Source organism: Pristiophorus japonicus, chromosome 21 (genome assembly GCF_044704955.1).
Source record: "Pristiophorus japonicus isolate sPriJap1 chromosome 21, sPriJap1.hap1, whole genome shotgun sequence".
NCBI lineage: Eukaryota > Metazoa > Chordata > Chondrichthyes > Pristiophoridae > Pristiophorus > Pristiophorus japonicus.
In genome coordinates, this window is record NC_091997.1 from 23,501,805 (window position 1) to 23,645,983 (window position 144,179).

The window sequence follows — 144,179 nt, forward strand, 5'->3', positions numbered from 1 at the left end:
CCATCGATTTGTCCCAAAAGTCATCCTGCCTCAAAGAACCCTCTTCTGGTCCATCTGCCTCACATATTAGTCTGGTTGCAGACTTTTTGCACATTCGAGCTAAATGGCCACTGAGATTGCATTTCTGCAGACAAACTGTTGGAATCTGCAAGACCTGCAGCTGGAGTGTTAGCCTAGATTTATGTGCTCAAGACCCTGGAGTGGGTTTGCAGAGGAAACTTCATGAACATGCACACCCGGAACAAACTGGAGCCCATTAGCAGTGTAAAATCAGAATGGCCTGGAATTTGCGGTGGGTAGCAACAGCAAATGAACAGCCTTCGCCATTATTCCTCCTTTGAAAATAACCGCAACTTCAGGATTTAGCACCTGCGCATCCTAATGCGGAAATCCTGAAGTTGCGGTCAGTGAGTCCCAGCTCCAACACTGGCTGCACTGTAAAGAATATCCAAAAACCTTCCCACCCCAAGAGCCGGCAATCAGTGAAATCAGTGAAACTGATGAAAACTTTGTCTCTTCCTTGGTAAGATCGCTGTTAAATACCCCAGTAAAAGCTAGACCTTGTTGGATTAGGTGTAACTGGGGTTTTAACAGCGCAGTGACTGCTAAACAAACGTTGTGGACGGGAAAAATTCATTTTAATTTTGTCAAATTTCTCCAGAATGATGAATTACAATTTTGAACAAAGTTTAAAAGAATTATATATGTTTTAAAAGTTTAATCCTATTTATTTAAAATTTACCTCTTCCCCAAGTGAGACTCCCAATCTTTGTTTATTTTAATATTCAGAATGAAAGCAGCCTCTTCACTTCCTGGTTTGCTGCCTGTGAGAAAGCTGCATTGTGATTGGCTGCTTAGAAAGCTTGTTGGCATCTCAGCAGATGGAAATCCCATTAAACTACACTCAACCGAACCTCGAAAAAGCCAGACTGCTTGCCACAGAGATCGTGCAAACTTTGTGGGCAGCTTTCTTTGGGACCAGCCCTCTTTGCTTTGCTGCTGACTGCAAATTACGGGCCAAAATTAATAACTTTAATGGACAGAAAATCATGCCAAAGATTCTCTGATACTCTGATTACAGGCAGAAAATGCCTCTGCACTGGGGCATAAATTTAGCACCTAGCACCTTTAATGTAGTAAAACGTCCCAACGCGCTTCACAGGAGCGTTATCGAACAAACGTTGTCACCGAGCCACATAAGGAGATATTAGGGCAGATGACCAAAAGCTTGGTCAAAGAGGTAAGTTTTAAGGAGAGTCTTAAAAAGGTGTTCACTGTCAAATGTTCAGTGATCATATGCACTGGAGAGTGTAGGAGTTCTGAAGACTGAGATGGGTCAAAAGGGCACCAAATCTGGAATTCTATACAGTACTTGCATCCAAGAATATTTCACAGCCTTTTCTTGCACATGAAAAGTGTGGAAATCTCACCTTGTAAGCAATATAACACAAGCTGTGAGGTCACTCATTCATAAATTCTTGTCCAGAAATCAAGACTTTTGCAGTTGGATGCTTGTTCACTGTTTAGCAGCTCCAGCGCCATGTATAATGGATGTGGGGGTTAACTCTTAGGCTGACATATATTCCTGGCCTACCTTCTATACACAAGCTGTTGGTGGTCAGTACTGTAGCTTTTAAGTGGAATACTTTTGCATCGAAATGGTTTTCAGTTCAGATTTTACACACGTATAATATTATAATCCCGCTCCATGAAGAGTTGCTGTGATCCCAGCAAAAGGCATTGAGCCTGTGATACATTTTTGTTTGGACCAACCTCTGTACAACAGCGAGCACAATTAGTCCCGTGATGTTGAGGACAGACCCATTCAGCTGGTTGTGATTGCAATATGAACATAGCAAGTGTGACTCATTGCCAGTCAAAGCTAAATTTATTAAATACATTTGCTTCGTCTAGTCTTTCTTTCCTTTGATCTTTATCACATCGCTATATTCCTTAACATATTTTCAACATAACTGTGGCAATTATGCAAATGTTTTGGAAACAATGCACCAAACATCTAACGACATGTTTTGTAATATATAGTTAAAAGGGCATTGTCATCGAAAACTGCCTTGCAGGGGAGTTATAACTACTTTACACTAACTTCTAACTCGCACCAAGTCCCGCTCACACATCACCTCTGTGCTCGCCGACCTACATTGGTTCCCAGTTAAATAAGAGCATAAGAAATAGGAGCAGTAGTAGGCCATTTGGCCCCTCGAGCCTGCTCCGCCATTCAATAAGATCATGGCTGATCTGATCCTGACCTCAACTCCACTTTCCCGCCCACGCCCCATAACCCTTGACTCCCTTATCATTCAAAAATGTATCTATCTCCACCTTAAATATATTCAATGACCCAGCCTCCACAGCTCTCTGGGGCAGAGAATTCCAAAGATTCACGACCCTCTGAGAGAACAAATTCCTCTTCATTTCCTTTTTAAATGGGCGACCCCTTATTCTGAAACTATGCCCCCTAGTTCTAGATTCCCCCAAAAGGGGAAACATCCTCTCTGCATCTATCCTGTCAAGCCCCCTCAGAATCTTATATGTTTCAATAAGATCACCTCTCATTCTTCTAAACTCCAACGAGTATAGGCCCAACCTGCTCAACCTTTCTTCATATGAAAACCCCTTCATCTCAGGAATCAACCTTGGGAACCTTCTCTGAACTGCCTCCAATGCAAGTAGATACTGTACTGCAGCATTTTGTAATTGCTCCCCATTTAAATAATAATTTGCCTTTTTATTTTTCCTACCAATGTGGATAACCTCACATTTTCTCACATTATAGTCCATCTGCCAAATTTTTGCCCACTCACTGAGCCTATCTATATCCCCTTGTAGATGATTTGCATCCTCCTCACATCTTGCTTTGTAATTCTTTGTATCATCAGCAAATTTGGCTATATTACACTCGGTCCCTTCATCCAAGTCATTAATATAAATTGTAAATAGTTGAGGTCCCAGCACTGATCCCTGTGGCACCCCACTAGTTATAATTTTCCAACCTGAAAATGACCCATTCATCTTGACTCTCTGTTTTCTGTTAGTTAGCCAATCTTCTATCCACGCTAATATATTACCCCTAACCCCATGAGTTCTTATCTTGTGCAGTAATCTTTTGTGTGGCACCTTATCGAATGCCTTCTGGAAATCCAAATACACCACATCAACTGGTTCCCCTTTATCCACTCTGCTTGTTACATCCTCAAAGTGCTCCAGCAAATTTGTCAAACATTATTTCACTTTCATAAAACCATGCTGACTCTGCTTGACTGCATTATGATTTTCTAAATGTCCTGCTACTACTTCCTTAATGATAGACTCCAGCATTTTCCCAATGACAGATGTTAGGCTAACTGGTCTATAGTTTCCTGCTTTCTGTCTCCCTCCCTTCTTAAATAGGGGTGTTATATTTGCGGTTTTCCAGTCCGCTGGGACCTCTCCAGAATCCAGGGAATTTTGGTAGATCACAACCAATGAATTCGCTATCTCTGTAGCCACCTCTCTTAAGAGCCTAGGATGCAGGCCATCAGGTTCAGGGGACTTGTCCACCTTTAGTCCCATTAGTTTTGCTTTGTACTTTATCTCTAGTGATAGTAATTGTTTTAAGTCCACCACCCCCCTCTCCTCCCACCACAATACCTCCTTGATTATCAATTATTGAGATGCTTTTAGTGTCCTCTACTCTGAAGACCAATACAAAATATTTGTTCAAAGTCTCTGCCATTTCCCTGTTCCCCATTATTAATTCCCCAGTCTCATCCTCTAAGGGACCAATGTTTACTTTACCTACTCGCTTCCTTTTTATATACCTGTAGAAGCTCTTACTGTCTGTTTTTATATTTCTTGCTAGTTTACTCTCATATGCTATCTTCTCTGTCTTTATCATTTTTTCATTATCCTTTGCTGGTTTCTAAAAATTTCCCAATCCTCTGGCCTTTCACTGTCCTTGTATGCCTTTGTTTTCAATTTGATACCATCCTTTACTTCCGTAGTTAGCCACGGATGGTTCATCCTTCTCTTAGCATCTTTTTTTCTCACTGGAATAAATCTTTGCTGAGAGTTGTGAAATATCTCCTTAAATGTTTATCACAGCTTTTCTACAGTCTTACCCTTTAATATATTTTCCCAGTCCACTTTAACCAACTCTGCCTTCATACCTTTGTAATGTAATTACCTTTATTTAAGTTCAAGACACTAGTTTACCTAGCTTTCTCACCCTCAAACTGAATTTGAAATTCTACCATGCTATGATTACTCTTCCCAAGAGGATCCTTCACTACAAGATCATTAATTAATCGTATCTCATTACACATTATCAGATCTAAAATAGTCTGCTCCCTGGTTGGTTCCACAATGTATTGTTTCAAGAAACTATCTCACATACACTCTATGAACTCTTCTCAAGGCGACCTTTGACAATTAGATTTGCCAATCAATATGAAGATTAAAATCGCCCATAATTATTGCCGTACCTTTCTTACAAGCCTCCATTAGTTCTTGATTTATACTCTGTGCTAGAGTGGATACTGTTTGGGGGCCTGTAGACCACTCCCACCAATGACATATTTCCCTTATTATTTCTTATCTCCATCCAAACTGATTCTACATTTTGATCTTCTGAGCCAATACCATTTCTCACTACAGCACTGATCTCAAACTTTATTAACAGAGCTACCCCACCTTCTTTTCCTTTCTGCCTATCCTTATGAAATGGCAAATACGCCTGAAAATTTTGGGCCCAAGTTTCGGGCCACACCTAAAACGGTGCAGCCCGGACCTGGACACCCGTTTTTCGCGCCACAAAGTGCGCCTAAAAAAAACTTACCTATTCTCTGGCTCCCTGCAGGTCCTCTGGAGCTGGGCGCGGCGCAGCACGAGCTGTAGGGGGTGGAGCTAGGTCCCTGCGCTGAAAACAGTGCCGGGACCTCTGCACATGCGCGCTACAGTGGGCACGCATGTGCAGTAGCTCCAGGCGCCCAAAACTGTGGGAGGGGCCCAAAACACGCAGCCCCTAGCCCTGGCCGAATGGCCTCACTGGGGCTGCGTGGATAAGGCTCCACCTACCCGACCGGACCCGACCCGACCCCCGCTCTCCCCCCCACCGCGACTCTCCCTCCCCCCCCCCCCCCCCGCGACTCTTCCCCCCGGACCTCCCCCGAGACCCGACGCCACCTACCTGTAAATCCAGCCCAAAATCTTGGGCCCAGCCATTCAGCCTCCTTCTCTCCCTTCCTTCCCTCCCTCCCGCCTTCCTCTCGCTCTCTCTCTCTCTCCCTCCCTCCATCCTCTCTCCTTTCTCCCCCTCTCCCCCCTCTCCTCCCCTCTCCCCCCCTCCCCCTCATCCTCTCACCCCTCCCCCTCTCCCTCCCCCTCCCCTTCTCCTCCTCTCTCCCCCCTTCTCCTCCTCTCCCCCCCTTCTCCTCCTCCCACCCCACCCACCCCCCTCCTCCACCCCCACCCACCTCCTCCTCCCCCCCAAACCCTCCTCCCCCCCACCCCCCTTCTACCCCCCACCCCCCTTCTCCCCCTCCCCCTCCCACCCCCCTTCTCCCCCTCCCCTCGCTGTCAGAAACACAGACACTGACAGACAGAGAGCGAGAGACACACACACACAGACAGACAGAGAGATAGAGACACTGACAGAGACACACTGGGGGGGCCGTCCCAGCACGCTGTTGGAGGACTCCTGGTGCTGCAGTCGGTAAGTAGAAAATGTTTTATTTCTTGATTTTTTTAAAACATTTTTTAGTTTTTATTAATTTTTTTTGATTGATTTATTGGTTGATTTATTGATGTATTTATCATTTATTATTGATGATGGCTCTTTATTTGTAAAACTGAAGTGTTTAATGTTTGTAAACTTCCCTTTAAACCCTAGCCCCCCCCCCCACTTTCCCCACGCCTAATTTGTAACCTATGCCTGATTTTCTAAAGTGCAGACAAGGTTTTTTCGAACGTACAAAAATCTTCACTTACTCCATTCTAAGTTAGTTTGGAGTAAGTTTTCACTGCCTAAACTTTGAAAACAGGTGTAAGTAGCCGGACACGCCCCCTTTTGAAAAAAAATTCTGTTGCAAAGTGAAACTGTTCGAACTGACTAGAACTGGAGCAAACTAAATGCCGGGAATTCAAATTTCGAAGATACTCCATTCTAAACCAGTTGCTCCAAAATAACAGGAGCAACTCAGGCCGAAACTTGGGCCCTTAGTTCCCAGCTTTGGTCACCTTGCAACCACATCTCTATAATGCCAATCAGTTCAAACCCATTTATTTTTATTTATGCCGACAACACATCTATTGTGTTACGAACACCTCAATTTTAAAATTCTCATCCTTGTGTACAATGAGCAAGTGTGACCTTAGCTCCTTTAATAAGACTCCAGAGTGCAGCCTGGACCCTGTGCTGTCACTAGTAAAAAGTTGTGTCCTCAATGGGAGCTGGTCGGCTGTTCCCGGGGAAATGTAAGATGAAATCAAACCGTTTCACCGACGTAAAGGTGAAATGTCCATCCAGTCGGATTGTCTCTTATGGGGTAATCGTGTGGTTTTGCCCAAAAAAAGGCAGGGAAACGTTTATACGTGACCTACACAGTACCCACCCAGGCATAGTCATGATGAAGGCTGCCGCCTGGTCGCACATTTGGTGGCCCGGCATTGACTCGGATTTGGAGTCATGCATGCACCAATGTAACACTCGCTCACAGTTGAGCAATGCACCAAGGGAGGCTCCACAGAGTCTGTGGTCGTGGCCCTCCAAATCGTGGTCCAGGATCCACATAAATTTCACTGGCCCCCTTCTAGGAAAGATGGTATGAGACGTAAATTGGCTAGAATAGACTGGCGAATGATACTTAAAGGGTTGACAGTGGATAGGCAATGGCAAACATTTAAGAACATAAGAACATAAGAATTAGGAACAGGAGTAGGCCATCTAGCCCCTCGAGCCTGCTCTGCCATTCAACAAGATCATGGCTGATCTGGCCGTGGACTCAGCTCCACTTACCCGCCCGCTCTCCATAACCCTTAATTCCCTTATTGGTCAAAAATCTATCTATCTGTGATTTGAATACATTCAATGAGCTAGCCTCAACTGCTTCCTTGGGCAGAGAATTCCACAGATTCACAACCCTCTGGGAGAAGAAATTCCTTCTCAACTCGGTTTTAAATTGGCTCCCCCGTATTTTGAGGCTGTGCCCCCTAGTTCTAGTCTCCCCTACCAGTGGAAATAACCTCTCTGCCTCTATCTTGTCGATCCCTTTCATTATTTTAAATGTTTCTATAAGATCACCCCTCATCCTTCTGAACTCCAAGGAGTAAAGACCCAGTCTACTCAATCTATCATCATAAGGTAACCCTCTCATCTCCGGAATCAGCCTAGTGAATCGTTTCTGTACCCCCTCCAAAGCTAGTATATCCTTCCTTAAGTAAGGTGACCAAAATTGCACGCAGTACTCCAGGTGCGGCCTCACCAATACCCTATACAGTTGCAGCAGGACTTCCCTGGTTTTGTACTCCATCCCTCTCGCAATGAAGGCCAACATTCCATTCGCCTTCCTGATTACCTGCTGCACCTGCAAACTAACTTTTTGGGATTCATGCACAAGGACCCCCAGGTCCCTCTGCACCGCTGCATGTTGTAATTTCTCCCCATTTAAATAATATTCCCTTTTACTGTTTTTTTTCCCAAGGTGGATGACCTCACACTTTCCGACATTGTATTCCATCTGCCAAACCTTAGCCCATTCGCTTAACCTATCCAAATCTCTTTGCAGCCTCTCTGTGTCCTCTACACAACCCGCTTTCCCACTAATCTTTGTGTCATCTGCAAATTTTGTTACACTACACTCTGTCCCCTCTTCCAGGTCATCTATGTATATTGTAAACAGTTGTGGTCCCAGCACCGATCCCTGTGGCACACCACTAACCACCGATTTCCAACCCGAAAAGGACCCATTTATCCCGACTCCCTGCTTTCTGTTCGCCAGCCAATTCTCGATCCATGCTAATACATTTCCTCTGACTCCGCGTACCTCTATCTTCTGCAGTAACCTTTTGTGTGGCACCTTATCGAATGCCTTTTGGAAATCTAAATACACCACATCCATCGGTACACCACTATCCACCATGCTCGTTATATCCTCAAAGAATTCCAGTAAATTAGTTAAACATGATTTCCCCTTCATGAATCTATGCTGCGTCTGCTTGATTGCACTATTCCTATTTAGATGTCCCGCTATTTCTTCCTTAATGATAGTTTCAAGCATTTCCCCCACTACGGATGTTAAACTAACCAGCCTATAGTTATCTGCCTTTTGTCTGCCCCATTTTTTAAACAGGGACATTACATTAGCTGCTTTCCAATCCGCTGATACCTCCCCAGAGTCCAGAGAATTTTGGTAGAATATAACGAATGCATCTGCTATAAATTCCGCCATCTCTTTTAATACCCAGGGATGCATTTCATCAGGACCAGGGGACTTGTCTAACTTGAGTCCCATTAGCCTCTCCAGCACTACCCCCCTAGTGATAGTGATTATCTCAAGGTCCTCCCTTCCCACATTCCTGTGACCAGCAAATTTTGGCATGGTTTTTGTGTCTTCCACTGTGAAGACCGAAGCAAAATAATTGTTTAAGGTCTCAGCCATTTCCACATTTCCCATTATTAAATCCCCCTTCTCATCTTCTAAGGGACCAACATTTACTTTAGTCACTCTTTTCCGTTTTATATATCTGTAAAAGATTTTACTATCTGTTTTTATGTTTTGCGCAAGTTTACCTTCATAATCTATCTTTCCTTTCTTTATTGCTTTTTTAGTCATTCTTTGCTGTTGTTTAAAATTTTCCCAATCTTCTAGTTTCCCACTAATGTTGGCCACCTTATATGCATTGGTCTTTAATTTGATACTCTCCTTTATTTCCTTGGTTATCCCTTCTCTTTCCACCCTTCTTTTTCACTGGAATATATTTTTGTTGAGCACTGTGAAAGAGCTCCTTAAAAGTCCTCCACTGTTCCTCAATTGTGCCACCGTTTCGTCTGTGTTTCCAGTCTACTTTAGCCAACTCTGCCCTCATCCCACTGTAGTCCCCTTTGTTTAAGCATAGTATGCTCGTTTCTGACACAACTTCCTCACCCTCAATCTGTATTACAAATTCAACCATACTGTGATTACTCATTCCGAGAGGATCTTTTACTAGGAGATCGTTTATTTTTCCTGTCTCATTACACAGGACCAGATCTAAGATAGCTTGCTCCCTTGTAGTTCTGTAACATACTGTTCTAAGAAACAATCCCGTATGCATTCTATGAATTCCTCTTCCAGGCTACCCCGTGCGATTTGATTTGACCAATCGATATATAGGTTAAAATCCCCCATGACTACTGCCGTTCCTTTTTCACATGCCTCCATTATTCCCTTGATTATTGCCCGCTCCACCATGAAGTTATTATTTGGGGGCCTATAAACTATGCCCACCAGTGACTTTTTCCCCTTACTATCTCTAATCTCCACCCACAATGATTCAACATTTTGTTCATTCGAGCCAATATTATCTCTCACAACTGCCCTGATATCATCCTTTATTAACAGAGCTACTCCACCTCCTTTCCCTTCTTGTCTATCTTTCCGAATTGTCAGATACCCCTGTATGTTTAATTCCCAGTCTTGGCCACCCTGCAACCACATTTCTGTAATGGCCACCAAATCATACCCATTTGTAATGATTTGTGCCGTCAACTCATTTACTTTATTTCGAATGCTGCGTGTGTTTAGGTAGAGTGTTTTAATCCTAGTTTTTAAACCATGATTTTTAGTTTTGACCCCTCCTGCAACCCCTTTATATTCAGTGGCCCTTTTTGTTTTTTTGCCTTGGGTTTCTCTGCCCTCCACTTTTACTCATCTCCTTTCTGTCTTTTGCTTTTGTCTCCTTTTGGTTTCCCTCTGTATCCCTGCATTGGTTCCCATCCCTCTGCCATATTAGTTTAATTCCTCCCCAGCAGCATGAGCAAACACTCCCCCGAGGACATTGGTTCCGGTCCTGCCCAGGTGCAGACCATCCGGTTTGTACTGGTCCCACCTCCCCCAGAACCGGTTCCAATGCCCCAGGAATTTGAATCCCTCCCTGCTCAAGCCACGTATTCATCTGCACTATCCTGCGATTCCTACTCTGACTAGCACGTGGCACTGGTAGCAATCCCGAGATTACTACTTTTGAGGTCCTACTTTTTAATTTAGCTCCTAGCTCCTTAAATTCGTCTCATAGGACCTCATCCCTTTTTTTTACCTATATCATCGGTACCAATATGCACCACGACAACTGGCTGTTCACCCTCCATTTTCAGAATGTCCTGCACCCGCTCCGAGACATCCTTGACCCTTGCACCAGGGAGGCAACATACCATCCTGGAGTCTCGGTTGCGGCCGCAGAAACGCCTATCTATTCCCCTTACAATCGAATCCCCTATCACTATCGCTCTCCCACTCTTTTTCCTGCCCTCCTGTGCAGCAGAGCCAGCCACGGTGCCATAAACTTGGCTGCTGCTGCCCTCCCCTGATGAGTCATCCCCCTCAAAAGTATTCACAACGGTGTATCTGTTTTGCAGGGGGATGAACGCAGGGGACCCCTGCACTACCTTCCTTGCACTGTTCTTCCTGCTGGTCTTCCATTCCCTAACTGGCTGTGGACCCTTCTCCTGCGGTAAGACCAACTCGCTACACGTGCTACTCATGTCATTCTCAGCATCGTGGATGCTCCAGAGTGAATCCACTCTCAGCTCCAATTCCGCAACGCGGTCTGTCAGGAGCTGGAGGCGGATACACTTCCTGCAAACCTAGTCATCAGGGACACCGGAAGTGTCCCTGAGTTCCCACATGGTACAGGAGGAGCATAACACGTGTCCGAGCTCTCCTGCCATGACTTAACCCTTAGATGATTTAAAGATCACATGGATGAACTCCAGCAATTGTACATCCCTGTCTGGAGTAAAAATAAAACGGGGAAGGTGACTCAACCGTGGCTAACAAGGGAAATTAAGGATAGTGTTAATTACAAGGAAGAAGCATATAAATTGGCCAGAAAAAGCAGCAAACCTGAGGACTGGGAGAAATTTAGAATTCAGCAGAGGAGGACAAAGGGTTTAATTAGGAGGGGGAAAAGAGAGTATGAGAGGAAGCTTGCTGGGAACATTTAAACTGACTGCAAAAGCTTCTATAGATATGTAAAGAGAAAAAGATTAGTGAAGACAAATGTAGATCCCTTGCAGTCAGATTCAGGTGAATTTATAATGGGGAACAAAAAATGGCAGACAAATTGAACAAATACTTTGGTTCTGTCTTCACGAAGGAAGACACAAATAACCTTCTGGAAATACTAGGGGACCAAGGGTCTAGTGAGAAGGAGGAACTGAAGGATATCCTTATTAGATGGGAAATTGTGTTCGGGAAATTGATGGGATTGAAGGCCGATAAATCCCAGAGTACTTAAGGAAGTGACCCTAGAAATAGTGGATGCATTGGTGATCATTTTCTAACCGTCTCTGGATCAGTTCCTGTGGACTGGAGAATAGCTAATGTAACAACACTTTTTAAAAAAGGAGGGAGAGAGAAAATGGGTAATTATAGACTGGTTAGCCTGACATCAGTAGTGGGGAAAATGTTGGAATCAATTATTAAAGATGAAACATTTAGAAAGCAGTGACAGCATCGGTCCAAGTCAGCATGGATTTATGAAAGGGGAAATCATGCTTGACAAACCTTCTAGAATTTTTTGAGGATGTAACTAGTAGAGTGGACAAGGGAGAACCAGTGGATGTGGTGTATTTGGACTTTCAAAAGGCTTTTGACAAAGTCCCACACAAGAGATTGGTGTGCAAAATTAAAACACATGGTATTGAGGGTAATGTACTGACATAGATAGAGAATTGGTTGACAGACAGGAAGCAGAGAGTTGGAATAAACGGGTCCTTTTCAGAATGGCAGGCAGTGACTAGTGAGATGCCGCAGGGCTCAGTGCTGGGATCCCAGCTATTTACAATATACATTAATGATTTAGATGAAGGAATTGAATGTAATATCTCCAAGTTTTCAGATGACACTAAATTGGGTGGCGGCGTGAGCTATGAGGAGGTGCTAAGAGGCTGCAGAGTGACTTGGACAGGTTAGGTGAGCGGGCAAATGCATGGCAGATGCAGTATAATGTGGATAAATGTGAGGTTATCCATTTTGGTGGCAAAAACACGAAGGCAGAATATTATCTGAATGGCGGCAGATTAGGAAAAGGGGAGGTGGAACGAGACCTGGGTGTCATGGTACATCAGTCATTGAAATTTGGCATACAGGTACAGCAGGCGGTGAAGAAGGCAAATGGTATGTTGGCCTTCATAGCTAGGGGATTTGAGTATAGGAGCAGGGAGGTCTTACTGCAGTTTTACAGGGCCTTGGTGAGGCTTCACCTGGAATATTGTGTTCAGTTTTGGTCTCCTAATCTGAGGAAGGACGTTCTTGCTATTGAGGGAGTGCAGCGAAGGTTCATCAAACTGATTCCCGGGATGACAGGACTGACATATGAGGAGAGACTGGATCGACTGGGCCTGTATTCACTGGAGTTTAGAAGGATGAGAGGGGATCTCATAGAAACATATAAAATTCTGACGGGACTGGAGAGGTTAGATGCAGGAAGAATATTCCCGATGCTGGGGATGTCCAGAACCAGGGGACACAGTCTAAGGATAAGGGGTAAGCCATTTAGCACCGAGATGAAGAGAAACCTCTCCACTCAGAGAGTTGTTAACCTGTGGAATTCTCTACCGCAGTGAGTTGTTGATGCCAGTTCATTGGATATATTCAAGAGGGAGTTAGATATAGCCATTATGGCTAAAGGGACCAAGGGGTATGGAGAGAAAGCAGGAAAGGGCTACTGAGGTGAATGATCAGCCATGATCTTATTGAATGGTGGTGCAGGCTCGAAGGGCCGAATGGCCTACTCCTGCACGTATTTTCTATGTTTCTATGTTTCTATGTTCTTAGTAGTAGTGGACCCTTACTCAAAATGGATTGAATGTGTAATCATGATATCCTGCACGTCCAGTGCCACCATTGAAAGCCTCCGAACTATGTTTTCCATCCATGGCTTGCCCGACTTCCTTGTCAGTGACAATGGACTGTGTTTCACCAGCTCGTAATTCAACGAGTTTATGACTTGCAATGGCATTAAGCATGTCAGGTCTGCCCCGTTTAAGCCCACATCCAACGGTCAAGCGGAACGGGCAGTCCAAACTATCAAGCAGAGCTTGAAACACGTGACGTACAGCTCCCTGCAGACCCGTTTATCTCGGCTTCTGCTCAGCTACCGGACGCGACCCCACCCCCTTACCGGGGTTCCCCCGGCGGATTTGTTAATGAAAAGAGCACTCAAAACCAGGCTCTCCTTAGTCCACCCGGATCTTAATGATCATGTGGAAACCCGGCATCACCGGCAAAACATGTACCACGATTGCGCGGCTGTATCGCATGACATTGATGTAAACAGCCCTGTGTTTGTCCTTAATTATGGTCATGGTCCCAAATGGGTTGCTGGCACTGTCTTGGCCAAGGAGGGAATCGAGTGTTTATTGTCAAGCTATATAATGGACAAACATGCAGAAAGCATTTGGATCAGACCAAACTGCGATTCACTGACAACCAGGAACAACTTGAGGAGGACATCACTATCATCGATCCACCAACACACACCCAACCAGCAATCGACCTCGCTGTCAATCAAGAGGATGAACTCACCATGCCCAACAGTCCTGTCAGACCAGCCGTGCCACAGTGCAACAATGGCCCGACCAACTCACCCATGCCAAGGTTCGAACTCAGGCATTCAACCAGGGAGCAAAGGACCCCGGACCGCCTCAACTTGTAAATAACTTGTATCAAAGACTTTGCGGGGGGGGGGGAGTGATATTATGTATGTAAACATTATAACTGTGTAAGACTTGCCACCAGAGGGTGCACCTGTTGGAGACCCAAGGGTCACCTGCACACCTCATGCTTTGGCACTCAGGAGTTATATTAAAGAGACTAAGGTCAAATCAGTTTAAGTTTACAGTACTCAGTCTTGTGGAGTTATTCTAAACATAACTTCTTTCTTTCTTTCTTTCTTTCTTTCTTTCTTTTCTTTCTTTCTTTTCTTTTCTTCCTTCCTTCCTTCCTTCCTTCCTTCCTTCCTTCCTTCCTTCCTTCCTTCCTTCCTTCCTTCCTTCCCTCCTTCCTTCCTCCCTCCCTCCGTTCTTTCTTTCTTTCTTTCTTTTCTTTTCTTTTCTTTTCTTTTCTTTCTTTCTTCACAAACCCCACTCCACCACCGAACCCCCACAGCACAGGAACCATTGTGTCTTCTAATGTATTTGATGATCTAAACCAACTCCTATCTCTTTAACGCTGTTCTCACTGGATATTTATTCAACTCCTGTTTGAAGGAGTTTATTGACAACCTGTTCCGTTCACGGTGAAGTTGCTCCTCCATTGAACACCCCAATTGTTTTTTTTCATGAATGGCTGTACAGTATTTGAAATTTGAAAAAGGATGGAGGAATAGGGATGATGAATGTGTCCAACGTATCTGTTTGTGCTTTGAGATTTTATGAGCTGCGTGCACACAGTGTAAGCTGGGAAAGAAAAGCAATAACTGGCCTGTAATCAGTCTTTAAAGGTGCACTTTATAGAGTGAGGATACTGAACATAAACCTTTTACTGTGCATCAATCCAGTGCACCTTTTCCACTTGGCAAGAAAGAGAATATATACATAGCTCCACAGGGGGCACATTTTAAACAAGGTCATTTAAACAACTAAAGCTTTGAAGCAAAGTAAGGAAGCTGCTCTATGGGTCATTATTAATATTTAAAGGTAGAGTCCTTCTCTTTAAAATATCCGTGCATAGTCATCTGCGCAGGTATATATATAAGATATAAAATTAATCTCCATGCTGTTGGGATCTAGGGGTCGATTTTAACGAAGGACAGGTTTGGGGTGAGCAGGGACACGGGGCAGGAGGGACACCCCCAGGATGAACTCAGCACCGTGTTATCTCCCAGGCCTCATTTAAATAATCCCAGACATCCTCCCACCCAAAGTCAATGGGAGTGATGTCAGAGTTGGTGCCAAGGCAGGGGAGGGGGCACAAATTGGGTCAGGAGCTTAAGGACACCGGGGACCCAAGGGAATAAAATTAGCCCTGGGCAGGGGCTTTGGAAGTTGATGCCAGTGCTGGGAAGGACCAAGGACTCATTGTGGGGTCTGGTGGAGCACTGCAGTGGAGGTGCTGTCTTTCGGATGAGACGTTAAACTAGCTCCCTCAGGTGGACGTAAAAGATCCCGTGGCACTATTTCGAAGAAGAGCAGGGGAGTTATCCCTGGTGTCCTGGCCCATATTTATCCCTCAATCAACTTAACAAAAACAGATTATTTGCTCATTATCACATTGCTGTTTGTGGGAGCTTGCTGTGCGCAAGTTGGCTGCCGCATTTCCCACATTACAACAGTGACTGCACTTCAAAAAGTACTCCATTGGCTATCAAGCATAAATCCAAGTCTTCCGTTTCTTTCTTTTCCTGCTTCTCCTGGCCCACAAGGATGCCACAGAAAAGGTACTTTTTAAAAATGGCTTTTGTCTCTCCTGGCCCACTCCGTGACTCTCGCTGTGCTGCTGCCGGGGTTGGCCCCGTGTATGGACCTCCCAACTCCAAAAGTCAAAATGACGTTGCAGTGCTGCAACCTTTCGATAGAAAGTAGGCCCCCGTTTGCCGCTGACAGCCAGTCCACCTGTGCCTGAATTACAGTAAGTACGGTGGGGGCGCGGAATCGATTTAAGAAAGTGGAGTGACAACTCTCTCCCCACCATATTGTCAGCTGTGGCTCAGTGTGTAGCACACTTGCCTCTGATGTCCCACACACCAGGGACTTGAGCACATAAATCTAGGCTGACACTCCAGCGGAGTGCTGCGCTGTTGGAGGTGCTGTCTTTTGGATGAGATGTTAAACTGAGGCCCTGTCTGCCCTCTCAGGTGGATTTAAAAGAAGTGCAGGGGACTTATCCCTCAATCAACATAACAAAAACAGATTATCTGGTCTTTATCACATTGCTGTTTGTGGGAGCTTGCTGTGCGCAAGTTGGCTGCCGCGTTTCCTACATTACAACAGTGGACTACACTCCAAAAGCGCTTTGAGACATCCGGTGGTCATGAAAGGTACTAAAGAAATGTAAACCTTTCTTTTTATATTAACGCCCCAGCAGCGCCATTCCTGTGGGTGGTGGGGTGGGGGTGTCGGGGGGTGGGGGAGGGAATAGAATCTATTGCACAGTATTAAAAAAAAAATTCATAGGGTGGATTTGCTCTCTGGATACACCTCAGATGTGTTGCACCTGAGAATAAACAAGTGCGCATGTTTTTCCTCCCCCCGAGCCATTTCCATGACCTCTCAGGCCTGAAGCCGAATATACCTTCACTGCAATCATTGGCCAGTGGGCCTGCAGTGGCTCAAAGCATCCTGGGCGGGTTGCTCATTCAATGCTCTTGCCCTGATTTATTTAGTCGCCCCCCCCAGCTCCGTACATGTGTCGATGCTGAGTGAGGACAGAATCGGGTTTAGCTGAGATGCTGTGAGCAGCGTGCTGATGCCTCATTGGTGGAGCTCACACATGAGGAACGCTCTCCCACTGTGCACTAGTACTGGCACCGCTGGGACCAGACCCCAGTATGAGTCACTGCCTTCAGCCGGAGGGCAGGGGGCAGGAAATTCAAAACCAAATACCTCCGCGGTCCAGATCATCAGCAAAATAAGATATGACAAATGGCCATTAATCATGTTAACTGGCCAGGGTGTAAAAGGTTTGATCCACAGTGTGAATCACATGGTGATTTGATTAAAAAGCTATTGTGGCAAGTGAAGCATGGCAGGAAATTTGATCTTAAACTAGAAAGAAGCGTTTAGTAGAATGTGAAGACGTCTTGCCTCATATTTCAACTATTTTTTTGCATCTTCTTCGTCTAGTTATCCCCAACTCCAGTTACTCCTGTGTCCTCGGTACAACTAGAGCCAATCACTTCTCATGGGAGACCCCTCCCCTACTCCTTCCCACCGCCTATCATTTCCCTCTCACTAACACTCCCCCACATTTATTAATCTCAAGTCCCAGAAGCTTAGTCGGGCTTTCTTTTCAGGGCTAATCAGTGCTGAAATGTATACAAAATGGTGATTTCTTGTTAAGACTGGTCAAAAACTGTTTAAAGACAATACACTTTTGTTTTTCATCTGTGATTGAATTAGTAGGTCAGAATTTGATTTCGTCAAGTCAATCACTGATGTATAGACTGCCATAGATTATCTGCAAATCAATCTGAATAACAGTAAACCTTTCTTGCTTCTCAAAACAGTAAAATGATCTGAAGAGTCTTGATCTTGAATGGAATTTGACCTTCTGGCACTGATATTACACAAGATATATTTGACCTTGATAATGCGCAAGATGTATTAAGCTTCGGTGAATGAATATTGTATCTACAAAGAAAATAAAAACTTGCATTTATAGGTATTGCTTCATGTCTCAAATATCTCAAGATGCTTCACGTCAAGTACTTTGAAGTGCTGTCACGGTGATGTTTGCAGAAGTGGCAGTACTTTGTGCACAGCAACGACCAGGTCATCTAACAATCACCCTCGGCTCACTGCATATTTTTGAATTTCCCTTCTTTAGGCATCAATTTAGGCATAAGAGGTACTGTAGCATAATGGCTATATTACTGGACGAATAAACCAAAGGCCTGGACCAAAAATCCAGTGATGAGAGTTCATATCCCATCACGACAGCTGGGGAATTTAAATTCAGTTAATTAAGTAGATCTGGAAATAAAGTATCAGGAATGAAACTACCGGATTGTTGGTAAAACCCATCTGGTTCACTAATGTTCTTTAGGGAAGGTCCATATGTGACTCCAGACACATAGCAATGTGGATGACCCATAACTGCCCTCTGAAATGGCCTAACGAGCCACTCAGTTGTATCAAACAAAGTCAGCACTTCAGAATGGCTGTTGATGCTTCAATGAGAGCCTTTGATCTGCCTGGTGAGACCATTTTAAATGTTTCTGGCACTGGGTATGTAGGGTTGGCACTTGCTACCAGTGTCACCTCCTTCCAAACTGCCTGCACATCCTTTTTCTGGGACATAACTTCCTTGGTGCCAAAGAACTTTTTGGCCCTTATCATTGACAGCATTATCTCCACCATCGCTTGTGAGAAAATCTTGAGGCATTTGTGATTGCAGACCCGCCAGATGGTGCCCTTCCGCCTACCCTTGCTTTGTAATATTCCAGTGCAGCTCGAGTGAGCGTGTACATGAGCATCGCGTGCTCTGTCTCGTCCCTTCTTGAGTCCCCAGCTGTGCTTCTGGTCATTCTGGCTGCTGCAGCGTGTTAACTGTTGCAGCTAGACGGAGTTTCAGTCACGAGCAGAATTCTCACTGAAATCCCATTCTGCATATTCAGTGTGACCGCCCCCCCACCCCCACCCCCACACTGCACCCCCCTCCCATCCCCATCCCAGTCAAGGAATCCCGCCCCACCATTATTGTGATGAGCTTGCGAGAATCCAAACCATGATCTTTAGAAGTTTAAAGCACTCTGGTCATCATCATCATAGGCAGTCCCTCGAAATCGAGGAAGACTTGCTTCCACTCTAAAAGTGAGTTCCCAGGTGACTAACCGTCCAATACAGGAATTACAGTCTCTGTCACAGGTGGGACAGATAGTCATTGGAGGAAAGGGTGGGTGGGGAGTCTGGTTTGCCGCACGCTCCTTCCGCTGCTTTCGCTTGATTTCTGCATGCTCTCGGCGACGAGACTTGAGGTGCTAAGTGCCCTCCCGGATGCACTTCCTCCACTTAGGGCGGTCTTTGATCAGGGACTCCCAGGTGTCGGTGGAGATGTTGCACTATATCAAGAAGGCTTTGAGTGTGTCCTTGAAACATTCCCTCTGCCGACCTGGGGATTGCTTGCTGTGTAGGCGTTCCGAGTAGAGTGCTTGCTTTGGGAGTCTTGTGTCGGGCATGCGGATGATGTGGCCCGCCCAACGGAGCTGGTCGAGTGTGGTCAGTGCTTCGATGCTGGGGATGTTGGCCTGAGCAAGGACGCTAACGTTGGTCAACCTGACTGTAGACACGCTCGTTACTTTGGGTTTCAGACTCCTTCTTTTATCAGAAACTGGTTTATTTATTTTTGTGGTTAATTCATTGGGTATCAGCACATTAATATTACACCTCTCTGAATACATCTTCTCTAGCTGACAAAGCCAAATACTTCCTCCACAGAACATATTGAGCAAGCCCTTGACTTGCGAGATGGTGAGTTGCCAATCCATTTGACCTCTCCCCTGAGTTTTATTTCCATTGAACAGGCTGCCGACACATGGTCGCCCATTCTACACTATCGCACAACGTCAAGACCTATCCCACGGAATTTCTCCAACACTGCTCCTTCGACCCATCTCTCATTACACAGCGACATTCCTTGAGTCTTAAGTGTTGGCCCAAACTTAATTTGTAAATGGAGCATGGTTAGCAAACAAATCTCCAGATTGTTGTTGAGACGAGATTTGCATTTTCCATTGTGGTAAAATTCTGTTTTTAGCACATTTTGTGCAGTTTATATTAACACCACGTGTGCCACGCCTTTCGTATGCCTGGCAACCATTGGATGTATTTTATTGCAAATTTTATAATAAAATACAAGCCAGAATATTTCATTGGAAACCCTAAGTGGATTTTCTAATGCCAATATAGACACGTTCATCTACTTCTTAAAACTGCTTTCTGTCGTAATGCTAAAAGCATTTTTAGCATTCCTAAAAATATTTAAGGCCAAATTATGGAAGGTTAGTCGAAATGCAATGCGTTCTGATGTCCATTTGAGTTCTGTGAGTCGCTCTTCTTAACTTAGTGCCTCGCCTCTGAGTCAGAAGGTTGTGGGTTCAAGTCCCACTCCAGCAACTTGAGCACATAAATCTAGGCTGACACCCTATGTGGTGCTGAGAGAGTGCTGCACTGTTGGAGGTGCCATCTTTTGGATGAGACTTTAAACCGAGGCCCCATCTGCCCTCTTAGGTGGACGTTAAAGATCCCAGGGCACTATTTCAAAGGAAAGCAGGGGAGATAGCCCCGGTGTTCTGGCCAATATTTATCCCTCAATCAACATAACGGAAACAGATTATCTGGTAATTATCACATTGCTGTTTGTGGGAGCTTGCTGTGCACAAATTGGCTGCCGCGTTCCCCACATTACAACAGTGACTACACTCCAAATGTACTTAATTGGCTGTAAAGCACTTTTGAGATGTCCGGTGGTTGTGAAAGGCGCTATATAAATGCAAGTCTTTCTTTTCTTTCTTTAAGTGCTGCAATCATCCTGTAGTTCATCTGTGAACATTTTCCATTGCGTTAATGTACCTATACAGGTCAAGTGCATAAAACTGGGCCTAATATTCCACATGTGGCCTGACCAATCATCTGTAGGATTGTGACAAATCAGCTATTTTTCAGAGAGTTACAAAGACATCCTAGCGGGAACCTAGTTTCACATTCGCTCTTCCTCTGCGAGGGAATCCCTTACCTCTAAATGAAGTCTCTCTCCATCGTAACACAGCTCAGACAAAATTCTTAAGTGTGATTGTTTGGGAACGGGAATTTGTATTCCAAATAATTGGTCTTTCTGCCCCACCCCTTTACATTCAGCCTTGTAGAAAACCAGGAAAGAACATAAGAAATAGGAACAGGAGTAGGCCATACGGCCCCTCGAGCCTGCTCCGCCATTCAATCAGATCATGGTTGATCTGATCATGGACCCAGCTCCACTTCTCCGCCCGCTCCCCATAACCCCTTATCCCCTTATTGTTTAAGAATGTACGAGACGCCAATCAATATCCTATTTGAGATTTGCCATGTGTTTTGGTATACTTTTGTTTTTAAAAACTGTGGAAATTGTTTAGCCAAGTAATTGGAGCCACTATGACAGGAAAATTAATTTCACATGAGTGGGAGATGGTCTGTTCTGAACAGAAGCAATCTGTCAGCCAGCAGAAAAATACAGTGGGCCAGATTTTACTGAAAATGTGTGGTGTCTCATTACTTCAGCTTGTGAAATCTTTTACGAGATTTTAAAAATGTCAAATTTTTATTTTTTTTTCTTACTTTTCCTTTCTGTCTTTTTTCTCTGTCTCTCTTAATCCAATCTTTCTTTCCCTCTCGTGAACGACACACACTGTTGTTCGTGCACAAATCGGCGAGCAACTTGTGGCAAGGAAGAGATACCCCGAGAATTGTAAATCGCCACAAGTTTCTGGACAATTTACACCGCTCCACCATTAGCTTCGTGAAAACGCATCTCACTCTTAATCTCCCGGTGATTTTCATCAAGTCGCTGCATTTGGACATGATCTGCCCATTAAACTCGTCACTGAAAAATAACAGCATTAAGTACCCTTTCAACCACGTGATAATAGTTAATGACTGCCAATCACCCTCTCTTACTCAGAAAGTGAATAATTATGTGTGGTGTCTCATTCCTTCAGCTTGTGAAATCTTTTACGAGATTTTAAAAATGTAACATTTTTATTTATTTATTTTTTCTTATTTTTCCTTTCTGTCTTTTTTCTCTGTCTCTCTAAATCCAATCTTTCTTTCCCTCTCTTTCTCATTCTGTGCCTGATTTGACATTGAATTCACGCACTCTAATTCACCCTCCTTCTCAGTTTATTTCTCAATCCATAAATCTCATTGGTTCAGGAGTTACACGGTTTGTCCCATTTTTCACCAGGATCCCAGATGCCCTGTGGCCCTGACTGTGCCGTTATCAGCGCACACTTCCAGGAACTTTGTGGGGAAAACACGTTAAATCTAAACATGCACGAACAAGTCTAACTAACGGGGCATGGCGCGAGATACCCTACTCTAGCAAAATCCGACCCATATCTAACCAGATAATTTACAATTACAAATGAGTTAGAATCCTTAATGGACATGTTCAAAATGTCTCTTGGCTAGCTATGACATTCTGTTTATACAAAATAATTAAAAATACCACATGCAAATGAACTTGATATTGGAAATGTAAAGAGATGAGAACATCACCCGATATCTCCTATGCTGCATTTTCCAAGCCCGTACCATGGGTTCAGACTGAAGTCTCGAGATTCATTTGTTGTTCGGAGTGTTTGATCTCCGGTTTTAATTCTGCTTTTATAATTTTTTGAAATAATTTATAGTTGTGAAAATGATAATGAGGTTGGAAAGTTCAGCAAATAGAGAGGGGGTTGGAATGTGATCACAATTTAGGGAAATAATTTCAGTTAAAGTTTTGATTTTCATGAATAATTATGTTTGGTAATATACCTTTCATTTTGGCAAAATTGCCCCTTTTTTAGCCCTGTTAGCGCCTCCGGGGGGGCGCAAATGGGAGGCAAGGCGGTTTTCGCCCGGGTGAGGGGCGCACTACCTCCCGGGAAATTGCCCCAGAGGTTTGGGAAGCGCTGTCCCGGCAGCACCACGCCCCGCCACGCAACCAGCGATGACGTTATTGCCGTGCGTGGTGACCCCCTCACCGCCCCACGGTGACCTCTTAACGCCCCACGGTAAAATTGCCCCGTGTGCTGCAAGGTTGATGCAGGCGGAGGTCAATGCCAGCTTCACAGGTCGTGAAGCTGCCGGACGTACGCTCCTGGGGCGCTGTTTAAAGGGGAGGCGGCCGTGTCCTGGGCCACCATCTTTGTTGGTCGGCCGCTCTTGGGGCGACCCGACCATGGTGGCCCTAGCGTGGACCGGCTGCCATCGTGCAGCCCGTCACTCCACCTTGGGTGCCGGACTGCTGGCCCGGTCTCACGTGTCCCTGCTGGCCCAGTGGCGGCTACCAAAGGGCCACGCAGGGTGCGAGCGGCCCTCCCCTTTAATGGAAGCTTTGTAGTTTGTTAGCACTACACATGGCATCTGTGTAGCGCTGGACCGCCCCTGGGAGCGCTCCTCAAAGGAAGCGGACACAGCCCTCTACTTCCTGTGCGGGGCGTAAGGCTCAATTCCACGTTGATGACAGGATTTCCGAGCTGGGCGATAAAAGTCCCGGCCCCAGAAGGTTACCGCCCCCAATTGGAGCGAGGGACAATTTGGCCCCAAGATTTCTTGTTCGAGATGATAAACAAATCAATAGAAACAAAAAAAAGAACTAAAATAAAATTGCAATATGCTAAATGAAATACGAGGGAAATGTTCTAAATGATTGCAGATTTCTTGACTTGCTCATTAACTTATGATCCAAAGCCATGATCCAGATGTGCTCTCCAGCTGTTGCTGATTGTGTATGCGTACTTATTTTTCCAGCATTGGAGCAAATGTTATTTATGATTTGCAGGCTTTGTGGTGAAATCTTTGATCATTAATTTCTTCCTTGTCACTTTTGCAAATTCTTACTGAGAATTCACAGAATCTATGTCCTTGGCAGTGTTTTCGGGTCACTTGATCAAGTAGATTATTCTTTCCATATTCAAAGGAAAAATAATTATTCCAAATGCTTCTAGTAAAATAATGAGTGATGCCCAAACTCCCACGGATTAAGAATTGGTTACATTCTCACTTGCACTCGGCAGCAATTTAATACCTCTCCCAACTGAGTTTCATTTATTTAACTTTATCATTGCATAATCTCTACACTGACATACAATGGATAATTTCACACTCCGACAGTCACAATGGAGAGCCACTCTTGCAGGGAGAATTGCACAGAATTACCTCCAATAGTCTATAGTGCTTGTTGAACAATATACTTTCATATCGAAATGTTGGGATGATTAGTAGTGCCTGTGTAAAGTTCTTACACAATTCCCCCCTGCAGGCGACTGTGAACTTAGAGGCTGGCCAAGTGCCGGAGGTCCGCAACAAAATCCAGTATGCTCTATCCTTCCCGACATCGGTGGGTATAGAATCTGTGTCGGGCCATGTGTACGCTGCTCGCCGGTTTGAGGTGCTCACCGATTAGTTTGCTGAGCTCTTCAAAGGTTTTGTCCGCCGGCTTCTCGGGTGCTAGCAGGTCTTTCATGAGCGCGTAAGTCTTAGGTCCACAGCTGGTCAGCAGATGAGTCCTTCGCTTGTCGGCCGCTGTGTCTCCCAGCCAGTCCTTCGTGACAAAACTCTGCTGGAGCCTCTCAATGAAATCGTCCCAGTCCTCACCAACACAGTACCGTTCATCTGTGCTGCCGGTCGCCATTCTCGCGGGTCGTTGATTCCCGTTTCTCGTCGCCAATGTAAAGTCCTTACACAATACCACAAATCCACACGAGGCACATTCTATGGACAAGGTCACTCCATGACCTGCACCTTTATTCACAGGACCAAGAAGTGATGACCCTGCGTGGGACCTCCCTTTATATTCCTGGATGACCAGGTGAGGAGTGTCTCCCACAAGTTCACCCCCTGTGGTCAAGGTGTGCATTTCTTACGTATATACAGTATTGCAGTGTTGTTACATAAAGGTTACATACATGATAGCCTGAAAGGTAGCCCCACGTTCTGATCTCAGCCACCTGCCACCTATCGCCAACATCTCTAACCTTAAAGACGTCGGGGCCGAAATTACCCACCGCCTGAAACGAGGCATGCCTACCGGTTTCGATGTGTTCTGGCTGCCCCAATGCACTGGGGCGGGCCAATCGTCAAAATTCAGCACTTCCGGGATTTTTTGGAGGGGGGGCGGAAGTGGGGGCGGGGCAGAGTAGCCGGCACTGTCAGTCATCGCGCTGATGCATCACAACGTCTCTCCCCTTCAGTTAAAGGGAAGGGCCGCTGCGAACACTGCAGCCATTTTAGTGGCAAACACTGGGTCACCAGGGAGGGTTTCGGCCGGACCGGGCCAGCGGCCTGGCACACAAGAGGGGGTGCCAGGCTGCCTGTTGGCGGCCCGGCCGAACCCAGAGGCATAATTGTCCGCCCGACCTGGCAGTCGGCCGATTTTTTTAAAAGTAAGATGTCGTTACCGGCAGTGACACATTCCCTTTAAGGGTGGCCATGCCGCCAAGCCACAGAGAGTTTACCGACACCGATCGGCGGCAGCGCCGCTCCCTCGAGGCAATTCCGGGAAAGGCGCAATTTCCAGAGGGGCAATTCCGGAAAAGGGGCAATTTTGGGAAGGGGCTGGAAAATGGGTGGAGCAGTCCCAGGCACCGCTCCAAACCTAAGGAAGGGCAATTTCCAAAATGGCGGTCCCTCCGTGGAGACTCGGTGGCCATTCCGCGCCGCCCATGGCCGCCGCTTCCAGGGGGCCAGAGGCCTTTTTGGAAGGGACAATTTCAGCCCCTTCATCTCGTTCCTTTCTCTCTTTTCTTTAATCTGCATGGTATTCCCTCTGTATTCTCAGATTACCATCTCTTTAGTTTTGTATTTCTTCCTTTCAGCTCTACATTCAGAGTTCTCTGTCTTGTTTTCTCCGACAGTCTGAAAGGCTCAGCTGTGTTTGTGCTCTCTCTCTCTCTCATTCTCATACAGGCATGATGGGCTGGAATTTCCTGGAGATTAAACTGAAATTTATGTTGATTTCTGGCCCGATCTTGCTGATTGGAGACCTGTGCCCAAATTTCCTGTGGAGTTTTATCTGCCTATGCAATTGCCTAAAAATACAACATAACTCCATGTAAACGCCTTATTCACACGAAAACCTTCCAGGAAATTCTGGGCCAATGTTTCTATCGTTATCAGCTGGATGCACTTTGAAGGAATGCATACAAAATAATACCAAATACAATTATTTATCTATTTGGGAACGTTCTGTTTTATAGATGGAATAATGGAACAGGTTAGCAGTACTTAAAGGACTCAGAGTAGCGAATTTACACTGGCTCATCTCCTGTAGACAGGTGGATGATTTACAGATTAATATTAGCCAGGGTCTGTGGACTTCCACAACATGCACCGAGATTAAAGGCCATCACTACTTGTTAGTATGGAAAGCTATCCAGCCAGCTCCACCCAGACAATGGGCTCAATTTTCCGCAGTGCTGCTTTTTGGCGTATTTGAAGAGTTACGCCCATATTTTTGAGACCAGACAATGCCACAAAAAGGCTTGCAACTTTCCCCATTGTAATTTTTGAAATGGGCACCGCGCAGCATGTCCTTTAGCTTTGGGGAGTGGAGACTAAGGTCTGCGTCAAAAAAAAGAATATACCCCTTCTGCGCATGTGCGGAAAAAAAAATGACGTTTTCTACGTGACTGGTATGGGCGCGCATGCCCAGTACACCTCCCGGTCTGCATTCGACCATTTTTAAAGAGTTAGTTCGGTGTGAGAACTTTTCTTCTGACTGAAAAAAATCAGAACTGCAATATGCAATGAGACACAAGGGCCAAGAATTTCTCACAGTATGAAGTGGAGGCCCTGGTTACTGTAATTAAGGCCAGATGGCACGAGCGGGATACCAGCAGAGGTCACATAAAAGTTACACCAAAGAAAATGAAGAAACGCTGGAACCAACTTGCAGAAGATTATTGTGCAATGATGACCACCCCGAGATCTGGAGGCCAGTGCAAAAAGAAGTGGCAGGACTTTGGTCAAGTAATTAGTGTTAAGTAATATTTTTATTTATTCAATGGAAGTGCAATTGTAAATGTGACCATCTGTATATCCCACCCAGCAGAAAGCCACCCTCTCTAAAAAGTTATATTTTCATCTGTGCAGAGGAAGGTGGCATACAACAAAAGAGAGAACTCTAACAGGAAGGGCCTCAGCAAATCTACATCCACTGACACCCTTGGAAGACAGGGTCGCTGCTTTGATGGGTCCTGCCTGGAGAAAAGCAAGCACCACTGCACAAGCTGGGCCCACACGCGAGGGAGAGGGTAAGTCCTGCAAATTCCATAGTCTGGCTTTGTTAAATGTTAAGTACTGTGCAGGCTAACCATTCTTCGGTTCATGGGGATGTCTCCGTCAGCTACGCTTCGTTTGATGCAATGTGCTATCATTTATCGTGGTCTTTCAAATCAGCCTGCGCTGTGTGAGCTTACTCATGCCCCCTGTCCCCTCCTTCGTTGCTAACCATTTGTCTGTTCTGTTACATTTTGCAGAACTTGAGGCCAACCCTGACGAGGCTGAAGCTGATGTAGAAGAAAATTCAGATGCGGATGAGCCTGAAGAGGAGAACATCTTCCAATCCACCTTCCAGACCAAAAGCATAGGGGTGAGGGGGAGGGGGAGGATAAAGCCCCCACTGTTGCACTCACTCTGGAGGAGGAGCTGGTGCTACCCATTGACGTGCCAGCCCTTTTCCTGAGTGGGGCGAGTGTTGGGACATTTTCTGGTTTCACACTGTCCGAGGCTGGGGGTCCCAGTGGGATGCAGAGAGCCACACCCAGGGCCCCACCATCTGAGGCTGCGTGTCCCAGGGTGAGGAGGGGAAGGAGAGCTTGACAGCGCTCTCCTGAGTTGCAGGATATAGCAGATGTGGTTCAGATGATGGCAATGAGTGCAGAGAGCATTGACCTTACGCGGTCACGCCTGGATACCGTCGGTGGGGTGGGCGATTAAGTATTGGGACTGTCGGGAGAAGTAACAACACTCTCACGAGAAAAGGGAGCACTGTCAGTGAACATGAGGGAGGGAATGTCACAGGTAGCTGATACAATGTCGGTAAACATGAGGGAGGGAATGTTGCAGGTAGCTGAGAGTTAGCTACTGCAATAAGGGAACGCGCCCAGACCCCACGGCCATTGACGGAATCAACTGCCACTCCCACACCAATCCCAGGCCAGCCTCTGAAGAGGCCCAAGTCGGGCCTTCCACATTACCGCCTGCCCACGCCCACCCCATCAAGCAGTGCGCATTACCCGAGATGCTCGAAAGAATAAGCTTGGTACCAACCCGAGAAACACTGCGCCACCGCCTGCGGGCAGGGGTGGAGTCACCAAGACCAAGCGCAGCGGGCGGTCTTAGAATAAGGTGGGGGAGACATGGGTGCAGCCTTTCTTTGCTGCTGCTGCTGCTGCTGTTATTATTGTTGTTACTGTTGTAACTGTTCTCAACTTAAAAGTTTTTTGTAAGTGATGTAAATTTACAAGTTTAAAAGTTTGCAAGTGATCTTAATGTTTGTAAGTGATCTGTAATGTCTGTAAACTTGTAATGTTTTAGCTCCACACTGTGGATGTGGACGTATTGTGTACTGCAAGTGCAGGGTTAATAATAAACAGAACCAGGCAGATTTCCGGAGACTTCCGAGAGAGCTGCCTGCCATGTTAGGAAGCTGTGTGTGCTGTGTTCTGTGAATATATCACATGATCGTAACTGAATAGTTTAAAGTTTGATACAAGAATATTTTTATTAAAGTTAAGCTAAGAACAAACAAGTGTTAATATTTTGAATAAAATATATATTTTAAATTATAACTGAATCATTTCCATTATTTGTTCCATTATTAACACAACTTTTTGAACTGAAGAAGAACCATTCCCATTATTTGTTCCAGTAACACAACACAACATTACAGAACAGGTCCAAACAGTAAACATGGTCCATTTGGAATAGTTGCCGCTGAGCCTTCAGGCAGCAAAGCGTTGACGGATGAGCTGCTGGTGCAAGGCTCAAGCAATCGTTAAAGGGGCATGACGGCCCGCCCTCCTCCGCCGTCATGCTCCGGGTTCAGGTAGTTGCATGGCTTCCTCATCCTCCTCCTCCTCCTCGTCATCTGCATCTTCCCCCTCATCATCAACCACTCTCACCTCAGGTGAGTTTTCTATTACAGATGCTGTTGCCTCATGATGGCTAAGTTATGCAGCATGCAGCAAACAACAGTGAACTGATCAACAATCTCAGGGAAGTATAGCAAGTAGCCTCTGGAATGGTCCAGGCATGGAAACATTGCTTCAAGATGCCAATGGTCCTCTCTATTATGCTGTGCGTCGCAATGTGCGGCATGTTGTATTCCCGCTCAGCTTCCGTCCGGGTTACGTGTAGAGGTGTCATGAGCCACGTGGCGAGGTCGTACCCTTTGTCCCCCAGCAGCCAGCTCTGCCCTTCTGGCTGCTGCTGAAGCATGGCACTCTCGCATAGGATGAAGGCATCATGGGTTCTCCCAGGGTATCTCGCATCAACTGCCATGATGCGATGCATGGCGTGACACACGAGCTGCACGCTCATCAAGTGGAAGCCTTTTCTGTTCATGTACATCTCGGAATCCTCCAAAGGTGCTCACAAGGGTACAATCAATGCAGCCCTGTACCTTGGGGAAGCCAGAAATCCTGGAGAAGCCCACAGCCCTTTCACGTATTGCCCAAGCAGTCACCAGCGATGCCTCTGCTTCATCACTCTACCCAAGTTACAACTGTGATCCAGAGCAGGCTAAGTCTATGTCTATTCTCATTCACAAGAAGTGACAAAGGGGCAAAGCAAACCCAAGAAGAATTTCTTATCCATCGATTGAAAAAAAAATCTTGGATAAACTTTTTTATAATTTTTTTTGAGAATTGGAGGACATAAAGACTGTGTTTGCTAAATCCCTTTTACACTTTTTGAAATGTCATTAAATCAACGTTATATGCCATTTTTTTTTGCTCAAAAAGTAAGTACTCCAAAACTTTAAAAAGGGAGTCTTAGCCTGTAGCTCAATGCTCAGTGTATAGTTGGTTCAGATTGAGTGTTGCCAGCCTTGGGGGTGAAATTGGTTTCGGTCAGTTTCCAAGTTAATCATTTCTAATTTAACATTCACATACCCAGAGCACAAGGAGGGTATAATGTTACACTACTGTAGAGGTTATGGTATTAAACTAGGAGCCCAGAGTTCATGGAAAGTTATGAAATTCAATAAATCTGCTTTTATCGGTCGAAAGAATGTGGGCAGGAGTTGGGCAAATAGCCAAACGTTCCGCCCGCGGAGGCCCATTAGTTTTGGATGCGATGGATCTGTCAAGAGAATGCTTGACAGATTGCAAGTTCCAGGCTTAGGTGCATGCGCTTCGCATACCTAAACCCGGAACTTGCAGGGACCCCACGGGCGCCTGCGCACCTCATACGTACCCATGGAGCTTGTGCATTCAGGCCCAATAATTTTTAATTTAATGTTAAAATACCCAGAGAACAAGGGAAACATATTGGCACAATACTGTAGAGGACATGGTAATGGACTAGCAGTCCAGAATTCATGGAAAGTTGTTAATTCAATAAATCTGGTAACATGTCCTGGAAAAATGGCCATGGAAGCAGTTGAATTGTCATAAAAACCAACCTGTTTCACTGATGTCCTTTAGGGAAGGGAACCTGCTAGCCTTATCCACTCTGGCCTATGTGTGATTGCGGTACCACTCTGTGTCGCTGACTTTTAATGCACCAGAAAGGGGCCAAGAGAGCCAATCAAAATTCTCTCAAGCACCTTCTCTGCCTTGCTCCCGTTCCCCGCATCCTTAGAACAGATTAAAACAAGAATTAATTTTCCACCTATCTGTAATTTTGGCACTAATTAATTGCCATGTGCACAAAGCAACATCGGATGGACTGCCGTGGCTGGTGCTGATATGGGTTTAGTGCAGTAGTAAGAGTTTTACACTGGTGAATTGAAAACATCAACTGAAGCTCTTCATGGGTTCAATTAACTGTTGTCCCAGCGCGTTTCCCAAACAGTTAGGTGCTGTCAACACATGGAGGTGTGGGTTCCACAGCTGTATGGGATACATAAGGCCACAAACTCAATCGGAGAAATACAGCATGGCATTTGCTACTACCATGTCAGTCAGCATTCTTTCAGAGGAAGAATGGGGCAAATGGGGAAGGGGCGTGTGAGAGACTATTTCAGTTAACTGAACCCTCAGTGACAATGCAAGAAATATCAGTCTATCAAGTCACATATACTGTACCAGCATAGCCATCTTGAACTTACAGACTACGCAGAATATCTGAAGGATAAAATATCTGCCATGAGACAGTCTGTCTTTTTCCTATTGTCACACCTGCATTCATAGAAACATAGAAACATAGAAAATAGGTGCAGGAGCAGGCCATTCGGCCCTTCGAGCCTGCACCACCATTCAATATGATCATGGCTGATCAAGCAACTTCAGTACCCCACTCCTACATTCTCTCCATATCCCCTGATCCCTTTAGCCGTAAGGGCTACATCTAACTCCCTTTTGAATATATCCAACAAACTGGACTCAACAACTTTCAGTGGTAGAGAATTCCACAGGTTCACAATTCTCTAGGTGAAAAAGTTTCTCCTCAACTCAGTCCTATATGGCTTACCTCTTATCTTTAGACTGTGACCCCTGGTTCTGGACTTCCCCAATATTCTCATTTCCTAAACCTACTGCCGCCTCTATGCCTAGTCAAAAGTTCTATGTGATAGGGACCAGGGAAGAACATTTTAAGTTAATCTATTTTTGTTATTGAATGCTTACTCTGTGTGCTTTGCTTTCTTCCTTCATGAAACTTCTTACTCTGCGCCCATGTAGGCGTCCTCTGTGATCACCTTGTGGCTGAAGTAGGAGGTATTCTTTATCAGAGGTGGAAACAGCAGAACTTTGTGTTGTTGTTGTGAAGGATTCATTGTCTTCCAGTGGAGCATCTCGAAGGTACGTGACCTAAGTTCTCGGGACAATACTGTCCAAAGTTCCAATGCACTATCTCTGAAGTGTCCAACTGAGTCTACTGGTGGTTGGCATCTGTTTATGGTAAACAGCATCAAATAGCAGGGAAGACCCTTACCACATTCACTGAAGGATTACCCCATTTTAGCCTCAGTTACCCCTTCCAGTCTCTAGGCCAAACAGTTTGGGCACAACTTTACCGACTTTGTGAATAACTCCTGTTGCATTATTCCTGCCCTGATGGCTCAGCCATTGAACAACATCTTTTCTTTGGAGTGCATGGAGGGCAGAGGGCGTGAGGCCAGCAAGGTGACAAAAGGAGGTATAAAGGTTTCAACGATAGCGAGGCTGAGGTAGGGGTGCAGGCAGGCAGGTCCCATCTGGTACGGGCAAGCTCAGAGCACACATGATTGTAATATTTAATTAAAGCTCTTATACAGAATGCACGAGGACTTTTTAGGCCAGCCTTGGAGGCCAGCCAGAGGATTTTCCATTACATGACTTGGGTTGCATCCAGCAATTTCCCAGCCCTTGCTTGCCCATTCCACAGATCATGTTGCCATCTGGAAAATGTAATTGAGGCTTGGAAGTGGGGGAAGGCAAGATTCAGATGGATCTCCCATGGGGTGGGTAGTGGGGGTGCGAGGACACGCATTTGGATCTGCCAGGTTTCCACCGCATTTAAGCAACATTGGAAATCAAGGGAAGTGATTAGCTTTCTGTCATCCCCCGCCCCGCCATATCCCAGACCACATGTCCATTCCCAGCTGTGGGGAGCGTGTCTGGGGATGTTCCTGAGCTACCTCAGGACCTTCTTCACATGACCAACCCTGTTTTCATACTTCCTCAGTAAGTCTTTACATTGGTCAAGATACCATTCAACAGCTTTGTTACTTGGTCGGAGGCCTGCATCCAGACGTGTCATTTGGCGAGTGTAATCCCGAGCCGAAGATTATCACCCCCTTTGATAATTCCTCATCTACAGTGAGATCCACTTCTGACTTTCAAATGTGTGTTCTGTCCTGACATTTTACCATAAATATAACCTAACCACTAATAAATCCAATAGGGATTTCAGGAGAAACCTCATTACCCAGAGTGTGGTGAGAATGTGGAACCACAGTAGTTGAGGCGAATAGCATAGATGCATTTAAGGGGTAGCTGGATAAACACATGCTGGAGAACAGAATAGTAAGATATGCTGTAAGGGTTAGATGAAGAGGGGCGAGAGGAGACTCGTGTGCAGCATAAACACCGTCATAAGCTGTAAACGTGGACCCAAGCTTTTGGTCGCCTATCATTTTAATTCTCCGCTCCACTCCCACTCTGACCGCTCCATCCTCAGCCTCTTACAATGTTCCAATGAAGCTCAACGTAAGCTCAAGGAACAGCACCTCATCTTTCGATTAGGGACCTTACAGCCTTTTGGACTCAACATCGAGTTCAACAATTTCAGATCATAACTGCCCCATTTATTCGGAAGGCAATCGTTGATGATTCTGCCATTCACATTTACACCTCCCCTGGACCCATCTTTTGATTCTTTACTTGTCCCATTACCATCTCCTTTTGCTTTGCACTATCAGCCCTTTCGTCATTTAATCTCTCCTGCCTCCCACCCAATCACAGAACGTCCCTTTTGTTCTTTCAGCCTCTCCCCCTTTCCCTGCCTCTGCACTTGCTTAAAACCTGTTACATCTCTAATTTTTTCCTTTTGTGACAAAAGTTCATTGACCTGAAATGTTAACTCTATTCCTCTTTCCACAGATGCTACCTGACCTGCTCTCTAACATTTTCTGTTTTTATTACTGGCATAGACCAGTTGGCTGATTCTGTGCTGTAAAATGCTATGTAATGTAATTTTCAACTCGGCACATCTGATTACCACCCTTCTGGTGTGATCTGGACCCATTAGGTTCATTTGCTGCTTAGCCGGCGCCTCACAACTTGAGCCGCCTCGGCGAAATCCCCTCCGTGCCTTTCAGTTCCGCGCGGAGGGGTTTCCTGTACGGGCTGCTCCTGCACACCCTCAACTTTGCCATCCTCGCCGGCCGACCTGGACACGCCATGGCGTACCATCTTGCCGTCCGGAGGAGGCGGGGGTCCCCGATGGAGGGCACTCTACGCAGGGGTCCTCCCACTATTCATCGGGGACTTGGCCTGGAGGGTGGTGCACGGAGCAGTGCCGTGCAATAAATTTTTAAGCCGGTTCACGGACTCCCAGGCCGCCTGCAATTTCTGCGGTCTGGAGGAGTCCGTGTTCCATGTTTTTATTGAGTGCACGAGGTTGCAGCCCCTGTTCCATTATTTGAAGGGGCTGCTCCTGAAATTCTGGCTGCACTTCAGTCCCACTCTCCTGATCTTTGGGCACCCTGTGCGGAGGGGAGCGGGTAGGTCCGAAGGCCTCCTCGTAGGACTGCTCCTGGTCACGGCCAAGGGTGCCATCAGCCGGTCCAGACAGCGGGCGGTCGAGGGGGTCGTTCAACCTGACTGCCTGCCTCTCTTCCGCTCTTACATCCGGTCCAGGGTGTCCTTGGAGATGGAGCACGCGGTGTCCACCGGTACGCTCGCGGCCTTCCGCGAGAGGTGGGCACCGGAGGGACTGGAGTGCATCATCACGCCCGGCAACCAAATTTTAATTTGATTTAACGTTTTAAAGTTTAATTTGTTTTCATTGCCGGTGCTTTTAGTGTCCCCCTCCCCTTTTGTAGGGGGCACTGGAAAAATTTGATTTTAGCGCCCCAAAAAAAACCAAAAAAAAAAGAAAAAAAAAAGGGGCCTTGAAAATGTCTGCTGTGTCACCCAGGCGGGTGGCATGGTTTTAATGTTTATGTTTATTTTCAGGTAAACTCAAAAGAGTTTCATTTGCTGCTTATTAAGCTGTTAAACTGCCATTTGTTAGTTACTCAGTAGTGTTGATATGAGAAGCCTGTGATTGGAGCGAGCATAATCGGAAAGCATTGAGTAACAAATAACTGCGTTAAGGGATTTAACCCCGCACAGGAGGGAGAAATGCCGAAGTGTCTAGAAAGAAGACATCAACTTCTGATTGCTTCAGTATAAAGATTAGACAAAAACAACAACAACTTGTATTTATATAGCGCCTTTAACGTAGTTAAACGGCCCAAGACGCTTCACAGTTTATCTCATAATATGCCAGATGGTGTGCACCTGGGCAGGACCAGAACCAATGTCCTAGGGGGAGAGTTTGCTCGTACTGTTGGGGACGGGTTAAACTAATATGGCAGGGAGATGGGAACCTATGCAGGGGGACGGAGGGAAGTAGAATGGGGGCAGAAGCAAAAGATAGAAAGGAGAAAAGTAAAAGTGGAGGGCAGAGAAACTCAAGGCAAAAATCAAAAAGGGCCACATTACAGCAAAATTCTAAAGGGACAAAGAGTGTTAAAAAGACAAGCCTGAAGGCTCTGTGCCTCAATGCGAGGAGTATTCGTAATAAGGTAGATGAATTAACTGCGCAGGCAGCTATTAACGATTATCATATAATTGGTATTACGGAGACATGGCTCCAGGGTGACCAAGGCTGGGAACTCAACATCCAGGGGTATTCAACATTTAGCAAGGATAGACAGAAAGGAAAAGGAGGTGGGGTAGCGCTGCTGGTTAAAGAGGAAATTAACACAATAGTAAGAAAGGACATTAGCTTGGATGATGTGGAATCTGTCTGGGTAGAGCTGCGGAATACCAAAGGGCAGAAAAGGCTAGTGGGAGTTGTGTAAAGACCACCAAGCAGTAGTAGTGAGGTTGGGGACAGCATCAAACAAGAAATTAGGGATGCGTGCAATAAAGGTACAGCAGTTATCATGGGCGACTTTAATCTACATATAGATTGGTCTAACCAAGCTGATAGCAATGCAGTGGAGGAGGATTTCCTGGCGTGTATTAGGGATGGCTTTCTTGACTAATATGTCGAGGAACCATCTAGAGAGCTGGCCATCCTAGACTGGGTGTTGTGTAATGAGAGAGGACTAATTAGCAATCTTGTTGTGCGAGGCCTCCTGGGGAAGAGTGACCATAATATGGTAGAATTCTTTATTAAGATGGAGAGTGACAGTTTTAATTCAGAGACTAGGGTCCTGAACAAGGAAAGGTAACTTTGATGGTATGAGACGTGAATTGGCAAATGATACATAAAGGATTGACAGTGGATAGGCAATGTCAGACATTTATAGATTACATGGATGAACTTCAACAATTGTACATCCCTGCCTGGAGTAAAAATAAAAAGGGGAAGGTAGCTCAACCGTGGCTAACAAGGGAAATTAGGGATAGTGTTAAATCCAAGGAAGAGGCATATAAACTGATCAGAAAAAGCAGCAAACCTGAGGACTGGGAGAAATTTAGAATTCAGTAGAGGGGGACAAAGGGTGTAATTAGGAGAGGAAGCTTGCAGGGAATATAAAAACTGACTGCAAAAGCTTCCATAGATATATGAAGAGAAAAAGATTAGTGAAGACCAACGGAGGTCCTTTGTAGTCAGAATCAGGTGAATTTATAATGGGAAACAAAGAAATGGCAGACCAATTGAACAAATACTTTGGATCTGTCTTCACTAAGGAAGACACTAACAATCTTCCGGAAATACTAGGGGTTCGAGGGTCTAACGAAAAGGAGGAACTGAAGGAAATCCTTATTAGTCAGGAAATTGTGTTAGGGAAATTGATGGGATTGAAGGCAAATAAATCCCCGGGGCCTGATAGGCTGCATCCCAGAATACTTAAGGAAGTGGCCCTAGAAATAGTGGATGCATTGGTGATCATTTTCCAACATTTTATTGACTCTGGATCAGTTTCTATGGACTGGAGGGTAGCTAATGTAACACCACTTTTTAAAAAGGGAGGGAGAGAAAAAACAGGGAATTATAGACCGGTTAGCCTGACATCGGTGGTGGGGAAAATGCTGGAATCAATTATTAAAGATGAAATAGCAGCGCATTTGGAAAGCAGTGACCAGATCGGTCCAAGTCAGCATGGATTTATGAAAGGGAAATCATGCTTGACAAATCTTCTGGAATTTTTTGAGGATGTAACTAGTAGAGTGGACAAGGGAGAACCAGTGGATGTGGTGTATTTGGAATTTCAAAAGGCTTTTGACAAGGTTCCACACAAGAGATTAGTGTGCAAAATTAAAGCACATGGTATTGGGGGTAATGTATTGACTTGGATAGAGAACTGGTTGGCAGACAGGAAGCAAAGAGTTGGAATAAACGGGTCCTTTTCAGAATTGCAGGCAGTGACCAGTGGGTTCAGTGTTGGGACCCCAGCTATTTACAATATACATCAATGATTTAGCTGAAGGAATTGAATGTAATATCTCCCAAGTTTTCAGAAGACACTAAGCTGGGTGGTGGTGTGAGCTGTGAGGAGGATGCTAAGAGGCTGCAGGATGACTTGGACAAGTTAGGTGAATGGGCAAATGCATGGCAGATGCAGTATAATGTGGATAAATGTGAAGTTATCCACTTTGGTGGCAAAAACAGGAAGACAGAATATTATCTGAATGATGACAGATAAGGAAAAGGGGAGGAGACCTGGGTGTCATGGTACATCAGTCATTGAAGCTTGGCATGCAGGTACAGCAGGCGGTGAAGAAGACAAATGGCATGTTGGCCTGGATTTGAATATAGGAGCAGGGAGGCCTTACTGCAGTTGTACAGGGCCTTGGTGAGGCCTCACCTGGAATATTGTGTTCAGTTTTGGTCTCCAATCTGAGGAAGGACGTTCTTGCTATTGTGGGAGTACAGCGAAGGTTCAACAGATTGATTCCCGGGATGGCAGGACTGACATATGAGGAGAGACGGGATCAACTGGGCTTGTATCCACTGGAGTTTAGAAGAATGAGAGGGGATCTCATAGAAACACATACAATTCTGACGGGATTGGACAGGTTAGAGGCAGGAAGAATGTTCCCATTGCTGAGGAGTTCCAGAACCAGGGGTCACAGTCTAAGAATAAGTGGTAAGCCATTTCAGACCAAGGTGAGGAGAAACTTCTTCACTCAGAGAGTGGTTAACCTGTGGAATTCTCTACCACAGAAAGTTGTGGAGGCCTCTTCGTTAGATATATTTAAAAGGGAGTTAGATATGGCCCTTATGGCCAAAGGGATCAAGGGGTATGGAGAGAAAGCAGGAAATGGGTACTGAGGTTGAATGATCAGCCATGATCTTATTGAATGACGGTGTAGGCTCAAAGGGCCGAATGACCTGCTCCTGCATCTAATTTCTATGTTTGACACCGAACCGCATAAGAAGAAATCAGGGCAAGTGACCAAAAGCTTGGTCAAAGGGGTAGGTTTTAAGTAGCGTCTTGAAGAAGGAAAGAGAGATAGAGAAGCGGAGAGGTTTATGCAGGGAATTCCAAAACTTAGGGCCCAAGCAATAGAAGGTGCGGCCACCAATGGTTGAGTGATTATAATCAGGGATGCTCAAGAGGGCAAAATTAAAGGAGCGTATATATCTCAGGAGGCTGTGGGGCTGGAGGAGATTACAGAGATAGGGAGGGGCGAGGCCATAGAGGGATTTGAAAACAAGGACGAGAATTTGGAAATCGAAAGTTCGCCATTGAAAAAGGTTTAAATACATACAAGTTGGGTGCAGAGAGGATGTTACCACTCATGGGGAAGCTAGAACTAGGGAGCATAGTTTCAGAATAAGGGGTCGCCCATTTAGAACTGAGATGAGGAGGAATTTCTTCTTTCAGAGGGCTGTAAATCTTTGGAATTCTCTGCCCCAGAGAGCTGGGTCATTGAATATATTTAAGGCGGAGAAAGATAGATTTTTGAGCGATAAGGGAGTGAAGGGTTCTGGGGAGCAGGGGGGGAAGTGGAGCTGAGCCCATGTCAGATCAACCATGATCTTATTAAATGGCGGAGCAGGCTCGAGGGGCCAAATGGCCTATTCCTGCTCCTATTTCTTATGTTCTTATGTAAAACAAATAAAAAGTTGGTCCCCTCAAACTACAATCTCGGTTCAAAGCACTTAAGCAGTAGTAAAATATCCAATGTGCTTTTTCTGTATAAAGTGTCAGAGTTGCACTGAAGTTGCTGATGGATAGCTATGAATACCTGCTCCTGACCTTGTGCATAAATGTCCTAAGCGTTTGATCACTGCAATAAAGGCACATTTGCATTCAGCTTACAGAGACTGCAAATCTGATACATGACGGATGAGCAGTCACGGACTATAAAACGGTGGGCCTGGGGGGAGGGTGGCACGACTTCTATTGTCACCTAATAATGGCAGTGTCCATACATTGGGATCAGCAATAGCCTTTCTGGCTCTTGTGAGCACCAGTGACAGACGATACGCTTCATACAGTGGTCGTGCTATTCTGCCTCAAAAGCTTCGAGACATTAAAGTATGTGGGAGACCATCAAAGAGCCCAGTCATAGTTCTGTTTGGCTTTTGGGGTTTATAATTGTTATGTTCTCTGCTGCTGCTCGCCGTAATCTTTTTTTAAAGTTTTGTTTTCATGCTGGGTGCTGCAAATCTCTCCAACCAACCACCGCCTCACTTCATGTCCCTGTAATGATGGCAAGTAAATGTTTGCCTGTTACAATGAAACCTGTTGTGTGGATCACTGTGAAAGCGGATATGGAGACCACAGTGCCCTTGTGAGCATCGCAGTAAAGTTTCTCACAGGAACCACACTGAATGGCCGAGTGGAGTTCCCGATGAAATCTGACGTAAGAGTTTACAGAGAGAGTTCTTGCTGTCTTGTGGCACCTCGCAACATAGGAACAGGAGTAGGCCATTCTGCCCCTCGAGTCTGTTCCACAATTCAATGAGATCATGGCTGATCTGTATCTTATCTTCATTTACCCGCCATGGCTCCATATTCCTTAATACCCTTAGCTAGCAAAAATCCTTTGATAAATGATTACTATTCCGAGCAACGAGCGCAACAGTATTTTTTTAAGAATATTTGTAGCCACCAGGATAAGGGATATTCTGGTGTGAGCTTAGGCAGTAAGTGTTGGGCTCTAATCACAGGGGGTAACAGAGCCAAACTTGATCCTGTCTTCATTCCAATGTGCACTGGTAAAGGCCCGGATTTTGCAATGGGTAATGATGGCGAACCTGTCAGCGTTCGCTGCCATTACCCCTCTGAAACTGACCGCAACTTCAGGATTCATCATCATCGGCAGTCCCTCGAAGCGAGGATGAATTGCTTCCACGCCAAAAAGGGATGAGTTCACAGGTGTTTCAAGGACCTCATATTCCAGATCCCGCACTACATCATGAAGGATGGAAGATGCCTGTGCTTGGATTTTTTTAATGTGTGGTGGCCGTTGCACACCAGCCACCACACGGGCTTGACAGAGCTAGGTCTTGGTCCAGTGGCAAGGATTACCCAAGACTAACTGGAGACCAGCTCTGCTACACACACTGAGCGTGCACACATATTGTAGTGTGGGCTGGCCCGTGCTGCCCCTGGGCCCTCACCTCTTCTGGGCCCCAGATTCACACCTCTCCTGGTCCCCGGTCACTTCCCTCTACAGACTCTTGCCACTCCTTCGCCCCTCCTGCTGTGCCTGCCCGCACTGCAATCAGCGACCTGGCTTCGTAGCAGTCGCCCTCCTGCAGCAGCACGCGCTGCTCCCTGCAGTGGTCTGCCGCCGCACGCTGCTCCCTCCAATGGCCCCTCAGGATTGAGCTCAGGCGCAGATAACCGTGGCAATCCTGAAGTTGGGTCAGTTATTCTTGGCTCCGCCACAAGTAGCACCCTGCAACACCCCAGAGCCGGCAATCAGTGAAATCACATATAAAGATGGAAACTTCCCATATTATGCTGGATTATCACTTTTAAACCACCACACCTCCCCCCACCCCCACCTCCCTCCCTCTCCTCTTCGCAGCCCGAAAACATTAAGCCTTGTTCAAAGAGCTGTAACTGGGTTTTAACAGCACATTGACTGCTGAACAACTGCTCTGGCCCTGAAAAACTAAAACTAATTTTATATTGTGGAATGTCAAATTTTTCCAAAAAATATAATTACACATTTTTGAAATAATATTTTAAAAAAAGGTTTGTTTATGATAGATCAGCTTAACTTCAATCCTATGTGTATGTCCCAATCTTTATTTTGCTTTCTGTATAATTCATAAAAAAGTAAATTAGAATTTGTGCATTTTACTTCTTGGTAGTGCAGGGGTCCCCTGCGGTCATCCCCCTGCAAAACAGATACACCGCTTTGGGTACTGTTGGGGGAGATGACTCATCAGGGGAAGGCAGCAGCAGCCAAGTCCATGGCACCGTGGGTGGCTCTGCTGCACAGGGGGGCAGGAAAAAGAGTGGGAGAGCTATAGTGATAGGGGATTCTATTGTAAGGGGAATAGATAAGTGTTCCTACGGCCACAAATGAGACTCCAGGATGGTATGTTGCCTCCCTGGTGCAAGGGTCAAGAATGGCTCAGAGTGGCTGCAACGCATTCTGGAAGGAGAGGGTGAACAGCCAGCTGTCTTGGTACTTATAGGTACCAACAATCTAGATAAAAAATGGGCTGAGGTCCTACAAGCTGGGTTTAATGAGCTAGGAGTTAAATTAAAAAGTAGGACCTCAAAGGTAGTAATCTCAGGATTTCTACCAGTGCCACGTGCTAGTCAGAGTAGGAATTGCAGGATAGCTAAGATGAATACGTGCCTTGAGGAGTGTTTCAAATTCCTGGAACATTGGAACCGGTTCTGGGGGAGGTGGGACCAGTACAAACTGGACGGTCTGCACCTGGGCAGGACCAGAACCAATGTCCTAGGGGGAGTGTTTGCTAGTGCTGTTGGGGAGGATTTAAATTAATATGGCAGGGGGATGGGAACTATGCAGGGAGACAGAGGGAAGTAAAATGAGGGCAGAAACAAAAGATAGAAAGAAGAAAAGTAAAAGTGGAGGGCAGAGAAACCCAAGGCAAAAATCAAAAAGGGCCACATTACAGCAAAATTCTAAAGGGACAAAGTGTGTTAAAAAGATAAGCCTGAAGGCTCTGTACCTCAAAGCGAGGAGTATTCATAATAAGGTGGACGAATTAACTCCGCAGGTAGCTATTAACAATTATGATATAATTGGGATTACGGAGACATGGCTCCAGGGTGACCAAGGCTGGGAACTCAACATCCAGCAAGGATAGAAAGAAAGGAAAAGGAGGTGGGGTAGCACTGTTGATTAAAGAGGAAATTAACGCAATAGTAAGGAAAGACATTAGCTTTCCTATATGGGTAGAGCTACGGAATACCAAAGGGCAGAAAACGTTAGTGGGAGTTGTGCAAAGACTATCAAACAATAGTAGTGAGGTTGAGGACAACATCAAACAAGAAATTAGGGATGCATGCAATAAACGAACAACAGTGATCATGGGCAACTTTAATCTATATATAGATTGGGCTAACCAAACTGGTAGCAGTACGGTGGAGGAGGATTTCCTGGAGTGTATTAGGGATGGTTTTCTCGAACAATATGTCGAGGAAGCAACTAGAGGGTGGCCATCCTCGACTGGGTGATGTGAATTGAGAAAGAACTAATTAGCAATCTTGTTGTGCGAGGCCCCTTGAGGAAGAGTGACCATAATATGGTAGAATTCTTTATTAAGATGGAGAGTGACACAGTTAATTCAGAGACTAGGGTCCTGAACTTAAGGAAAGGTAACTTTGATGGTATGAGACGTGAATTGGCTAGAATAGACTGCCAAATGATACTTAAAGGGTTGACAGTGGATAGGCAATTCAAATATTTAAAGATCACATGGATGAACTTCAACAATTGTACATCCCTATCTGGAGTAAAAACAAAACGGGGAAGGTGGCTCAACCGTGGCTAACAAGGGAAATTAGGGATAGTGTTAAATCCAAGGAAGAGGCATATAAATTGGCCAGAAAAAGCAGCAAACATGAGGACTGGGAGAAATTTAGAATTCAGCAGAGGAGGACAAAGGGTTTAATTAGGAGGGGGAAAATAGAGTATGAGAGGAAGCTTGCTTGGAACATAAAAACTGACTGCAAATGCTTCTATAGCTATAGAAAAAGATTAGTAAAGGCAAATGTAGGTAGGTCCCTTGCAGTCAGAATCAGGTGAATTTATAATGGGGAACAAAGAAATGGCAGACTAATTGAACAAATACTTTGGTTCTGTCTTCACGAAAGAAGACACATATAACCTTTCGGAAATAACAGGGGACCGAGGCTCTAGCGAGAAGGAGGAACTGAAGGAAATCCTTATTAGTCAGGAAATTGATGGGATTGAAGGCCGATAAATCCCCGGGGCCTGATAGTCTGCATCCCAGAGTACTTGAGGAAGTGGCCCTAGAAATAGTGGATGCATTGGTGATCATTTTCCAACAGTCTATCGACTCTGGATCAGTTCCTATGGACTGGAGGGTAGCTAATGTAACACCACTTTTTAAAAAAGGAGGGAAAGAGAAAACGGGGAAATATAGACTGGTTAGCCTGACATCAGTAGTGAGGAAAATGTTCTAGAATTTTTTGAGAATGTAACTAGTAGAGTGGACAAGGGAGAACCAGTGGATGTGGTGTATTTGGACTTTCTAAAGGTTTTTGACAAGGTCCCGCACAGAGATTAGTGTGCAAAATTAAAGCACATGGTATTGGGGGTAATATATTGATGTGGATAAAGAACTGGTTGGCAGACAGGAAGCAGAGAGTCGGGATAAACGGGTCCTTCTCAGAATGGCAGGCAGTGACTAGTGGGGTGCCGCAAGGCTCAGTGCTGGGACCACAGCTATTTACAATATACATCAATGATTTAGATGAAGGAATTGAGTGTAATATCTCCAAGTTTGCAGACGACACTAAGCTGGGTGGCAGTGTGAGCTGTGAGGAGGATGCTAAGAGACTACAGGGTGACTTGGACAGGTTAGGTGAGTGGGCAAATGCATGGCAGATGCAGTATAATGTGGATAAATGTGAGGTTATCCACTTTGGTGGCAAAAAACATGAAGGCAGAATATTATCTGAATGGTGACAGATTAGGAAAAGATGAGGTGCAATGAGACCTGGGTGTCATGGTACATCAGACATTAGTGGAGGAGGATTTCCTGGAGTGTAATAGGGATGGTTTTCAAGACCAATATGTCAAGGAACCCAAGCAGGGAGCTGGCCATCCTAGACTGGGTAATGTGTAATGAGAAAGGACTAATTAGCAATCTTGTTGTGTGAGACCCCTTGGGGAAGAGTGACCATAATATGGTAGAATTCTTTATTAGAATGGAGAGTGAAACAGTTAATTCGGAAATTAGGGTCCTGAACTTAAGGAAAGACAACTTCGATGGTTTGAGGCGTGAATTGGCTAGGATAGACTGGCAAATGATACTTAAAGGGTTGATGGTGGATAGGCAATGGCAAACATTTAAAAATCACATGGATGAACTCCAGCAATTGTACATCCCTGTCTGGAGTAAAAATAAAACGGGGAAGGTGGCTCAACCGTGGCTAACAAGGGAAATTAGGGATAGTGTTAAATCCAAGGAAGAGGCATATAAATTGGCCAGAAAAAGCAGCAGACGTGAGGACTGGGAGAAATTTAGAATTTAGCAGAGGAGGACAAAGGGTTTAATTAAGAGGGGGAAAATAGAGTACGAGAAAAAGCTTGCCGGAAACATAAAAAATGACTGCAAATGCTTCTATAGATATGTGAAGAGAAATAGATTAGTGAAGACAAACATAAGTCCCTTGCAGTCGGATTCAGGTGAATTTATAATGGGGAACAAAGAAATGGCAGACCAATTGAACAAATACTTTGATTCTGCCTTCACGAAGGAAGACACAAATAATCTGAGGAAGGACGTTCTTGCTATTGAGGGAGTGCAGCAAAGGTTCACCAGACTGATTCCCGGGATGAGGAGAGACTGGATCGACTGGGCCTGTATTCACTGGAGTTTAGAAGAATGAGAGGGGATCGCATAGAAACATATAAAATTCTGACGGGACTGGACAGGTTAGATGCAGGAAGAATGTTCCCGATGATGGGGAAGTCCAGATCCAGGGGCCACAGTCTAAGGATAAGGGGTAAGCCATTTCGGACCGAGATGAGGAGAAACTTCTTCACTCAGAGAGTTGTTAACCTGTGGAATTCTCTATCGCAGAGAGTTGTTGATGCCAGTTTGTTAGATATATTCAAGAGGGAGTTAGATATGGCCCTGACAGCTAAAGGGATCAAGGGATATGGAGAGAAAGTAGGAAAGGGATACTGAGGTGGATAATCAGCCATGATCTTATTGAATAGTGGTGCAGGCTCGAAGGGCCGAATGGCCTACTCCTGCACCTATTTTCTATGTTTCTATGTTTGTATGTTTCTGTGAGTATTCTTCAATGTGACTGGCTGTTTAGCCAGCTTGATGACATCACTGTTGCTGGAGATTCGCTGGATTTGGCGCCTGATTCAAACAAAGGTCGGGGGAGAGCAGAATCGACGCCAGAGAGATTGCCAGATCTTTGTCGGCAACTTTCTTCAAGGTCTGCGGCGAGCGCTGTTGCTTCACCACTGACCACAAATTCCAGGCCAAAGACTTCCAGCCAGGATTACCGAACAGTGAACAGGAGTGGGGTCCCGGCTGATTTTTACTTTTGTTCCCTCTTTAGAAGTCTAATGGCAGCACCTTTAGCTCAAAGCAGCTAATCCAGAGACCAAATCCGGGTCTGTTCTGCTCTCGATGGCTCCATCCCATACTGGACTGCGCACTTTTCAACTGAGACATCAGGACCAGCTCGACGCTTCAGATTTGAAGGTGGCCCCCTGGTCCTTCCTGAACTGCTTGCTGAGGATTTTCTGTTTCGTAATGAGGGAGTTATTTTAAGAATGGAAAAACTGAACTTTTGTCAGAAGTACTTTTATAGGGTGAAAAATAGTATGAGGTCTGGAAAATGATCTGAATGGTCCTCTTGTCCCGAGTCAGCTCTTGTTATTTGATCTCCCAGATTTTAATGAGTTTTACAGACATTGAAATGCAACAACGTGGCTTAATCCCATGAAATCTTGGAACGACTGATCAGCAATAACCATTAGTCATTTAAATGAACCCTCAACAAGCATGTAATTTCATTAGGAATCTAAAATCTGCACTACCTGCAGTTAATAGGATACGTGTCAATGGGCATGCTTCAGGCTATATAATCTCCACCTTAAAATCTCTCTTTAAACTCTTGGGCTACATCACTATGTTCTTTTTTAAAAATTCGTTCCTGGGATGTGGGCATCGCTGGCAAGGCCAGCATTTATTGCCCATCCCTAATTGCCCTTAAGAAGGTGGTGGTGAGCCGACAATTCAGAGGGCAGTTAAGAGTCAACCACGTTGCTGTGGGTCTGGAGTCAGATATAAGCCAGACTGGGTAAGGGCGGCAGATTTCCTTCCCTAAAGGGTATTAGTGAACCAGATGGGTTTTTAATGACAATCCGGTAGTTTCATGGTCATCATTACTGATACAGGGGACTAACTTTTTATTCCAGATTTATTTCATTAATTGAACTTAAATTCCCCAGCTGCCATGGTGGGGCTTGAACTCATGTCTCTAGATCGATAGTCCAGGTTTTTGGATTATTAGTCGAGTAACATAACCACAATGCTACCATACCCTGCAATGCGCAAAATGGAATTTAAAAATGAATAATTTCATCGTTTCTTAGCTTCACCAGGGAGCATCACAGTCTTGTTTTCTGTATATTTAATCAAGTGAATCTTTTAAAATGATGCTTTGTAATTAGACTGATGATCTATTCTGCAGGTATTGCATGGCGGGAGTGATGAGCAATGTTCCAACTCATTTGCGGTCTAAGTGCGCTGCCCCTTTAAATTTGCTGCACGGTATCTTCCAGCGACAGCAGCTGGTGATCGACCTGTGCGGGTCCTCCCAATTGGTGCGTGACCATACACCTTAGAGTGAACATTGGTGACAAGCCTTTTGATGGACGGGAGCGAATATCCATCTTGCTAAAGGTGGATCTGCAATTATTTGATTGCTGGGACCCAGGCTCAGAGAAGCATTTCTTTACACAAAAAATAATCCGTTGCCGGTTTAATGAGTGGCATAATGCTGCGTGAAAGCAATACCTGCTGATTCAAGGAATTTTACTCCCTCCAAAATTTGATTGGTGAAGATTAGTGAAGAGTGAATTTTAAAAAGTCCACTTTTTATTCACTTGTGATGAGAGTCAAGGTGCTTTCAAGGAGCATTCCCTGAAAACTGACCCCTCCGCTCCCCACCAGAAGCTGCAGTCCATCAAATCTTTACCTCTGCAAAGATCTCCCGCCCTTTGAACTCGCACAGATCCTATAACCAGTACTTTCACTTCACACCTGGTCATTCCGGAAAATATCAGGGCACTTAAGTCGGGTCAGCTTCAAGCTCCAGATTAAATTACTAAAGTTTATTGAGAATACTTTTAACAAATAAGAGCAGCTACAGAACGCCACAACATTACACAAAGGTTCGCAGCTAATCCTGGGATCGTTGACGCGCTCTGCCCCTTCTGCAGCAAGCAGTATGTGGTCATTTTGATCACGTTGTCTCCCACTCCTGCACACGATCGTTCCCAGAGGTTCTCCCATAGTGTGTCTTTCTTTCTCGTCTCAGTTTCCTCAGCAGCCCCCGAGCCCGGTGTTTGTATCCTATTTCTCTTTATTTTCAGTTTGAAGAACAGTAGGTAGCTTCCCCGGTCTTCTGGCCAACAATTATCCCTCAACCAAAGCCACCAAATACATATTCTGGTCTTGTCAGCCGTGGCTCAGTGGGTAGCACTCTCGTCTCTGAGCTGTGGGTTCAAGTCCCCTGGTCCTGATGAAATGCATCCTAGGGTATTAAAAGAGATGGCGGAAGTTATAGCAGATGCATTCGTTATAATCTACCAAAATTCTCTGGACTCTGGGGAGGTACCAGCGGATTGGAAAGTAGCTAATGTAACGTCTCTGTTTAAAAAAGGGGGCAGGCAAAAGGCAGGTAACTATAGGCCGGTTAGTTTAACATCTGTAGTGGGGAAAATGCTTGAAGCTATCATTAAGGAAGAAATAGTGGGACATCTAGATAGGAATAGTGCAATCAAGCAGACGCAACATGGATTCATGAAGGAGAAATCATGTTTAACTCATTTACTGGAATTCTTTGAGGATATAATGAGCATGGTGGATAGGGGTGTACTGATTGATGTGGTGTATTTAGATTTCCAAAAGGCATTCGATAAGGTGCCACACAAAAGGTTACTGCAGAAGATAAAGGTACGCAGAGTCAGAGGAAATGTATTAGCATGGATCGAGAATTGGCTGGCTAACAGAAAGCAGAGAGTCGGGATAAATGGGTCCTTTTCGGGTTGGAAATCGGTGGTTAGTGGTGTGCCACAGGGATCGGTGCTGGGACCACAACTGTTTACAATATACATAGATGACCTGGAAGAGGGGAAAGAGTGTAGTGTAACAAAATTTGCAGATGACAGAGAGATTAGTGGGAAAGCGGGTTGTGTAGAGGACACAGAGAGGCTGCAAAGAGATTTAGATAGGTTAAGCGAATGGGCTAAGGTTTGGCAGATGGAATACAATGTTGGAAAATGTGAGGTCATCCACCTTGGGAAAAAAAAACAGTAAAAGGGAATATTATTTGAATGGGATTGAAGGCTGATAAATCCCCGGGGCCTGATAGTCTGCATCCCAGAGTACTTAAGGAAGTTGCCTTAGAAATAGTGGATGCATTGGTGCTCATTTTCCAACAGTCTATCGACTCTGGATCAGTTCCGATGGACTGGAGGGTAGCTAATATAACACCACTTTTTAAGAAAGGAGGGAGAGAGAAAACCAGTAATTATAGACCGGTTAGCCTGACATCAGTAGTGGGGAAAATGTTGGAATCAATTATTAAAGATTAAATAGCAGCACATTTGGAAAGCAGTGACGGGATTGGTCCAAGACTTCGGGCTGGATTTACAGGTAGGTGGCGTCGGGTCTCGGGTCTCAGGTCTCGAGTCCGGGGGGGGTCACGGAGATCGGGGGTGGGAGGGGGGAAGAGAGTGGCGGAGGTCAAGGGGGGAGAGTCGCGGGGGGGGGGGGGGCGGGAGTCGCGGAGGTCGGGGGAGCGGAGGTCGGATCGGGTCTGGTCGGGGGGGGGGGGAAGAGTCTCGGGGGGGAGGAGGAGAGTCTCGGGGGGGGGGGGAAAGAGTCTCGGGGGTGGGGGGGAGGAGAGTCGCGGAGGTCGGGGGGAGCGGAGGTCGGGTCGGGTCGGGGGGGGGAGCGGAGGTCGGGTCGGGGGGGGGAGCGGATGTCAGGTCGCGGGGGGCGGGGGGAGCCGCGGATGTCGGGGGGGGGAGTCGCGGAGGTCGGGTCGCCGGGGCAGGGGGCGGGGGGGGGAGAATGGGGGTCGGGTTGGGTCCGGTCTGGGGAGCGGGAGTCAAGTCGGGTCCGGTCCGGTCGGGCAGGAGGTGAGCCTTAAGCACGCAGCCCCAGTGAGGCCATTCGGCCAGGGCTAGGGGCTGCGTGCTTCGGGCCCCTCCCACACAGTTTTGGGCGCCTGGAGCTACTGCACATGCGCGGCCACTTAGTGCGTATATGCAGAGGTCCCGGCACTGTTTTCAGCGCAGGGACCTGGCTCCGCCCCCTACAGCTCGTGCTGCACCGCGCCTGGCTCCAGAGGGCCTGCAGGGAGCCGGAGAATCGGTGAGTTTTTTTTAGGCGCACTTTGTGGCGCGAAAAACAGGCGTCCAGGTCCGGTCTGCACCGTTTTAGGCGCGGCCTGAAACTTGGGCCCTATGTTTCTATGAACCAAATTAGCTGCCATTCATTACGCACCTGTCATAATTGTGCTCATTGGGCAGTGGAAGGAAATAAATACTTCCATTTATATACTACATTATCACAATCTCAAGGCCCACTTGCGTTAGAATCAACAGATAATTTCTGAAATATAATCACTGATGTTATGTAGATAATGCAGCAACTAATGTGTACACAGCAAACTCCCCACATACAGCAAATATTGGAAAGAAAGAAAGACTTGGATTTATGTAGCGTCTTTCACAACCACCAGACAATGAAGTACTTTTGGAACGTAGTCACTGTTGTAATGTGGGAAACGCGGTGACCAATTTGCGCACAGCAAGCTCCCACAAACAGCTATGTGATAATGACTAGATAATCTGTTTTTGTTAGGTTTGTTATGTTGGCCAGGACACCGGGGATAACTCCCCTGCTCTTCTTCGAAATAGTGCCGCGGGATCTTTACATCCACTTGAGAGAGCAGACGGGGCCTCGGTTTACGGTCTCATCTGAATGATGGCACCTCCGACAGCGCAGCACTACCTCAGCACTGCACTGGAGTGTTAGCCTAGATTTATGTGCTCAAGACCCTGGAGTGGGTTTGCAGAGGAAACTTCATGAACATGCACACCCGGAACAAACTGGAGCCCATTAGCAGTGTAAAATCAGAATGGCCTGGAATTTGCGGTGGGTAGCAACAACAAATGAACAGCCTTCGCCATTATTCCTCCTTTGAAAATAACCGCAACTTCAGGATTTAGCACCTGCGCATCCTAATGCGGAAATCCTGAAGTTGCGGTCAGTGAGTCCCAGCTCCAACACTGGCTGCACTGTAAAGAATATCCAAAAACCTTCCCACCCCAAGAGCCGGCAATCAGTGAAATCAGTGAAACTGATGAAAACTTTGTCTCTTCCTTGGTAAGATCGCTGTTAAATACCCCAGTAAAAGCTAGACCTTGTTGGATTAGGTGTAACTGGGGTTTTAACAGCGCAGTGACTGCTAAACAAACGTTGTGGACGGGAAAAATTCATTTTAATTTTGTCAAATTTCTCCAGAATGATGAATTACAATTTTGAACAAAGTTTAAAAGAATTATATATGTTTTAAAAGTTTAATCCTATTTATTTAAAATTTACCTCTTCCCCAAGTGAGACTCCCAATCTTTGTTTATTTTAATATTCAGAATGAAAGCAGCCTCTTCACTTCCTGGTTTGCTGCCTGTGAGAAAGCTGCATTGTGATTGGCTGCTTAGACAGCTTGTTGGCATCTCAGCAGATGGAAATCCCATTAAACTACACTCAACCGAACCTCGAAAAAGCCAGACTGCTTGCCACAGAGATCGTGCAAACTTTGTGGGCAGCTTTCTTTGGGACCAGCCCTCTTTGCTTTGCTGCTGACTGCAAATTACGGGCCAAAATTAATAACTTTAATGGACAGAAAATCATGCCGAAGATTCTCTGATACTCTGATTACAGGCAGAAAATGCCTCTGCACTGGGGCATAAATTTAGCACCTAGCACCTTTAATGTAGTAAAACGTCCCAACGCGCTTCACAGGAGCGTTATCGAACAAACGTTGTCACCGAGCCACATAAGGAGATATTAGGGCAGATGACCAAAAGCTTGGTCAAAGAGGTAAGTTTTAAGGAGAGTCTTAAAAAGGTGTTCACTGTCAAATGTTCAGTGATCATATGCACTGGAGAGTGTAGGAGTTCTGAAGACTGAGATGGGTCAAAAGGGCACCAAATCTGGAATTCTATACAGTACTTGCATCCAAGAATATTTCACAGCCTTTTCTTGCACATGAAAAGTGTGGAAATCTCACCTTGTAAGCAATATAACACAAGCTGTGAGGTCACTCATTCATAAATTCTTGTCCAGAAATCAAGACTTTTGAAGTTGGATGCTTGTTCACTGTTTAGCAGCTCCAGCGCCATGTATAATGGATGTGGGGGTTAACTATTAGGCTGACATATATTCCTGGCCTACCTTCTATACACAAGCTGTTGGTGGTCAGTACTGTAGCTTTTAAGTGGAATACTTTTGCATCGAAATGGTTTTCAGTTCAGATTTTACACACGTATAATATTATAATCCCGCTCCATGAAGAGTTGCTGTGATCCCAGCAAAAGGCATTGAGCCTGTGATACATTTTTGTTTGGACCAACCTCTGTACAACAGCGAGCACAATTAGTCCCGTGATGTTGAGGACAGACCCGTTCAGCTGGTTGTGATTGCAATATGAACATAGCAAGTGTGACTCATTGCCAGTCAAAGCTAAATTTATTAAATACATTTGCTTCGTCTAGTCTTTCTTTCCTTTGATCTTTATCACATCGCTATATTCCTTAACATATTTTCAACATAACTGTGGCAATTATGCAAATGTTTTGGAAACAATGCACCAAACATCTAACGACATGTTTTGTAATATATAGTTAAAAGGGCATTGTCATCGAAAACTGCCTTGCAGGGGAGTTATAACTACTTTACACTAACTTCTAACTCGCACCAAGTCCCGCTCACACATCACCTCTGTGCTCGCCGACCTACATTGGTTCCCAGTTAAATAAGAGCACAAGAAATAGGAGCAGTAGTAGGCCATTTGGCCCCTCGAGCCTGCTCCGCCATTCAATAAGATCATGGCTGATCTGATCCTGACCTCAACTCCACTTTCCCGCCCACGCCCCATAACCCTTGACTCCCTTATCATTCAAAAATGTATCTATCTCCACCTTAAATATATTCAATGACCCAGCCTCCACAGCTCTCTGGGGCAGAGAATTCCAAAGATTCACGACCCTCTGAGAGAACAAATTCCTCTTCATTTCCTTTTTAAATGGGCGACCCCTTATTCTGAAACTATGCCCCCTAGTTCTAGATTCCCCCAAAAGGGGAAACATCCTCTCTGCATCTATCCTGTCAAGCCCCCTCAGAATCTTATATGTTTCAATAAGATCACCTCTCATTCTTCTAAACTCCAATGAGTATAGGCCCAACCTGCTCAACCTTTCTTCATATGAAAACCCCTTCATCTCAGGAATCAACCTTGGGAACCTTCTCTGAACTGCCTCCAATGCAAGTAGATACTGTACTGCAGCATTTTGTAATTGCTCCCCATTTAAATAATAATTTGCCTTTTTATTTTTCCTACCAATGTGGATAACCTCACATTTTCTCACATTATAGTCCATCTGCCAAATTTTTGCCCACTCACTGAGCCTATCTATATCCCCTTGTAGATGATTTGCATCCTCCTCACATCTTGCTTTGTAATTCTTTGTATCATCAGCAAATTTGGCTATATTACACTCGGTCCCTTCATCCAAGTCATTAATATAAATTGTAAATAGTTGAGGTCCCAGCACTGATCCCTGTGGCACCCCACTAGTTATAATATTCCAACCTGAAAATGACCCATTTATCCTGACTCTCTGTTTTCTGTTAGTTAGCCAATCTTCTATCCACGCTAATATATTACCCCTAACCCCATGAGTTCTTATCTTGTGCAGTAATCTTTTGTGTGGCACCTTATCGAATGCCTTCTGGAAATCCAAATACACCACATCAACTGGTTCCCCTTTATCCACTCTGCTTGTTACATCCTCAAAGTGCTCCAGCAAATTTGTCAAACATTATTTCACTTTCATAAAACCATGCTGACTCTGCTTGACTGCATTATGATTTTCTAAATGTCCTGCTACTACTTCCTTAATGATAGACTCCAGCATTTTCCCAATGACAGATGTTAGGCTAACTGGTCTATAGTTTCCTGCTTTCTGTCTCCCTCCCTTCTTAAATAGGGGTGTTATATTTGCGGTTTTCCAGTCTGCTGGGACCTCTCCAGAATCCAGGCAATTTTGGTAGATCACAACCAATGAATTTGCTATCTCTGTAGCCACCTCTCTTCAGAGCCTAGGATGCAGGCCATCAGGTTCAGGGGACTTGTCCACCTTTAGTCCCATTAGTTTTGCCTTGTACTTTATCTCTAGTGATAGTAATTGTTTTAAGTCCACCACCCCCCTCTCCTCCCACCACAATACCTCCTTGATTATCAATTATTGAGATGCTTTTAGTGTCCTCTACTCTGAAGACCAATACAAAATATTTGTTCAAAGTCTCTGCCATTTCCCTGTTCCCCATTATTAATTCCCCAGTCTCATCCTCTAAGGGACCAATGTTTACTTTATCTACTCGCTTCCTTTTTATATACCTGTAGAAGCTCTTACTGTCTGTTTTTATATTTCTTGCTAGTTTACTCTCATATGCTATCTTCTCTATCTTTATCATTTTTTCATCATCCTTTGCTGGTTTCTAAAAATTTCCCAATCCTCTGGCCTTTCACTGTCCTTGTATGCCTTTGTTTTCAATTTGATACCATCCTTTACTTCTGTAGTTAGCCACGGATGGTTCATCCTTCTCTTAGCATCTTTTTTTCTCACTGGAATAAATCTTTGCTGAGAGTTGTGAAATATCTCCTTAAATGTTTACCACAGCTTTTCTACAGTCTTACCCTTTAATATATTTTCCCAGTCCACTTTAACCAACTCTGCCTTCATACCTTTGTAATGTAATTACCTTTATTTAAGTTCAAGACACTAGTTTACCTAGCTTTCTCACCCTCAAACTGAATTTGAAATTCTACCATGCTATGATTACTCTTCCCAAGAGGATCCTTCACTACAAGATCATTAATTAATCGTATCTCATTACACATTATCAGATCTAAAATAGTCTGCTCCCTGGTTGGTTCCACAATGTATTGTTCCAAGAAACTATCTCACATACACTCTATGAACTCTTCTCAAGGCGACCTTTGACAATTAGATTTGCCAATCAATATAAAGATTAAAATCGCCCATAATTATTGCCGTACCTTTCTTACAAGCCTCCATTAGTTCTTGATTTATACTCTGTGCTAGAGTGGATACTGTTTGGGGGCCTGTAGACCACTCCCACCAATGACATATTTCCCTTATTATTTCTTATCTCCATCCAAACTGATTCTACATTTTGATCTTCTGAGCCAATACCATTTCTCACTACTGCACTGATCTCAAACTTTATTAACAGAGCTACCCACCTCCTTTTCCTTTCTGCCTATCCTTATGAAATGGCAAATACGCCTGAATATTTTGGGCCCAAGTTTCGGGCCACACCTAAAACGGTGCACACCTAAAACCTGGACACCCGTTTTTCGCGCCACAAAGTGCGCCTAAAAAAAACTTACCTATTCTCCGGCTCCCTGCAGGTCCTCTGGAGCTGGGCGCAGCGCAGCACGAGCTGCAGGGGACGGAGCTAGGTCCCTGCGCTGAAAACAGTGTTGGGACCTCTGCACATGCGTGCTACAGTGGGCACGCATGTGCAGTAGCTCCAGGCGCCCAAAACTGTGGGAGGGGCCCGAACCACGCTGCCCCTAGCCCTGGCCGAATGGCCTCACTGGGGCTGCGTGGATAAGGCTCCACCCACCCGACTGGACCCGACCCTCCCCCCGCTCTCCCCCCCGCCCCCGCGACTGTCCCTCCCCCCCCCCGCGACTCTTCCACCCCCTCTGACCTCCGCGACTCTCCCAGCCCGACCTCCGCGAATCTTCCCCCCCCGGATCTCCCCCGAGACCCAGCGCCACCTACCTGTAAATCCAGCCCAAAATCTTGGGCCCAGCCGTTCAGCCTCCTTCTCTCCCTTCCTTTCTTCCCTCCCGCCTTCCTCTCGCTCTCTCTCTCTCTCTCCCTCCCTCCATCCTCTCTCCTTTCTCCCCCTCTCCCCCCCTTTTCCCCCTCTCTCCTCCCCTCTCCCCCCTCCCCCTCTCCCTCTCACCCCTCCCCCTCTCCCCCTTCCCCTCCCCTTCTCTCTCCTCCCCCCCACCCCCCTTCTCCCCCTCCCCCTCCACCCCCCTTCTCCCCCTCCACCCCCCTTCTCCCCCTCCCCCTCCCACCCCCTTCTCCCCCTCCCCTCGCTGTCAGAAACACAGACACTGACAGACAGAGAGCGAGAGACACACATACACAGACAGACAGAGAGATAGAGACACTGACAGAGACACACTGGGGGGGCCATCCCAGCACGCTGTTGGAGGACTCCTGGTGCTGCAGTCGGTAAGTAGAAAATGTTTTATTTATTGATTTAAAAAAATAAAATTGTAGTTTTTATTAATTTTTTTTGATTGATTTATTGGTTGATTTATTGATGTATTTATCATTTATTATTGATGATGGCTCTTTATTTTTAAAACTGAAGTGTTTAATGTTTGTAAACTTCCCTTTAAACCCTAGCCACCCTCCCTTTCCCTACGCCTGATTTGTAACCTATGCCTGATTTTCTAAAGTGTAGACAAGGTTTTTTTGAACGTACAAAAATCTTCACTTACTCCATTCTAAGTTAGTTTGGAGTAAGTTTTCACTGCCTAAACTTTGAAAACAGGTGTAAGTAGCCGGACACGCCCCCTTTTGAAAAAAAATTCTGTTGCAAAGTGAAACTGTTCTAACTGACTAGAACTGGAGCAAACTAAATGCCGGGAATTCAAATTTCTAAGATACTCCATTCTAAACTAGTTGCTCCAAAAAAACAGGAGCAACTCAGGCCGAAACTTGGGCCCTTAGTTCCCAGCCTTGGTCACCTTGCAACCACATCTCTATAATGCCAATCAGTTCAAACCCATTTATTTTTATTTATGCCGACAACTCATCTATTGTGTTACGAACACCTCAATTTAAAAATTCTTATCCTTGTTTTCAAATCTCCCCATGGCCTCACCTCTCCCTATCTCTGTAATCTCCTCCAGCCCCACAATCCTCTGAGATATCTATGCAGGGTGTATGGTGGGCGGCAGATCCACTACTGTCTGTTTTGCGCCTCTGTGGAAGCTAAAAGACCTGCCCAATGTCTTTTGGTTGTAATACAGAGCTTCACTTAGTGGACTACTGTGGTAATGCAAATGCTGCTGTAAATACAATAAAAGTCACATGATGTATTGGAGCAATCTTGTGTGTTTGTGATGTCGTACAGAATATATCACAATGGTGCCAACCTAGTTATTTAATAAGCTAACATTTATTAAATGAATTAAGTTAACACAATTAGCAAGTGGCACAAAAACAGAAACAGAGAAGTCTTGGAACAAGCAAAGAATTGCAGGGGGAAAAATAGGCATTTTATTTATTTTGCACCTTTTCCCCCAATAACAGCAGATGAAAAGGTTCGACTGGGCTATAAAGTTTCAAAATGGTACTTCATTTAGGGAAAAAAATCCATTAAAGGCAAATAGAGATTGGGCCCAAATAGGAAGGGAGGGAATACACGATTTTGATTTCCAGGTAAAGGATATTTAAAATGAGTTGAAAAAAATAAAATAAATAATGTAAAATAAAAGATAAATGACTGTTAGCAATATCCATGGATTAATACTTACTGTGTTCGAATGACATCCCTCAGTCCACTATTTTAAATGAAGCCTTGCCCATTTAAAACGAGTGAGTTAACATCCTCATCAAAGTAACATATGGACACATTCAATATTGGTCCAGTAATATTACCAACAATTCTTTCCAGCTGCTCTCATTTTTCTAAACCGTAAAGCTGCTTTACAGTTCAGCACATTGATGGCAAGTGAGGAAGTGGAAATTTAACTCCCAGTTTTTAAAGGAAATGAAGGCAGAAGCCAGGGTAAATGGTGGAGGAGGGGCGACATGTCACTGGATTGCCATATACACCATGATTTTACATTGAGGTACACCAGTTGAAATTCCTGGAAAAAATCATCTATCATAACAAATTTGAACCTTTTATGTTTGGTTCATTTTATTCCAGGTATTAGTGGACATGCCCTAAAAACCGGTGACCAGAAACACCATGCGTGTATGACGGGGCTTAAATGAGCACACTGAGGGTGATTTTAACCCTACTCGCTCAGCAGAAAGCTGCGGTTGGGCAGTTAAAATCGCCCCCTAATATCTCCTTACTATACAGTATTAATGCACACGAGGCCCATACTTGAGAGAAGGTCACTCTGCAACCAGTTACCTTTATTACCAAGACCTCAAGAGAGAGATGGTGGATGGAGCTTCCCCTTTTATACCGGAAAGTCCAGGTTAGGAGTGTCTCCTCAAGGTGTACAACTTAGGTCAGCTTATACATGGATTACAATGACAGTTGAATACATGACATCACCTCCCCCGCCCCCCCCCAACGTCTTATTGGGATCACAGATTAAGTCTCTCTGGTGGTTTACGCTCCCTTGTAGAGCGCCTGAGTTGGGGCTCTGGTTGTTGGTCGCTGGTCTGAGTGTCTGCTGTTTGTGGTGCCTCAGGCCTGTCCGGACTGCCCACAGTGACTGGGCTCTCCTCCCTTTGGTTCCTGTGCTAGGCCACCTGTGGTGGAGTGAACTCTATATTGTGTTCTTCTTCTGCTTCTTCGATGGGGTTGCTGAACCTCCTTTTTGTTTCATCCACGTGTTTGCGGCAGATTTGTCCATTGGTAAGTTTAACTACCAAAACCCTATTCCCCTCTTTGGCAATGTCATGTATCTTACATTATTATATATAACTGTATCCCAACATGCTATACATGACTGTAATAAGATATGACCTGTAACCACCAGCATACCTTACCACCAGGGGTGCACTTGCAAGAGACAGGTATATAAGGACAGGTCTGAGACAAGTGCAGCATTCCAGAGCTGTGAAATAAAAGGTGCAGGTCCAGAGTGACCTTGACTTCACTACATGCCTCGTGTGAATCTGTACTGAGGGGACAGGACTTTACAGTGGCGACGGGTTACGGGATTACAGAATCCACAGAATGGCGAACAACGGATCAGATGAAAAGTACAATGCGGGAGACAATTGGGAGGACTTTATAGAAAGGCTCCAGCAAAGCTTTGTAACCAAAGACTGGTTAGGCGACGATACGGCAGACAAGAGAAGAGCCCATCTCTTGACCAGCTGTGGCTCGAAAACATACGCTTTAATGAAGGATCTGTTGGCACCTGAGAAACCAGCAAGCAAGTCGTTTGAAGAATTGAGCACACTGGTAAGAGACCACCTGAAGCCAGCGAGCAGCCTACACATGGCCAGACACAGGTTCTACAACTACAGACGCTGTGTGGGCCAGAGCATACCCGACTTCATGGTGGAACTTCGGAGGTTGGCTAGTTTATGTGAGTTCTCCGATGAACTGAGGAGAGAAATGCTGAGAGACTTTTTCATTGAAGGAATAGGCCACCCAGGCATATTCCGAAAGCTCATAGAGACCAAGAACCTGATGTTAGAGGCAGCAGCACTGGTTGTACAGACATTCTTGGTAGGGGAAGAAGAAACAAGGTTGATTTACAATGCAGGTACGACAACTAACGAAATAATGGAACAAGGAGTTCACGGCATTAGAAAAGCTGCTACCCCCACACACAGACAAAACCGGCAGAACAGGCTTTCGACAGCAAGCAGTGGCAACAGAAGCCATCAAGGGCCACAGGAACGGCCGTTCACACCTCATCAACCCACAATGAAAGCAATCAACTACAAACTGAGAGAAGTACAAGAGAGATCAGCCAGACGCAGCTCATTCTTTGGGAACAATGGAAGCAGTCTGTGCTGGAGGTGTGGGGGTGGGCACTCATCAAGGGAATGTCATTTTCAGCAGGCTGTTTGCAGGAACTGTGAATATACAGGGCATTTGGCCTGCATGTGCAAAAAAATGGCAGCTTGGCTGGTATACGAATCGGATGGGTCGAAAAGCGGACCAGAAGACGGTGGGGACAGTACCCGGGACACCGATGTACAGCGGGTCAACACGATCAATGGCCGCTGCTCCTACGACAGGATGTCTCCTATAATGATGAGGGTCCTACTCAATGGGATAACTGTCAACATGGAGCTGGATACAGGAGCGAGTCAATCTCTCATGGGCGTTCAACAATTTGAACAACTGTGGCCGCATAAAAGAGACAGACCAAAACTCACAAGGGTCGACACCAAACTAAGGACCTATACCAAAGAAATCATACCAGTCCTCGGCAGCGCCATGCTCTCTGTCACACACAAAGGGACAGTGAACCGACTTCCCCTGTGGATTGTCCCCGGAGACCCCCCAGCACTGCTGGGGAGAAGCTGGCTGGCAAAACTAAACTGGAAATAGGATGATGTCCATGCCATGTCATTAGAGGAACGGACCTCCTGCTCAACAGTTATAAAGCGATTTGAACATCTCTTTCAGCCAGGTGTGGGCACTTTCAAAGGGGCCAAAGTCAAAATCTACATCACACAGGATGCTAGACCGGTCCATCACAAGGCCAGAGCTGTACCCTATGTGATGAGGGAAAAGATTGAACACGACCTAGACAGGCTTCTGCGGGAAGGCATTATATCACCTGTGGAATTTAGCAACTGGGCAAGTCCCATCGTCCCAGTCATGAAGCCTGATGGATCCGTACGAATCTGTGGGGACTACAAATCTACCATAAACAGAGTCTCCCTACAGGACCAGTACCCGCTGCCCAGAGCGGAGGACTTATTTGCCACATTGGCTGGAGGTAAACTTTTCTCAAAATTAGACCTCACATCTGCGTATATGACACAAGAATTGACCGAGGAATCCAAGCTACTCACCACCATCAACACACATCGAGGCCTTTTCATGTACAATCGATACCCATTCGGCATCAGGTCAGCAGCTGCCATATTCCAGCGCAACATGGAGAGTCTGCTCAAGTCCATCCCGAGGACGGTTGTATTTCAAGACGACATACTTATCACGGGCAGGGACACCGACTCCCATCTCCGTAATTTGGAGGAAGTACTAAAGCGGTTGGATCGGGTAGGCCTACGAGTCAAGAAATCCAAGTGCCTGTTTCTCGCACCCGAGGTTGAATTTTTGGGCAGAAGGATTGCCGCTGATGGAATCCGCCCAACAGAGTCCAAAACAGAAGCAATTCGTCTGGCACCCAGGCCCCGGAATATCTCAGAACTGCACGCCTTTCTCGGGCTATTCAATTACTTTGGGAACTTTATGCAGAACTTAAGCACGCTGCTTGAGCCTCTCCACGTGCTACTCAGGAAGGGGTGCGATTGGTTTTGGGGGGACACCCAGGAACACGCCTTCAATAAGGCGCGCAACCTTCTGTGTGACTTTCTTTGACCCAATAAAAAGCTAGTTCTCACATGCGATGCGTCAGAGTATGGGGTCGGGTGCGTTTTGCAACATGTCAATAGTGCGGGCAAATTACAACCCATAGTTTATGCCTCCAGGTCACTTTCGCGGGCGGAGCGCGGGTACGGAATGGTAGAGGAGGCGCCCGCGTGTGTGTAGGGTTTCAAAAAGATGCACCAATACCTTTTCGGGGCGAAGTTCGCGTTAGAAACTGACCACAAGCCCCTCACGTCCCTCCTATCCGAGAGCAAGGCAATAAACGCCAACGCTTCGGCGCGAATTCAACGGTGGGTACTCATGCTGGCATCCTACGACTATACCATAAGGCACAGACCAGGCACAGACAACTGTGCCGATGCGCTCAGCAGGCTACCCCTGGCGACCACAGAAGGGTCTGACGAACAGGACTGTGAGATAGTCATGGCAATCAATGCCTTTGAGTCCATAGGTTCGCCCATGACGGCTCGCCAAATCAGAGCCTGGACGGCCAGCGACCCCTCGTTATCCTTAGTAAAAAGATCTGTCCTAACCGGTGACTGGGCAGAGGCTCGCGATGCCTGCCCCGAGGAATTAAAACCCTTTCACAGGCGCATGCATGAGCTATCACTACAAGCAGACTGCCTGATGTGGGGCAGCCGAGTAGTCATGCCTCTGCGAGGCAGAGAGGCATTTGTCCGGGAGCTCCAGCGCGAGCACCCGGGGATTGTTCTCATGAAGGCCATAGCCAGATCCCACATCTGGTGGCCTGGTATTAACGCGAACTTGGAGCTCTGCGTCCGAAGGTGCACCATTTGTGCCCAACTCAGCAATGCCCCCAGGGAGGCTCCACTGACCCCCTGGCTACCAAACCATGGTCTTGGATGCACATAGACTATGCGGGCCCATTCATGGGCAAAATGTTCTCGTAGTTGTAGAAGCATTTTCAAAGTGGATTGAATGCACTATTTTAAACTCGAGCACAACCTCCACCACTGTGGAGAGCCTCACAACCATGTTTGCAACGCACGGAATCCCTGACATATTAGTCAGTGACAATGGTCCGTGCTTCACCAGCGCAGAATTCCAAGACTTCATAATTGACCACGGCATAAATCACGTCAAGACGGCACCGTTCAAGCTGGCCTCCAACGGCCAGGCGGAGAGAGCAGTGCAAATCATTAAACAAGGCATGCTTAAAATCTAAGGTCCCACGTTGCAGGGTCGCCTGTCGCGACTGCTGTTGGCATACAGATCTCGTCCGCACTCACTGACTGGGATCCCCCCCGCGCAACTGTTGATGAGAAGGACTTTAAAAACAAAGCTCTCATTAATCCTCCCAGACATGCACGAAATCATTGAGGCAAAGCGCCGTAAGCTGACTGAGTACCATGACAGAAATTCGAGGGGAGATGGAATGAGATAGGGGACAAAGTGTTTGTACTAAACTATGGCAGGGGTCCCAAATGGCTTGCAGGGACAGTAACGGGCAAGGAAGGAAACAGGCTACTGGTAGTACAAATGGACAATGGCAAAACCTGCCGGAGGCATGTAGACCAAGTCAAAAGCAGATTTACCAACAACACTGCGGAACCAGAGGCAGACTACAATGTGGAACTCGCACCACACCTGGTGGACAGACAGATGGAACAACCTGAGGAAAGGGCAATCCCAACAGACAGCCCAGGCGAGTCAACAACAATCACACCAATCGAAACAGACAGCCCAGGCGAGATACCAGCAACCACACCCAAAGAAAAACAGACACCAAGGCAAACAACTGAACCATGACTCAGACGCTTCATGCGAGAGCGTAGACCACCTGAGAGACTGAACTTATAAAGACAATAAGACCTTGGGGGAGGGTGATGTCATGTATCTTACATTATTATATATAACTGTATCCCAACATGCTATACATGACTGTAATAAGATATGACCTGTAACCACCAGCATACCTTACCTCCGGGGGGTGCACTTGCAAGAGACAGGTATATAAGCACAGGTCTGAGGCAAGTGCAGCATTCCAGAGCTGTGAAATAAAAGGTGCAGGTCCAGAGTGACCTTGACTTCACTACATGCCTCATGTGAATCTGCACTGAGGGGACAGGACTTTACAGGCAACCACAGTGCCTGCAAACCATTTGGGTCCTGCAGCGTAATTAAGGACAAAAACAGGGTCATTGACATCAACACATCGCACCCTCGCATTCCTGTCATGGTAGTCACATTGTGACTGACGCCTGCTCTCAACAATTTCTTCATAGTAGGGTGTATAAGGGATAACCTGGTTTTGAGCGTTCTTTTCATTAGCAGCTCTGCGGGTGGAACCCCTATGAGCGAGTGTGGTCGGGATCTATTGGCCAACAGGAGGCGTGATAAGCGGCTTTGTAGGGAACCCCCTTGGATTCTGAGCATTCCCTCTTTGATTATCTGCACTACTGGTTCCGCCTGGCCCTTTAAGGCCGGCTTGAACGGTACCATCATGACATGGTTGATACCATTTCCTGCCATGAAGCTCGGGCCATTGTCGCTGACCAAGACGTCTGGTTGACCATGGGCGGCAAACATTGCCCGTAGACTTTCTACTGTGGCAGAGGATGTGCTTGAATTTAAAATGGCACACTCAATCCATTTGGAGTAGGCGTCTGCTACAACCAAAAACATTTTTCCCATGAAAGAACCTGCGCAGTCCACATGGATGCGTGACATGGCTTGGCGGGCCAGGACCAGGAGCTAAGGGGGGCTTCCCTGGGTGCATTACCTGGTCCAGTCTGCGTAGCACCTCTTTCAGGTTGTGGAGATGTTCTTCAGTATCGCGACCCATGATGAGGATTTCGTCTTGAAAAACCACCGTCCTTGGAATCGACTTGAGGAGGCTTTCCATATTTCGCTGAAAGATCGCGGCGGCCGAACGAATCCCGAACGGACATCTGTTATACTCAAACAACCCCTTGTGTGTCATGAAGCTTCCTCGACTCACTCGCCAGCTCCTATGTCAGGTCCAATTTTGAAAAAAGTTTGCCACCGGATAGCGTCGCAAAGAGGTCCTCCGCTCTCGGTAGCGGGTACTGGTCTTGGAGTGACACCCGATTGATGGTGGCCTTGTAATCGCCACATATCCTGACCGACCCATCCGCCTTGAGCACCGGCACGATCGGGCTCGCCCAGTCACTGAATTCGACTGGCGAGATGATGCCTTCCCTCAGCAGGTGGTCCAATTTGCATTCTATCTTTTCCTGCATCACGTACGGCACCGCTCTGGCCTTGTGGTGTACTGGCCTGGCGTCCGGGTTTTTGTGAATCACTTCCTTGGTTCCCATGAAAGTGCCGATGCCGGGTTGAAATAATGAGTCAAATTTGTCCAGGACCTGTGAGCATGATACTCGCTCCACAGAAGAAATTGCATTGACATAGCCCCATTTCCAGTTCATGACAGCAAGCCAACTCCTCCCCAGTAGTGCGGGACCATCCCCCGGGACAATCCAGAGTGGCAACCTGTTCTTCGAACCTTTGTGCATCACGACTACCGTGGCGCTGCCTAGCACTGGAATGATCTCCTTTGTATATGTCCGTAGCAGTGCGTCAATCGGCAATAATTTTGGCCTCCTGGCCTTGGACACCCACAACCTTTTGAACTGTTTGGTACTCATCAGGGACTGGCTGGCCCCCGTGTGCAGCTCAATTAATACTGGGATGCCTTTGAGGAGCACTTTCATCATTATCGGTGGCGTCCTGGTATATGAACTGTATATGTGCTCCACATAAACTCGCTGAACTTCAGCTTCCAGCGATTTCCCCCAGTGTCCATTTGACCTCGTCGGGCTTACATCGGGCCCATCCTCCTCGTACATCAACCTGGCTGCAGGCTTCCTGCACATACGCACCAAGTGACCGTTGACGTTGCAGTTTCTGCAGGTATATTGCTGATACCCGCAAGCTCTGGCTGGGTGTTTGCCTCCACACTTCCAGCATGAGCTGGAGGCCCCATTGTTGGAAACAAAAGGTCCATTACCAGTCGATCATCTCTGACTGTCTCTGTAACAGTCCTTAATCGCACCATTAACAGGTGCTGATGGCTCCATTACTGGCCGCATTGCCCATTGTGATGGCATGAATCGCCGTTCAGCTAGCCATTGTCTCTGCTGAATTCTCCTTTGGTTTCAACTGCATGCTGGGGCATGTCCAATTGCCCTTATCTGCCTAGAGAATTGTGTGCCGTGTTAACAATGTTGACTTCCTGGTCGTTTGCCACATTTGAGCCAAAGTTTTTGTCATACATCATTCTGGTCTCTTCCTCCCCTAAGATAAATGTCTAGACCATCACAGCTTCCAAGGTCAATTCTTTGGTCTCAATCAGTTTCCTGAAAACCCCAGCGTGCCCGATGCCCTCAATAAAAAAGTCTCGCAGCATCTCTGCTCTGCATGCATCTGGGAACTTACATAGGCTCGCCAGTAGCCGGAGATCTGCCACAATGTCTGGAACTCTTTGCCCTTCTCGCCGCCAATGCGTGTAAAACCGGTGTCTCGCCATGTGCATGCTGCTCACCGGTTTAAGGTGCTCCCCGATCAACTTATTGACCTCTTCGAACATCTTGTCCGCCGGCTTCTCTAGCGCTAGAAGGTCCTTCATCAGGGAGTACGTCCTGGATCCACAAACCGTCAGGAGATGAGCCCTGCGTTTGTCGGCCGAATCCTGTCCCAACCATTCCTTAATGACAAAACTTTGCTGTAGTCTCTCAATAAAGTCGTTCCAATCATCACCAACACAGTACCTCTCTTCTGTGCTGCTAGTGGCCATGCTCATGTGGTTTAAATCCCAGCTTCTCGTCGCCAATGATATGTCCTTACTATACAGTATAAATGCACATGAGGTCCATACTTGAGAGAAGGTCACTCTGTGACCAGTTAACTTTATTACCAAGACCTCAAGAGAGAGACGGTGGGTGGAGCTTCCCCTTTTATACCGGAAAGTCCAGGTTAGGAGTGTCTCCCACAGGTTCGCCCCCTGTGGTCAGTGCTCTCAAGGTGTACAACTTAGGTCAGCTTATACATGGGTTACATTGACAGTTAAATACATGACACCCCCGGCTCTTACCTGTCCGAAAGCTGCCACGGTTACAACATCTGTAATTTTAACCTGCTCTCCTGAGCAGGCAGCAAGGACACGTGCTCGGAGCCATCAGGGTCCTTCTTTACATTTGCATGTTGCGGCCCAATGACATCATTGAGACCCGACTGTAATTTTAACCCAGGCCTGAGCCGGGAATCTACCTGCAGTTAAAATCTGATGTCCTCCAGAGTCACACTTCTGGAAAAGAAACTAGGATCAAAGGACACAACATCTGTATTGTACATACACCCCCTAATATTGACAGGACCACCTTTTAGAGTTTGTCAGTAAGACAGTGCATCATTCACTGAATCTGCTGAATAGGTTATGTGCTGAAGAATATTGAGCTTGCCTCTGAAAATAGACATCTGGTTTTGGGTTTGACTTGCTGGAAACGATTGAAGAATTCTATGCTTGGGTTAGAATAAGGAAAGGCAACAATTATAATCTCTCAGGTCCTGGGGAAGTGGTTTGCTGTGAAGGAAAAGATAATGGAGCTTGATTCTGATCAAAGGAACTGTAGAGTCGCGCCAAGACAATCTAGCTGCGTTGCTCCAGCAGAGGTTGAAGGTTTTCTGATTGCCTCATAATTACTAAGCACATCTGTAACAGATGCATTCATTGAAGAGATAACCAGCTGGAGCATTTGTTGAAATGTGCGCTGGTGTGGTTTTAATGTAAGCTACTGTAGCAGGCTGTAGTTGGAAGCCTACTACATTTTCTTGCTATGTTGTTTATCATTTCCTTCCTGTTGTGTTTAGCTTTCCCGAATCGCTGCTGATTAATTTGTTGCTTAGTCCTCCGGTCATGAGGTTGTGTTAATAGGCAGCTGAATCCAGCACCATTTCCATTATTGCTCTTTATGCAACAAAACAAGAAGTTGTGACTTGAAGTAACCCTGGAAAATATATGAGCAGGTTACTTCGCAATGATGACCCAAGTTGGGATGAATTTGCTTTGTACCAGAGGACGAGAGTACAAGGGGGTAGACGTCATGCTGCAGCTAGACAAAGCCCTGGCTGGACCACACGTGGAGTTCTGTGAGCAGTTCTAGGCACCACACCTTAGGACGGATATATTGGCCTTGGAGGGAGTGGTGCGTAGATTTACCAAAATGATACCTGGACTTCGGGGGGTTAAGTTATGAGGAGAGATTACATAAATTAGGGTTGTATTCCCTAGAATTTAGAAGGTTAAGGTGTGATGTGATCAAAGTTTTCAAGATATTAAGGGGAACAGATAGAGTAGATAAAGATAAACTATTTCTGTTGGTTGAAGAATCTAGGACGAGGAGGCATAGCCTAAAAATTAGAGCCAGACCTTTCAGGAGTGAAATTAGAAATCACTTCTAAGGATGGTCGAAGTTTGGAACTCTCTTCCGCAAATGGAACTTGATGGCTGATCAATTGTTAATTTTAAATCGGAGATTGATAGCTTTCTATTAACCAAAGGTATTATGGGGTTATGGGCCAAAGGCAGCTATTTGGGGTTAGATCGCAGATCAGCCATGATCTCATTGAATGGCAGAACAGACTTGAGGGGCTGAATGGCCTACTCCTGTTCCTATGTTCCTCCCACACTCTTTAGTTGCACTTTAAAGAAATTATGATATGTTTTCAAGTTTTAAACCATTTTAAAATATGTAAATGTACAGCAAAGAATCTGTGGAATACAAGTTTATACAGTGACTGATTCCGATTGAATGTAACATGAAACAACAACAACCTGAGGATGTAACTAGCAGAGTGGACAAGGGAGAACCAGTGGATGTGGTGTATTTGGACTTTCAAAAGACTTTTGACAAGGTCCCACACAAGACATTGATGTGTAAAATCAAAGCACATGGTATTGGGTGTAATGTACTGATGTGGATGGAGAACTGGTTGGCTGACAGGAAGCAGAGAGTCGGGATAAATGGGTCCTTTTCAGAATGGCAGGCAGTGACTAGTGGAGTGCCGCAGGGCTCAGTGCTGGGACCCCAGCTTTTTCAATATACATCAATGATTTGGATGAAGGAATTGTGTATAATATCTCCAAGTTTGCAGATGACACTAAACTGGGTGGCGGTGTGAGCTGTGAGGAGGACACTAAGAGGCTGCAGGGTGACTTGGACAGGTTAAGTGAGTGGGCAAATGCATGGCAGCTGCAGTATATATAATGTGGATAAATGTGAGGTTATCCACTTTGGGAGCAAAAACGCGAAGACAGAATATTATCTGAATGGCGACAGATTAGGAAAAGGAGAGACCTGGGTGTCATGGTTCATCAGTCATTGAAAGTTGGCATGCAGGTACAGCAGACGGTGAAGAAGGCAAATGGTATGTTGGCCTTCATAGTAGTGGATTTGAGTATAGGAGCAGGGAGGTCTTACTGCAGTTGTACAGGGCCTTGGTGAGGCCTCACCTGGAATATTGTGTTCAGTTTTGGTCTCCTAATCTGAGGAAGGACATTCTTGCTATTGAGAGAGTGCAGTGAAGGTTCACAGACTGATTCCCGGAATGGCTGGGTTGACATATGAGGAGAGACTGGATCAACTGGGCCTTTATACATTGGAGTTTAGAAGGATGAGAGGGGATCTCATAGAAACATATAAGATTCTGATGGGACGGGACAGGTTAGATTTGGGTAGAATGTTCCCGATGTTGGGGAAGTCCAGAACCAGGGGACACAGCCTTAGGATAAGGGGTAAGCCATTTAGGACTGAGATGAGGAGAAACTTCTTCACCCAGAGAGTTGTTAACCTGTGGAATTCCCTGCCGCAGAGAGTTGTTGATGCCAGTTCATTGGATATATTCAAGAGGGAGTTAGATATGGCCCTTACGGCTACGGAGATCAAGGGGTATGGAGAGAAAGCAGGAAAGGGGTACTGAGGGAATGATTAGCCATGATCTTATTGAATGGTGGTGCAGGCTCGAAGAGCCTACTCCTGCACCTATTTTCTATGTTTCTATGTTTCTAACCTGCATTTATATAGCACTTTTAACATAGTAAAACAAGTCATGGTGCTTCACAGGAGCGTTATCAGACAGCATTTGACAATGAACCAAAGAAGGAGACATTAGGACAAGTGACCCAAAGCTTGGTCAAAGACAAAGCTTAAGGAGGCACTGTGATTTTAAAATGTACAGAAATTGCATTCAATGGAATGCCAACCAGTTTTCTCGTAAAACAATAGTTGCAGTTTGGTTTGTGAGATAAGTATTTAAAACATTTAGAACAGGTGGCCGTTCTTCCCCTTTGAGCTCAATCAACGTTGCGGGCGCAATATTGCACTCAAACTTACACCCATTTTGAGAAGTGTTTTTTTTCTCAAGTTTATAACTCAAACTCATTTGCATATCCATGAACACAAAATCTGCCATGAACCAATGCAATTGGGCAGCGTTTCAGAAGGTAATTTAAAAAAAAATTTGCTTCAAAAAATATTCCTTGATATATTGAAGAGCGGTAACTTGGTGCAGTTTGATTAATACAGCTAAATTAAAAATAAATTACATTCAAAAGCTTTCAAAACGTGCCTATTAGTGTAATTGCACCTAAAAGATCCAGCTTAATTTTTGGAGCCTCCTCAAAGAGCTACAAATGGGCACAATTAGTGGAAACTCCCAATGGTGGTTAATTAATCCTGGGGATGTGGCCAGTTTGGGGGCGTGGCCGGTGTTGGGGGTGTGGCCAGTTTTGAGGGTGTGGCCGGTTTTGGGGCCATGGCCAGTTTTGGGGGCGTGGCCAGTTTTGGGGGCGTGGCCAGTTTTAGGGACAAGGCCAGTTTTGAGGGTGGGGCCGGCCTCACGCGAAACCTCGATTTGCTCTGAACGTAATTTGTACTTAAAATTACACGATCTTTTGCATTGGTTAGAAACTTAAAAACATAGAAAAATAGGTGCAGGAGTAGGCCATTCGGCCCTTCGAGCCGGAACCGCCATTCAAAAAGATCATGGCTGATCATTCCTTCAGTACCCCTTTCCTGTTTTCTCTCCATACCCCTTGATCCCCTTAACCATAAGAGCCATATCTAACTCCCTATTGAATATATCCAGTGAACTGGCATGAAGAAGTTTCTCCTCAGCTCAGTCCTAAATGGCCTACCCCTTATTCTAAGACTATGTCTCCTGGTTCTGGACTTCCCCAACATCGGGAACATTCTTCCTGCATCTAATCTGTCCAGTCCCGTCAGAATCTTATGTTTCTATGAGATCCCCTCTCACCCTTCTAAACTCCAGTGAATAAAGGCCCAGTTGATCCAATCTCTCCTCATATGACAGCCCAGCCATCCCTGGAATCAGTCTGGTGAACCTTCGCTGCACTCCCTCAATAGCAAGAACATCCTTCTTCAGACTAGGAGACCAAAACTGAACACAATATTCCAGGTGAGACCTCACTAAGGCCCTGTACAACTGCAATAAGACCTCCCTGCTTCTATATTCAAATCCCCTAGCTATGAAGGCCAACATACCATTTGCCTTCTTCACTGCCTGCTGTACCTGCGTGCCCACTTTCAATGACTGATGAACCATGATACCCAGGTCTCGTTGCACCTCCCCTTTTCCTAGTCTGCCACCATTCAGATAATATTCTGCCTTCATGTTTTTGCCCCCAAAATGGATAACCTCACATTTATCCACATTATACTGCATCTGCCATGCATTTGCCCACTCACCTAACCTGTCCAAGTCATCCTGCACCCTCTTAGCATCCTCCTCACAGCTCACACCGCCACCCAGTTTAGTATCATCTGCAAACTTGGAGATATTACACTCTATTCCTTCATCCAAATCGTTAATGCACATTGTAAAGAGCTGGGGTCCCAGCACTGAGCCCTGCGGCACTCCACTACTCACTGCCTGCCATTCTGAAAAGGACCCGTTTATCCCGACTCTGTGCTTCCTTTCTGCCAACCATTTCCCTATCCACGTCAGTATATTACCCCCAATACCATGTGCTTTGACTTTGCACAACAATCTCTTGTGTGGTACCTTGTCAAAAGCTTTCTGAAAGTTCAAAGACATCACATCCACTGGTTCTCCCTTGTCCACTCTGCTAGTTACATCCTCAAAAAATTCCAGAAGATTCGTCAAGCATGATTTCCCCTTCATAAATCCGTGCTGACTTGATCCGATCCTGTCACTGCTTTCCAAATGTTATTTGGTCCTTCATGATTGATTCCAACATTTTCCCCACTACTGATGTCAGGCTAACCGGTCTATAATTACCTGTTTTCTCTCTCCCTCCTTTTTTAAAAAGTGGTGTTACATTAGCTACCCTCCAGTCCATGGGAACTGATCCAGAGTCGATAGACTGTTGGAAAATGATCACCAATGCATCCACTATTTCTAGGGTCACTTCCTTGAGCACTCTGGGATACAGATTATCAGGCCCCGGGGATTTATCAGCCTTCAATCTCATCAATTTCCCTTACACAATTTCCCGCCTAATAAGGATATCCTTCAGTTCCTCCTTCTCACTAGACCCACTGCTCCCTATTACCTTCGGAAAGTTATTTGTATCTTCCTTCGAGAAGACAGAACCGAAGTATTGGTTCATTTGGTCTGCCATTTCTTTGTTCCCCATTATAATTTCACCTGAATCCGACTGCAAGGGACCTACGTTTGTCTTTACTAATCTTTTTCTCTTCACATATTTATAGAAGCTTTTGCAGTCAGTTTTTATATTCCTTGCAAGTTTCCACTCGTTCTCTATTTTCCCCCTCTTAATTCAACCCTTAGTCCTCCTCTGTTGAATTCTAAATTTCTCCCAGTCCTCAGGTTTGCTGCTTTTTCTAGTCAATTTATATGCCTCTTCCTTGGCTTTAATACTATCCTTAATTTCCTTTGTTAGCCATGGTTGAGCCACCTTCCCAGTTTTATTTTTACTCCAGACAGGGATGTACATTTGCTGAAGTTCATCCATGTGATCTTTAAATGTTTGCCATTGCTTATCCGCCGTCAACACTTTTAGTATCGTTTGCCAGTCTATTCTAGCCAATTCACGCCTCATACCGTCAAAGTTACCTTTCATGAAGTTCAGGACCCTAGTTTCTGAATTAACTTTGTCACTCTCCATCTTAATAAGGAATTCTACCATATTATGGTCACTTTTCCCCAAGGGGTCTCGCACAACAAGATTGTTAATTAGTCCTTTCTCATTACACATCACCCAGTCTAGGATGGCCAGCTCCCCAGTTGGTTCCTCGATGGACTCAATATTGGGTTCAACAATTTCAGATGGTTACGGTGATTTTGAGTGAATTATGATGAAGAAACCAGCGCAGCTGAGGGGAAGCTCCAAGCCTGTACTTTTAATGTTACACTTTTAAAAATTAGCAAAAGTCAGAAGACTTCTGTACATTCTGATGATTCAGTGTCTGATGATTCAGTATCAGCTGTGGCTCAGTGGGCAACACCCTCATCTCTGAGTCAGAAGGTTGTGGGTTCAAGTCACAACCCACTTCAGCAACTTGAGCACAACAATCTAGGCTGACACTCCCAGTGTAGTGCTGAGGGAGTGCTGCACTGTCAGAGGTGCCGTCTTTTGGATGAGACGTTAAACCGAGGCCCCATCTGCTCTCGCAGGGGATGTAAAAGTTCCCATGGTAATATAAAAGCAGAATAAGCAGAAGCAGGAAATATGAAATAAAAGCAGAAAACATAGAAACATAGAAAATAGGTGCAGGAATAGGCCATTTGGCCCTTCAAGCCTGCACCGCCATTCAATGAGTTCATGGCTGAACATGCAACTTCCGTACCCCATTCCTGATTTCTCGCCATACCCCTTGATCCCGCTAATATTAAGGACTACATCTAACTCCTTTTTGAATATATTTAGTGAATTGGTCTCAACAACTTTCTGTGGTAGAGAACTCCACAGGTTCACCACTCTCTGAGTGAAGAAGTTTCTCCTCATCTCGGTCCTAAATGGCTTACCCTTTATACTTAGACTGTGACCCTTGGTTCTGGACTTCCCCAATGTTGGGAACATTCTTCCTGCATCTAACCTGTCTAAACCCGTCAGAATTTTAAACGTTTCTATGAGATCTCCTCTCATTCTTCTGAACTCCAGTGAATACAAGCCCAGTTGATCCAGTCTTTCTTGATATATCAGTCCCGCCATCCCGGAAATTAGTCTGGTGAACCTTCGCTGCATTCCCTCAACAGCAAGAATGTCCTTCCTCAAGTTAGGAGACCAAAACTGTACACAATACTCCAGGTGTGAGCTCACCAAGGTCCTGTACAACTGTAGTAACACCTCCCTGCCCCTGTACTCAAATCCCCTCGCTATGAAGGCCAACATGCCATTTGCTTTCTTAACCGCTTGCTGTACCTGCATGCCAACCTTCAATGACTGATGTACCATGACACCCAGGTCTGGTTGCACCTCCCCTTTTCCTAATGTGTCACCATTCAGATAATAGTCTGTCTCTCTGTTTTTACCACCAAAGTGGATAACCTCACATTTATCCACATTATACTTCATCTGCCATGCATTTGCCCACTCACCTAACCTATCCAAGTCACTCTGCAGCCTCATAGCATCCTCCTCACAGCTCACACTGCCACCCAAAATGCTGGAAACACTCAACAGATCAGCCAGTAGCTGTTAATGTGTCAGGTCGATGATACCTTTTGTCAGAACTAGAAAAAGTTAGAGGTGTAATATGTGTTAAGCAAGAACAGAGACAGAGACATGGAGGGGAGAGGAGGAAAAAACAAAAGGGAAAGTCTGTGATAGGGTGGAAGGCAGGAGAGATTAAATGACAAAAAGGATGATGGTGCGAGGCAAAAGGAGATGGTAATGGGACAAGAAAAGAAACAAAAGATGGGTCTAGAGGAGCTGTAAATGGCAGAATCATTATCTGAAAAATTGGGGGCAGAGGTTATGATCTGAAATTGTTGAACCCAATGTTGAGTCCAGCAGGCTGTAAAGTGTTGAATTGAAAGATGAAAAATGTTCATCGAGCTTCCGTTCAGCTTCATTGGAACAGTGTAGGAGGACAGAGAGGTCAGAGTGGGAGTGGAGTAGAGAATTAAAGTGACAGGTGACCAGTAGTGAGAAATAAATTTCCTCTGGATTCACTGTGTGTGGTATATAGAACAATAGGCCTCAATGTTCCCCAAAGCTTTTTTTTGGCCCAGGTACGTCCCCAAAAAATGTTCTAAGTTTCTCCGTTTGATTTCTTCATTTTGGCGCAGCCTAACCTGTCCTTTAGTTTTTGGGGTGGAGCCTAGATCTGCACCAAAACGATCAGGTTGCCACATAACCAAGAACACAATGCGCGCTGAGGCTGCAAAGTGAAACATACAGCCAGCTCACAACACACTGAAATACATCGCATCAACTTAAAAACACATTAAAATACATTGCAGCAACTTACCTCCAATTGGAGCCAATCGCCGCCCCTAGCCCTGGCCAACTGACCTGCCGGTCTGTTCCCCCACCTGCCCCTAACCCCGAGTGCCTTGCCGGTCCTGCTCCCCCACACCTCGCCCTGGCCAAAGATCCTCCCAGTCCGTTCCCCCACCCCTAGCCCTGGCCGAGTGTCTTCCTGGTCTGCTCTCTGCCCCTATCCCAGGCTGAATGGCCTCCTCCCTCCCGGTCAATGCACCTAACTATATTCAAAAGGCTTCCCCCCTCTCTCTCCTCCTCTCTCCCCCCCCTCCCCCTCTCTCCCTCTCTCTCTCTCCCCTCGCACCCACCCCCCCTCACCCCTCTCTCCCCCTCTCTCTTACCTCTCCCGCTGCTGCTGTACTTACCTGCGGCGATTTCCTAAACTCTCGAGAAGGTTTTTCTGCAGATCAGCTGGCCAAACTTCCCTAAGTGGCCAGAATTGGCACGGGTGACGGATTACGCCCCTTTGGCTGAAAACAAAAGTACCTAAAAAAATTCGTAACTAACTGAGTTATGCTGGTGCATATTGATCGGGGAAATTGGTTTTTTAACTTATGCCAAAAAAAGTGGCCTGCTCCAAAAAAAGGGCGCAAATGACTGGAGAAAATTGAGCCCAATAAATTGAGAATTAAGACCAATTCAATGGATCGTCAGCAATGCAGATTGCTATGGCGTGGTTAAGATATTCATCAACATGGCTTTGAATCCCTGGTCTGACTGATGCTCGATCTGTACTTGAGAGAACTTATTCTAACTGTTCTGTTTGTGGCCCTCAAGCTCGCAGAAACCAAGACACTGTCCCAGTGATTCAGTCTAAGACTGGCAATCTGCTGCATAATGCCTGGAAGTGACGAAGGTAATGGGGCATTCCATAGCTTCAGTGTCTGCCTCTCCATTTAATGGTTGAAGTTGAAAGCATGGAAGAAGGAGTCAGCTATCAAAATGTAAGAAAGAATCCACAGCATGTGATTGTTAAGAGTACTGTACTCAGATATCAAATATTCTGTCAGTGTAAATAGAAACCCGCATTAAGCCACATGTTTTATCAGCATTAAAATTTAAAATTAAAAGCCACATTACTAGAGCACTGAATTCTCAGCTGAGACCTCCTTTCAGTAGTTTATTTCCGAAGTGCATTGGCCACTATGCAAGCCCCAGGTTTGTGATGAGTTAGCTGATCAGAGCCAGGGTGGGTGAGGGGTCATGGGGAAGGGATGCTGCAGTTGGCATCAATCTCCCCTGGCCTCGGGAGGAGATAGAAAGCAGCCAAGGTTCCCGTTCCTGAATTCGAGCCAGTAATTCAAGAAAGAAAGGGCACAATTTTCCCCAGTTATCTGCGACGCTTTTTTTGACGTAAATTAAAATATCCAAGTTTCCCCAAAGTTTCTGCGGCAGCCTAACCTGATGTCTGCGCCAGTTTTTCACATTTAAGCAAGTTTGGCCAAATTAAATTTCTCCTCAGACGGCGTATGTGACCACTCCCAAAAAACCTTCTGGGCACTTAGGAAAAAGCAGCGCACATTACAAAATCGCCGCAGAAAGACGTCATTGTTTTTAGGTGAAGTTTTGGAGGGAGTCAAGAAGGCAAAGAATATGCATCATCAAGCTGAATTTTTTCAAAGTCAAAAGGGAGAAAATGGAAGTCTAAAGCAATTCTTTAATTTTTGATTTATTTTTTTCCAAAGTACCACGCCACCGCCGGACATCTCCTCATCGAGCTCGAGGGTTGGAGTGTCAGCCGGCAGAATCGCTCCCTCGCCCGGACACAAGGGCTCAAGGCTCGGGTGGGGTGGGGAAGCCGAACTGAAGGGATGAGAACATTTCGACACACAGCAGCTTCAAAAGAAGCCCAGGGGGAGGCGGGAGGGCGCGGTGGACGGCGAGCCCCTGTGTCCGGGTGAGGGAGCGATTCTGCCCCTGACCCTGAAGCCCGGTGAGGAGACGTTCGGTCAGTGGTGGGATGGTATTTTGAAAATAATCTAAAATTAAAGAATTGCATTAGACTTCGTTGCCCCAGATGTCTTCATTGAATGCCTACCTTCTCGTTCTCAGCAAGCCTATTGCACATGCACAGACCAGGGTGTGGTTCATACTAGGGCGTCGACCTTGGGGAGAGAGAGAGGAAAGAAGGTTTGAGTCCTTTGTCCTGCTGTTTTGAGCTTCTTGCAAAGCTACAATTTAATTATGTGGGCAAAATTGATAATGCCATACCTCGTGCATGCCTTCTGCATGATGGTGCTGCGGAGGAGTAGATTGATTAGACATCATCGCACGAGGAACCTCAGAGCACGTCGGATGATGGGCAGGAGGTCTTACCCACGTCGGGTATATCGAGACAGGTATTCATATCTGCACCGAGATCTGTGAGTTAGTAAAAGCACCCCTCAGGACTGCTTTGTCAGTTGAAGTAAAGGTTACAGCTGCACTTTCATTCTATGCATCTGGATCATTCCAGGCCACAACTGGGGATGCATGCACCATCTCTCAACATGAAACACATATCTGCATTCGGCAGGTGTCTGCTGCACTATATGCCCGGAGGAATGACTACATAATGTTCCCCATGACCACCCAGGCAATGAGTGGCAGGTCTGTGGGCTTCTCCAGGATTGCTGGCTTCCCAAAGGTATAGGGCTGCATTGATTGTACCCACATCACCTTGCGAGCACCTTTGGAGGATTCCAAGATGTACAGGAACAGAAAAGGCTTCCACTCCATCAATGAGTAGCTCATCTGTGACGACATGCATCGCATCATGTCAGTTGATGCAAGATATCCTGGGAGCACCCGTGATGCATTCATCCTGCGCAAGAGCGCTATATCTACCATGTTTCAGCAGCAGTCAGAAGGGCTACTGGGAGAAAAAGGGTACGGCCTCTCCACTTGGTTCAAGACATCTCTACGCGTAACCCAGATGGAAGCTGACCAGGAATACAACATGTCGCGCCTTGAGATGCGCAGCATAATAGAGACACATAGAAAATAGGTGCAGGAGTAAGCCATTCAGCCCTTCGAACCTGCACCACCATTCAATAAGATCATGGCTGATCATTCACCTCAGTACCCCTTTCCTGCTTTCTCTCCATACCCCTTGATCCCTTTAGCCGTGAGGGCCATATCTAACTCCCGCTTGAATATATCTAACGAACTGGCATCAACAACTCTCTGTGGTTGAGACCTCCACAGGTTAACAACTCTCTGAGTGAAGAAGTTTCTCCTCATGTCGGTCCTAAATAGCTTACCCCTTATCTTTAGACTGTGCCCCTGGTTCTGGACTTCCCCAACATCGGGAACATTCTTCCTGCGTCTAACCTGCCCAGTCCTGTCAGAATTGTATATGTTTCTATGAGATCCCCTCTCATTCTTCTAAACTCCAGTGAATACAGGCCCAGTCAATCCAGTCTCTCCTCATATGTCAGTCCTGCCATCCCGGGAATCAGTCTGGTGAACCTTCGCTGCACTCCCTCAATAGCAAGAACATCTTTCCTCAGATTAGGAGACCAAAACTGAACACAATATTCCAGGTGAGGCCTCACCAAGGCCCTGTACAACTGCAGTAAGACTTCTCTGTTCCTATACTCAAATCCCCTAGCTATGAAGGCCAACATGCCATTTGTCTTCTTCACCGCCTGCTGTACCTGCATGCCAACTTTCAATGACTGATGTACCATGACACCCAGATCTCGTTGCACCTCCCCTTCTCCTAATCTGTTGCCATTCAGATAATATTCTGCCTTTCTGTTTTTGCCATCAAAGTGGATAATCTCACATTTATCCACATTATCCTGCATCTGCCATGCATTTGCCCACTCACCTAACCTGTTCAAGTCACCCTGCAGCTTTTAGCATCCTCCTCTCAGCTCACACCGCTACCCAGCTTAGTGTCATCTGCAAACTTGGAGATATTACACTCAATTCTTTCATCTAAATCATTGATGAATATTGTAAATAGCTGGGGTCCCAGCACTGAGCCCTGTGGCACCCCACTAGTCACTGCCTGCCATTCTGAAAAGGACCTGTTTATCCCGACTCTGCTTCGTGTCTGCCAACCAGTTCTCTATCCACATTAATACATTACCCCCAACACCATGTGCTTTAATTTTGCACACCAATCTCTTGTGTTGGACCTTGTCAAATACCTTTTGAAAGTCCAAATGCACCACATCCACTGGTTCTCCCTTGTCCACTCTATTAGTTACATCCTCAAAAAATTCTAGAAGATTTGTCAAGCATAATTTCCCTTTCATAAATCTATGCTGACTTGGACCGATCCTGTCACTGCTTTACAAATGAGCTGCTATTTCACCTTTAATAATTGATTCCAACATTTTCCTCACTACCGATGTCAAGCTAACCATTCTATAATTCCCCATTTTCTCTCTCCCTCCTTTTTAAAAAAGTGGTGTTACATTAACTACCATTGGCATCTTGAAGTAGCATTTCTGATGTCTGGACCATTCCATAAGCTACTTGCATTACTCCCTTGAGATTGTTGGTCAGTTCACTGTTGTGCGCTGCATGCTGCATAACTTAGCCATCATGAGACAGCAGCAGCTGATAGTAGAAGACCCACCTGAGGTGAGAGTGGCTGATGATGAGGAGGAAGATGCAGATGACGAGGAGGGGGAAGCTATGCCATTACTTGAACCTGGAGCATGACAGCGGAGGAGGGCGGGCCATCGTACCCCTTTAACGATTGTTCGAGCCTTGCACCAGCAGGGGCCCTGGGTATGCCTTGCTGCACCCCACTGGGAACTGCAGCCTCAGACTGTGTGAAACCATGGACTATCCCAACACTCGTAGCACTCAGGAAAGGGTCTGGCACTTCAATGGGTGGCGCAGCACCTCCTCCAGAGTGAGTACAACAGTGGGGGCTTCATCCTCCACCTCCACATGCCCCTTCCCCTCCTCCCCCTCACCCTCACCCCCATGCTCATGGTCTGGAAGGTGAGGTTGGAAGATGTTCTCCTCTTCAGGCTTGTCCACATCTGAATCTTCTTCTGCATCAGCTTCAGCCTCGTCAGGGTTGGCCTCAAGTTCTGGAAAATATAACAGAACAGACAAATGGTTAGCAGCAGAGGAGGGGGCAGAGTGGCATGAGTCAGCTCACACAGTGCAGGGAGCAGGCTCATTTGAAGGACCATGATGAATGATAGTCCATTGCATCAACTGAAGTGCAACTGATAGAGACATCCCCATGAACTGAAGCATGGCTAGCCCGTGCAATACTTAACATTTAGCAAAGCCAGACTGTGGAATTTGCAGGACTTACCCTCTCCCTCGAGTGTGGGCCCAGCTTGTGCAGTGGTGGTTGCTTTTCTCCAGGCAGGGCCCATCAAAGCAGCGACCCGGTCTTCCATGGGTGCAGATTTGCCGTTAACTCCTGTTAGAGTTCTCTCTCTTATGTTGTGTGCCACCTTCCTCTGCAAAGATGAAAATGTAACTTTTTAGAGAGGGTGTCTTTCTGCTGGGTGGGACAGACACATGGTCACATTTACAACTGCAATTCCAGTGAATAAATGAAAATATTACTTACACCAACTACTTGACCAAGGCCCTGCCACTTCTTTTTGCACTGGCCTTCGGACCTCAGGGTGGTCACCATTGCACAGTAATCTGGGGGCCTTTGTCTGATGGGGGGAACTTGGAGGGCTAGGGGGAAGCACTCCTGGTCCTCATGCCCCACGAGCAGTGCTGTGAAGGCAATTACCTTCTCCCCAAAGCTGTCCTCTCCTTGCTCCAGCTGCCGGGTTTCTCGAGGGATGGGAAACCCAGCCACCTGCTGTAAAAACTGCAAAATAGGTTAAATCAGAGGCTACCAGCCTTATTAACATATTTAAAATGACAACGCATCTCCTGTGATTGGGTTGGCTGCCTGCTCCTTGTCCTGCCTCTGTAAAACCTGGAAGTCTGCAGTTTGGAGCCGGCGGTCGGAATTCTTCCCAATTTAAACCCCTCACCACCCGCTCCCAATGACACGTGCTCACCCATGTTAAAATTACCCCCCCCCCACCCCCCGTTTCTGTTGCTAATCTGGGGGAATCTAGATCTAGGGGGCATAGTTTCAGAATAAGGGGTCGTCCATTTAAAACGGAAATGAGGAGGAATTTCTTCTCTTGGAAGGTCGTGAATCTGTGGAATTCTCCACCCCAGAGAGTTGTGGAGGCTGGGTCATTGAATGTATTTAAGGTGGAGGTGGACAGATTTTTGAACAATAAGGGAGTCAAGGGTTATGGTGGGCAGGAAGTGGAGTTGAGGCCAAGATCAGGCCCGCCATGATCTTATTAAATGGCAGAGCAGGCTCGAGGGGCCAAATGGCCTACTCCTGCTCCTATTTCTTATGTTCTTATGTTCTGACCCCAGTCATCCTGGGAGGTGGGTAGGAGGAGGAGGAGGTACCTGTGGAGAAGGTATCGGACTGGATTCTCAAGGCTAGCACTAGTGCGTAGAAGGGAATTAAACTATAAAACTAACAGAACATATAAGTTTCTGCATATTTCGTAACATTATTTTAGCCAACGTGGACACGGTGGGTCGAAATGGCCTCCTTCTGTGCTGTAAATTTCTATGTTTCTAATTGTCTAACACCACATTAAGATAGCAAGATGTTTAGAAACAGATCCAAGGCGAAATACTAAGAGTGCCATTCTCATTACTTGCAACCAAAGGGTTTTTCTACCACTAATTGAAACAAATCCAGGGTTTTATGACTTCAATCAGCTTGGCCCATTGCAAGCAAATATTTTGGCTACTGATAGCTAGCACTGAAAACTGAATCCAACCAGTCTGTGCAATGTTTATAGTACATTTATTGCATTCAGTAATGTTGTGTAAAATCTAGCATTTGGGAAATTACATTTCTGTAACGAAATCAGATGCTGTACGCCGCCTGAATTTTATTAGCTGATCAGATTGTTGACCTATTTCAGTTTTATTAATTCAAAGTTAATGCAGTAACACAAGTAATGAGTTGTTAATTATTACATACAAAGAAAATGTAACTCTTTACTTCTACAATAATATGGATAAATCGTCTGTGCTCATCACCGCAAATGTGATTTGGAATGAAGATGTCAGTCTGGCTCCAGCCAGTGCCCAGGCGGGTCCCACGAGAACCACTTGAAGAGTTGTTCGTTGAAGAGAGAGAAACACGTAACATTTTCCATCTTTTTCTTCCTCCTGTTAGTGAAACGTTTCAGTATTACAGAGTGGCTTGTTCTTTCTGTAAAGACAGGAGAAAGAACTTGTATTTATAATGGCACCTCTCATGTCTTCGGCGCATCCCACAGCAGTTTACAGCCAATTAGTGAAGGGTGGGCGCTCTTGTCCTGTAGGCAAATGCGACAGCCAATTTGTGCACAGCAAGGTCCGACAAATGAGATCAATGACCAGATCATTTGTTTTTGGTGGAGCGTTAAAAGTTGGCCAGGGCCCTGGGAGACCTCCCTTGCTCTTCTTCGAATAGTGTTGTGGGATCTTTCACACCCACCTGAGAGGGCAAAAAAAGTCCTCGTTTTGAGGTCACGGCCAAAAAGCGGCATCTCCAATAATGCAACACTCCTTCAATGCTGCACTGAAGTGCTAACTGACATTAAGTACCTTAGCTCAAGTCCTGAACTGGGGCTTCTGACTCAGGGGCAAGAGTGCTACCCCAGAGAAAAGGCTTGCAACTTAGTACAGCATGATCCTGTAACCTAAATGGGGAAAAGTGTTACAGCACTCGTCTCTTGGCTTAGTGGCTGAATGCAGCCTCCAGCATGGAATTGGGCCATACAGACCACTTTCAACACCTAGGGGCAAGTATTAACCCAAAAAATGCGTGGGTTGGGGTTGTGTGGGAGGTTAAAGTATAAAAAATGTGAATCCCGGCCCCAGCCCATTTGCAACACGCCCACTTCTGGGTTTACCGGAGGTGGGATGGAGGAACCAGGAGGCAAGTTGGCACTTTAAATATTATAATGAGGCCGGAGCCTACGATTTAACCTGTGCAGGTTTAACGTTGGCCACCTGGGGAACCCGGGCCTCGGGATTCCCGGCAGCTGCAGAGAGGTGGGGAAAGCCTCAGGGAACAATCCTTGTTGGCCAGGAGGTGCAGGAGTGCTTCCCCACCCACGGCTCCCCAAGCTCCTCCGGCATAAACCAGCAACCCCATACAAGCACCCCACCCCGGGGTCAGTGGTAAGGCCCCACCCCCGCCCGGGATCGAGCCCCCTCTCCGGAATCTGGGACCAGACTCCTCCCCCTCCCCCCCAGGAATAGGCTCCCCAGGGTCAGAGATTGGAACCCCCCACCTCGGGTTCAGAACCCCTCCCGAAGTCGTGGCTCCCTCCTGCCTGTGGTTGCGGTCCGCCTGGAAGCCGGCCTGTCAATCAGGCTGATTCCCGGGCAGGGAATCTGTCCATGACGTTACACACACGCTGCGGAGTTAAAACGCAACAGCGGTGGAGAAACTGGGCTTCCAGGTTTCCTGTGCTCTCCAGGGCCCCCTAGCTCCAGGCAGGTCAAAAACTTAAAATTCCAGCCTGGAGCTAGGGGGCCCGGTAAAAAGTTGAATGCTAAAAATGAACTTGCCGCCCCTGGACTAGGCAGGGGAAAAGTCAGCCAGGAATCCGAATCAGCTACCAAGTGACCCCGCTGAAAGGGGTAACCCAAGTGGGTGATAGTACAGCAAAATTAGGCTCAGTTGTGGTCATCTCTATGGTTAAATAGTTTCTGAATTCACCACCGAGATTCAGATAGGAAATGTGGGCATTAGGATGGATTTATATAGCACCTGTCACAACTGCAGAAGGTCCCAAAGCACTTTACAGCCAATGAAGTACTTCTTTGAAAGGTAATCACTGTTGTAATGTAGGAAACACGGCAGCCAATTTGAACACAACAAGATCCCACAAACAGCAATGAGATAATGACCAGATAATCTGTTTTTAGTGATGTTGGGTGAGGCATAAACATTGGCCAGGACACCAGGGAGAACTCCCCTGCTCTTCTTTGAAATAGTGCCGTGGGATCTTTTACATCCACTTGAGAGGGCAGACAGGGCCCTCGGTTTAACGTCTCATCTAAAAGACGGCATCTCCGAAAGCGCAGCAGTCCCTCAGTACTGCACTGGTGTGTTAGGCTAGATTTATGTGTTCAAGTCTCTGGAGTGGGAATTGAACCCACGACCTTCTGACTCCGAGAGGTGATGGTGCTCATACTAAGCCACGGCTGATGGGTGAGGTATTGAAGGGACTGCCAGTGCACCATAGGACTATAATACAACGAGAGCCAGCATCTTAGAAAAAGGGGAGAAAAATACAATAAGGCCAGTTCTCTTTGCACAATAGGGTACCTTGTTGATGTCACACTGCTACAAAAGACGCATTCATGGCAGCCACAGGCAAGACGATAGACCTGCTCGGAGACAATGGCCATATCTCAAACCACTTACCATCTATTTTCATATATCCTTACAGTCATTGTGAACATGTACTTTCTGTCTATCACCTTTCAGACCCAAATCTGTGGGGTGGGCACTGGGACATGAGTGCAGTCATGGGAGAGATGTCCCAACAATGCGGTACTGCCAGCAGGACGTTACTTCTTTGTCGTGGGCAGCTTCACAGGTTTTTATTGGAAGAAACATCAAAGTAACGGATTTGAGCGCCAAAGACAATCGAGATACACATCGCCAAAACTGCACGTTGGGCCAAAGAGTTGTCAAATGCACACAAGCCAGGCGAGTGAATGAGCATTGCCAAGGCTTCAGGGCAGACATGGCATCTCTTGAATTGCTTTTCTGGTTGATAGAAGATGCCTCTCTGACCTCTCCTAACAGTTGACATCACGATGCTGCACACGCCGGTTGATTTATTTGGACCTTGAAGTCAAGTTGGCAGGATTTACAGGGCAGCTTCCCCTAAAGCCAAAACTCATGAATCGCTTCTTTGTGAGCTCAACGAGTGCCGCAACTTAACTGCTTTGCTGTCCTATTTCAACCATAAAGTCTTGATACCTTCTAATTATATGCTCATTAGTTTTGCATGTAGCTTCAGGCTTAGGCCACTGTTATATGCCATTGTGGAAGACTGCGCTCTTCTTAAACCTAATGATCTCATTAGTGGCCTTGTGCTGACTACTGAGGAAATCACGGGCCATGTTGGTCAAGCAGGAAACAAATCATCAACACAAATGAGAGACAGGACATATACTGTGAATACTAATTACTGAAGTCGAAGAGAGGTATCGTTGACATGGTTTATAGCATTTGAATCACTGACATGCATTTTAGCATCAAAGAATAGGAGATTGTTAAGTTATAGGTCACTTTATGGGCTAACACAGAACTTTCTCACAAAAAACCCTTTGACTAGCATTGTAGCATATTGAACAATTTAAGATCCATCTGTTTAACCCTGTGAGGATTGGAGTAGCCGTTCAACACATGGAAATACAAGATTATATGTCCTTTAATGAAAGATTCTGCAAACTTCGGATTCTATAAACTTCTACAATTCTGCTCCATAACGTAAAAAGATTGGAACCGGGTTATATGTATTTGCTTCATGGGTTCTTTGCTTAAGAATTCATAGCAACACATTGCTATTAAGAACTAGTTGGTTTATTAGCAAAGGTTTAAAAATCACACTACACATTACCAGTCCATCCACCAGGCTCACAACCACCTGTCTCATTGTAGATCCCCCGAACCCAATGGGCTGGGGTTTTATTGAGTCTTGTGAACATCACGTGACTGGCTAAGCCACTCACAACTCAACAGCTCTACAAACCTGTGAGCATACTCACCGGTGCATACATTACACTGGGAAAAGCCATTAAGGCCATGCAGCCTTCCCTAATGTTTAGGTGCAGAATGCATTCAAGCCATTTCCAGCTCACTCCTGCATTAGCAGCAACTCCCAATCCCTGTCAGATAAAGAACCTTTTCATTTGGGATTTGTTTGTGTTCCTTGTACAGTCTCTGCTGCAAGTGAACAGCTCTAACCGCTCATCAATACAAGTGTACGGAACTGCATTTTTACAGAGAGCGGAAAAGGATTAAAGTTGCTAATGATGGTCTGGCTTCAGGTTGAAGAAGTAAATCAGATGACAACTGCCCCCGGTGGATAGAGAATGGAGGTCATTTTGACTTTGGGAGATAGGTGCACAACAGGTAATATCAGATCAGCTGCTCGGTATACAGATCTCCCGAAGTCAATGGAAATGAAAATGAGGAGAAATGTTTAATGGGCAGCTGATTCTAAAGCTCCCAAAGTCAAAATGACCCCCAACTCAATTTTGATGGCAGGGCATAATTCTGATAAAACAACGTGCTTTCTTTCAGTAAGGGTGGCAACAGACCAGTCAAAAAAGAAAGACTTGGATTTATATAGTGCCTTTCACAACCACCAGACATCTCATAGCACTTTACAATCAATGAGGTACTTTGCAATGTAGGAAATGCAGCAGCCATTTTGTGCACAGCAAGTTCCCACATACAGCAATGTGATAATGACCAGATAATCTGTTTTTTTGTTATGTTGATTGAGAGATTAATATTGGCCTCAGCACTGCACTGACGTGTTAGACAAGATTTTGTTGTGCTCAAGTTCCTGAAATGGGACTTGAACCCACAACCTTCTGACGCAGAGCTAAGTGTGCTACCCACTGAGCCACAGCTGTTGGTGTTATACTTTATAATAAATATGATAACCAATGTTACAAAATAAGGGCCCAACATGCCCACAGAGAGAAAAGCAAAATACTGCAGATGCTGGAAATCTGAAATATAAACTGAAATGCTGGAAATACTCAGCAGGAGTGGAGAGAGAAACAGAGTTAACGTTTCAGGTCAGTGACCTTATTTTTTAATTGTTTTTTTCCACCTTTACATCTCCTGCACCACATGACACTCCCAGCCTGGTGCTCCACTCTCAACCTTCTTGCTGTAATATATATAGCTCCATCCAGTGGAGTACAGTGGTAATGCAGCCATTGCTGTTTACCAGAAATAAAGAGTGAACAGGTCACCTGACAGGTTCCTGAAATTATCAGCCAGCTTAGAGCCTGTGTGTTTGTGACGTCGTACCGAAAATATAACATTGGCGATGAAGTATAGGATAATTGGATATCCTAGCTGAAATTTTTGTTGGTGGATGATTCACAGAGAGACCTTGAGAGCTTCTCTGTTTAGATTAACAGCTAAAAATCCAAGGAAAATTACAATCACATGTGTCTGAACTGCCAGAGTACAGATGGTTGTGCCTATGGGTATAATAAGGTGCTTGGGTGAGTTTCAATGTCACCATGAAACCTTTGGAGCATATGTGGAGCAGCTCGAAATGTTTTTCAGCACGAATATTATCATTGAAATCCCTGATGGTGAAAACTGTAACCGGGTGGTGTTGGAAAGAAAACAGGCTATTTTCTCAACTGAAGCAGGCCCCGAGGTGTATGAAACCCTGAAAAATTTGCTTGTGCCTGTCAAGCCAAAGGACACGTCACTTAAGCAGATTCTAACTAAATTAGAACAGTACTGAGCCCCTGGAAATTGCTGAAAGTTATCATTTCAGAATATGAGATCAGTTAACCGATGAAAGTATCAGTGATTACATTGTAGCATTAAAAATGCTATCTGTTCACTGTCATTTCGGAAGCTTTCAGGACCGAGCACTGTGTGACTGCTTTGTTTGTGGGATGAAAAATGAAGCGATCACAAGAAAGTTGTTGACAACTCATAAGTTGACTTTTGATTTAGCCTGTCAAGCAGCTATGTCAATGGATATGGCCGACCAATATTCCCGAGAATTTCGTACCTTTTTGAGTCGTCAGACAACCGAGGTGAATCACCTGCAGGTTAAAAATAAAAGGCAGTTGGGCCCCAAGAACTGGGCAAAGTAACAATACTTTGAAGTCATACTATCGATGCCTGGGACAACAGATTGCTCAAAGTTGTCCATATATGAAGGCAGAGTGTTTCTTCTGCAGGAAAACTGAGCATCTTGAAAAGGCATGCCGACTGAACAGTAAACCAACTTTCAAGGCTATAAGTAGAAATCCCCAGAAACTACATAGCATGGAAGAAAAGCAACAGGATGAAGAGATACACATCATCAGGAGCATGAGGGTATCTAACAGTGATTCAAAAAGTATCATCTTCCAAGTAGATGTTGCAGGAACCAAGATACCCATGGAAATCGACACTGGTGCATCCGTGAGCGTAGTACCGGAATTGTTATATCTCGACAAATTGCTTGATTTCCCATTGGAGAAATCCAAGATAGAGCTGCGAGACTACTTAGGAGAGAACATTCCTGTGGTAGATCGTATCACTGTACCGGTGAAATACAAGGATCAATTTCAGAGCTTGCCTCTCATAGTAATGGCAGGAGACAAGCCTGCCTTACTAGGAAGAAATTGATTGGGATTACTGAAGCTGGATTGAAGTGAGATTTTTCGTGTTGCAATGAGATTTGCATTGCAGGATGATGTCATCAAGAAGTATCTGAAGGTGTTCTGCAAAACAGGCAGTCCAATCCAAGGCTTCAAGGCGAGTGTCAGGGTACAGAAGGATGCTAGACCAGTTTACTGCAAGCCATATCCTGTACCATATGCACTCAAGGAGAAAGTTGAGCAAGAGCTCAAAAGACTAGAGACTGAGAACATTATCTTTAAGATAGATCTATGTAATTGGGCTACACTCATTGTTGTTGTACCAAAGTCTGAAGGTAAGGTAAGGTTGTGTGGTGATTATAAAGTAACTGTAAGCCAGGTTCTAGAGGGTAATCTCCTCAATACATTGCCAAATATAAAAGATTTGTTCACAACACTGACAGGTGGTCAGATCTTCTCAAAGTTAGATCTTACAAATGCCTACTTACAACTTGAGCTCGATGAAGAGTCCAAGTCATGCTTGACTATAAATACTCATCTAGGCCTATATCAATTTAATAGGTTACCATTTGGAGTGTCTTCCGCCCCTGCCATATTCCAAGGGGTGATTGTGGTGTATGTAGCATACAAATCACTAAATCGAAAAATGCATTGGCCCATTGGTAATGTTGGTCACGGATCCACGTCCCTGAATTTAAACACAGTGACCATTCAGCATTGAGATATTAACTCTTATCGTATTTTGGAATTCATGTCCATTATTTTAAACACAGTGACCACCCAGCATTAAACTATTAATTTTTGTCATAAATCCATCATCCTACATTCACATAGCATACTTAGACTCGCTCTAGCCTTACAAAAGTCCAAAAGTCTTTATGTGGGGACCGCAGTGGTGTAAGGCCCTTTTAAGACTCCCGGGAGCATTTCCCTTTTAAGACGCCATCTTGTGGCTCCCACGAGGCTTCCTTTGGGCGCCACCATCTTAGGTGTTCTGCTGGCCTTTGTCTCCGTTGCCACGAGGCTCCCCACCATCTTGAGCTCACTGGCGAAGAAAGAAGAAGAAAGAAGGAAGGAGGGAAAGGGAAAAAGCAAAACGGCCCAGATCAATTCCTCTTGCAGCAGTGGCTCGCTGGACTCGATCAGTCACAGTGAGTCACGCCGTGCTTGCTGCCGCATCCGCCACTCTGCCTCACGTCCCTCCGAGCCGCGCCCTCTGCCACCGCAGCCTCCGCTCCTGCCATGGCCGCCCCTCCTGCGGCTGCCGTGGCCGCCCCTCCTGTGGCCGCCATGGCCGCCACCATCACAGCCGCTGCCGCCGCCCGACTGTTTCGCGTGGGCCCCCCGGATCCGCCGGCCACCGATGGGCCTCCCGCTTCTCACCCGCAGCGCCCCGCTGGCCCGCACCCCAGCAATAGGCCCGCACCTCAGCAATACTTCCAGGGTGGAGGCTGACCTGCAACGTTGTTCTTCCAGGGTCTGCTCATCTATGGAGGCTGAGGCTGCAGGATTGCTTGGGGTCAGGAGTTCTGGGCTGCTGTCGCCTGTGTGTGGATTTAGGCTGCAGCTCCAGCTCGGTTGGCGCTGCTCTTTGGGGACCCGGGGAGCAGCAGAGTGTGGAGGAGTGAAGTCTTCCCAGCTCCCACGGACTTTTCCCATCCATCTTCTGCCAAGGAGCTTTGGCCCATCGCCTGCAATGACCCATAAGGGTAAACCGTGCGTCTCGCCCCCGTGAGATACCTGCACATCCGCTCTGCCGAGAACAGGTATCAGTTCCTTGGTGTAGGTACGCAGCTTTACCGTGACCGGGACCAGCTTGTGTCGTGCGGCCGGGTTACCCCACAGTTTATCAAAAGTTCTCTGACTCATCAACGACGGACCCGATCCCGTATCCACTGCCATACTCACTGGGACTCCGTCAATTTTTACTTCCATTGTCACTGGGGGCGAATCATCGGTGCACGTATACAGTCCCAACCCCTCATCTTCTTCTGCCTGCTCCTCGCTGAACAGTGGATCATCCACCATCTCCTCAGCCACATGGTGAGTCCAATTTATTTTACACATATGCTGAAGGTGGCCTTTAAAGTGGCAGGTATTGCATGTGTACTCCGCAAACCTGCACCGGTGAGCCCCATGGCTTCCTCCGCAGCGGCAGCATGGTGCTGCTTGATTGGCCTCCCTCCGCGGACTCTGAGTTCCAGTACCCCGAGGTCCGTGCTCTCTGCCCCGGGCAAAGCCATGTTCTGCAGTTCTGTCCAAGGTGGGCGCTATCCTGTGGACAGTGCCTGCCAGGTTCAGGACTGTGTGGATCATTTGCTTGGTGCTGCAAGTCGAGGTCATATATGCCCGGCTGATGGTGATGGCTTTTTTCAGGGTGACTATGGGTTCCGTGGCTAGCAGCTTGTGAAGGAGGCCCTCGTGGCCAATCCCCATAACAAAAATGTCCCGCAACGCCTCGTCAAGGTGTGCGCCAAAATCACACAGCGCCGCGAGTCTCCTGAGGTCCGCAGCATATTTGGTGACATCCTGGCCCTCAGGTCTGCAGGGATGGTAAAATTTGTATCTGGCTGTGAGGATGCTCTCCTTCGGTTTCAACTGGTCATGAATGAGTGCAACAAGCTCCTCATATGACTTGTCCCTGGCGCTCCCGGGTGCCAGCAATTCCCTGATGAGACAGTAAACCTCATCGCCACAACTGGAAAGCAATATCGCCTTACGCTTATCTCTCATTGCGCCCGTGCTCCCCGTCCGGTCGTTTGCTGTGAAGTAGTACTCGAGCCTTTCCATAAAGGCCTCCCAATTATTGCCCCATGGTAAAATCCTTTAGCGAGCCCAGTGTAGTCATGGATGCGTGGAGTTCGTCTGCTTCCTCGTTGCCAATGTGGTGTATGTAACATACAAATCACTGACTCCACACGGTCTGGTGTTGATCTAACTGCTGTGACCTTAGTCCTTTATTGAACAGCTCCAGAGTGCTCCACTGGTGTGATGGGCAGCCTTTTATACTGCCTCATGCAGGTACTTTCAGGTCTCCCACCACAGCGCCCTCTGTGGTGCACCATTGTACTTATCATACAATTAATGTACCAGAGCAATACACAACATTGATGAGCCAGATTTTGCAAGGTACTGAAGGGGTAGCATGTTATTTATATGACATACTAATTTCAGCATCAAACAGGCAAATCCGTAATAACATATTGAATGAAGTGCTCAAACGGCTAGAGAAGCACAGAGTGTGAGTGACTGCTTGCAAGTGTGAGCTATTTCAAAACTCAGTGGAGTACTTAGGGTACAGAGTAGACAAAGATGGTTTACATCCAACCAAGGGAAAGCTGGATGCAATTAGAAATGCATCCACTCCCAAGAATGTCACTCAACTTCAATCTTTTTGGGTCTTTTGAACTATTATGGGAATTTCCTATCGAATTTGGCTACAGTGTTATATCCACCAAATGAACTACTGAAAAAACATGTCCATTGGAAGTAGTCAGAAGAATGCATTCAAGGAGTGCCATACAGGAGGGCAGATATTACTACAGTCCTGTAGACCATGAGCTTGGTGGTAGATTTGAGGGCCTGGTCTTCAAACACTTTTTTCCTCAGGTGGCCGAAGGCTGCGCTGGCACACTGGAAGTGGTGTTGAATCTCCTCATCAATGTCTGCTTTTGTTGATAAGAGGCTCCTGAGGTATGGGAAGTGGTCCCCGTAGATACAAGTAGAGTACCAGCAGCATACCCTACATCTAATATACTGTAAACAATTACAAGAGAAAGTCAGAATTTAAGTCTGAGTCCGAGTCAGGCAGACAAACAGTCTGAAGTCGTAGAGAGTTCAAATGTAGATCAAGGGTATCCCTTGGAGGAAAACTTTCCTCAGGATCAGCCTAGAATGAGTCTATGTTCGACACCATGTTCGGAAAGTTCTGTTCAAGAGCGAAGGTATCCTATTCAAAACAGGAAACCAGTAGTTAAGTTTGATTTGTAAATATGGCAAAATCAGTCCATATCTTTTGTTATGTATAACCATGCAAGTTATGTATGATGATTGTTTGTTATAATTACTTCTTCATTAAGGAGGGAGAAGAGGGACTACTGTGCTAATGCAGCCATTGCTGTTTACCAGAAATAAAGAGCGAACAGTTCACCTGACAGGTTCCTGAATTTATCAGCCATCTGAGAGCTTGTGTGTTTGTGAGGTCGTACCGAAAATGTAACACTTGCCAACAGTAGTCATGACCAGCTGTGGGGCATGAGCATCTCAGGAATAATTTTCTCATCACTTCCATCTCCCTCTGGAGAAGCGCCTTACCTTCTACTACTTCCCCATTGATTTAAAAGAGATTGAAACCTCACAGCTTAATTATCAGAATAAGTTTCCTTGTATGTTAGCCATTATACCCTGTATTCTCCTTGCATGTTCTTTGTTCTCCCTGTATCGACAGGAGTGCAACACATCAAAAAATACAACCAGCCCACTTCTAGATATGTTTTCAGGAAAATTAATAATTTAAAGATTAGAACATAGACCATAACTCTAGTACCTGCTTTTGGTTTTCTTGCTGTTCTTTATTTTTTCCACCTATTTATTTATTTTTCTGTCCATCTCTATTTCTCTCTGTTGTCAACTTCTGCTTTTTTCCTCTTTCTTTCCTCTCTTATTTACTCACCCCACACTATTGTTGCTCTGGAACTCCCTCCCTTAGCCTCTCCGCCTTTCTACCTCTCTTTCCTCCTTCGAAACGCTCCTTAAAACCTACCTCTTTGACCAAGGTAATTTCTTTTTATCTCACTCGGTGTCAGTTTTTTTTTGTCTTCTAACACTCCTGTGAAGCGCCTTGGGACATTTTACTACGTTAAAGGCGCTATATAAATACAAGTTGTTGTTGTTAATCTACTTCCATGACCCGGATTTAACAGAGAGCTGTTCGATAAAAAGAAAATCAAAAAATGCCTATCAGCAAGTTAAATGAGAAAAGTTAGCTTGGTATTTTGGATCTGTTCTGATACAGGGGCCTCGATATTTATGTGGAAGTGGGGAGGGAACAGAGGACACGTGTCAGCGACCAAGAAACTCAGGAAGGGAACGGCGGGACATCATTAGAACTTGTTTCCTCCATTCCTACCACAGAATTCTCTACCACAGAAGGCTGTGGAGGCCAAGTAACTGAATATTTTTAAGAGGAAAATAGATAGATTTCTAGACACAAAAGACAACAAGGGGTATGGGGAAAAAGCGGGAATATGGTGTTGAGATAGAGGATCAGCCATGATCATATTGAATGGTGGTGCAGATTCGAAGAGCCGAATGGCTACACCTGCTCCTATTTTCTATGTTTCTATGTTTCAATGTTTGCTGGCGTACAAGGCAGTATCTGTGGTGTGCTGGGGACAGCTCAGACAATTGAGAAAATGGGGTGGGGGGGGGCGTTGGGGGGGGAGGGGAGGAGCGCAGTGGTGAGGAGGGAGGGAGGCAAGAATTGGGGATGGGAGACCGAGATCACGGGGTTAGTGGTGAGTGAATGAGAGATCGTGGGGGAGAGAGAGATCGCGGATGGGAGAGATCGCAGTGGGAGTGATTGTAGGGATGGGAAAGAGATCGTGGCAGTTTTGCTTGAGGGGCCGGGGAAAGCACTCCAGCTGCTCTTGGCACATAAAGAGTGCTGGAAAGGTACTTAAATCTGACACATCTGGCAGCTCACGCCCCCCTTTAGCTGCCGGGTTTCCCGAGTGCTGGGAAACTCGACCCGCTGCCAAAATCTGAGGTACGCAGCCTTATTAACATATTAAAATCGCTGACGCGATTCTCCAGAACAGATTACTCAGACTCCCCCACACCTGCCACGGTTAAACCAGAAATAGGCGTGTTGACGGCAAGTTGGTTTCACAATTTTACCAATCTAACCCCGCCCCCCCCCGACTCTCTCCTGCCCGTCACCCCGTTTCTATCGAAGAGTTACTTGTTGCTGCCATCCTTGTTAAAAGGCCCAGTGCTTTCTGCTTACAACTGACAGAGCACAGCTTCCAAAATTGTCAGCTTTTCTTCAAATTTTATCGGCCAACAGAACTAATGGAATAGCGGCAATTTCAGAAGGGGGCATATTCTAGAAGTTGTGCAGGATTTGCTTTCACAGTGGACTGGGGGTATGCGGGTCAATTGGTGTGTTTTTATATAAATATGTAATCTATATATGTTTTCCACTAAGCTAAGCTTGGATAGTAAATCACGTACATCGCTTGGATAGTATAGCATGTACATTGTGGTAATCTATTAGTGAATTGGCATATTTCTTTCAGTTTCTTGCTATACACAAATTACCATTGGTGAAAATTCAGTGACCACATTTGTAGATGGGTTAACACCTCCATTAAGATTAGGAAAAAGGAATGTCCTATCATGTGCTAGTATCACCAACAGTAATTTCTAGGCTGTGGTCCTAAATATAACACAAGAGCATAGTATGAAACCTAACCTAACTGCATTATAATCTTCATCGTGGCTGTCTGCAATATCTTGATCTTCTGTCATTATTGTCTTGTGGTTTTGGTGCCAGAGTCCGATGCAGTGCTCTGAGGCACCATAATGAAAGAGATAGTCCATTCAGCGATATAATAGAGGACATTGCGATAGAGAGGTCTGAGTAACAGAGGACACTGAATGAGAGTGAGCAGAATATGAGTGATAGAGGACAGTGTATTAGTGAGCTGCTTAGGGTCACATGGGCATCTGATCTAACCTGATGTTAGCATCTTTATTGTTGCTGGTAAAAATAATACACATTCAGTAACTGTTTCATTCGGCCTTTTGACCATAAGCTATAAAATGTCCTTGTTACACTGCAAGTTAATCAATAGACTTTATTCGTAAACTTTGCGGGCCACAAATGTTATATCACACAGTGATTGTGGCTGAGATTTGGTGGGTGATCATGATGGAGATTCTGCGAATGTTTGGTGCGGAGGTGCGGCGGGAGATCGTGGCGGAGGTGCGGTGAATGAGGGTACGGGGCCCAGAAGAGCCAAGGGCCCAGGGGCAAAACAAGTCTGCCCACACTGCGATATGTGTGCGCACTAGGTCTGTGCAGCAGAGTAGGTCTCCAGTCATCCTGGTTAACCTTTGCCACTGGATAAAGACCTAGCTCTGTCAAGCCCGTGTGGTGGCTGGTGTGCAATGGTCACCACACATTAAAAAAATCCACGCACAGGCATCTTCCACCCCTTCAATTGGAGTTCAAGACTGGAACATCGGGTCCTTCATTGAAACATTTGTGAACTCATGTGGAAGCAAGTCATCCTTGTTCAAGGGACCACCTATGATGATAATCAAAATGGGAGAGATCAAAGGAAAACCTAAATACATGTCTTTCCATTGTTTGATTATTGCATATTTAACAGTGTTGAGCACATGAGCTCAGGCCTTTCCGAGTGTCAATGGACCGTCCTTATCTCTAGCTCTGTTTATTTAGTTAGGATAATACAGTTACAGAAGATCGCAGACATTAATGGTAATAAATGTCTAACAGACAGACAGGCCATTTGTCAAGTTGTTATATTAGGAAGATTTAATTTCTCTCATTTCACTAAATTGGGTTTGATGTCCTGCAAATGGATTATATTTTGTTCTTAATATTGACGTGGAATGTGTGTAGAAGAGAAGCTGGAATATGTTCCAGGATCAAAAATGGTTGAAGTGGGACGTGCAGATGTTGATATGTACACTGGTTTGGTCGATAAGATCTTGACCACTTCAGAATTAAAGAAAAAAAAACTGGCATTTATATTGCACCTTTCATGAACTTAGCACATCCCAAAGTGCTTTACAGCCAATGAAGTACTTCTTGAAGTGTAGGAAAGTGTAGGAAACACGGCAACCAATTTGCGCACAGCAAGCTCCCACAAACAACAATGTGATAACGACCAGATAATCTGTTTTAGTGATGTTGATTGAGGGAAAAATATTGGCCAGGTCACCAGGAGAACTCTCCTGCTCTTCTTCAAAATAGTACCGAGGGATTTTTTTTTTCCGCCCATCTGAGAGGGCAGACAGGTCCTCGGTTTAACGTCTCATCCAAAAGACGGCACCTCCAACAGTGCAGCACTCCTTCAGTACTGCACTGGGAGTGTCAGCCTGAATTATGTGCTCAAGTCTCTGGAGTGGGTCTTGAACCCATGACTTTCTGACTCAGGCGAGAGTGCTGCCACACAGCCATGGTTAGAATTAATGAGCCAGAGGAATGGCTTAGCTAAGCAACAACCAACCCTACACCTGTCTGCTCCACATACAGGTCATGAATAAATAAGCATTTGCAAAAATGCAAATTTCCACTAGAAAAAGTTTCCTCAATATAATAAAGGCTGATTTTCATTCAGTACTGGGGCATTTTTCTGACACTTTTTTTCAAAAGTGCCAGGAGCCCTGCAGACGTATTTACAAATTGAGGGGCTGGAGTAGTCACCCTTGCTGTTCAAGTTCATTCCGAAATATGTAAAGAATTTTCCTGTACAGTTTCACACTCGGCACCTTAGGGCTGATTTTGATCGCTTACCCACACCATTTGTGTTTGCAAAGTGGGGGGGGGGCGAGGGGGCAGAGAGTATTAGTCAGAAAATGGAGTGGGATTTGCTCTCGCCCACTTAGTGAGAGTTTCCTTAGCCATCCACTTTAGCAGGGGAGGGAGGAGCTCTGGTACAGAGCTGCCCTGTCTGAAACAGGCAGGAGACCTATAAGGATGTATGTAAATTGTAGCTGTGTCATATCATTAAGATGCCAATGTGATTTTTCAACCTTTCTGCCAAAATAACATCATTTCTTGATCCTACCTACAAACCACAGCATGTGTTTCTAATGGCATTTAAAGGAACCAGCAGCTGTTCCCAGGTATTGCTTCAAGTAGCTTTTGGATAACTTTTTTCGTTATAGTCCTGCAAACTTTTTCCTTGGTATTATAGGTTCTGATTTGCGAAGAGGGCTTCGACTCACAAGTTAACAGGTTTTAGAAGCTCGCATAGCCAGGTATTTTTTTCCGCGTGTGGGGGGGGAGGGGGGGATACCTTATAGAATCCCACTCTGGGAAAGAGGAGAATAAAAGAAACAGCTATAGCTGGAGGGCCAGCAAGTGAGAGGTGTTATGTGTGTAATGCACTTATGAATGACTCCACGAGGCAATGTGTTGTACTCAAACTGTAGTGACCTTGGTCCTTTATTTGTAACTCCAGAGTGAGGCACAAGCATGGTGAGCAGCCTTTTATGCTGGGCCCTGCACACCTATGCAGGTGACCCTCAGGTCTCCCACCGCAGTGCCCTCTGTTGGAAAGCCTCTGCCACAGGGGCAGGAAGCCCCGGTCTCCACCAGTTGCACCCTCTAGGGGTGCCAGCATAGTATATACAGAGTGTAAACCTTATTGAGAGTACATCAAGTAACAAGTCCCCATCTTATGCAACTATACAGTGATTACACAGAGAGTATATCTATAATCTGCATATATAACAGGAGGTATGCAGAAACCCTTACTTACACTCCCAACTGTGTGTCTAAGCCCAGGAGAACATGCTTGCAGTTCTCCAAGGAACAATGTATAACGAGGCTTTGCTTCTCCAGGGAGGCAGTAGCACACTTGTGTGGTATCCTGCACTGAGAACTGCGGCCACTGCCAGATCAAGTATGGCCTGTTGCAATCATGGTCACTACTACCTTGAATTGTTGGCCACCAGTCCCTTCCAAGCTGCCACAGGGAAGTTCAGTAATATCAAACAATCTGTAGTCCACGCCAGTGTTCAACAGCTGATTGATGCCTTTCCACCACCTTTGAAAGAAAGACTTGCATATATATAGCGCCTTTCACAACCACCGAATGTCTCAAAGCGCTTTACAGCCAATGAAGTACTTTTGGAGTGTAGTCACTGTTGTAATGTGGGAAACGGGGCAACAAATTTGCGCACAGCAAGCTCCCACAAACAGCAATGTGATAATGACCAAGTAATCTGTTGTAGTGATGTTGATTGAAGACTAAATAATGGGTAGGACACCAGAGATGATTCCCTTGCTCTTTTTCAAAATAATGCTGTCATGTATCCTACATGGCTACTGTTGGTACTATCACAAGGCATGCCACCAGAGGGCACAGCAGTGGGAGACTTGTAGGTTACCTGTACAGGTGTAGCTGGCCTAGTATAAAAGGCAGACCACAAGGTGTGATCCTGACTCTGGAGTTAACTAATAAAGGACTAAGGTCACTACAAGTACAACACACTGCCTCGTGGAGTCATTACTAGAGCATCTAAGGACACTACAAATGCCATGGGATCTTTTACATCCACCTGAGAGAGCAGGCGGGGCCTCGGTTTAACATCTCATCCAAAAGGCGGCACCTCTGACAGTGCAGCACTCCCTCATTCAGCACTGCACTGCAGTGTCAGCCTAGATTTTTGTGCTCAAGTCCCTGGAATGGGACTTGAACCCACAACCTTCTGACTCAGAGGCGAGGGTGCTGTTCACTGAGCCCGAGTTGACCCCTTCAAGATCCAAGAATATTGCCTTACCGCTATTGGTTGTGTTCACAGTCAATATGGAGGACAAGGAAAGACTCCACCTGCATGGCCAGTTACAGGAACTAAGATGTATGATGGGAATGGTTCACCATGGGTTCACTTCCAGTTAATGAATGCGGTGGTATACAGATCAATTACTTTTGATATTGGGGATGATATTGTAGGTTATACGATTGTGGTCACCACACCAGCATTAACTGCTGCTTACCATCAATAGCACTAAATGGAAAAGGGAATAAAATCAGATTGTTTTAATATTAGAAGCTGTCACTTAAAAGGTATGTGGAGGAGTGGGGTTATATTTGATTTTCTACATGTTTTTCAGTTTATGTTATTTCTGATTGAAATCTCTGAGTGTGAAGGGTTTATTTTTACAGCCACACTTCTCTTTTTTTATTTTGGGAGCGTCAAGGTTTTATTCAGGGTACAAGCTCATAGCTCCCAAGTATTCAGTTTTAATTAGGACTTTAGATAAGGCTGTGTCAGCTGTGGCTCAGTGGGTAGCTCACATCACCACTGTGTTAGAAGGTTGTGGAATCAAGTCCCACTCCAGGGACTTGAACACATAAATCTAGGCTGACACTCCAGATGATGACTGCCAATGATGATATGATAGTGCTGAGGGAGTCATCATATCATCATAGGCAGTCCCTCGAAATGAGGATGACTTGCTTTTCCATGCCAAAAAGGGGCGAATTAACAGGTGTTTCAATGAAGGACCTAATATCCCAGGTCACGAGCTACATCCTGAAGGGTGGAAGATACCTGTGTGTGGATTTTTTTAACGTGTGATGGCCATTGCACACCAGCCACCACACGGGCTTGACAGAGCCAAGTCTTGATCCAGTGGCAAGGATTATCCAAGACGACTGGAGACCAGCTCTGCTGCACGGACCTAGTGCGCACGCATATCGCAGTGTGGGCTGGCCCATGCTGCCCCTGGGCCCCTGGCCCTGAACTCACGCCTCTCCTGGGCTTCGATCACATCCCTCTACAGTCTCTCGCCGCTCCTTCGCCCCGAGGGAGTTCTGCACTGTCGGAGGTGCTGTCTTTCAGATGAGAAAGATCCCTTGGCACTATTTTGAAGAAGAGCAGGGGAGTTACCCTCCGGTGTCCTGGCCAATATTTATCCCTCAATCAACATAACAAAAACAGATTATCTGGTCATTATCACATTGATGTTTGTGGGAGCTTGCTGTGCGCAAATTGGCTGCCGCATTTCCCACATTACAACAGTGACTACACTCCAAAAGTACTTTATTGGCTGTAAAGCACTTTGAGACATCCTGTGGTCATGAAAGGCACGATATAAATGCAAGTCTTTTCTTCCCAAAATTGCCACTTCGAAAAACTACACTATGCAAAATTCCCAACCAAAAATTATCAGTTGAGAAACTGGAAAATCGTGCTCTCACCTGAAGCACTGACTCCCAATTCCACCCTCTTGGCATATTGCCCATTGAGAGGTAAGTGCTTATGGGCCAGAATTCCACATGGACTTTTTTTCGCGCAATTGTAAAGGTACGTCCAATTTTTTTTAATGGCCCGACTTGTGGCAAAAAACATGTTCCAAGTTTCACCGGCACAACCTTTCATTTTGGAGCGACGCAGCTGTCCTTAAAATCTGTGGGTGGAGCTTAAGGTCTGCGCCGAAAAACTGATTGCCAGGGCAACGAGGAACACACTGAAGGGCTGATGCAGAAATAAAGCATTTCCCCTGTGTAAAATAGACCAAGTGAGACTTGGGACAACAGACTGAAATCTCAATATATAAAACAATATGAAATTCCTTTATTCCTTTTTAGCATTTATAGCTATTTTTTCACCTCTGTAGTGTCGGTGCCACTGCAATCCCAGGCCGAAAGGCCACCCCTCGCCCGCCCCCCCACCCCCCCCCCCCCCCCGTCCCCTCATCGGCCCACTGCAACCCTGGGCCAAAATGAACCAGTGCTGTGTCTTCAGCTCAGCTGAAAACGATTTTTTCTTCTCTGCGCCGATTTCTTTAAGTGTCGGTAAGATTTTTCAGAAGGGTGCAGTGTGTCGTTTTAGAAAAAAAATAATCAGACTTGGCCAGAAATGGCACACCTGGCAGGTTCCGCCCCCAGTGATGTCCAAAAATCGGGAACTAAAAAAATCAGACAGAACTACTTTAGGATGGAGCAGAACATTTGCCGAAACTTGCAGATTTTAGTCTGCTCCAAAAAAAACAGCGCAGGCCAAAAAAAACGGTGCAGAATGGTGGCGAAAATTCAGCCCACTGTCCCTCCAGCACAGTCAGGTCTCCTGTTTTATGCAGACTGCAAAAAATTGAATTCCATTTTACTTTGGGCAAATCGCATTCTGCAGCTCCATCCATTCAGAATTAAGCCCATCGTTTTATGGCGGCTGAATAGGTCAAATTCCATTTTTATTACCTAGGCTTACAGAAATACCGTGGTTGTGTTACCAGGGGATCATATTCCTTCACTCCATCCACTTTTCTGCGGCAACCACACGTCAGCGGCCTCAATCTTGGTCAGATTTTTTCTGCAATGAAGCATTCTGTTCCTCCTGTTCCTTCCTTGTTCCTATTCTTGAATTTCCTGTGTGGCACAGGGTGGGCCAGCCTCGTGTTCCACAGCTGGCGATATAACCTCGGGTCCCCATTCATATCGCTGCCTAAATGTTGCCATTACTGCCCCAGTGAGTGCAGCGTAACAGCAGCATGAGAGGACTCCAGGGAAATCGCATTCTAGCATTGATACGGCTGAAGTATTCTGAGTGACTGGTGAATGGTGTATTATTAGTCACAAGAAGGATAATACCCACTGACCCAATACATCCATTTTAATCCTCTAAAAAGCACAAGTACAATAGAGCTGTCATCTGATTAATGTCCATAATACATGAAAGTAAGTGATTCCCATGTGTGAAAAATCTGAGCTTGCCTTTCATTGTTTTGTATTTGACTGATTAAGGATTATATTACTGTTTCATTATAAAGACAGATCTTAGCTTTCAAATATAAACTCCTTTTTTCTGTTCCCTTCTGTCACTGATTTAACAGTTAACCATTTCCCACCCTGAACTGCCGAGAATCTCCATTTATTTTCACTGGGATTGCAGAGGCTATTTTAACGGTGGAGGGGGAGTCACTACCTCAATAAAGCTGAGCCTGTTGCCTCGATCCTGTTGCCTGTCCACATTACAACAGTGACCACACTCCAAAAGTACTTCATTGGCTGTAAAAGTGCTTTGAGACATTCGGTGGTCGAGAGAGACGCTATATAAATGCAATTCTTTTTTTTTCTTTCAATGGTAAGGGTGCAGTAATAGGGACAGGATTCCTGTATTAAATTGGGCGCAATCTTCTGGATTGTAGTTACACTGACATTAGTAACTGCTACGGTAAAATGCTCATGCAAAATGTCTTTGCGCTAACACATTTGAAATCAAGGATAAGTCCTTGGGACAATCTGACATCTGATGTCCTGTGTGTAGGAAGACATTCCTCACGTGTTCAAAATCATGAGGGGTCTGCTCAGAGTAGAGAGAAATGGTTCCTGTTGGCGGAAGGGTCGAGAGCCAGAGGACACAGATTTAAGGTGACTGGCAGAAGAACCAAAGGCGACATGAGGAAAAACTTTTGACGCAATGAGTGGTTAGTTTCTGGAATGCACGGCCTGAGAGGGTGGTGGAGGCAGACTCAATTGTGGCTTTCAAAAGGGAATTGGATAAGTACCTGAAGGAAAACAAATTGCAGGGCTATGGGGAAAGGGCGAGGGAGTGGGACTGGCTGAAGTGCTCTTGCAGAGAGCCGGCACGGGCTCGACGGGCCGAATGGCCTTCTTCCGTGCTGCAACCATTCTATGATTCTATGAAAATCGGACTTTACGCTCCTATGAGAACCTAGAACCTGTATTAATTAGAGATGAATCATAGGCTCTCGTCATCATTGACCACAATGGATAAACCTTGGCTCGAAAACTTTGAATTCGGATGACTTTGACACACCTGCAGTCAAGCAGGTTGGGTTCTTTTCTTTTGCCCTTCCAGTTCTTAGCCAGACCACTAGATGGAATGCCTCTCTCTACTTTGGCCAAAGCCCAACTCATTCTGTTTAGGCCACGCCTACTATTGACTCATAATGGAGGTACATCAAACAGCATCAAAAAAAATCCATGCCTTCTAACTGAGGAGGCTGTTGCACAGCTGCAAGGGGAGAAATAAGGTGACTTTTAATAGTGAAAACTGCAAAATGTTAGCCAGTTAGGAATGCTGCTGATTTTATGTGAATATTTGCAAATTTATTACTCAACTGGAAATTTATTCTTTACCTTCTTGCAGCTTTTAAGTTTGCTTTATTCTCACTCTCTTTTCGGTCTCCCCGCCCATAAGCCCAACCAAGATGATCGACCACAAATGTACTTCCAGGCTATTAGCGAGTCTGCCAGTGTGCCGCCCTTCTTTTAGCTGAAAGATGCGTGAGAGCGGCCCACAGTGATGCAAGGCAACCATTTTAATTGTCCTCTCTGCTAAGGCAGTGCCTAGCCTCTGCTTCATTCCTGCTCCTGGTCAGAACAGAGAGAATTGGGGATTGCTACACGGAGAATGGCAGCTTCGAAGAATTGAAACACCATCCCTCCTCCTCCCCTCCTCCACTTGATTTGGTAAATACTCGAATTCCACTTCCCCACATTATGGTTGCATTGAAAAGAGGGACAACTTCTTCTCAAATAATGGTCCTCGCTTAATGTTGCCTGAAGTGACAGCTGTAATATCAGCCTGTGGCCTGTAAATAGCAACAGGTATTGATCCATCCATCCGCTACCTTCTCATAGAATCATAGAAATTCACAGCATGGAAGGAGGCCATTCGGCCCATCATTTCCGTGCCGGCCGACAAAGAGCTATCCAGCCTAATCCCACTTTCCAGCTCTTGGTCCGTAGCCCTGTAGGTTACGGCACTTCAAGTGCACATCCAAATACTTTTTAAAAGTGGTGAGTGTTTCTGCCTCTACCACCCTTTCAGGCAGTGAGTTCCAGACCCCCACCACCCTCTGGGTGAAAACATTTCTCCTCAAGTCCCCTCTAAACCTCCTACCAATTACTTTAAATCAATGTCCCCTGGTTATTAATCCATCTGCTAAGGGGAATAGGTCCTTCCTATCCACTCTATCTAGGCCCCTCAGAATTGTATACATTCAATCAGGTCTCCCCTCAGCCTCCTCTGTTCCAAAGAAAACAACCCCAGCCTATCCAATCTTTCCTCATAGCTAAAATTCTCTAGTACAGTCTGCCCTACGGCAGTTCCTGACTTCAGCCTCACCCATGAGATTCTTGAGCCACTTACGCGGGAAGCGTCGCTGAGGTATATCCCTGTTGCCTTCCTCACAGTTGTTATCTACAGAGCACCTTCTCCAAGGCGGGCTGCACCCAAGGCCAATGGGCCTCACCTGCCCTGACAATGGGCTGGGCCACCCGCACTCAGCGATGCATGTGCCCTAGTTGGGCGTCAATCCGGCATTCCGATCTCCGAGACTGGGGCCCGAACCCAACCCTTCCGAATCCGAGGCAGGGATGCCACCGCTGAGCCACTGGTCGCTCCGTCCGGGTGCAGGTACCTCGCTGCATCTCAATCCAGTGTTTGGAGTATTCATATTCCAGCCTCCACTCGCTGGGCCTGTTGGAGCGGGGCTTGAACCGTTCACCTTCCGACTCAGAGGCGAGAATGCTGTGAGTGGACCAAAGGCTCACTGCTCTGTTTCCTATACTGTATCCCCAGGAAAATGAAGAGTGAGCTCTGGAATTCCACTTGGAGTTGGTTCAGATAGGCTCTTGCTGCATGAAAAAGGTTAATCAGAACCAAAGAAAGCAGTAAATAGCATGAGTTATGAGTCATTTCTGCGTGAGTTTAGAGTAATTAAACTTCATAACCTTGCACACTACCTGTAACTGCAGGTCTGATAATCTCCAGCTTTTAGCGAATGGAGTCTGTACGCTTAAATGAGCTCTCCTTTCATGTAACTACACCCTTAGTTCAATGCCAGTTGGAATGCACAATGTATTTTTTAACTGCTGCAGATCCAGGGAAACAACGCTCGTCATTATACTTTTTGGAAACCAAATACAGGGAACTATCTAGTGCGCAATTATTGTGTGATGCCTGCAGCACTCTGTCATGAAACCCAAACATTTTCATCTGGATTTAGCCCTTTTACTGAAAACTTTTTATTTTTTTGCTTTAAAGTTGTCTCTTTTTTTTTTAAATTGAAGAAAAATAGCCAGGTGAGGGGCAAAAAAGTTAAGCTCCTGCCAGCGTGTTCAAGATAAAAAAAATTGTCACACGGACAACGTAAACCAGCCCTGGCTAACAACTGCAAAGAAAGCGCCCAGGATGCCAATGTACCCTTTGAGGTTTAACAGATGGTTGCACCCGAGGATTGTTGCTCAGAACGTCATTAACTGCTAAGCCTGCGGATATTGTAACTGCTCCTTTTACACATAACAAACTCCAGCATGCAGCAGTCACCTGCCAAAGTATGATGGGCCTTGAGATTTTCTCCAAGACAATTAGTGCAGTGACATCTGCCTGAGTTACTCCTTTAAATTGAACTTGAGCCAATCCAGAGAGTTTCCTGCACCGTATATCTCCCCTGCGATGCTTGTAAAAATGTATTACTTTTGGGATAAAGCGAATGACTTGTGTGCTTAAATAAAGAGGCTGCTTCACAGCTTAGATTTAGGCAATGCAAAATAAATGTTGGGTAGTGCTTTTGACAGTCTGAATTGGTATAAAACATATGTTAAAAATATAGTTTAAACTCCATGTGAAATAAAACTGTAGTGATGGGGGAGCAGCTAATATTACATGTCTCAGTTGCGGCAGAGACTTGAGACACTGGAGTAGAGAAGACAGAGGAGATTTAATAGAGGCTTTGATACACTGAAGACGGAAAGACCATTTCCTCTAGTTGGGGAGTAGGTGATGAGGAGCCATCAATTTAAAATTGTCACTGAGAGATTAGGAGAAATCTCTTTATTTAAGGGGCTTTTGGAACAGAGGGGGCCTTGCCACAAGGAATAGTTACAGTAGAGGCTGTGCTATTAAAATGCATGGTTCATTTTCCATGTGTCGCAGCAGAATAGGAAGAAGCAACTGAAGTCATAGAAAGTCAGACTCTGAATGTGCAGTAACACAGAATAAGAAAGGGATCCTGTGAAAGTGGGACTCACTAACATCATCCAAACCCTATGATTTCAGGACTGTCTCACGATATATTCCTATCCATCTGTTTATTTTTGAGCCTCTGTTCTATTCTACAAATAGGTATCAAATGCTACAATGCAAGCATATCGTGTACGCATTAATTGTATTTCTTATGAGAACCATTGTACAGGAGATGTCCAACAGTTGGATAGAAGTTGTCTACCATTAACACTGTTGCTGGTAGTTAAATAATTATCGGTTCCTCTAGCAGAGCATAGCTCGTCTCACTCTCAAAAAGTGATTCCTCCTTTGTAGGCCGTGTCCAGCTTGTCACAGCATACTTACAACAGTGACATTGAGACATATCCCTTTCATTACATCTATATCACAGTATCCTGTCACAAGTTGCACCATCTATTAGTTTGGTTGGATTATTACATCTGATGTTGCGTATTGTTGACAGAACATCGGATGTGTAAAATTAGAATGGCTTATCGAGAATTTGAATCAAATTGATAACCGAAGCATGCAATGTTCCTGGAACTGAAATTAGTTTAGAATATGCATTGGTTTGAATGCAAGCTTACAACGGACTGGACTTGATGGCTGTGCTGTCTTCCTTCCTTACAGCAAGTGAGCACCATCTTCTGAATGCATGTAGAACAGTGGATATTGTACAGGGAGCTATAATTCAATTACCGCTGCTGAACAATGGCTTAACAACAACAGCAACTTGTATTTATATAGCGCCTTTAACATAGTGAAACGTCCCAAGGTGCTTCACAGGAGTATTATGAGGCAACAAATTTGCCACCGGGCCACATAAGGAGAAATTAGGGTGGGTGACTTGGTCATAGAGGTCGGTTTTAAGGAACGTCTTGAAGGAGGAAAGAGACGTAGAGAAGCAGAGAGGTTTAGGCAGGTAGTTCCAGGCTTAGGGCCCAGGCAACAGAAGGCACAGCCACTAATAGTTGAGCCATTATAATCACAGATGCTCAAGAGGACAGAATTAGAGGAGCGCAAACATCTCGGGGGGTTTGTGGCTGGAGGAGTTTACAGAGATAGGGAGGGGCGAGGCCATGCAGAGATTTGAAAACAAGGATGAGAATTTTGAAATCGAGGCATTGCTTAACCTGTAAGAAGGGGCTTAAATGATTTAGAACTGTCAGCAGAACCCCTAGATTAGCCTCTACCTGCCCCCATTGTTTGTGCTATTTTCTGTGCTACTCTGATTAGACATTTTCAATGCAAAGGTGAATGAGATAGCCAGCTACTGTTCTACTTACAGTCCTGTGCCGATGGAGTACTGTGAATGAAAATGATGCTGTGCAAATATTTAGGGGATGGTCCATTAAGTCATCGACAGGAAGGTACACTAAGGTCGTTAACAAAGGAGAGAGATATGTAACATCAATCTGTACACTGCTGGAAAGTGGCGGTGTGGGAGGAGAACCACTTTGTCATGTTTAAACTCTCTGACCTTCCGCCGCAAGGCATGCACTGCCCAAGGACAAACTAAGAGCATCGGATGTACACGTGAATGATAGGTGCGTAGCCATGGAGTCCCAACCCATAATTATATGGCATGTGAATCAGACCAGCAATTCTCACCTTTAGCTTTTGTTCTCTCGAATCTATTGGGTTGGACTGATCCTTTTCACAGTATCCCATTACAAGAAGCACCATCTGTTGGCTAGCCGCACCATGACTGCGTCCAATTGATCCGTGACGCCGCTAATCAAAAGGGCAATGCTTGGGACACATAATTGAAAATTAGTGACTGAAACATAAACGTCCCTAGGATTTAAAATTGTTTCATATGGTGGCTTGTGTTGGATATTTGAGACGCACTAATCTGCAGTATATTGTGCTGACTGGGTGAAAGGTCCCTTGCTGTGGTTACATGCTAAGAGTACCTCTCTCGTGACACGTTCTCTATACACATGTTATACTGTTGGCAAGCCTACAGATAATATGTCGACATCACATCTCGACTTAGTGTAGAATACGATCTCTGTATGTATAATCAATGCTCAATATATAGAGAGTAGCGGGTGAATGGGAGTGTGTTAGAATGTTTTGGATTACTGCGGAAGCCAAGCGCAAACAGTGGAAGGAGCGCATGACAACCCAGGCACCCCATCCACCCGTCCCTCCAACCACCGTCAGCCCTACCTGTGACAGAGACAGTAGATCCCGCATTGGTCTCATCAGTCACCTGAGGACTCATATTAGTGTGGAAGCAAGTCATCTTCAACCCCGAGGGATTGTCTAAGAGAAGAGGGAGACTGCTGACATCCCAAACTGAACCAATGAGGACTGTGCACTTTATCTACTAGTCACAACCATGAATGTGTCACACCTGTCCAGTCCCAGCCATCTCTTTTTTTTTTTGACCTTGTTCTCTCATTTAATTTTGTTTGACGATAAGTACCATTATGCCAACTGAGTTTTGTCGTGTGGTTTGTCATCACTTGACAGGAGAGCGGGACTGTCAGTTCTCACTCATTTGGATTGAGACTCACTGATTTTGGTTGAAAAATGTTGAAAGATTTCTTCCTCATTTATACACAGTTTTGTGTGTTTAAATTAGTTTGTGCTCTGTTTCACATTTTGGGTCACAATTATGCTCCTAATATTTGCTAATGTTGATGGCGCTGCAGCATGAGGGTTTTGTTTTGCAGAGTACGATTTGTGGTCTTCGGCGGTGATGAAAGAGCAGCATTCCTGAAAATGAATACATTGCGTGCTTCACCAATACGTACACTACTCTGTATTTATGCCCCGCAGGTTTATCTTTGATTATAGGTCTTGTATTCCAGCGTGGGAACGATTTTAAATGTTATTGCATGTGCCTCAGTATTAGCGTGGTGGGGTCAGGTTGGTGGAGGACCTTTGTCTTATGGATGTCTAGCGTAAGGCCCATGCTTTCGTATGCCTCGATGAAGATGTTGACGATGGCTTGGGGTTCGGCCTCTGAGTGTGCGTAGATGCAAGTGTCATCCACGTACTGTAGTTCGATGACATTGGATGGGACGACCTTGGATCTAGCCTGGAGGTGACGTAGGTTGAACAGGTTCCCATTGGTTTTATAGTTTAGTTCCACTTCTGCTGGGAGCTTGTTGATAGTGAGATGGAGCATTGCAGCAAGGAAGGTCGAGGAGAGGGTTGGCGCGATGTCGCAGCCCTGCTTGACCCTGGTCCGGACGTGGATTGGGTCTGTGGTGGATCCGTTGGTCAGGATCACGGCTTGCATGTCATTGTGGAGCAGGCCGAGGATGATGACAAACATTTTAGGGCAGCCGAAACGGAGGAAGACATTCCATAGTCCCTCATGGTTGACAGTGTCAACGGCCTTTGTGAGGTCAAAGAAGGCCATGTACAAGGGTTGGTAAGACAAAGGTCCTCTACCAAGCCGACCCCACCACGCAGCCCTGCCCACAGGTTATCAAAATCTACGGCTCAGCCTTGGACAACGTGGACCATTTTCCATACCTTGGGAGCCTACTATCAGCAAGGACAGACATCGATGACGAGGTCCAACACCGCCTCCAGTGCGCCAGCGCAGCCTTCGGTCGCCTGAGGAAGAGAGTGTTTGAAGACCAGAACCTCAAATCTGGCACCAAGCTTATGGTCTGCAGGGCAGTAGTGATACCTGCACTCCCATATGGTTCAGAGACGTGGACCATATACAACACACACCTCAAAGCGCTGGAGAAGTACCACCAGCGCTGCCTCCACAAGATCTTGAAAATCCACTGGGAGGATAGACACACCAAAGTCAGTGTTCTCGCTCAGGCCAACATCTCCAGCATCGAAAAACTGACCACACTCAACCAGCTCCATTGGGCGGCCACATTGCCTGCATGCCCGACACGAGACTCCCTAAGCAAGTGCTCTACTCGGAACTCCTACATGGCAAGCGAGCCCAAGGTGGGCAGAGGAAATGCTTCAAGGACAACCTCAAAGCCTCCTTGATAAAGTGAAACATCCCCGCCGGCACCTGGGAGTCCCTGGTGAAAGACCACCCTAAGTGGAGGAAGTGCATCCGGGAGGGCGCTGAGCACCTCGAGTCTCATCGCCGAGAGAATGCAGAAATCAAGCACTTGCAGCGAAAAGAGCGTGCGGCAAACCAGACTCCCCACCCACCCTTTCCTTCAACCACTGAGGGTTTTGCTTAGTGGTCTTTGGCGATGATGAAAGGGCAGCATTCCTGAAAATGAATACATTGCGTGCTTCACCAATACGTACACTACCCTGTATTTATGCCCTGCTACAGAGGTGAGGTTTATCTTTGATTATAGGTCTTGTATTCCAGCGTGGGAACGATTTGAATTGTTATTGCATGTGCCTCAGTATTATCCAATTTGCCTTTGGACCAACAGTTGTTTTCTTTTCAGAGATTTGTCATTTTTTCTGCTCCACACTGCTTCCTGTCTAACTATCTGTATATATCTATCTTCCTGTCTAACTATCTGTATATATCTATCTTCCTGTCTAACTATCTGTATATATCTATCTTCCTGTCTAACTACCTGTATATATCTATCTTCCCATCTAATTATTGTTATATATCTATCTTCCTGTCTAACTATTTGTATATATCTATCTTCCTGTCTAACTACCTGTATATATCTATCTTCCCAGATAACTCTATCATTCAGCAATTATTCTCTATTTTCCTTCCCTCCACTCCTTTCCTGAAGGCAGTGGCTCATCGGCTTCACAGGGGCCAACAGCCTGCTATAGCTCAATCGAGAGGACGTTCTAGTAATGTAAGCCTGGACGGTAAGTCTCATCCTGATATTCAACAATGAGTAGAATCGCAACCAAGCCTCGTACGCTGCTCACCCAACATTCCTATCAGTGCCATTTGCAGCAGAGGATCACAGGATGGTATTCTGGCAGGGGAAACCGTAGCTAATCCTGTCGCTCGCTAGTCTGGGGTCTCTGAGGCTAATGTACAGCTCCTGAGATCACCTCAGCACATCAGAGATTAAACGTTGTGTATGGCCAAGTATTACACCACGTGGCACATTTACCTACAGAGACATCAGGGAGACGACGTGTCTCTGTTACAGTCGCATTGATTTATACACACTCACCACTGACAAGTGTCTTGTGGGAGGAACTTACTGCCCTTCACTTTGAGACTATTCTCTTGGCTGCTACTTGAAATATTGAGTATTGATTTAAATGCCTATTGTTTTGCACATTCTAGTACACTGCAGGCAGCCTTCAGACGATACTGTCAATGGGTATAAATGTGTTTCCTATTACTGTTATGCATGTTACCACTACAACTTCCAGTGCGAGCCGTTCCAAGTGTGCGACGATTTTGAGGTGGGCGACTGGGTGACGTCATCAAAACCCAGGTTGCCATTTGGAGCAGGAACATCGGCGGGGCCCAGGTACAGCGGAGGAGTGGGAAAATCGAGGCGGGTGAGCGGCGAGTGATCGTGGCTAAGATTTGGCGAGGGATCGTGGCGGAGGTGCGGTGAGGGATCGTGGCGGAGGTGCGACGAATGTTTGTGGTGGAGGAGCAGTGAGAGATTGTGGCAGAAGTACGGCGAATGTTTTTGTGGTGGAGCAATGGTGAGAGATCGTGGCAGAGGAGCGGCAAATGAGGGTACAGGACCTAGAAGAGCCGAGGTCCCAGGGGCAGCACAGGCCAGCCCACACTGCGATATGTGTGTGCACTAGGCCCGTGCAGCAGAGCAGGTCTCCAGTCATCCTGGTTAACCCTTGCCACTGGATAGAGGCCTAGCTCTGTCAAGTCCGTGTGGTGGCTGATATGCAACGGTCACCACACGTTAAAAAAATCCATACACAGGCATCTTCCACCCCCTCAACTGAAGTTCAGGACTGGAATATCATGTCCTTCATTGAAAGATCCGTGAACTTGTGTGGAAGCAAGTCATCCTCGTTCGAGGGACTGCCTATGATGATGATGAGATGAGAAAAAAACACTAGATTTGGAACTATTGAACTAAAGCCTATCTTTGGTCTGATCGAAGCCTATAATGAGTACTAAATGGGGGACTTTAATCATTGCATTTTTAATCTGTTCTCCACCGCATTAGCAGCTTTACTGAGGCCGGACATTAATCAGTTCCTTCAGATGTTTTCACCTTGAATTGCGTGATAAGTGAAATTTATTGGCCATATGTGGATTAATGTCTGGTTGCATTCCAAGAGAGCGGGAGATCTTTCAAGACCAAGCTCCGAAATTTACAAGTTACTTCCACTAGCTTACGATTTTAAACACTGAAACACTTCTAGGTTGCCAAGTGGCTTCATTTTCAAATGCACTGTCCAGTGTGCGACTGAGCCCACCAGACCAGGCAGTTCCCAAGTTTGATCCCTGATCCGTGCAGCTTTGGCTGATCTCGGTCAGCATAACAGGACTGATGTTATAATTGGCTTCATCACCCTTGGACTAGGGAGGGCTGAACGATCAGTTATGGTACCTGTTCCTACAGCGACAGTGGGTGGAAAGTGAGGAAAGGTAGCATAGTGGTTATGTCACTGGACTAGTAATCCAGAGGCCTGGACCATAAGGCTGTAGTAATACCTGCCCTCCTGTATGCCTCAGAGACATGGATCATGTGCAGTAGACACCTCAAGGCGCTGGAGAAATACCACTGTCATATATGTACTTTTGGGATCACTAGCCACTAGATGGCGTCACTGTTGAGGCCATTGGGCTGCATGCACGTGTGTGCAGCCCAAGTATAAAAGGCCAGCCATTTTGTATAATAGGCACTTTGAGCCTTAATAAAGCAGAGTCAAGGTCATACCTCTTGGAGTTAAACAGTACTCAGTCTAACAATTATTGCATACACAACATTTGGTGACGAGGCAACAATAACCTTTGCATGCAAAAATGAGCACAATTGGATTGTTGGAGCGATTTGTGGAAGGACAAGATTGGGCAGACTTTGTGAGCCGTTTGAGCCAGTTCTTCGTGGCCAACAAGATGGAGGAGGTCGGCGACGCAGATTAGCGCCGGGCGGTGTTCCTCACGGTTTGCGGTCCAAAGATTTATGGTCTGATAAAGAATCTACTCCTGCCTGTGAGTCCAACAGAGAAGACGTATGAAGAATTGTATACACTGTTACAGGACCACCTTAAGCCAGACAAAGGCATCATCATCTCAAGATACAGATTTTACACGCACGTTCGCTCAGAGGGCTAGAATGCGGCAGAATTCGTTGTCGACCTGAGACGTCCAGCGGGACCGTGTAAGTTCGGGGCTGTGTTGGCAGACATGCTGCGGGACTTCTTTGTAATCAGCATCAACCACGAGGTGATCCTGCATAAACTACTGGGGCTGGAGACGTTGGACTTGAACAGGGCCATCACAATCGGTCAGTCATGCATGACGACGGATAGAAGTCTAAAGCAGATATCAGTGAAAAATCGAAACTCGTCAAGTGCTGTAAATGTGGTTGATTCGGCATTCGGCAGAGCGGCACATGGCAGGGTCTACCCGACTGCATACGCAAAACCTGTGGCTGTCCAAAGTCCGCCAGCGGGAATGCATCCGATTTCTCCGTGTTGGCGTTGTGGGGGAAATCACCGGCACCAGCAGTGCCGATTTAAGCAATATAGTTGCAAAGGCTGTCTGAGAGTGGGGCATCTCCAACACAAGTGTCCGCAGATGAGCAAGCGTGCTGCGACACACCGCGTGGAAGATGATGGTCAGACTAGCACGGACCCGGATACGCAATCCGAGATACCAGAGGAGAACGTGTATGGTCTGTACTCGTTCCTAATGAAGAGCAAACTGATAAAGATCAATGTGAAATTTAATGGGGTGCCGGTATCGATGGAACTGGACACGGGGGTGAGTCAATCGATAATGAGCCAGAGGGCAATCGACAAGCTGTGGAATACTAAGGCTGTGAGGCCCAATCTGAGTCCAGTCAATGCCAAGTTGCGCACGTACACCAAAGAAGTCATAACGGTGATTGGCAGTGCCACAATTAAAGTGTCGTATGACGGTGTGGTTCACGAGTTACCATTATGGATTGTCCCTAGTAATGGCCCAACACTGTCCGGCAGGAACTGGCTTGAAAAAAATCAGATGCGATTGGAATGACATCAAGGCGTTGCCATCAGAAAAAGGTACATGTGCCCAAGTACTGAGCAAGTTCCCCTCGCTGTTCGAACCAAACATCGGCAACTTCATGTGAGCCAAGGTGCAGATCCACGTGGACTCGGATGCAAGACCCGTCCATCATAAAGCTCGGGCAGTTCCGTATATGATGAGGGAGAAGGTTGAAATCGAACTGGGCAGACTCCAGCGTGAAGGGATCATATCAGCGGTTGAATTTAATGAATGGGCCAGCCCATTGTTCATGTGCTGAAAAGTGATGGCACAGTCATAATCTGTGGAGACTACAAGGCTACGATCAACAGGGATTTGCAACAGGATCAGTACCCGTTACCGAAAACTGATGACTTGCTTGCAACGCTAGCCGGGGGGAAGTCGTTCACCAAATTGGACTTGATGTCAACCTACATGACACAGGAGCTGATCGAGACGTCAAAGACACACATAAAGGATTGTTTATTTATCACAGGTGCTCGGCTGCAGCAATATTTCAGAGGAACATTGAAAGTCTACTGAAGTTCATTCCCAGAACCATCGTATTCCAAGATGACATCACGATCACAGGTCGTGACTCCAAGAAACATCTGAACAACCTGGAAGAGGTTCTACATCGACAAAGTGGGACTCAGACTGAATTGCTCGAACTGCGTCTTCATGGCACTAGAGGTCGAATTCCTGGGGAGGAAAATTGCTGCTGATGGCATCAGGCCCACGGACGCGAAAATCAAGGCCATCAAAAATGCACCCAAGCCACAGAATGTGATGGAGCTGCGTTCGTTACTGGGTCTACTCAACTACTTTGTTAACTTCCTACCTAAATTGAGCACCTTATTAGAACCACTGCACATGCTTCTAAGAAAAGACAACAACTGGGTGTGCGGTGTGTCTCAAGGCAGAGCTTCTGAGAAAGCCACTAATCTGTTTTGCTCTAACAAGCTGCTGGTACATTATGACCCATGTAAACATTTAGTATTGGCCTGTGAAGCTTCATCATATGGAATTGGTTGCGTACTCCAACAAGCTAATGAGTTGGGTAAACTTCAACCAGTCGCGTATGCTTCAAAAAGTTTGTCTAAAGCTGAAAGAGCCTACAGCATGGTAGAGAAAGAAGCACTAGCCAGTGTGTATGGGATTAAAAAGATGCATCAGTACCTGTTTGGTCTTCGGTTTGAACTGGAGACAGATCACAAGCCGCTCATTTCACTGTTCTCTGAAAACAAAGGTATCAATACCAATGCTTCATCCCGTATCCAGAGGTAGGCGCTGACATTATCCGCTTATGATTATGTCATTCGCCAGAGACCTGGCACCAAGAATTGTGCCGATGCTTTGAGCCGTCTGCCGTTGCCCACACTGGAGCTGGAAACACCACAACCGGCGGACCTATTGTTAGCTATGGATGCTTTTCAAAGTGAAGGAACCCCTGCCACGGTTCAACAATTTAAGACCTGGACCAGCCAGGACCCGATTTTATTGGTGGTGAAAAGTTGCATCCTCAAAGGTGATTGGTCTGCCATACCCAAGCAAATGTGCGACGAGACCAAACCTTACATTCGTCGCAAAGACGAACTGTCTATTCAGTCAGATTGTATACTGTGGGGCAATTGTGTTGTTATGCCCAAGAAAAGGAGAGAGAAATTTGTACATGAGCTACATAGCACACATCCCGGCATTATAATGATGAAAGCCATCGCCAGGTCTCATGTATGGTGGTTGAGAATTGACTGAGCTGGAATCATGTGTGCATCAGTGCAACACTTGCATGCAGCTCAGCAAAGCACCAGCGGAATCGTCGCTGAGTCTGTGGTCCTGGCCGTCTAAACCATGGTCTAGGATCCACATAGACTTTGCAGGTCCTTTTCTGGGGAAGATGTTTTTAGTTGTGGTGGATGCATATTCGAAGAGTATATAATCATGTCATCCAGCACATCCACAGCTACCATAGAGAATCTCACTGTCATGTTCGCGACACATGGTCTACCTGACATCATTGTTAGTGACAATGGATCGTGCTTCACTAGTCAGGAGTTTCAAGAGTTCATGAAACTCAATGGTATCAAACATGTAAGGTCAGCACTGTTCAAACCTGCATCCAATGGACAAGCAGAACGTGCTTTCCAAATCATAAAGCAGAGTATGAAGCAAGTAACCCAAGGATCACTGCAGACCCGCCTGTCATGCATACTGCTGAGTTACAGGACAAGACCACACACGCTTACCGGGTTCTCGCCTGCTGAACTAATGATGAAGAGAGCTCTTAAGACCAAGCTATCTCTTGTACACTCTGACTTGAATAATCATGTTGAATATAGTAGACAAAGTCAGCAAGGGTATCACAATCGCGCAGCTGTGTCATGCGATATTTCTGTATATGTTCTGAGTTATGGTCAGGTTCCCAAGTGGATCGCTGGTACTGTCATGGCCAAGGAGGGCAACAGAGTATTTATTGTCAAGCTCAAAAATGGGCAAACATGCAGGAAACATATGGATCAGACAAAGCTGCGGCACACTGACGAACTGGAACAGTCGGAGGAAGAGACAATTGACGACCAATCAACCTACCCCCAGTCATCAGAGGACTCAGTGGTCATCAGTAAATCGGGACTTTCAATCACTGACATGTTCAATGAAAATGGACTTTCAATCCCTGACATGGCCATTGCCACTCCCACCAGGTCAGCCACCCAACCACCAGTCACAACAGACTCTGAACACTCACCCAAGGCTGGAGTTGAACTGAGATGGTCAACCCGGGAACGTAAAACACCGGACCATCTCAATTTGTAAAATACAGTGTTAATATCTCAGAGGAGGGTATTGTCATGTATGTACATGTGTGTACAGCCCAAGTATAAAAGGCCAGACATTTTGTATAATAGGCACTTCTCAGTCTAACAGTTATTACATACACAACAACCACCAATGATGTCTCCGCAAGATCCTACAAATCCCCTGGGAGGACAGATGCACCAACATCAGTGTCCTCGACCAGGCCAACATCCCCAGCATTGAAGCACTGACCACACTTGATCAGCTCCGCTGGGCAGGCCACATTATCCAGGCGCATGCCAGACACGAGACTCCCAAAGCAAGCGCTCTACTCGGGACTCCTTCACAGCAAGTGAGCCAAAGGTGGGCAGAGAAAATGTTGCAAGGACACCCTCAAAGCCTCCCTGATAAAGTGCAACATCCCCACTGACACCTGGGAGTCCCTGGCCAAAGACCGCCCTAAGTGGAGGAAGTGCATCCGGGATGGTGCTGAGCACCTCAAGTCTCGTCACCGAAAGCATGCAGAAAACAAGCGCAGGCAGCAGAAAGAGTGTGTGGCCAACCTGTCCCACCCACCCTTTCCTTCAACGACTATCTGTCCCACCTGTGACAGGGTCTGTGGTTCTCGTATTGGACTGTTCAGCCACCTAAGGACTCATTAAGAGTGGAAGCAAGTCTTCCTCGATTCCGAGGGACTGCCTATGATGAGTGGTTATGTCACTGGATTAGTAATCCTGAAGCCTGGACGAATCTGGAGACATGAGTTCAAATCCAGCAGTTGGAAAATTTAAATGTATTAATAAATCTGGAATAAAAAGCTAGTATCAGTACTGGTGACTGTGAAACTCTTGGATTGTCATTAAATCCTATCTGGTTCAGTAATGTCCTTTAGCAAGGGAAATCTGCCGTCCTTACCTGGTCTGGTCTATATGTGACACCAGACCCACAGCATTGTGGTTGACTCTTAACTGCCCTCTGAAATGGCCTAATAAGCCACTCAGTTGTACTACGAAGAGCGGTTCACCACCACCTTCTCAAGGGCAATTAGGGATGGGCAATAAATGCTGGTCTTGCCGGCGATGCCCACATCTCAGGAATGAACCAAAAAAAAAAATTACACAGGATGGCCAAAATTCAGTACCGCCCCGTTTGGAGGCAGTAACCAAGGCGAGCTAGCAGCAAAATTGGGGTTACCACCCCTGAGAGGAAGAGGTGCGCAATGTCACGCATCCATTTCCTCTCGGGGGGCAGGACTGGAGCGCTAACTGCGGGAATTTTCCAGCGCTACGCGGAGAGCTGTGTAGCGCTGGTGGGAGTACAGGGCCCTCCCCTTCTGTTAAAGGGGCGGGCATTCTGTCGACTCTGCAATGGGGAGAAGTGGTCACCACTTCACCACTGGGGAGCGGGGTGCCGTGGCAGTAGCCTGGCACAGAACGGAGTGCCGGGGCTGCAACATCGCGGCACAAACCCCACAAGTTCGACACGGCAAGGCCGTGACTGGTATGTCGGCCATTGCAAAAGCATCGCATGTCGCACTTCCCCTTTAATTTTTGCCCCGTCAGTGCGGCCCCGTTCACGACTGGGGTTCACCCTGAAATGTGACAATTGCTGACACTACAGGACTCAGTTGTGAACTTTCCTAGCAAGCTTTCTGCTGGTAATTAGATTGCTGGATAGCAAAATGTCTGCAGCATTTCACTAAGTCGCTCGCGTTCTGCTCGAGTGAAGACCTGTCGCTATGCCTGGTGAGGATGACATAATCGCGGGTGCAGTGGCCCAGGGCGCTACCACTTTGCGCCTCTGCTAACTCCCGTGGAATTTCGCGGGAGGCGGTAGCGGGCCCGCATCCCGGGCAAGAGGTCGTTTGCGCCCCGCTAACAGAAGGCACAAACGGCGTGAATTTCTCCCCCCCCCCCCGCCCCGGAATATATTGGTATACTCTGTCTCCGTTATAAGGAAGTCATGCTCTTATTCGCACCATGTAATTTGAAGCCCTGTATGTTAAATATATCTTCGCAAGAGCGCTTGAAAAAAGTTATTTTAATTATATTTTAATGAACTGCTCCTGAGTCCACCTGTTTGGTGCCTCTCCTCCTTCTGCTCTCTGTGTAGGGCAGGTGCAATAACAGACATGGTGGTTACCAGACCCTGTACCATATGCTGCCTCCCAATTTGGGTACACTGCAGGTGGCCAGGAAATGTGTGGCTACAGGCATTTGCTCAGCTGCAAATTATGGGAACGACATTACGCTCCACTTCTATAATTTCAGTGTCAACACACGGTGCATTATGCGTTTATGGGTGACTTGAACAGAACCCTGGTCATTGATATTAATCTTTCCTCTGTTTACTTGCGAGAACCTTCAAAGGGCCATTTGTAATTGGCAATGATGACCAGATCCTAAAGATCGTGTCCCAATCCCATGTCGAGGAATGGGGAATGTATTTTCCAATTTTGGAACAGGCTCAAATTCAGATCGGTGAATGGGGCTCAGTTGCCGCAGTATGGACACGCGTCAGGAGTGGGCAGTGAGCAGGAAGCCGAGTTTGGCCAGGTTTGGGATTATGAAGGTTGTTCTGAGGCACTGTGACTTGATGTTGAGTGCACTTTCCAGTACTTCTGGATTCTTTGGGTATGTCCAAAAAGGCAGAGGAAAGAAAGACTTGCATGTACAGCATTTTTCGCCACCTCAGGATTTTAGCAATTGTAGGGGCACCAAAGTGGTTTACAGCTGATTATATACATGAAGTACAGTCGCTGTTGTAATGTAGGAAACACGGCAACCACTTGCGCACAGCAAGCTCCCACAAACAGCAATCTGTATTTTCTTAGTGAGGGATAAATATTGCCCAGGACACGAGGGATAACTCCCCTGCTCTTCTTCAAAATCGTGCCATGGGATCTTTTACGTCCACCTGAGAGGGCAGGCGGGGCCTTGGTTTAACATCTGAAAGACAGCACCTCCAACAGTGCAGCACTCCCTCAGCTCTGCACTGGAGTGTCAGCTGGATTATGTGCTCAAGTCAGACACGCATTTGATATGCAGGATTGCACCTTGCCTGTCACAGTCTAACAGTTAATATATCTTTAAAACTTTAATTATTTCAATCGAGGATTTTTAATGGGAGAAAGACGATACCAGTGATTTCCTTTGCAGACTCAGGTTATGTGAAAAACTACTTGAAACAACAAATTAACGGCCCAAGTGAATGAATCAGCAGTCAAATCACTGGATTCATAATTATAAAAAAGCTCTGCAATCAGACACAGAACAGGCAGAACCAAATGCCAAGCAGCAACCACAAATCGCACATGCATGAAATACTGGAGGAAAGTAAAACAGCAGACTTTTTTCATCAGTAACAACATTTTCAAGAGCAACTGCGATCACAATACATTATAGTTGTTTTAACGACGGTGTCATTGCCTGAGTGTTGATTTTAGCACTGGGCGTTAGTTGCAGCATCAAAGTCCTAAATTCGGTTTTTATGGCCAAAGATGAGAGAGCAGCGCCAAAAAGTGGCGTTGCACACTCACCCTCGGGTGGAAGCTCAGGAGGCCGACTGAATTTCCCGACGGGAGGCAGCTGCCATGCTTGAAAAAAAAAACAGGAAAAAAAACTCCAACTTCTCCGATCCGCACACACACAGTTCCCCGCTCTTAAAACTAATGAAAACATGCAGAAATGCAAAAACATAAAAACTTACCTTCCTTTCTGGGCCATTCCGCCCAAGATCCGCTCTTTTATTATTACTTTGTCCTGGCTGTATGGCAGCCTTACAATGCAAATGTCGCGACAGAGGCGTCAAAGAGGCGTTGCCCGCTGGATGATGTCACCACGCAGGTGGCGTTAGCTGGCACAGCGTTGCCTCTTGGCTCCTCTGCCAAAGAGCCGACTGAATTTAGGAAGAGGCGTCGACACCGCTTACCGTTGCCTGTTAGCCGCCTAGCACCGGTGGTAGCGAGTAGTGTTATCAAGCGAATTTCAACCCCAGTGTATTTTAACAGTTGTTTCATTCTGGGTTTTTTTCCCCCAACATGGAGCTAGGAATTGAAGAGCACCTTCCAATTTGCAAACCTCCCTTGTCAAACAGCAGTTGGACTCTAATACAAAGCAAAATATTGCGAATGCTAGAATCTGGGGAGACCAAACGCAGATTGGGTGACTGCTTTGCAGAGTACCTCCGTTCAGTCCGTAAGTGTGACCCCGAGCTTCCGGTTGCCTGTCACTTTAATTCCCCGCTCCACTCCCAATCTGACCTCTCTGTCCTTGGCCTCTTGTACTGTTCCAATGAAGCTCAATGCAAGTTCGAGGAACAGCATCTCATCTTTCGTTTAGGCACTTTACAGCCTTCTGGACTCAACATCGAGTTCAACAATTCCAGACCATAATCTCTGCCCTAATTTTTTTTCTTTTTTCTGTATTTTTTTCCCTTTCCCACGACGGCTGTTGATGATTCTGCCATCTCCATTTATACCCTATCTAGACTCATCTTTTGTTTCTTAACTTGCCCCATTACCATCTCCTTTTGCCTTGCACCATCATCCCTTTTGTCTCTTAATCTCTTCTGCCTTCCACCCTATCACAGACCTTCCCTTTTGTTCTTTCCTCCCCTCCCCACTTTCTCTGCCCCTATACTTGCTAAAAAATCTGTTACAGCTCTAACTTCTTCCAGTTCCGATGAAGGGTCATCAACCAGAAACGTTAACTCTGTCTCTCTGACAACAGATACTGCCTAAGCTGTTGAGTATTTCCAGCATTTTCTGTTTTTATAGCAGTTAGCCTGGTTGACATGACGTTGCTTTACTCACAGCAAAACATCTTGCATCTTAAAGTCAGCGGCTCCAGCTTAGAAGTATATTATGAGCATTACGATCCTTTGATAACATGAGCAATCTGCTGCCATTAATAACTTGATTACTTCCTTATTAACTGATTACATCATTACAGATTGAATAATTTATTTCTTTCAAACTGATCTGTAAAGCAAATTGACAATTATTTCTTAGCGATAATCTGTCCTTTTAGTTGCTAAACATATTGACTGAATGGCAATTGCTAATTCTTCAATGTCCCCACAATGAACATCAATTAAACAAAGGACTAGCTGATGTAGCACCTGGGGCTAGTTTAAAAGAAAATCAAAATGGAGAAAAAATGTATTCCACCAATTACTTAACCCAACAATATTGATTTTTATTCACAGTTATTTAATATTGCAGATAAGTGCCCTATATTGCCCCTTTCGATCTGTAAATAATTTGATGTTAAGTCCATCTCTCCTCCTGCACTTGAAATGCAATAGTTCACGCTCTTATAATGGGTCTGCCCTTTTCTGACTACAAGCAAATAATGTCAATGTGTGTGTTCCTTTGTGTGTGTGCAGGAGTTCCTGGCAGTCATTACCAGGACTGCCTTCGGCGGAGCTTCACAATTCTGCCCCGTGACTTAGATCCATCACAATAATGCACAGGAGCAGGTTGAGAATGGCAACTCTAACCATACAATTAAACGGACAACATTTTTCTTGCTACATGGGGTATTCACCATTCCTGGCTGGCCTCCCACATTCTACCCCACGTAAACTAGAGATGATTAGCTTTGATCTGGTTGAATGGTGCAGCAGGCTCGAGGCACCCTATGGCCTACTCCTGCTCCTATTTCTCATGTTCTTATGTTCTAATGATCCAAAACCCAGCTGCCTGTGTCCTAACTCGCATCAAGTCCCACTAACCCACCACCCCTGTGCTCGCTGACCTCCATTGGCTTCCGGTTAAGCAACACCTCGATTTCAAAATTCTCATCCTTATTTTCAAATCCCTCCATGGCCTCACCCCTCCCTATCTCTGTAATCTCCTACAGCCCCACAACCCCCCGAGATGTCCGCACTCCTCTAGTTCTGCCCTCTTGAGCATCCCTGATTATAATCGCTCAACCATTGGTGGCCTAGGCCCTAGTGTCTGGAATTCCCTCCCTAAACCTCTCCACCTCTCTACCTCTATTTCCTCCTTCAAGATGCTCCTTAAAGAGATTGGCCTTTATTGCAAAGGGGATGGAGTATAAAAGTCTTGCTACAGCTATACAGGGTATTGGTGAGGCCACACCTGGAGTTTTGCTTTCCACATTTACGAAAGGATATACTTGCTTAGGAGGCAGTCAGAGAAGGTTCACTAGGTTGATTCCGGAGATAAAGGGGTTGACTTATGAGGAAAGGTTGAGTAGGTTGGGCCTCTACTCATTGGAATTCAGAAGAATGAGAGGTGATCTTATTGAAATGTATAAGATTATGAGGGGGCTTGACAAGGTGGATGCAGAGAGGATGTTTCCACTGATGGGGGAGACTAGAACTAGAGGGCATGATCTTAAAATAAGGGGCCGCCCATTTAAAACAGAGATGAGGAGAAATTTCTTCTGAGGGTTGTAAATCTCTGGAATTCGCTGTCTCAGAGAACTGTGGAAGCTGGGATATTGAATAAATTTAAGACAGAAATAGACAGTTTCTTAAACGATAAGGGGATAGGGGATTATGGGGAGCGGGCGGGGAAGTGGACCTGAGTCCATGATCAGATCAGCCATGATCTTATTGAATGGCGGAGCAGGCTCGAGGGGCCTTATGGCCTACTCCTGTTCCTATTTCTTATATTCTTATTAAAACATACCTCTTTGACCAGGCTTTTGGTCACCTGCCATAATTTCTGCTTTGTGCTCGGTGTCAATTTTTTCATCTCCTAATACTCCTGTGAAGCGCCTTGGGACGTTTTACTACGTTAAAGGTGCTACATAAATATATATATATATATATATATACATTGTTGTTTTTGTTAACAAGTCTGTACTCTAAGGTTTTATTGATGCTGACATTAGATTACTCAAAGTGAATTTAATGTTTGAACAGTTGTAGCAGGTTGGAGCTGAACGCACGCTGCTTTGGGAACATGCAGGTTTATGCCTGTGATTCCTCACATAGTGACTTTGCGATCTAAATAATACTACCTGTACACTTTTGAACACATAAATCTAGGCTGACACTCCAGTGCAGTGCTGAGGGAGTGCTGCACTGTCGGAGGTGCCGTCTTTCGGATGAGAAGTTAAACTGAGGTCCTGTCTGCTCTCTTAGGTGGGTGTAAAAGATCCCATGGCACTATTTCGAAGAAGAGCAGGAGAGTTATCCCCAGTGTCCTGGGACCAAAATTTATCCCTCAATCAGCATCAACATAAAACAGATTATCTGGGCACTATCGCATTGCTGTTTATGGGAGCTTACTGTGTACAAATTGGCTGCCGTGTTTCCCACATTACAACAGTGACTACACTCCAAAATTGGCTGTAAAGCGCTTTGAGATGTCCGGTGGTCATGAAAGGCACTATATAAATGCAAGACTTTCTTTCTTTACCTAAACAATGTGCCTAGTGTAGGTCACACATCTCTTTCGATGGAGGAAAACTGAAGGTACTCCTATGATCTCCCCCAGTCCCTGGGCGAAAGCAATACCCAAAGAGGCCAGAAAGCAGCCCCTGGAAGTTGCAGCACAGATGGAGGGCATTTTGTCCATCAGCCTTGTGTCGGTGAATCAGTGCCACACGGGATAACAGCCCCAAAAAGCAAAAGGAGGGGATCCCAATAAACAACTAGACAAAAATGTTTTCAAAAATTGCACGGAATTTTTTGACAAGGCTGAAGAATTTCCTAGCATGGTTGTGGTTTTATTTTTTTTAAACAGAAACCATGAGGACACTACCTTTTGAACTGGTTGCTAAGTATGTTGTCCTTGCTATGTTTCTTTGATCCTGGTTTCTATTCTAACTTTAGCAGCGCTGAGGACCAGCACCTCATGTCACAGCAGTAATGATTGATCCAAATATAGCGTTAAGAATTCATGATGCTCATAGTAATGATTAACTTTGATTTTGTTGGAAAGAAAGACTCTTCATTCGGACAGGAGAAAATGCCGAGCAAATGGAATTTGTGTGGCTCCACGGGGACATTAGATGTATTCTCAGCCTGACTAATCATTAAAGATTATATCAGTATTCCCCAGAGAACGGTACTCTAAGTCTTCTCCAAGTATTTATGTATATAATTCCATGGTTGGGATGATAATTGTGTTTGTGTATGGGAGAACTGTAGAGATGGGGGGTGGTGGAAGAGGTTTTGTAGTGCATTATGGCTTCGAGAACGGTACATGAGGCCATGCGATCGAGAATAACTAAGATGAATGATATACGGGTCATGAGTTCTGTCAAATAATAATCCAGCCAAGGCTTGCGACACAGTAACAAGGGGGAAAAAGTCACAAAATGTTCGGGATGAAATGAAAGATGATTCATGTTGGAAGCATTCAGGCCTGGCAACCCTGAACTAGAAGTGGGAGTGCTTCAAGTGTAACAAAGGCCACTCCTGAAATGTTGCTTGGCCTTGTTGTGTTTAAGACTATAATCTAGTGATTACAGTACATATACATCCAGCAGAGGGAGCCTCGTCTCGGAGGTAATGCTGTCATTCATTTTGTAAGTTTCTGGCTGAAAGGTAGAGGGCCAACAATTTTTTTTTTATTCGTTCATGGGATGTGGGTGTCACTGGCAAGGTCAGCATTTATTGCCCATCCCTAATTGCCCTTGAGACACCACCTTCTTGAACCGCTGCAGTCCATGTGCTGAAGGTACTCCCACGGTGCTGTTAGAGAGTGAGTTCCAGGATTTTGACCCAGAAGGAACGGTGATATACTTCCAAGTCAGGATGGTGTGTGACTTGGAGGGGAACGTGGAGGTGATGGTGTTCCCATGCGCCTGCTGACCTTGTCTTTCTAGGCGGTAGAGGTTGCGGGTTTGGGAGGTGCTGCCGAAGAAGCCTTGGCGAGTTGCTGCAGTGCATCTTGTAGATGGTACACACTGCAGCCACGGTGCACCGGTGGTGGAGGGAGTGAATGTTGAAGGTGGGGGATGGGGTGCCAATCAAGTGGGTTGCTTTGTCCTGGATGGTGTCGAGCTTCTTGAGTGTTATTGGAGCTGCACTCATCCAGGCAAGTGGAGAGTATTCCATCACATTCCTGACTTGTGCCTTGTAGATGGTGGAAAGGCTTTGGGGAGTCAGGAGGTGAGACACTCGCCACAGAATACCCAGCTTCTGACCCGCTCTTGTAGCCACAGGATTTATGTGGCTGATCCAGTTAAGTTTCTGGTCAATGGTGACCCCCAGGATGTTGATGGTGGAGAATTCGGCAATGGTAATACTGTTGAATGTCAAGCGGAGGTAGTTAGACTCTTGCTTGTTGGAGATGGTAATTGCCTAGTACTTATGTGGCGCGAATGTTATTTGCCACTTATTAGCCCAAGCCTGAATGTCATCCAGGTCTTGCTGCATGCGGGCATGGGCTGCTTCATTATCTGAGGAGCTGCGAATGGCACTGAACACTGTGCCGTCATCAACGGAATTAGAAGACCTGCTGCTGAAAATTGTGTGATCGGAGTAGGAATAGATATAGAAACAGTGAGTTTGTAAAGTAAGTAGTTTCCCTTCAGTTTTATTCAAACATAGTTCCTCAAACAGACCTCCTGTGGCATTTCCCATTTCAAATTAAGTGGCACAATGGGTTGGATTGTGCAGTAGAAATAACGGTGAGGCTATTAAGACTCACCGTTATTTACGTGGAAATCAGACAGCAACTTCCGGCCCCGAGATGCCCTGCTCCTTCAGAAACTGCACAATAACAGTATCTTGCCGTCCGACTCAGCAAATACATTGAACAGCATCAAGTTCCTGTTCTTATCTCATAGATACAGAGTAAACTTGCCCGAAAACTTTAGGGCTTGTCCATTCCAGTGTAAGTACCTGTTTAACGGCGTGGTGAGTCTTAATTAATGCCCAACAACCTCACTGGCACTGAAAATTAACTTTTCCAAATGTGAGTCCCATTGCTTCGGATTTTAATTACTGTTGAAGCATTAGAAAAATAAATACATTCTTTTTTACTTTTTCTACCTTTCTCCTTTATGTCTCTCTTAATCCAATCTTTCTTCCCCTCTCATTATTTTGCTTTCTGTACCTGATTTGACATTGAATTCAGTATTCTAACTGATACTTCCTGGTTTAGACTCTGCGCTGCTCATTAAGAAATCTTTAATCTGCCTTGTGGATAGTTGGCTGAGAGGAACCTGCAGTGCAAAAGCCCTTAGAAGGTCTGTGGGCAAGTGCAAGTATAATGAACGGTTGGTGCTATTCGTTTTCCGCTGACCGCAAAATCCGACCCAATGTTTATGTTAATGGTCTACTCACTCTTTAATCTTGGTCAGGTTCAAAACAACACATTTGCCTTGCTCGGGTTATTAACATCTGCTGAACACTCTTTAGCTGTGACGATAGAATGTTTGATTCCTATTAAAAGTGCACCGTTTGAATCCTAACACTTACACCGGCACAGTTCTCTGAGAAAAGTAGGGAAGTTATGCTAAACCTGTATCGAACCTTGGTTAGACCACACTTGCAGTACTGTGTACAATTCTGGTCGCCATATTATAAAAAGGATATAGAGGCACTGGAGAGGGTGCAGAGAAGATTTACAAGGATGATTCCAGAAATGCGAGGGTATAAATATCAGGAAAGGATGAACAGGCTGGGTCTCTTTTCTCTTGAAAAAAGAAGGCTGAGGGGTGACCTAATACAGGTCTTTAAAATTATGAAAGATTTTGATAGAGTGGATACAGAGAGAATGTTTCCATTTGTGGGGAAGAGCATAACTAGAGGCCATCAATATAAGATAGTCACCAAGAAATCCAATAGGGAATTTAGAAGAAACTTCTTTACACAGAGAGTGGTGCGAATGTGGAACCCATTACCGCAGGGAGTGGTTCAAGCAAATAGTATAGATTTATTTAAGGGGAGGTTAGACAAGTATATGAGGGAGAAGGGAATAGAGGGTTATGCTGATAGTCATCATAGGCAGTCCCTTGAAGTGAGGATGACTTGCTTCCATGCCAAAAAGGGATGAGTTCACAGGTATTTCAATATTCCAGATCCCGAACTAATATTCCAGATCCCGAACGACATCTTGAAGGGTAGAAGATGCCTGCGTGTGGATTTTATTAATGTGTGGTGGAGCGGAAACGTTACAAGGGCACCATCAAAGCCTCCCTGATAAAGTGCGACATCCCCACTGACACTTGAGAGTCATTGGCTCAAGACCGCTCTAACTGGAGGAAGTGCATCTGGGAGGGCGCTGAGCACCGCGAGTCTCAATGCCGAGAGCATGCAGAAATCAAGTGCAGGCAGCGGAAAGAGCGTGCGGCAAACCAGTGTCACCCACCCGTTCCCTCAACGACTATCTGTCCCACCTGTGACAGAGTCTGTGGCTCTTGTATTGGACTGCTCAGCCACCAATGAACTCACTTCAGGAGTGGAAGCAAGTCTTCCTCGATTCCGAGGGACTGCCTATGATGATGATGGCCGTTGCATCCCAGCCACCACATGGGCTTGACAGAGCTAGGTCTTGGTCCAGTGGCAAGGATTAACCAAGACGACTGGAGACCAGCTCTGCTGCATGGACCTAGTGCGCACACATATCACAGTGTGGGCGGCCTGTGCTGCTCCTGAGCCCTTGCCTCTTCTGAACCACAAACTCACACGTCTCCTGGGCCCTGGTCACTTCCCTCTACAAACTCTTGCCGCTACGTCATTCCTCCTGCTGTGCCTGCCCGCACTGCAATTAGCGACCTGCTTTCACAGCCACCGCCCTCCTGCAACAGCACACGCTGTTTCCTCCAATGGCCCCGGCCTGCTGATGGTCTTGCAGGCCGGGACCGTGCTGATAGATTTAGATGAGGAAAGACGGGAGGAGGCTCGAGTGGAGCATAAACGCCGGCATGGACTGATTGGGCCGAATGGCCTGTTTCTGTGCCATATGTCCTGCATAATCCGAAGTAAAACTCATCAATGCTATGAAATGACCATTTTCACTGCCCATGTTTCATCTTTAAAAATAAAAGTTCAGGAATAAGTAGGGGATAATAATGTGTCCTTCCATACTTTCCATGTTTCCTAGAAACATATAAATTCCTGACGGGATTGGACAGGTTAGATGCAGGAAGAATGGGCCCAAGTTTCGGCCTCAGTTGCTCCTGATTTTTTGGAGCAACTGGTGTAGAACGGAGTATCTTTGAAATTCAAATTCTCGGCATTTAGTTTGCTCCAGTTCTAGTCAGTTGGAACAGTTTCACTTTGGAACAGAATTTCTTTTTCAAAAGGGGGCGTGTCCGGCCACTTACGCCTGTTTTCAAAGTTTCGGCAGTGAAAACTTACTCCAAACTAACTTAGAATGGAGTAAGTGAAGATTTTTGTACACTCGAAAAAACCTTTTCTACACTTTAGAAAATCAGACGTAGGTTACAAATCAGGCGTAGGGAATGGGAGGCGGGGGGGGGGGGGGTTTAAAGGGAAGTTTACAAACATTAAACACTTCAGTTTTACAAATAAAGAGCCATCATCAATAATAAATGATAAAAACATCAATAAATCAACCAATAAATCAATCAAAAAAAATTAATAAGAAATATATTTTTTTTTAAATCAATAAATAAAACATTTTCTACTTACCGACTGCAGCACCGGGAGCCCTCCAACACTGTGCTGGGATGCCGCCCCCCCACCCCCCCTCCCCCCCAGTGTGTTTCTGTCAGTGTCTCTATCTCTCTGTCTGTCTGTGTGTGTGTCTCATTCTCTGTCTGTCAGTGTCTGTGTTTCTGAGAGCGAGGGGAGGGGGAGGAGGGAGAGAGTGGGGGGGCAGGGGGAGGGGAGGGAGGGAAGCAAAGGGGGAGGGATGGGGGAGAAGAGGGAGGAGAAGGGGGAGGGGGGAGAGAAGGGGAGGGGGGAGAGAAGGGGGGGAGGAGGAGGAGGGGGGGAGGAGGAGGAGGGGGGGAGGAGGAGAAGGGAGGAGGAGGAGAAGGGGGGAGAAGGGGAAGGGGAGGGGGAGAAGGGGAAGGGGGAGAGGAGAAGGGGAAGGGGGGGGAGAGGAGAAGAGGAAGGGGAAGGGGGGGAGAGAAGAAGGGGAAGGGGAAGTGGGGGGAGAGGAGAAGGGGAAGGGGAAGGGGGGATAGGAGAAGGGGAAGGGGAGGGAAGAGGAGAAGGGGAAGGGAGGGAAGAGGAGAAGGGGAAGGGGGGGAAGAGGAGAAGGGGAAGGGGGGAAGAGGAGAAGGGGAAGGGGGGGAGAGGAGAAGGGGAGGGGGGAAAGGAGAAGGGGGGGAAAGGAGAAGGGGGGAAAGGAGGAGGGGGGGGAAAGGAGAAGGGGGAAAAGGAGAAGGGGGGAAAGGAGAAGTGGGGGAAGGAGAAGGGGGGGAAAGGAGAAGGGGGGAGGAGAAGGGGAGTGGGGAAAGGAGAAGGGGGGAAAGGAGAAGGGGGAAAGGAGAAGGGGGAAAGGTGAAGGGGGAGGGGGGGAAGGAGAAGGGGGAAGGAGAGGGGGGGAAAGGAGAAGGGGAGGAAGGAGAGTGGGGGGAAGGAGAAGGCGGGGAGGGGGAAGGAGAAGCGGGGGGGGCGGAGGCTGAACGGGCCGGGCCCGGCCGGGCCCAAGACTTCGGGCAGGGCCTGTCCCCAGCACCAGATTTACAAGTGGGTGGCGTTGGGTCGGGTCGGGTCCGAGGTCCGGGGTCGGGAGCGCGGGTCGGGTCGGGGGGAGCGCGGGTCGGGGTCGGGAGCATGGGTCGGGTCCGGTCGGGGGGGCAGGGGTGGTGGCAGTCGGGAGCACGGGTTGGGTCGGGGGGGGGGGGTGGGGGAGGATGGTGGTCGGGTTGGTTCGGGTAGGGGGGGCGGGGAGGGAGGGAGTGCGAGTCGGTTCGTGTCAGGGGCGGGGGGAGGGAGGTCAGGTTGGGTCCGATCCGGTCCGGTCCGGGTGAGGGGTGGTGGGGTCGGGAGCGCGGGTCGGGTCGGGGGTGGTGGTTCAGTTCGGGTCGAGGGGGGGGGAGCGGGGGGAGCGCGGGTCGGGTCCAGTCCATGGGCGGGGAAGCGGGAGTCGAGTCGGGTCGGGAGGAAGCAGGAGCTGGGTGTGGGAGGAGCCTTATGCACGCAACCCCAGTGAGGCCATTCGGCCAGGGCTAGGGGCTGCGTGCTTCGAGCCCCTCCCACACAGTTTTGGGCGCCTGGAGCTACTGCACATGCGTGCCCACTGTAGCGCACATGTGCAGAGGTCCCGGCACTGTTTTCAGCGCAGGGACCTGGCTCCGCCCCCTACAGCTCCTGCTGCGCTGCGCCGAGGGCCAGAGGACCAGCAGGGAGCCGGAGAATCTGGAAGTTTTTTTTAGGCGCACTTTGTGGCGCAAAAAACGGGCGTCCAGGTCAGGGCTGCGCCGTTCTAGGCGCAGCCCGAAACTTGGGCCCAATGTTCCCGATGTTGGGGAAGTCCAGAACCAGGGGTCACAGTCTAAGGATAAGGGGATAAGCCATTTAGGACCGAGATGAGGAGAAACTTCTTCACTCAGAGAATTGTGAACCTGTGGAATTCTCTACCACAGAAAGTTGTTGAGGCCAGTTTGTTAGATATATTCAAAAAGAAGTTAGATGTGGCCCTTACGGCTAAAGGGATCAAGGGGTATGGAGAGAAAGCAGGAATGGGGTACTGAAGTTGCATGATCAGCCATGATCATATTGAATGGTGATGCAGGCTTGAAGGGCCAAATGGCCTACTCCTGCACCTATTTTCTATGTTCCTATGTTTCCATGTTGTTTTAAATTTATATAATGAGTGACGGCCATTCTGTGATAACATAAACCTTTGGAGCACAGAAGGAGGCCATTCAACCCACCCTGCCTGTGCCGACTCTCTGAAAGCTTTGCACTCGGTCCCATTCCCTTTCAATGTTTCGTTATCAAATATTTATCCACTTCTTTTGTAAAAGCTTTTAGGCCTCAGCCTAACGACCTTTTGTGTTTGAAAAAAAGCTCATAAACTCTTCCTTTGTTCCATTGGTGATAAATGTGTGCCGTTTAGTTACAAACTCACAGAAGTGTTCAACATTATGCAGAGCTTTGATAGGTAAATATAGAAAATTCTTTACACTGGACTCTGAGATCTCTTAACCTTCTCTGCTCTAATGAAAAGAGTCCGTTTTTACCCAGTCTTTCCTCAACACTAAAGCCTCTTATCCCTGATATTGTCTCAGTAAATCTCTCTGCATCCTCTCCACGGCCTTGGCATCTTTCCAAAAGAATGGTATCCAAAACAAGACGCACTATTCTCACTGCAGCCTAGCCAGTGAATTGTATGGGTTTGCCATCATCGCCTCAGGGCAAGAAAAGTAAAATCTGGGGATCGTCTCATTCCGCGGAGTGAGACCTCTGGCAGCAGATAATCAAGAAACTGGACACCGGCAAAGATGCTTTAGGTCAACCGTCCTTTCTAACTAAAGATGGGGGAGCAAAGATTTACCAGATCCAAAATGAAAAATACGCAGTGAAATCGTGAACAGCGCTGGCTGGGGTAATTGAATCTTCATTTAAAGAAAGGAATTCACATTGCCACAAGAGCATGACGGATCAAAAGCAGCTCAACGTCAAGAAGTACATCATCAGGATATCTTCGGCCGATGACGCTTTTGGATTGAATTAGTTTCTTAAAAATGTTTAATTGACTTCAAATGCAGCAGACAATGATTATGGATCAATGGGCCAAGCATCTTGCTGCACAATGTTAGCTGAACTCCGTCAGTAAGAAACAACAAAGGTTATGTGGGGAGGGAATAGAAAACAGTGCAATAACTTGAAAAGACAGTTTTCAGCACCAGTGGTTTGTCTGAAGAGGATGAGTCCAGGAATAAGTGGAATAAGTGGAATAGACTCCATGCACATCAATGTTTCCATGTTGTTTAAAATTTATATGATGAGTGACGGCTGTTATGTGATACCATAAAAGTGCAAAAAGCAGATTAAATCAGAGGCTGCCAGCTTCACTAAAATAATTAATTGGCCAGCCAGCCCCCTGGGAGCAGGGTAGTTGCTCGCTGCTGGTCCGCCCTCCGTTAAATCCGGAAGTGGGCAGGTTGGAGTTGGGTTTGAGAGTTTTAAAGTTTTAACCTCTCACCTGACCCCCAACCCACCTGCCTTTTGGGGGTTAAGATTCAGCCCATTAATTCTGTTTCGCTCTCCACGGGCACTGCCTGACTTGTTAAGTGTTTCCAGCGTATCCTGTCTCTATTTTCAGATTTTCAGCAACCGCAGTGTGTTTGCTTTTCTATAATCTGCCGGGCCCGTACGGCTCAGCACCATACCAGCTGATGCATGTTACCACTGAGCTACTGGTGCTGAAGACTCGCTTAAAGCAGTGGATCATGTCCCCTGAACCACGTTGCCTTGTATTCAATCACTGCTGGCGGGTCCCCGCTAATCCATCGGAATTAAAACCTGAGAGAAGTTGACTAATTTTATCATCGCAGTACAACTGGAGCAAAACAAAAATCATGCTGTAGTTATGCCTCTGATAGGAACAACATGGATATCCTAATTAGTGGCTTATTGATGATGGAATGAACGACCCAGCTTCCCATGCTGTAATATATGCAGCATGTACGTGGCCCCAAAGTTCTCAACTCCATATTTTGAAGTAATTGCAGAGTTGCCCCTGGGTATTGTCAACTAAATAGTTGCAATGTTGGCTTAAATGTTCCAAATCTATCAGATAATACACTGTGCACCAGTCAGTCTTGTGGGATTGCTTCAGTGATCTTTTTACAAATGCTCAGGACGCTCATGACATGTGCCAAACACATGGTTGAAGTCGCTCATGATATAGGTTAAGGGTCCATGCAGGTGATTCTTTATTTACCCACATAATGTGTTACGTCTTTAATACTCTTATGAATGACTCCATGAGGTCTAGTATTGTACTTGAGCTGTTGTGACCTTAGTTCCATTGATTGGAACTCCAGAATGAGGCACAAGCATGGTGGGCAGTCTTTTATACTGGGCCCTGCACACCTATGCAGGTGACCCTCAGGTCTCCCACTGCAGTGCCCTCTGGTGACGCATCTTATGTAACTGTACAGTTAGTATACATGGTCTACATACATGACATCACTTCCTCCCAAGTCTTTAATCCAAATTGACTCGTACATTGATGGTGACCTAGGCTTTGCTCTTCCTGGTTGACATTGGCTTCTTATCGTCGACCTCCGACATCCCCGGCGACCTCCGGAGGTGGCGCCCTCGACCTGGACCTGGATATCGCACCTCCAACCCCCTCCCCCTCCAACGGCGGTGGATGGGCCTCTCCTCCACGACAGAGTCTGGGCCTCCTCGACGACGGCTGGACCTCCCGTGGCGACAGACGACCTCCTCCTCAACGACGACCGGGTCTCCCTCTCCCACGTCGGTGACTGGCCTCTCCTCCTCCTTCAGCGACGACTGGAGCTCACCTTCCCAACCGGCAACCTGGCCTCTTCTCCACCTCCAATACGTGGTGAGTACCATGGAAGTGACCCCACTGCCCTCCCACCCTGAACCCCAGTGGGCCACTGACCCTTCCAATGCCTGTCCCCAACCAGGCCTCCGATCACCTACCACAAAGGGCGCCACCCAGTGCCGAGCCTGCGGCCAACATCTCGCCGCAGACAACTAGGCCCATATAGCAATGCCTGGTCTCCAGTCATCATGGACCCCCTTGCCACTGGATCAGGACCTCGCTCAGCTAAGCGCGTGTGGTAGCTGGTGTGCAACGACCACCCCATGTTAAAAGAACTCACGCACAGGCACCTTCCACTCCGTTAACATGAAGTTCGGGACCTGGAACGTCAGGACTCTCATGGACAACCCCAACAATGACAGGTAGGAATGCCGCACCGCCATAGTTGCCCGGGCACTTAGACGCTTTGCTATCGACATCGCCGCCCTAAGCGAGACCCAGCGGGCAGGGGAAGGCCAGCTCAAGGAACAAGGTGGAGGTTACACCTTCTTCTGGAAAGGGAAACCAGAGGAAGAACGCCACCTCCACGGAGTCGGCTTCACCATCAAAAATGAGCTGATTGACCACCTCAAAGACTCCCCCTGCGGGGCTAACAAACGCCTTATGACTCTTCGACTCACCCTCTCCCGGAACTAGTGCGCCACAGTCATCAGTGCAAATGCCCCGACACTCGATGCAACTGATGAGGCCGAAGAGGGTTTTTACGCCAACCTCGAAAAATCCCTGTCCTGCGTCCCCGCGGGCGACAAAATGATCCTCCTCAGTGACTTCAACGCCAGGGTCGGCAAAGACACAGACCTCTGGGGGGCTTGATTGGCAGAGAGTGGGTAGGAAAGCTAACTCCAGCGGTACCCTACTCCTGACAAAATGTCTAGAGCACGAACTTGTCATCCCAACACCTTGTTCCGCCAGAGGGCCAAATACAAGGCATCATGGCAGCACCCTCGCTCCAAGCACTGGCACCTGCTTGACTATGTCATCGTCCGAGCCAGGGAACACAAGGATGTGCACAACACCCGTGCCATGACAGGAGCCGACGACTGCTGGATGGACCACCGCCTAATCCGATCCATCGTCGACATCAACATAGCCCCAAAGCGGAGGGCGGCAGCAGAAGCAGTGCCGCAAAAAAGTCAATGCCGGAGTACTTAAGGACCCAGCTAAGAGAGCCCTGTACAGCCAGCGCCTCACATCCAACCTGGCGTGCCTTGACAACCCTGAGATGCAGAATGCCCACAGAGCATGGTCTGCCCTCCAGGCCTCCATAACCAGTGCCTCCAAAGAGACGCTCGGTTACTCAACCAGGAAACACCAGGACTGGTTTGATGAGAATGATCAGGCGATCCAAGAGCTAATAGATCGTAAGCACAGGGCATTTCTGAGCCTTAAACAACAACCCAATGCGGGAGCAGCAAAGCAACATTACAGACGGCTCAAGGCTGAGGTCCAACAAATACCCGGAGCCTTAAAGAACATGTGGTGGATGGAGAAAGCACAGGAGATACAGCAGCTGGCCGACAACCATGATGTGCGAGGATTCTTCATTGCAGTCGAGGCCACCTACGGGTCAAACACCCAAGGCCCCACCCCGCTGCTGGTCAAGAACGGGGAAACACTCATCAAGGACACCGAGGCAGTCAGGGCCCGCTGGAAGGAGCACTTCGAAGATCTCCTCAATCGAGACTCTGCCTTTGACTCAAGTGTTCTCGACTCCATATCACAGCATGCTACCCGCCACCACCTCAGTGAGACTCCAACACTGCACTAGGTAGAAAAGGCCATAAGACAGCTCAAAAACAATAAGGCTACGGGTGCGGATGGAATCCCTGCTGAAGCCTTGAAGTATGGCGGAGAGGCACTGCCGACACGAATACACGACCTCATCTCTCTCATCTGGAGGGAAGAGAGCATGCTGGGGGATCTTAGAGATGCAGTAATCGTGACCATCTTTAAAAAAGGGGACAAGTCTGACTGCGGTAACTACAGAGGAATCGCCCTGCCATCAATCACTGGGAAAGTCGTGGCTAGAGTCCTCCTCAGCTGTCTTCTTCCCGTGGCCGAGGAGCTCCTCCCGGAGTCACAGTGCGGATTTCGTCCCCTACAGGGCACAACGGACATGATTTTTGCAGCACAACAGCTGCAGGAAAAATACAGGGAACAGCGCCAGCCCTTATACATGGCCTTCTTCGACCTTACAAAGGCCTTTGACACTGTCAACCGCGAGGGTCTATGGAGTGTCCTCCTCCATTTCGGATGCCCCCAAAAGTTTGTCACCATCCTCCGCCTGCTCCACGACGACATGCAGGCCGTGATCCTTACCAACGGATCCATCACAGACCCAATCCACGTCCAGACCGGGGTCAAGCAGGGCTGCGACATCGCCCCAACCCTCTTCTCAATCTTTCTCGCCGCCATGCTCCACCTCACAGTCAACAAGCTCCCCGCCGGAGTGGAACTAAACTACAGAACCAGTGGGAACCTGTTCAATCTGCGCCATCTCCAGGCCAGATCGAAGACCACCCCAACCTCTGTCGTCGAGCTACAGTATGCAGACGACGCCTGCATCTGCGCACATACAGAGGCCGCACTCCAGGACATGGTCGACGTATTTACTGAGGCATACGAAAGCGTGGGCCTTACACTAAACATCCGTAAGACAAAGGTCCTCCACCAGCCTGTCCTCATCGCACAGCACTGCCCCCCAGTCACCAAGATCCACAGCGCGGCCCTGGACACCGTGGACCACTTCCCATATCTCAGGAGCCTCCTATCAACAAGAGCAGGCATCGACGACGAGATCCAACGTCACCTCCAGTGCACCAGTGCAGCCTTCGGTTGCCTGAAGAAAGAGTGTTTGAAGACCAGGCCCTCCAAACTGCCACCAAGCTCATGGTCTACAGGGCTGTAGTAATACCTGCCCTTCTGTATGGCTCAGAGACATGGACATTATACAGTGGACACCTCAAATTGCTGGAGAAATATCACCAATGATGTCTCCGCAAGATCCTACAAATCTTGGGAGGACAGGCACACCAACAGCAGCGGTGCATGTTCAGCCATGAACTCATTGAATGGCGGTGCAGGCTCGAAGGGCCGAATGGCCTACTCCTGCACATATTTTATATGTTTCTATGTTTCTATATCCTCACTCAGGCTAACATCTCCAGCATTGAAGCGCTGACCACACTCGATCAGCTCCGCTGGGCAGGCCACATGGTCTGCATGCTAGACACGAGACTCCCAAAGCAAGTGCTCTACTCGGAGCTCCTTCATGGCAAATGAGCCAAAGGTGGGCAGCAGAAACGATACAAGGACACCCTCAAAGCCTCCCTGATAAAGTGCAACATCCCCACTGACACCTGGGAGTCCCTGGCCCAAGACCGCCCTAAGTGGAGGAAGTGCATCTGAGAGGGCGCTGAGCACCTCGAGTCTCATCGCCGATAGCATGCAGAAATCAAGCGCAGACAGCGGAACGAGCGTGCGGCGAACCAGTCCCACCCACCCCTTCCCTCAACGACTATCTGTCCCACCTGTGACAGAGTCTATGGCTCTTGTATTGGACTGTTCAGCCACCAAAGAACTCACTTCAGGAGTGGAAGCAAGTCTTCCTCGATTCCGAGGGACTGCCTATGATGATGATGATGACATTGGAGGGTCGCTTCGAGCTTGGCTGGGTTGGTTGTGAGATTTGTTGCCAGTGGAGGTCCCAGTGATTTCTGGTTGTGAGTCCATGATTACTCCATTCTCACCCCCACACAGAGATCAGGCTAATGCCTCGTTACACGCAAGTTGCATTCAAGTTCATCACATGGGTTTTACATTTACATCTTGGTACATTTGTTGGGTGGATTACAGTTGCGTTTCTTTTTATGTAGTACATTTACATGATCAGTACAGGTATATCAGTACAGGTACACACGGACAGTCTAGTTCCAGCATGGCCGGATGAGATCCAGGTCGTCTGGTGGCGGCGCAGTGCCCCATGCTAGTGGGTCTGTGGGCGAGGTGAGCTTATTTTGCTCCAGTTGCTGGAGCTCAGGACTCTTGCCGTTACTCCTAGTCGGGCAAGCCCAAAGACAGCTGTGACCTCCCTGTGCTTTTCGTTTGCACAGTGTCCCTGCTGCTCTCTGGGAAGCGGTCTGAGCGAGTGAGCATCTCGTCTAAGCGACAGTGGGGCTGCCTCGACTTGTCTAGCAGTTCGCAGGGAACTGCTGACTCGCTTTCCTTGAGGGTACCGTTGTACGCACTCTCTAGTTTGGGATCCTGGCTGGTCCAGGTCCTGTTCGGAGGAGCCGTTGTGGGTGACCCTTCGCTCTGGGGCATTGCCGTGATGGCGAGTGGGTTTGTGGGCTGCGTCCTTTCCACCCGGGTGGTGGGCGACGGTAGCCGACTGCGAGCATAGGCGCAGTTTACTGTTTCTGGCCCAAGGCGGTTCATGCCATCGGGTGCCTGCAATGTTAAACCGATCTGAGGCAGGGTATCACTACCGGTGCCTCTGCTCTCCGGGGATCGTTTACTCTGTGGCTTGTCTACTTCTGTCAGCTGTGTGGACAATTTATGATATATCGTTCTGGTCCCGGGGACACAGGCTACAGCATTAGGTAGCCCGCTGGACCTGTATATGACCGTTAGGTGTTCGCCCGCTACATTGGCTGATTGCAATTTGCACCCGACATCGCTCAACAACATTTTGCTCGTTACTGCTGGACTTTTACATTGATTACCAATTTCAAGCAGTTCATTTAAAAATGGCGGGTTGCTGGCCTCCTTTAAAATGGCCTTACTACTTTTACCCCAACCGTCTTCCTTGCGTGGAACCACCTATCGTTGCTCCATTAGCGCTGTACCTCGTGGTTTGGACGCCATCTTTTCCCTGTCCATGGTGTCGACTGCCGCGATCTTCTTTCCCAGGGATTCTGCCACTGAAGCTGGGAAGGCGCCATCAGATCCAATCTTCCTCCCCAGGAGTCCTGCCACTGAAACCGGGAAGGTGCATTCGGGTCGTATTGGCCGGATCATCACCACGCAGTCATGATGTGCGGTCTGTGCCTCAGGGGCTGCCTGGATCTGCTCTCCGGTGCCTGGTCCAACCGAAGGTGGGGGCTTGCTCTGCCTCTGAGCACGGGGGATGTCGATCGCTGGAGGGATGAAGTCTTCCCAGTTCCAATGAATCTTCCCCATCCATCTTCTTCCAAGTAGCATTGGTCCATCACCTGAAACAATCCACAATGGTAAATTGTGCACTGCACCATCATGGGATACACTTACATCCACACTACCAACAACTGATATCAGTTCCTTGGTGTAGGTGCGCAGCTTTGCCTGAACCGGGACCAGCTTGGGTCATTCAGCTTGATCGTTCCATAGCCTCTCAAAGGCTTCCTGGCTCATTACTGACTGACTCACCCCCGTGTCCACTTCCATGAAGACTGGAATACCATTTATCTCAACTTCCATTATCACTGGAGGACAATCTGTGGTGCAGGTATATACTCCATACACTTCATCTTGGGACTGAGCTGCCTCTCTAGCCATCTCCTCGTAATCCGCTTTGGATTCACAGCCATCTGCTGACTCCTCTTCCACGTGGTGAGTCACAGCTCTTTGCACATTCGCTGGAGGTGGCCCTTTGTGCTGCAGCCTTCGCACACATAGTCTCTGAACCGACACTGATGAGCCCTGTGATTACCTCCGCAACGCCAGCATGGTGTTACTTGACTTACATTTGCACCCCTCGGCGGACACTGAGTTAAAGGCCTCGGGGGCCTGTATGTTCTGCCCTGGGCAGATTCACATTCAACAGTTCTGCCTGTGAAAGGCGCCATTCTATTTACAGTGCTTGCCAAGTTTGAGTCCTGAGTGTGAGTCATCATCTGCTTGGAACTGCAGCTTGAGGTCATGTATGCCTGGCTGATGCAGATGGCCTTCTGCAGAGTGACAGTGGTTTCAGCAGACAGTAGCCTGTGAAGAAGGGCCTCATGACCGATGTCAATTATGAAGACGTCCCGCAATGCATCGGCGAGGGATGCGCCCAATTCACCCGGTCCTGCCAGTCTCCTGAAGTCGGCAGCGTACTTTGCGATTTCCTGGCCCTCGGGGCAGTGGTGTGTATAAAATCGATGCCTGACCGTGAGGATGCTCTCCTTTGGTTTCAGTTGGTCTTGAATTAGCACTTTCAGCTCCTCGTATGACTTGGTCGTTGTTTTCTCTGGTGCATACAAGCCCCTGATGAGACCGCGGGCCCACAACTGGTCAACAGGATAGCTCTACGCTTATCTTCCAGCGTGGCCAGATCATCACCTACTAGGTCATTTGCTATGAAATATTGGTCGAGCTGCTCCGTAAAGGCTTCCCAATCTTCACCCTCTGAGAACTTTTCTAATGCACCAATGTTAGTCATTTTTGCGTGAAAGTTCGTAATCTCGTCGCCAGTTGTTATGTCTTTAATACTCTTATGAATGATTCCACGAGGTCTAGTATTGTACTTGAGCTGTTGTGAACTTAGTCCCATTTATTGTAACTCCAGAGTGAGGCACAAGCATGGTGGGCAGCCTTTTATACTGGGCCCTGCACACCTCAGGTCTCCCACCGCAGTGCCCTCTGGTGGCACACCTTATGTGACGATACAATTAGTATACATGGTCTACATACATGACATCATGGTATCTCTCAACCCTGGTATGAGGTGACATGACGATGATTATCACTAATTCGTAGTGCAGGAAATGCTGGTTATTGTCCTGTGAAAGACTGGCTATTGTCGACATGTTATCAGCTGCAGGATATGGATGCTAGAGAGAGACCTACATGAATATTAGTTTCTTTCGAAACTATGTGTGTGACCATCAAGTCAAATTTGAAGATCCATTGCCAGTCTTGGCAGGATTTCAATAATAAAACAGTAACAGACGCAAGTAGAGATATCAAAGGCATGATCGCAGAGAGAGGTTTTCTGGAGGCAGGCAAAGTGGTTGTTGAGAATGCCAGAGGGCAGGGCTTTAACATCTGATGATGAAGTAGAGAGGGCAGGGTACCAGCAGTAATCCACAGTCAAAGGAACAGACTTAGAATTGCAGGGAAAATGAGCACATCATGCCTTCCCCCTCCCGCTGCACATAGTCAGCCAGCTAATTGAATTATTGAAAATTAATGTGCAAGATAGACGAGATTTACGAGGATGTTGCCTGGACTGGAGATTTCTAGCTATGAGGAAAAATTGGATAGGCTGGGGTTGTTTTCTTTGGAACAGAGGAGGCAGAGGATCTTATTGAGGTGTATAAAATGATGAGGGGCTGAGATAGAGTGGATAGGAAGGACCTATTTCCTTTAGCAGATTTAAAGTAATTGGCAGGAGGTTTAGAGGGGGTTTGAGGGGAATTGATTTCATGTCATCATAGGTGGTCCCTTGAAATGAGAATGACTTGCTTACATGCCAAAAAAAAAGGATGAGTTCACAGGTGTTTCGAATGAAGAACCCGAACTACATCCTCAAGGGTGGTAGATGCCTGAGCATGGATTTTTTTAACGTGTGGTGGCCGTTGCACACCAGCCTGAGGGTGGCGGGGATCTGGAACGCACGGCCTGAAAGGGTGGTAGAGGCAGGAACCCTCACCACATTTAAAAAGTACTTGGATGTGCACTTGAAGTGCCGTAACCTACTAGAGCTGGCAAGAGGGAATTAGGCTGGATAGCTCTTTGTCAGCCGGGCTGCTACATCGCGCGGCGGGACCCCACCGTTTCAAGAGGGCAAGGCCGCGACCGTTAAGTCGGCCATTTTAAAAACTGTCGGCGCCGCACTTCCCCTTTGATGTTCGCCCCGCGAGCGGACTGAAGCCCGGTTCGCGACCGGCGAGGATGGCACAGGACATCGCCCGTGGCGGCCTCGAGGGGCACTGCCAGGTTTTCACTCTGGGGCAAAGACGGGTCGCTGCGCACGGAATTGCACTAACGGGAGGTGCAAGTTACACAAGTTCCTCCCACAAGCGGTCTGACCACAGCTCTGCACAACTCAGGCGTCACTTCCTCACTTTTAAATTCCAAACCTGAGATAGCGCGGTCCCAGAATGTGCAACATACCACACGTTTCCCGGGCACCATGGCTCTTTGAGAAAAAATAAATCAACAATACTCTGGGGATCAGTAGCTCCTCCATACCATGCCCAAATGGCCATTCTAAAAGGAGGGGTGCACCTCAGCTGATTCCCAATCCGCCTTGCCGTGCTGTCCACAGTTTCGAACAGAGATTACTTGACAATGATCAAGGGCAGGGGGCCTGCCTACTTTCCTCCTCCAAAAAAGAAAGAAAGACTTGCATTTATTATAGCACCTTTCATGACCACCGGACGTCTCAAAGCGCTTTACAGCCAATGAAGTACTTTTGAAGTGTAGTCACTGTTGTAATGTGGGAAATGCGGCAGCCAATTTGCGCACAGCAAGCTGCCACAAACAGCAATGTGATAATGACCAGATAATCGTTTTTTTTGTTATGTTGATTGAGGGATAAATATTGGCCAGGACACCTGGAATAACTCCCCTGCTCTTTTTTGAGATAGTGCCATGGGATTGTTTATGTCCACTTGAGAGAGCAGACGGAGCCCCGGTTTAACGTCACATCCGAAAGACGGCTGCTCCAACAATGCAGCACTCCCTCAGCACTGCACTGGAGTGTCAGCTTAGATTTTTTTGGTGCTCAAATCCCTGGAGTGGGACTTGAACCCACAACCTTCTGACTTAGCGGTGAGTGTGCTACCCACTGAGCTGCATCTGACTATTAAGCCCCAGAAAGAGTCGCCACCTTCTGAAAAGGAGGGAAGAAAATGTAAAGAAAAGAACAGACTTCATAACCAGTACAGCAATAGTCAGGTCCATGTCAGCCCTTGGAGTTTTGTACCATTTTTTTTCAAAAAGATAATACCATCTATCTAAGTACCTTCAGACTTGAGAAAAAAATCGGCTTAACAGCTTCATTCTACAATGATCATTCAAAGCTCCAAGGATGACGTTCCAATTGGTAATTATGGCAGAGCAGTGAAGGGACAATTTGTACCGTTAGGTAATACTTCAATTATAATTGCTATTTAAAGAAAAATAACTTTGGCTATCTCACCCCAACCAAGGAACAACGGAACAGTTTGAGGTTGCGGGAGGGGGCAGGATTAAATGCCTAGCGGTTTACCCTGCTCCGAACACTGGCCACTAACATCCCAATTTAATGACTTTACATTTTTTGACATCAAAGCTTAGCTTTTTCCATTTAGTAATTGAAACCACAAAAATTATTTTCAACATATTTTAATTCACGACAGCATTGTTGCTGAGGTCTTCCTATAGCTCTGTGGGTGAGTGCGTTGTTTGGTATTTAGGAGGAAGGCTCCAGCTTTGATCGCTGGTCTGTGCTGAGTTATCTGATCACAATGGGACAACAGTTGGATGTTGCAATTGTTTTCAGCACTTCTGGGTTAGAAAGGGGAAATATCACTATCCAGTAACCCCTTCTGGGCGAGTTTGTGTGCGCGAATACACGAGGCTATATGGAATTACATGACAGAGGAGGTGGAGGTACATGGGATTGTATTACAGAAGAGAGGTGGAGGTATATGGGATTATATTGCAGAAGAGAGATGGAAGTATATGGGATTATAGTACAGAAGAGAGGTGGAGGCAATTGCCTACTGCTGAGTATTCCCTTGACAAATGGAGGTTGTTGTATTTCGGTAAGATTGAACTGGGTTGTGAATTGTGATAATGTGGGTATTCTGCTCTCTCACTCGTAATGTTGGTAAACGGAAATATGTGAGCTGGCCTTTTTTACAATATTTCAGTACAATTATGGCAATGCAGCCAATGTCGCAACCCACCATGTGACTCCCAACACCCAATGTCAAATGGAATAAATATAGAATGTTGGAATCTTTCACCAGAAATGGCCATGGGGATTATCGTGCGATAGCCTTCCTTACCATGTGCTCGTAATTCCAAGTTAAAAAGCACAAAGCTGGTACTGGATGAGACATTTAGCTGCTTTTGGAAGATAGCCCAGTCACAGAGGCAAATTTTATGGTATCTAAATAAATACCACTATTATTTATGCCATTATTACAAGCTATTCACAAATGCATGAGAAATTCTGTCTATTTTTCAGGGGTGTCCGTTTACACATTGAAAGATATTTTTATTACTTCATAAAACATCATTACTTCATTAAAAAAGGTACAAAATAGCCATTATCTCTACACTGTGTGACACCTATTTCAGTGAAAATTGGTCATAATTGATTGCTCCCTTGCTTGTTTCCTAAAGCCACTCAGCGATGGTTAAATCATGACTATCATAAACTATCGGAACAAAAATGAAACTGCATTAAACATGATTCCATCATCTAATCTTTATAAACCATTTGTGTAACTTTGTAAATGCTGCGGTAATCTGTAGCATTAATTGGGGAAAATGGCTGAAGCAAAAAAATGTCAAGGACACATTAGATTTGATGTATCACTACTGACACGATCATTTTAGAAGAGATGTGGAAAAAGGTACAAAATAGTGAACAAAACCCTTTATATCGGCCTGCGCGTGTAACGTAAAAGGTTGTGATAGTGAAACTCTCTTGTTAGGTTGGCATTGGCTGTGTGTCAGCTGTGGCTCAGTGGGTAGCACTTTCACCTCTGAGTCAGTAGGTTGTGGGTTCAAAATCCCACTGCAAGAACTTAAACACATAAATCTAAGCAGTGCTGAGTGAATG